General features: G+C 41.7%; 4 protein-coding genes across 5 annotated transcripts in view; all 4 read right to left on the minus strand.

Moving 5' to 3' along the window:
* LOC306695469 (glycine receptor subunit beta-like) overlaps window positions 1-6,259 on the minus strand; it is a gene marked incomplete at both ends in the record, with an annotated part of 15,738 nt that extends 9,479 nt beyond the window's left edge. The window contains 2 exons of one of the 2 annotated variants that reach the window (XM_079158720.1): window positions 2,540-2,657; window positions 6,241-6,259. In XM_079158720.1, the coding sequence (XP_079014846.1) occupies window positions 2,540-2,657; window positions 6,241-6,259 (137 nt within the window). Of the gene's footprint in view, window positions 1-2,539; window positions 2,658-6,240 lie in introns of those variants that run through there. The other variant, XM_079158721.1, reaches the window with a different exon arrangement.
* Window positions 6,260-28,894: 22,635 nt separating this feature from the next.
* On the minus strand, window positions 28,895-47,766 carry LOC306696635 (uncharacterized protein). Its single transcript, XM_079160295.1, has 8 exons — window positions 47,186-47,766; window positions 42,347-42,450; window positions 42,092-42,209; window positions 41,550-41,686; window positions 36,822-36,912; window positions 36,229-36,344; window positions 31,250-31,658; window positions 28,895-30,050 (listed from the first exon to the last, which is right to left on the minus strand). Exons 1-8 carry the CDS (start codon window positions 47,478-47,480, stop codon window positions 29,365-29,367), a joined length of 1,956 nt encoding a protein of 651 aa, XP_079016421.1. The 5' UTR covers window positions 47,481-47,766; the 3' UTR covers window positions 28,895-29,364.
* A 25,946-nt stretch (window positions 47,767-73,712) lies between these two features.
* LOC306696017 (glycine receptor subunit alpha-3-like) lies at window positions 73,713-113,080 on the minus strand (the record flags this gene model as incomplete). The annotated part of the gene is made up of 10 exons (XM_079159496.1): window positions 113,043-113,080; window positions 104,330-104,460; window positions 101,510-101,577; window positions 89,855-90,078; window positions 88,994-89,076; window positions 86,925-87,062; window positions 86,153-86,367; window positions 75,809-75,958; window positions 74,514-74,642; window positions 73,713-74,042 (listed from the first exon to the last, which is right to left on the minus strand). The coding sequence occupies exons 2-10, from the start codon at window positions 104,406-104,408 to the stop codon at window positions 73,713-73,715; spliced, it is 1,416 nt and encodes a 471-aa protein (XP_079015622.1). The 5' UTR covers window positions 104,409-104,460; window positions 113,043-113,080.
* A 7,543-nt stretch (window positions 113,081-120,623) lies between these two features.
* On the minus strand, window positions 120,624-121,727 carry LOC306695506 (uncharacterized protein; the record flags this gene model as incomplete). The annotated part of the gene is made up of 4 exons (XM_079158763.1): window positions 120,624-120,790; window positions 120,868-120,939; window positions 121,028-121,546; window positions 121,673-121,727. The coding sequence occupies 4 exons, from the start codon at window positions 121,725-121,727 to the stop codon at window positions 120,624-120,626; spliced, it is 813 nt and encodes a 270-aa protein (XP_079014889.1).
* Window positions 121,728-144,179: the final 22,452 nt, after the last annotated feature.

The following is a 144,179-nucleotide window of genomic DNA, read 5'->3' on the forward strand; positions in this document are numbered from 1 at the left end:
AGCCTTGTCCAGGCCACGGTAAACACATTTGACCATTTGGGCTATTATTTTGAAAATTAACCCTGCAAGAAATGTCTTTTTATTGGGGGCTATTATTTGAAAAAATCAGCTACGTCTGGGCCCCCTGGTAAACTACGATTACCAACTGGTGTCTTTTATTTTTTTAATCCAGCGCTCCCACAAACTCCAATTACCATTTTAGGCTTTTGAATATTCAGCCGCCACTGTGAGCTCCTGTTACCTGGTTATTGCCTAAAGAAGCTAAGACCTGATTGTCATTCCTGGAAAAGCTGGAAACTAAAATGTATAATACTGTCAAAGCTGGAAGTTAAGATGGATTATCGAAAAGGGCTGAACATTTGTAAGAAATGACGATTAAAAGCACAATATTTAAAAAAAGTTGAATACAAGGTTATTAAGAGAGAAATAAGCTTAATATTTAGCTTAGCTACATTCTTCCACTGCTATTCACAGACAAGGAGACACTGATGGAGGTGTAATCATCTGATGAGAATCAAGTGTTTCTGTGGCAAAATAAGTTTCTGCTACCATGCAAGGTGCCACCTGCCCTCTACCACTAAACAATTCAAACAGATGGCACAGCCTTCAGGAGCGATTTGGTCAAGTTTTATTGCCCAAGGACACATCCACATAGATGGGAGGAGCCGAGGATTGGTAACTCCACTGCACTATAAACATTCAAGGCTTAAGCCCAGGCAAAATGACCTGGTGACGCTGCTGGTCAATGCAGGAAATACTGTCTAACAAATGCATGCAGTGTCTGATGGTCGCAGAAGTGCACGGCAGTGTCAACCTGCATCCTGCCAGAACCCTTGACATGCCCAAAGCTGCGAGGGCCAGAGCACACAAAGGCCCTATTGAAACTATTATTTTTCTTATTCTAATGTTCCCAATTATGTGCCCTTTTTAGGGCCTAAAGGTGCTCCAAAACTCACCAAACTTATCGACACTGGTGAAAATATTAGATTTTATGGGACTCGTGCTTGAGTGTGACAAAATTGCTCGATATCGCCCACTAACAGTTTTCAAAACAAAAGCCCTCCATCTTTCACTTTCACGTAGCTGTGTGAAATTTGGTAGGCATATGTAACGCGTGGAGACGTACAAAAGAGCCTCTTAGAGGTACCATGAACCGTTTTGAATATATATTGAAGGACATTTTTTGCCTTTCACATGCGGTGTACCTTAACAAACTTCTCCTACAGAATTAATTTGATCAGTACATTTTAAAGACGTATGATAAAAAGTTATTAAAATCTTGAGTTTTCGTAGACTTCGTACGACTTTGCTGTGGCTGTTTGTCGTAGACACTTGTGGGAGGCATCATTCGACTCAGGCGAGAGATCCTGTTTCATCGGTGTTGGTTATCCCTGCCCCCCTTCATAACCCATTATCCATTTGTCCTACACACTAGAGGGGGCATCAATCCACTCAGCAGTGAGTTTCTGTTTCATTGGGATGGGTTAACGATGCTCCCTACAACTTGCAAATTTGGCCAAAATGACAGTTTGTCCCAACATCAACACACTTGCTGGATATGGTGTATGGAGCTGTTGAAACATGTCTCTATCATGCCAAGACATATGACTGGTTGTGCATTTACAGACAGGCTGCATACATTGTCATGATGAAACACACACGTGTGATTGGTCTCAGTCCTTCTTAAGACTGAATAAAATCAACTGAGGTGACCATGAACCCACTTGCTGCTGCCTGCGGCTTAAAGGTTAGTTGGCAATTATGCTGCTTCCTTCTGTTGAGCAAAAAAAGGGTCAGAACCCGGAATCACTACACTTTTATGTTGTTTTTATGGATTTGTGAAGCACTTTGTAACCCATGTTTCTAAAAGGGCTTTACAAATTTGTCACAACCTCTGCCTTGTTATTCCTCCCTCCAACCACATTCCCACTTCCCCCAGGCTACTGCACTTCCATTCACCATCCATCCACCAGAGGCCCTCAGACTCTCCCACCTGACACCCTTCTCCAACATTCATTCGCATTTGTTTGGTACCATTCCTATTAGTCAAGAACTATCTATCTGTTATACTGCAATACTTGGCAATATTGATTTGGTGTCGCCAGACATGGCAATGCCAGATTGGTATTGTTGTTGTTGCAACTGTTCATGTTCCATTTTTTAACCATATCTAATTATTAGAATAAGTCACCAATAAAAATGTAACAAGAGTGCAAAGTGTTCTAAAAACGGATGCAACACAAACATTATGTGTGTACAGCAAAAACATGAACATTATGCATATTATCATACAGCAGAAAACATCAAGATACAATACAAATTGTTAAAACACATTTCTCTCCGTATCGGTAGAATTATTATTGTGCACAAAGGATAACAAAGCATATGTAATGTACTTGCACTTTAAAAAAAATATACATATCTGGATAATGTGACCTGGTGGGGTCACGGAATGATGACAAATTGTGAGGATAATGTTGCTAGTAATGGCAGCATATTGAGAAAGGATGAATTTGGAGAATACAGTATATTTACTTACGATGGACAGACGACTTGTTTGCCTTTCTTTCCCCTAGATTCTTTGGCTATGGTCAGTTTCCAACAACACAACAGCAACAGTAGCAAGACCATCGGCCTGAATCCAGCAGCCATGGTACCTAAAACAGAGTAAAACGCTGCCCTGAACACATGCTACCTGTAACATACAATCAAACAATAACCTTAACAATGTTGGCAACTCTGCTGACTTTAAAGACCCCTTTACTGACTTGGTCACTGGCACTGAAAGTAAAAGGAAACTATTGTTTATGTAGAAGTTATTAGGGCCTGAGCACAAAATTGCAGAGCTGAAAGGTACCTGGCACTGAAAGCGAAAATAAACTATTTTGTTATAGAGATTATTAGTACGGCCCAACCAGAAGTCGGCCCTTTTGAACATTTTTAAACTCCTCCTACAGGTTTTATTGGATTCATTACCATTTGGTTGTCATAATCCTCCAACAAATCCGACGCTTTACGGGTATGGAATTCTTCGTAATTCCTCCAAAAAGAAATTCACAGAATTTGTTGTGATCATTGCTTCCATCAACACGTTATCGATATGTTTTCACCCGCAAGCCATGTTGGATTACTTTTTATTATTGTGACCTATGTTTGAGGACTTAAGGATGCACAAAAACTCATGAATCTTTGCACCCATGTTCAAACTAGTAATTATTTCTTACAAAAAAAAAAGATTGTGAGAATATACAGTGTTTGGGTTCATGTGTGTTTAGCGGACTCCACCCCCTAATGTGTGGAAGGCCTTAGTTGGGACATAGTTGCTCAAACATTCAAGAAATTAGGTACACACATTGCTCTCATGATTTCTGACATATTTCCCATTGGCTTTCATCAGCTCCGCCCAACCAGAAGTCGGACATTTTTAATTTACTGTGTCTTTTCATGTATTTCATGCAAACAGTTTTGAAGTACTCCTAACCATTCGTGGAAAAGATTTAAAAAAAAAAAATCTAAAATGGTGCAAAATTGGCAGATTTATAAAGTCAGATTTGAGCTGGACATTTGTGACAAAATTCATAACAATCTGACTTACAATGTGAAGGCGTGGTCTTTCAAATAACATATTTGTGGGTTGGTAATTACAGTGCCACTTTGTGGCCGATTGGAGTAACATTCCTTAAGAAGCACTAGCAAATCATTCCAGTGATTGGGCCACATTTTATGTTTCTAGTTCGTTTCAGCTCACGAAAATTGTAACCGATGCAGCAGGATTGTAATGTTTCGTGTGGTTAATTTGTGTGTTGTGAGGCAGGAATTCCAGCTACTGAGTGTAAGTAATTGTGGTGGTATTTGTGTTGTTAGTATGCATCTGATTCTTCTCCCTCAATTTAGCACATGTAAAATAATTGTAATGCAATGTAAATGTTGTAATTTATTTGCTCATGTCACATGTATAACAATGTTACTATTCATTATGTGTACAGGGGTTGTAATTATTGATTACATATTGCAGCTTAGCCAATATAGTTTGAATGTTGTCAAAAATATGACTGCTAAGATATGGTGGTGTTATCATATTATATTATTAATCTAATACATTTTTGTGGCTTTTTTTGGCTTTACAAAAGTCTGTCAATGAGTAAGGGACTCATGAGGTAACATCATTGGTCGGCAGGAGTTCCCCCATTGGTTGTTAATTTTTCAAAATGAATAGGATATTACATTATTATAATAATTCAGCACACTGTAAGAGCAAATCAGTAAGATTAGTTACAAAACTTGCCAAGTTACAAAAATTCAGAGGTTCACAACCAAGCGCTGCGAGTACTTCTGCACCACGCGCCGGAAGTGATTATGTAATTTTGTGGCACACACGCCTCGCGCCAGCTTCACTATGACGAGTATACACTACACTTTAGCTGGTACAGCCATATGGCTAGACCCGTCATAACTGTTTCTTTCTGTTGATGTCTGAACATTTGTGTAACAGTAAAAATGTATAATTGTTCAAACATTTTTTTAAAGTAATGGGAGAGTCGAGAGAAAAAATCATAAAACAAGGTCCTTTCAATGCACTTTTATTTTAAAAGTACTGCTATATGAACAAAAGGACATTGAACATTTGGTTTGCAAACACTTTAAACAAATAAGGTGTTTTTTAACAGCAGCATTCCTTTTACACAGTAGCAGTTATATTTCTTGCACCATCTGTGCTCATACGTGCCGTCATACGTGCCGTCATTCATTGCGATCCTAAGAACGTTCCTCATACCGACATCTTCCACAATACTAACCGGTCAGCAGTTGTAGCTATCCACTTTGCTGTGGCATTTGTTCGCTTGTCTTGCTTTTGTTTATCTACACTTCTCCCACACGCTGCATCCAACGTAGTCTGAAGACTTCCTCCACTGTTTGTTTGGGTGATTTGCTGGCATCAACGGTGTGTATTGCATTTTTTTTAAAACTGCGTTAATGCGCGATAAAATAATTGTCGCGTTAATTAATTAATGCATTAACGCGTTAAGTTGCTCAGCACTAATAGATATATGTTGTTTTTTTTTGGGAGAGTTTTTAATGCACAATTAGTTTTTGTTTTATTTTGTACAACTCAGTCTATATAGAGTATAAAGAAATCTTTACACATAATCTTGGACATCATCTTTACAAATACTGTACATCCATCCAGTCTATGTACAGTGTATCTATTCAGTATTTATGGATGTAAGTATGTGCGAACATACTTGGTCAATAAAGGTGATTTATTTTTTTTGAGGATCTGCTGTGAATTTTGTTGCCTCTTTCGGACTGGCTGGAGTCGTGGGTTCAGCCTGCGGTGTGTCTGCTGCTTACTGGTCCATCCATCACCTTCAGACTTTTTAAAATGCTCGGGTGTCTGGCAGTTTGCCAGCAGCGTACACTGTCCTCGGTCTCCTGACGTGTCATTTAGGGTTAGCCAGCAGATAGATTCTTTTTGTTGTTGTTTTGGCCTTGGTTTAACCTGAGTAATATTGTTTTAGTTTATTGTTAGTGTTAGTTATTTACGTTGAAATAATACATAATTTTTCCAACACTGCAATTCAGTATTAAGACTTTGGATTGGGGACCGAGGAGGGACTGGTGTTCATAACTTTTATGTTGCGCATTTACCCTCTAGATGGCGGCTAAACATAAATCACTGTCTTGTTCAATATGCTCAATATGAACGCAGGACCTCTTACACCTTTTGTTACTTCATTTACTGTGCAAAAGTCTACACCAAACGCAACGCTTTCTCTGGTTAGGACACAAGATGTTTGTACAGCCTATTACCCCGACTTGCAGAATCCTAGTGAGAGAAGCTAGCGGGATAGAGGGGGGACTAGAGAGTGTGTGGGTTGGAGGAGGGGGGGGGCTGGACTGCGGCATTAGAATTCACTGTCAAAATTCAATGACACAGCTTAATAATGCAGAATTGTCACACACATACCTTCAGACTCTTTCTCATAGCAGGAAAACTGTGACAAGTCATTTAAATGTAATGCACTCCACACACATAGGCACACAATAGGTTTTTACACTCACACGCACAGAAGCACAGGACAGCAAAACCCTAGGAATTGTCCTTCAGTCTGAGGTAACAAGATCTGTATTGCTCTCTCTCTCTTTCCTAAACACACACACACACACACACACTCCGCCGCACGATGCATAGACCAGAAAGAGACGGAAAGTGACAATGCATATTTCTTTGATTCTTACCTCTAGAGTGCCGAATCATTATTTCTGCTGCAGTACAGGGAGTCCGTGGTTAGTCACTGAGACGCTGTAGCCTGGCTGTATGTCCTCTCTCTCTCCCCCCCTCTCTCCCCCTCTCTCCCCCTCTCTCTGCTGTGCTGTCCTGTGTGTGTTCCTTTATGTGCACTGATTTATCATCCTTTTCTCCTTCCTCTGGGCCTGTCAAGGGGAAAGCAGCACAGTACTATTATTGACTCTTCTCTCTTATTAACAGAATCACTGAAAGTTCCTTATTAATAGTGTGTAAACCATCGCCATAGCTACCAAAGTACTCTATTATTCGTACCTATATTTTTTATACATTTATAGGGACGTGGTTACTGATGTAATGTCAGAAATTAGCTATTTATATATTTGCTTCTCCTTGTCTCTATTTATTACTATATGATGTTGTTGGGATCTGGCAGGAGCATGTTTGGTTATTAGCCAGTATGAAAATTAAATCATTGATATCAAAAGTATGAATATCAATAGGATTATGAACATATATTAGCAATAACGGGGCACCACCCTGGGATCAATAACCAAACTGTAGATAAAAGTCTCAAAATGTGTGTTCACTCACAATGTCAATAGTCAAACTATTCCACATTCAGAGTGAACCATAAAGGTTTGAATTTGAGCACAGGCTCTATTATTACAACACATATGCACAAAATAATCACAGAAACCGCTCCTTAAAATATAACAGTTTATTTACTTAACAATGCTGATTAAACCAATAAAATAAATCAACAAACATCTTATACAACGACAAGTATACTACCTAAAAGCAACAAACAATCACGTGGTGATGAGTGTGTGGGTGTGTTGAAGAAGAGGGGGGGCGGGGGACAAAGGAGAAAGAGCAGGAGCAAGATGGCGGCCTAGTCTCGTGAGTTATTACTCCACGCGAGACTTAACAATGGCAGAGGAGAGAGGAAAAAAAGGGGGGAGTGAGAAGGCGGACATTTTCAGATAAGTAATCATTTTCATGAAATACGCCACAATGGCGGCGAGGCCGTGATTGTCCAACAGGGAATAAAAGACAATAGAGGCTTCCTCTAAAGAATACGGGCATTTCATATCATTGTGCAAGTCAAAGTGGCAGAGCACGGGGCAAGTTATTCGTTTTCTCCTTCGGGATCCAAAAATGTCTGTTGTTTGTCCAACGGAGTTTAGAATATCACCTAGTTATTTTTTTTTAAAAGCAACGTTGTTTTGGAACCTTCTTTCATCCAAATTGAGTCGGACGGGATGGCCCAGAGTCGAGGTGAGCAGTGATTTATAAAGCCTTGCTGACGTCAGGGCCGTGTAACAGAGACTTCCTGTGGCCTCATCCAATGACGCACCAGTGTTTGGTTTGACCGACATCTCACACATAAGCCTGATGGGAGGTTGGTGCGATTAAATCACTTTAGGCTTTTGAAATGCCAGGTAGGCCTTTGCTATGTTTCAGCCACATGGGGAAGTCCCAACAATGTATAATTGTGAATCCTGCCAACAAGCGGCTTGTTGTCTCCTCCCTCTTTATTCCAGCCTGTGTTGAATCAGTTATTAAAGAGAATGTTGGTCTGGGATTTGTTTGACTCTCTTGAAGACGCACGTCAAAACGTCAGTCTATTATAGCAAGGAGCACACCATCAAATAGGAGCTTTCTTTAGATTTGTTAAAAGAAAAACGTAATTGAGATGCAACTCAAACTTTGCATCGACTTACTTTGTCGCTCATTTTGTGGGGAAGCTTCAATATTGGAAAAATATTGGACTGATGGCGCTACCTTAAAGTATCCCGTTTATGTCTAATCCCACTTTAAGTTAAAATGTTCTATTTGATGAAAAGTACATTGTCCAGTTATAGAACCTTCCACCTATGCCTAGCTTGTTCATTTTTTATTAAAAGTCCTTCTCTCCACATGGAATCATACGCTTTCTCAATGTTAAAGAAAACTAATGCCATCACTTACTTCAAGTTAAGGGTCTTTTCTATTTCGTTACTTACTTTAACGAGAGCATCTGCTGTGGAGCATCCTTTTCTAAAGCCACTCAGATATTTGCAACAACTTTATTTTTTCTAAAACATATGATAAAAGAATCATTTTTAAACACATTTACATAATTAGGAGGTTAAAGCTATTGGTCTACAGTTTTTAGCATTAGCTGAATCTTTTGCTGGTTTATCAAATGGTAAGATTACTGCCATCTTCCACTTTTCAGATAGTCTTCCTTCTAAACATATCTTATTAAAAAGTTTCAACACTATTTCTAAAGCTCCCTACGGTCATTTTTGCTATAATATTTGCTTCTCTTTTGTGCCCTCTTCATTGCCCTGAAAGTGAATTCCATATGCAGAGCTGAGCTGATTTCTACCTTTTTATCATACACATTTTATTCCCAGTTATCTCCATTTTAGGTATACTTTTAGATGTAGCTTCAGTTATCATACTTGTAACATCACAAGTACATTCATCCACATTCCCATCTGTTTTAATGTTGCTAGCTAGCTCCCGCGCAGCAGTCCTTAAATATGTCCCGTTGAGCATTTTGAATGCACCATACTGTGTATAGTCATTAGATAGATGGATAGTTACTTTATTAATCTTGCAAGGGGACATTTTTTTGCTACAGCAGCATTTATAGATACAGGTTTCCAACACATCGGTCAGCATAGCTTGTGAACGCTAGCAATGTGCAACGTGACGACGTGTAATAATGTACCCTGCAATATTAGTGACCGGAAACAGCCATGTATAATTACTGCTTATGAGTGGAAACACACAGACGTCCCAGTATAGACTGATTCTCAGGTACAAGTTTAGTAACTTTATATTGAAATGGTGTATCAGTTAATGTTAGCTAACTTTCTGTTCGACATCAGTGGTAACGTTACTTAACCACGGTTAACTGATGTTAACTGACTGATACAGACTGATATAAATATATATATATATATATATATATATATTTTTTTTTTTTTTTTTTTTATGTATGTGTATTCATTTTTTTAAAGTAAATAAATAACTGACGTTATCAGCTAAGATGACTTAACTAACAGTTACTATGCAACTGTACTCATCAGGATGTACTTGTTCAGCACACCACGTTTATGCATATATAGATTTAGCTATTGTTATTATTTCCATGTTATTTTTAGATGAGCACAAAACCTAAGAGCCACAAGGCCATGGGAGACAGAGAGTAAATGGCAAGGCTGAGGGCATTTACCAGCTCTGGGATTTGGCCTTTTGGAGGAGGCAATAGACAATATATGTACCTATTACTCAGTGTCATTAGTATGCATGGATGCAAATTGACCCCCACAAATTTGCACTATGATTGTGTAGATAATGTCAATTGACGTAGTACACTGTGTGTGACTCACTCCAGGCTAAATAGCAATTCCTATAATTTCAGATTAATACAAGTAGTGAAACTTGTCAGTCTGTGGCCTCAGACTCTGCCCATGGTGCAACAGCTGCAGCCCGATCTGTCCTTCAACCACCTTTGAGTTTGTCTATTGTGAATATTTTCTTAGTAATTCATGTTTTGTATGTCTTATTTTGTATATGTGTTTAAAATGAACTTGCGTTCTCCCTTCAGGTCACTAAATCACGCTTTGGTGGGCCACAGTCTGTCTCTCTGAAGCTTAAATTAGTGGCTAGGAGGACCCCAATGATTTAAAAAAATGTCTCAAATGTATTCATGACTACTTAAATAGTGCTATATCTGGTGCAGTGCATTTATAATACACTGTCCCTGTTTTAAATAAACAAACAAATAAATCAAATGGAATTTACATTTCAGGTATGCTTTTGACATCCGTGTCATTTGGCTGCTTTGGGACCGGACTTGCGGCACAACCGGTAAAAGCAGATTAAAGAGAACAATGGGGAGGAAAGGTTGAATGTGCTGACTTTGTGGATCGCCCCAGTGGTCTGCCACACATACATCGTATTACAATACATATGCAGTTAATATAAATGTGTGCTGTGTAATAAATCTACATACCCTTACTGCTACAAGTGTAATTTTAAAGATCACGGCTGTCACAGAACACAAAGAGCTGGCTGGCCTGAGAAGGGGGACAGCGCTCTGGATGACCTCCATCGTCAACAAGGTCGGCCAGATCTTTGTGTGCTGACAGTTCTGGAGGACTGGACGCAATGGCCTCTGGTGTGATGGAGCATCTGTTCCACCCCTGATGCTGCCTTACATTGACTCAAGCTGCTGCATGACTGAGGGGTTGAGCAAGCTGCAGACCAGGTTTGCAGAGCAGCCAGTCACGTACGACCGGACATCTGGAATTTCATGAGGTTGGCCATAGGCTGCAACGTTGCTACTCCCGTCTACTCAACCTTTATGGGCTGCCTCTCTGCATTCATCTTTGTGTAGGCTGCAGCAGCAGGCAAAGAGAGAGAGAGCAGCTCAGGTAGGATCTTACTGATCGTCTGGTGGACACGTGAATCAGCAAGAAGGAGCTGAGCCACTAGGCATGCGGTAAGGAGGCCATCAAACCCATCAAGCGGCTGCTGCAGAAATGGGAGAGGGGGGCAAACGGGAAATACCTCATGGGGGTGGCATTGCTGGATCAGGTGCACATGGATCACATTTGGTGTGTGCATAAATGCCACATCAGGTGTGCCGTTGTATACGGAGGTAGGTACAACCATCACCAAGAGGGTCGTTGTCCTGACTAGGTATCACTGTGTCAGAAGGTTTCACATCCCTGGACTCCTTTCACTGCCACCTGAACAGGTTCATTCCAGGTTGGTGTCTCTTTCATGTTTTGTATTCTAAATAATTTGTATGTTATTATATGACAGCATTATTCAGATTGTAAAGCAATAAAAATGGCATGCAGCTTGTGATGCAGTGGCAGGTCTTCACCCTCGGGCCCTCAGCTGATGCAGGCTCCAGTAACCTCACAGGTCACTGCTCCTGCTCCAGGCCGTCGCAAACTGACCCGCAAAGTACTGCACGACACGTGTAAGAAATGAGGACAGTTAGTACAGCAGAGACTGGACACAGCCAGTACAAGGACATTGTATACTGCCCCTCAGCAGAGCCTGTTCCCAAGTAACAATTGTTTGAGGACATAAAAAAAGAACAACTGTTTGGGGATGCGTCTTCCTCATGAAACAAAAAACAAATCTGTAAGAAACAAATAAATAAAGACAATAAAATTCCACGGAAGTGAAAATAGGTAATACAGAACAGCGTTGTCTTCTCTTTTTCTCCCTTTTTTCCACATTAAACCACAATTTGCACGTTATCATTATTTGTGTCATTATTATTACAAATTAGCATATCAAATTCAAATGTAGTTTATATTTTGTTTTACTATGCACTGGCATGGAACAAATGTCTCAAAGTTCAGACCCTAAGCTCATGTGGTCCATGGCTTCTATCGTATCCAATGCAATTTTCTTTCAACTCTACAATTCTCTGAAATGACTAACTAAAGCTGTGTCCCATCCAAAGTCCTTCGCAGGACGCAGCCTTTGCGGGCTATGTCAGCAGCATCCTTTGAAGACAGCAAAGGCCGAACTGAGTGGTCTCCGAAAAGAGACTGGTTAACAGAGGAATTCCTGTTTGCGTCGCCAGCTGTTCCTGCCCCCACCCATTGTCGCTCCCGCCGCCTAGCAACCAGCTGACATGAAAGAGCATTGAAAAGAAAGCTAACTAACGTGATACAAATGGAGCCAGAGATGCTAATTTTATTCTTTTTATTCTACATTATTTCGGAAGATATGCTTTACTGTCGCATGATATATTTCAGGCTGATAGAGGGCCATTTTCATGTGAATGAAGTTAAAATTAAATTTAATTTAACTTAAATGTAAAAATCATTATTCAGCTGAAACAAAGAGGACACAAGGCCCGACTTTCACCTGAGTAGGGAGGCCCTGGCGCTGCTGCTGGAGTGTTTGGGATGCCTCGATCTAATGTCCACCGCATTGATTCATCCACTTCCCATAAACCCCTGAAGACCTGGAGGCAGTCTAGTCTGGGTCAGTCCACGACTCCAGAGTGATCCGCCACAGCCCACTCTATCTGCTTTTATGTGTCATATATATATATTTGTGTTTGTACATTTACTGTATATTTTATTGTTATGTGATTTATTGAATTTGTTAATTGTATGTTCAATAAGATAATAAATCATACATTTCCATTAATCAGTTAATCATTTCATCAGTTGCCACGTTAAATAACTAATTTTCCTTTCTTCATAGTTTTCATAAATAAAAAACCCTATGTATTTAACAATGAATATATTTTATTCAATTATATATATATATATTTACACATACATATAAAGATATCTATATATTAGTGCTGGGCAAGTTAACACATTATTATCGCGGTAACGCATTAATTATTTAATGCCGACAATTATGTTATCGCGTGTTAACGCAGTTTTTTTTTATTATTAAGCGGACATTCTTCCGGCCGGCAGCGAGCGGTGAACAGTTGAGTTTGTGTGACGTCTCTTCCTGTTTCCTTCACTTACATTCCCCTGGGTCCTAAGTCCCTCCATGTACAGCTTCTTATCACCCTCTGTTCTTATCAATGTACATTTATAACAAATACCACACATATTACGGTACTCAGCGTTGCATATGTGTCTGACCAAAATACCAAAAAAAGCTAATAAAAAAAAAAAGCTAATAAAAAATAAATGTTTTTGTTTTTAAAGTGTTTTTCTTTGGAATATGTATAATAAGCATATCATTTAGTTATCGCTACTGAGAATTTAACAAACATGACGTAGATAGGTTTAGAGTTTTCAAGGTGTATATTTCAAATTGCATCTCTTACACACCGGCTGAATATCTATTATCAGAATCATTATAACTGTATTTTAACTGCTGTGTAAAGGGAATACTGCTGTTAAAAAGCACCTTATTTGTTTAAATTGTTTGCAAACCAAATGTTATTGCACTTTTGTTCATATAGCAGTACTTTTAAAATAAAAGTGCCCAATACACTACTTTTGAATTCATTATTGAATTTTGCGCATAACAATGCGATTAATCATGATTAATCGCAAAAAAAATCATGCGATTGAAAATTGTAATCGTTGCCCAGCACTACTATATATATATATATATCTCTATATATACATCAATTTTTCCAGTTGAGGAAAGAGCTTGTATACCCTCTCCCTGCTCTCCTCTCCTCTGCTGGAACCTCATTAGCTCCAGCAGCTCATTTTGTCTCTTTCTTCTCCTCCTCTTCCTCATGGTCACTTACTGCTATACTTGGCCTTGGTGTGCCCTCAGGGATGGATACAATAAGATGGGGGAGGGTTATATAAGGCCTCTGTCCAAACACCTCATCCGTGAGGTCAAACCACGGCTAAGTTGCAGCACTCAGGGTCCTGACCCTGGATACTTGCAATCCTAAGGCAGAGGAAATCAGACAAGATAGTATCAAAATAAATGTCAGTAAAAATGGTTTATTAACTTGTAGTAACACTCATGCACATACTTCTTCTTCAAGTTGTCCCTTTTTTTGTTGTTGCTTGCAATAGAGTCAAGCTTCCATACAGGCCCATTTCTCTCCAAAATTGACCTAATCACATTGAGAAAATTGTGAATTATCAATAATGTTGTTAATATAATGTTAATGACTGGAAAAACTGATACAGCTGGATATACACAAATTCCCAAATATATAATTTACTTGGATGACCTACTTTATTTATATAAAAAAAAAAAGCTGACAGTCACAGAGGTTCTGGTCTTTTAACTGATAAAGTAACAGAACCAACCTCACTCATGGTGACTGATATAACACAACACTATTGCAGCAGTATGGAACACACAGTCATTTCTAAACAGCACTAACGGAACTCGGCGGTCCGTAATCATACACCAGAACACGTTATAACAATACAGTAAACTTAAACGAAACAAACAAGGTAATAAACACACTATGACCTAACTCTCTCTGCCCAGACACAAGCCTCTTACTCTGAGATGAGTTCGCGGTCGATGTGGTTCTTCGAGTTTCTTGGTTAAACTCGGGGTCCTCGGAAGTTCAGGGAATTCTCGTCCCTACGACCGCCAAAATGTTGACGATAACGGGGAGAGAACGGGGCATAGAAGTTATCCGGTCTCTCCTTCAGGATCCAAAAAAATGTTTGTTACTAAACTATTGTTCGTCCAGCGAAGTTAAGACTATGACCTAAGGTTATCTTCAAAAGTAACAACGTTGTGCACACCTCCTTTTACTAACTTGAATCAGACAAGACGGCCACTAGCTGGAGGTGACACTGTTTTTTATAGATTCTGTGACGTCAGCCTGTAGCACAGGGAATCCCTGCGGCCCTCGTCCAATGAGACCCCAGTGTTGAGTTTGGAACAAAATTCACACGTAGGTTAGACTTAACATCTCAAAGGGTTTGGTGTGGATTTTACCCAAATCAGGCTGTTGACTACCATGTAGGCCCAACAACTCCCTTTTTTTCCAACCACATGGTGAAGTCCCAGGAGGCTAATGCCTTTACTTCCAAGCTACGCTGGCAGAATGTTTGGCCATCAATCTTCTCCCTCAGATTAATGAACTGAGCAGTATGCTTCTTGAACACAAAAACAAATTAGACTATAAATCAGAACTTGTTTCTCCATCACCAAACTTGCTGGATATTTTAGATTTTCATTTGTTTTGTGATGAATGTTATGATAGATCACACCACTGTTGTGAGGCTAACCAGCAATCAAATACACATCCATTTTTACTTATACTGTAAATCTGTTCCTTTTAATGTTTACAGACATAATGTAAATAATACAACCCTGACTGAAAAAGTATACAATTCATTTCATTATTCACATAACAGGTGAAATATGAAACCTTTATCCCTACTCTAACAGCGTCTCACTGTCATGATTGTTTTTTTGTTTAGTTTATTTACCGTTTCATTTTGAAGTTCCCTTCCTCTCGTGTCCTGTGTTTGCCTTCCCCCCTATTTGATTGTTCACCCCGCCCACATTAGTTTCCCCTGTCTCTCGTCTGCCTGGTAGTCTCCTGTGTTCCTGCCCACCTGTGTCCTGTTGTCCAATTAGTTTGTTGTTGTAGACCTGTCTTTAGTCTGTTGGTTGGCTGTTCGTCGGCTATGTCTCCTGGCCTATTTATCCCTGTATACCTGATCCTGTTTCATTTGTCATTTTTGCCTCGGATTTTCAGTTGCTCACTTTTGGACTCACCAGCCTCATCACTAATGTCAGTTTAGTTTGGACATTTTCTTTCCATCATCCTGCTGCTTCCATTTCATGTAGACCTTTACAGTCACAACATTTATTTATTTTTGTATTTGAGAGAAAGTTCATCTTTTATCTATTTAAATGAAACAAGATCAAAATCTTATGGCTACAGTAACTTGCAGGAGTATAACTCCCACAACACTTAAAGACAAAATAAAGTCCTTTTTGAAAAGAATTACTTGGTATAATTTGTTCTCCAGATAATATTTGAGCTCTCAAGCCACAAACATTATATTCTTGTCGACAACAAATTGCTTTATAAAAAAGGAACAGCAAATATGAATTGTTCAATTACTTACTATGTCTACAAGTCTACCCACTTCAGTAAAACATGCTCTTTAACATCTTTAACTCTTTTTACTGAGTAACTAGTTTCATTAAACTATTCTCGTCAACAATCATCAACTCTATCCTTTATAATTACCACAATAAACAGAATACATTTCTATACTGTTATACATCTATTTTTTTACAGCCACTTACTGTTTTATTATTATTACAATACATGCATAAAACAACAAAATAAAGGTAGATGTGCGTTTTCCAACTCCAAACTTGGGTCGTCCGGTGTCCGCAAGGTTGGCGGTTTGATCCTTGGCTACTCCATGTTCTGTGCCGCAGTATTCCAGATTTGTATTAATTAATTTAATTTAAAAGGGACAATGTACAGTTTAAAACATAAATGTCACCATTTGATGCACCAGATTATAACTTTAAGCTAATTCGCATCTGTAGTCCCTTGGCAGGTCAAAACAAGGAAATCACAACAACAAACAGAACAGGGTAAAGACGTAATACAAAGATATACAAAAAAGAACACACAAGACACACAATACAAAGCTACACACAACCGCACACCACAAATGTATGTTTGTCAGATAAAAGCAAGTCATAAAGACCATAAGATTCAAGGTCAGTGAGTACAGAGGTGACCAGCTCTTAACAGACTTTTTAAGTTGGTTTTGAAAGTGCTGATAGAGCTGCAGCTCCTCACATTGTCAGGCAGCGTGTTCCACTGATGTGTGGCTTTTACAGAAAAAGCTGATTGCCCAAATGCAGTGCGTTGAAAATCGAATAAAATTTACTCAGCGAGTATACACAAAGTCACGTAGTGGAGGAGAGGCCAAACCATTTAAAATGTATAAACCAGGCACAAATTTGGAAATAATCTAAAATTCTCGAAGCTCAGTAAATTTTAATTTCTCCAGTACCCTACATTGATGAAAATGCAATGGCTTTTTGTCCAGCATTTTTAGAGTTTGTTTGTATAAGGGCTCAAGAGGTCTTATGGCTGTTTCATCAGCCTGCCTTCAACACGTAATGCAATAAGACATATGGGAAAGGATCATGGCATGCATAAATATCTTGGCTGCATCCAGAGAGAGACAGTTTCTGATACGTCTAAAATTTGACAAGTCGTAATTTATGGTTTTAACCATTTTTATTTACATGTTTCTTAAAGTTCAAATTTGGATCCAGTATCACGCCAAGATATTTCAAATCAGTGACTATTTCAACCCTTTGACCTTTGATGAGAAGGTTAGGAGCATTAGGAGGTTGTATCCTGGTTTTAGAAAAAAACATACCTTTTGTCTTAACATTTAGACTCAGACATGATTAATCAAGCCAGTGTGTGATCCTTTCCAACGCAATTGTTAGGTTTGCAGCTGCTAACTCAGCTGTTTTTGCATGTGTGTATACAACAGTGTAATCTGCATACCTTTGCAGTTCTATCTCATGACACTGTTGAGGGAGATCATTAATATATAGACTAAATCAGTGTTTTTCAACCTTTTTTGAGCCGCGGCACATTTTTTACAATAAAAAAATCCTGCAACACACCAACAACCAAAACATTTACAAAATGTCACATTGTAGTATAATACAGCATATATGCTGACAATTTAAGTCGCTTAATTTGTTGACACATACTCGGTGTGAAACCTGGGCCTGTTTGGATGAACACAGAGCTGATATCCTGGCAGAAACTGAAGAAAGGCACACACAAAGCTCTTCTTCAACAGCTCTCAGTCTCTCTCTGTTTTTAGTTTTTATAGCAGCCATGCTTGAAAAGCTCATCTGACACAGATATGTAGTGGAAAATGGGAGCAATGTTGAAATAGCTCTGTTTGCCAGAATGGGGAACTCCTTGGCAGCAGTCAACCAAAAACTGTCCAATGGTAGATCAGCAAAGCTCAGCTTTAAACCACGGTCTTGTCTCAGTTCAGTTAGTTCCTCCTGCTCGTGCAAAGTCATGTCGTTTCCAAAAACTGTTGCTGAGCTATATGGATCCCTAACCCAGTCAAGGCATTCAGTGGAGGTTGAGGGGAAATAAAATGACAACTTCTCCTCAAGAGTTTTTAAGTCTTTACCTATTATCTCACACAGTGCAGCAGTGTTGACAACTCCTTGCCATATCTGGGTGAGGGGGAACATGTCAAGGTTGGCACTTTCAACATGTTGTTGCCAGAGGTGCACTTTTGAACGGAATCCATTTATTTTGTCTGTGCTTGTGAGCAGGTTTTCATTTCGACAGAGAAAGCTCAGAGAAAGTTTGACAGAGAAAGTCCAGATTTGAGACAGACAGAAGATGAGTTAGCTGATTGCTCTTTGCAGTAATGCTTCTGATGTTGAAATGGCCACCAATTAGCCCCCTCGGTTTCAGATTCGTATCCCATAAGACTTTGGCATGATTGACAGTTTGGAAAGTTTTGAATAACCTCTGCTTCCTCACTGCAGGGTTTCGACACACAGCCTGCAGCAGATTTTGTGAGAGAGACAGTGTATGGAGTGTGATGTCATGAGAGGGAGGGTCATCAATGGGAGATACATCCCCTCCCAGTGGTTGCAGCAAAGACTACAACCCATCATGGCATCTGGGTAACTGACTACAATTCCCATAGTCAGCAGGGGCCAAGGCTGCGGCCCAGCTGAAAGAGAGGGGCCTGATTACCCTGGAGAGGTTGGTGTGTGGAAAAAGGAGAGAATGTTTGGAGAGAGGAGAACAGGAGCAGACGAAGAGAGAGAGTTTTATTTTACATTGAAGACAATGAACCAGAAGAAAACTGAAGATACTTATGTTTGTTTTTTGTAGCGGCTTTCGGCTGGAATTAAGTTTACCTTTTGCTATATTTGCTATATTATTTTGAATTAGAACACAACCGCTTGTCGTCTTCATTTGTGCACGCACGCTTCACAAGCTGATCCCGACCTCTCAAGACATCACAGGAGCTAAATCAAAGGTTTACGAAACTAATTTATTTTTCCAAACAAGTATTTTTAAGCGAATTTTGCTCGCGGAGTGATATAAAAGCGCTCGTCAAAGTAAAATACGCGCGCGCATGGATCTCATTTGCGCTCTCGGATTTTGACAGTGATTTGCCTTCATAGTTTTTACCTGTTCAGTTCCACAAATTGTTTAATTTATAAGACAAATATTACCAGGAAACACATTTTGGATTAAAGGTATGCATATACATATTTGCCTACAGTAGCACAAATATATTAAGACAGAACATACAGAAAAGTAATTCAACTACACTTACACTACAGAGTGTAACGAGGTAGGTGGGCTACACTAAAAGGAAATAGTTATAGGACAAAAAGTTGTAATGCTTGCTCCTCATTAACCCATTCACACACGCAAATGATAGCAGTTTCAGTGTGTTGCCTAAGTTAGGCATTGAACCACAACCCTGCAATCAGTGGACAACCTGTTCTACCTCCCGATACACAGCTTCCACTGTAATGTTTATACAACATGTCATAAATGCCTTACATAGCTAAAGGTCAAAAAGATGCTTGTCAGAAGTGGGATTCGAACCCACGCCTCCAGGGGAGACTGCGACCTGAACGCAGCGCCTTAGACCGCTCGGCCATCCTGACGTTGAGTGGATGTTCGCCCACGTTTGGCTATAAAAACATACAGTATGTCAGAAAACGGTCATAGTATACTATGTCGAAAAAAGTCTTAGAAAAGTCATAGTATGTCGAAAAAGTCATAGTATAGCATGTCAAAAAAGTCACAAAAAGGTCATAGTATAGCATGTCGAAAAAGTCATTTTCGTTTTATGAAGAGACAACTTCTCAACTTCTCTCTCTGTCTTAGTAACCTCGGTGGTTGAACAGGCGGTTATAAAACATCCTGAGGTCAGAAATCACTCATTAGGAGAAATACATTTCCTATATTTACAGTTTCCATATTACACATTTCTTTCTCTTTAATAGATTTTTCAGGTTACAAAATACAACATATCTTTGGTTGAATCATGGTAAATATACTGTATGTTATCTTAATTATTTTATATTATTCATATAACACAGTTTGATCTTTAAGTTAAGTGTTGTGATTCAATGTTACATAATGGAGACCAAAAAGGGAAGCATAAAAAAAAGGATTATATATATATATATAGGATTACGCTGAATAAGAAATCATTGTCTATTAATTAAAGTGCATGATACGAAAGACGTGGTATATGATTGATTGTTTTATTGAGTGCCATCCTGACACAAATTATCAAAAAAGTAACAAGGCAAAAATCAACTCCAAAAACCAGACATTTTATCATGTTATCCTGTTCTCTGTATTACGGTTAAGCCCATTTCCTGATTGAACAATACATCTCGTGTATCTTTTGGACTGGAAGTGAGAGGGGATTCCTACGAACAGAGTGCATTGCAGCTTCTGCAGGAGGTCTCCAAGGAAGACCTCCTCCAAGAATCTACAGCATCTTGGAGTTAAGTGTGTATCTCAATGAGGCTGTCGAAACAAAGGCTGTGCAACTAGAAGTGCCACTAGGAGACATGGTAGGCGTTAAGATGAACCATATTAGTCTTTTGTCGCACTATATCAGCCAATCAACAGCCTCATTAGACGCATCCCGTCCCCTCGTTGGTTTGTTTTGTTTTTAAACGTCGTCGTCTGCGTCGGCTCGGCCACACAGGTAAAAGCAGAAGAGGACACAGAAGCCGCCAACCAGGAACAGACCCAGCAGGCGAACAGGTACAGCGTCCTGTCGCAGTCCGGATCCCCACTTGTTGCGTTCCTGATGTAGTTGGGCTTGTAAATAGAGTATATCCACACATTACCTATAGGCAAGAAAGAGAAGAGAATAAATATGCTGCCATTTCCTGTTGTGACACGTTTTGGATGAGAGGATGACCCGCTAGGCCCCAATGATTTGATTGTATTGCAGATGTTTGAGCCAAATTTGATTTTAATCCAGACAATTGTTTTGAGCAGCGTCAATTATTCAAATACAAATCTGTTCTTCAGTATTTCTGGGGCTTTTTTTGAAGAGCTGATAGTAGAGATTTGACGCGACATGAGGGGCCAAGGCAGTGTCATTCATTATGTCATTTAGCCCCAATGTGTATCAAAAGATGTATAATGAACGTCATTGGGCTGGTTTCTTAAGAACTGAAGGACTGTGTTTCCTTTCAAGTTCCTCATTTCCAGTTGTTTAAACTCCCTTCACATGTCCACCTTTGAGGACTATGTGCAATCTATGGTCTGTGTGTCAATTCTAAAAAGGCAGTGGGGCTCTCTAGAAGACATAGATGGACATCTAATGGCCAACACGCGTTACTACAACTTGCACTTGTCTTTCGTCGTCGTGCTTCCTTCCTGTGAGCTCCTTCGTCAGCCCGCCGCTGTTTAAACTCACCAGCCATAAACCAGCAGAAGAGGAACAAAGATGTCAACGAGTTCCAGGTCGTGCAGACTCGACTGAGTGGGTTGGGGGTGCCTTCTTCGGGGGTTCTGGCGCAGGGCAGGCAGGAGAGCGCCGGCAGCACCAGTCCAAAGACTCCCACCACCATCAAATAGATGGGGATCTAGTGCTGTCCTCCAGATGCATTGCACCTGATGGACGCGTGGTCGATGACAAGAGTTCAATTCTGACTGTCAACATATTCCAAAGATAAGATTTCAGTGGAACAAATAACACGAAAATAAAATGTCTGTGATTGTGAATCGCTCAGATGGCAATCTGAGCAACGGGCATGAGACAAAACACCAACTTTGAACATGCTGCGAGAAGAAGGAAAACATTTAGATGAACGCGCGGCACATAATCCAAACCAAATGAAACTATAACAGGAATGTGTATGCTTCAGTTGATCTCACCTAGTATCGGGGTTGGGGGCCGGTGGTTGACATTATGAGTATTGGGGACGCCCACCTACAGAGGAAGATCAAGAACTGAGACAGAAGTGCGGACTCAAGTCATCTACATTGTTCTGCATGCTGAAACAACATTTTATTCAAAGTGATCTTTAAGAAATCAAAGGTTTTCTGAATGTTAACATAAGAGGACAAGACTGCTCCCCTCAAAGGCAACATCACTGTTTTACAGGTAGCATTTTCTACAGTGAGTAGAGTTCAGATCATCCTTTTGTCTAAACGCTGCAACTTTTTTGATAATCAATTTTAAATGTTTGCTTATCAGCATAATCGAAGTAATGAAAGTAATTGTCAGTTGCAACAATCTCAATAGACCTCTGATAGCATGCAGTGACATTGTGTGATAAAGATTCAGCACAGTACTGGGTTTGAAGGGAATTTCAATCGACCGGCATTTTAAATGATTCATTGTTTCTTCCAGAGTCACATCAGACTTGTTTAGTAATTCATTATTAATTTAGTCTTCACAGGTAAGAGTCGTACGCCTCACGATGAGTAAACTGAATTAGATGTGTAAAATCAGTTTCCCTTTAAACATTTAGGGAAATTACTCAAAGTCCTTGTTCAACACACGTCTCTCACTCGTAGCTCTGCCTGGTGACTGCAAGTCCGCGTCATACTGGAGAGCATTTATTTGTGAACTTCACAATAGTTGTGCAGAACAAAATCAGCATTGATAAGAAAAATAAAGTCCTCTTTTTTTTTGTTCATCGCCCTCCTCCAGTAAGACGGGTTTTGCTGTACGTTCAACTGGGTGGTATGAGTGACAGGGAGACGAATCTTCCTGGCTACAGTTTTATCATTATTACTGATAGGTCTGATCAAGTCTATATATATATTTACTTAATCTCGCTCTCTCTCTCTCTCGTTTCCAATACAGATTTGTTGTATTAGAATAAGCAGAGACGGGTTGTGTAATGTTTACAACTCATAGCTGTACTGAATGGTAATAGAGCACTGAAAGATACAATAAAGATAACTAGTGAAATCAAATACAAAATGTATTATATATAAGAGAAAATAATTAATATTTCTCTCTTTCTGTCTTGGCCAATCACACGCACGCACTCAAACGCACGCGTCGCTGAATGCCATGGAAACAACCGAGGTTACTTAAGGCCTCAGAACTTTCTGATCGCTCACTCTGCGCTTGGACTTCAACACGAGCGGAACAACTTTTGAGGGGAACACCTCTTGAGCTGAACACACTTGTGAATCCAAACTGTGGAGAGCCAACTCTTTGAGTTTTTAACTTGTTGAGAAAAGCTACTTTTACGTTTTGCAGAACTAAACTACTGGATCATCGTGGGCAACATGAGGGTTCTGAAGACGGACCTCGTTCGTTGGCTGGAGGAGGAGGAGGAGGAGCTGCTGAGGGAACTGGACCTGCTGAGGCGAATAAAACATGTAGACCATAACCGTGAAGGTAAGACAACGTTTACATTTAATTTAGCATTTTTCTTTTGATTCATCCCCTTCAAACCATTTAAAGCATTCTCAGTTTAGAAATCAGTGAAACTTTTTGAGTTTAAAGGTGTTGACACTATATTATCAGGCCTGTTGGAAACAGACACTCATGTAAACTGATTATTTCAGTGACAGAATGTCTTAAATGTGGCGGGACTTCTGTGGAACGTGTTCACAATAGTGTAGCGGTTTAATAAACACAGTTATTTTGGTTTGAAGGCATCAAATCTTCCTATGTTAACATTAAAATGTATATTTCTGAAAATAGGACATTTTCATAAAAGGCTAAATGCATGCTTAAGTTGTGCACCATGGTAACCATATGGAACGATTAGAGGCGAACGTCAGGACGTAGCTACATCATCAAACCAGGCCACGATGCGACCCTGAGTGGGTTTGACTGTTGAAACTTGAGTTATTGAACAAACATCTGCTCCTTTTACTTCATCATATTACATCAACTATTTCTTTAACATTTAACATTGAGATGCGCTTTGCTCGTTGTTGTTGTATTTGGTTTTCGAGGGACAAGAGAGCGATCTGTTAAGTAACTGTACGGGGCTGCATGTGCGCGTGCTGCATCTCCTCCACGCGCTGTGATATGCAACTCATAAACCGGGAGAATAATGAGTTATAAACTAAAGAGGTTAGTCATGTTGGATTAATGTAGACACGTTTCACTGTGCGTCGTGACGCACGTAGTTCAACAAACACGTTCACGCTGTTTATTGCAAGCCATTTACCGTTTCGTTCACACAAATGCAAAATGAACATCTTTGTCAAGAGCTCACGACTACAGTCGGTTCATTGACCCGCTGACTGACTGTTTAGCAGCTGGAATCTGAATCCAGATCAGAAACGTGGGAAAAGCCCGTGACCAGCTGCTCCTCTCACCCTACTCTGTTACTTCGGACATAAAATAATAACAGTAATAAGGATAATATCTATAACGACAATAATAATATGTATTGCTTTTATCATTATTAATATAGTTGTTGTTGTTTTGTTATGTGTTCTCTGTTCAAACTAACAGAGGCAGAGCTGCACTATGTTTGGTATAAATGTTTAAAGGTGAACTCTCTTGCGTGTTGGGACTTTGTGTGTGTGTAGTGCAGTCCTAGTTACTTTATGGCTCTGCTGTCGTCTTTTCTAATTTGAACTTTGATTATTGCTTTATGTAATCCAGAAATATTTCATGTTATGAGAAATCCTGAAAGTTTAAATGTTTCCCTCTCAGCTGGTGCCGACTACATTGTTGAACGTCCTGCCCATTCACTCTGGACCAGATGAGAAGGATGGAGGACCACAGGACCAGATATGAAGGACCACAGGACCAGATGAGAAGGATGGAAGACTACAGGACCAGATGGAGAGTCTTTCAGTCCTTCAGTGGGCTGAGTAAGTAATCCCTCACTAAGACTACAGAAGTATCAGTAATAAGATTCCATCATTGAACAATGTAAAGGTCGTATAGTTGAGTTAAAAGTATTCATCTCTTGTGTTTGTGTCTCACAGGGCAGGACTCCTCTGTGCCTTTGTCTCACTCCTGGGGCAGCTGAGAGTGGACATCAACCAACCCATCATCCCAGGAAGACCCAGACCCACCACAGACCATTGAACCACTCTCAGCACCCCAGTGAGTCCGAGACCCAGTGAGTACAGTTACGTCCTCCCTGCCCCTCCACCACCCGCTCCACCCGCTCCACCCACCAGCCGAGAGGACGAGGAGCGCCCCGTCCCCACCGGCACAGAGGACCTAGTTTGTCTCCGTCTGCTTCTTCTGTGCTGGTGGGTTTGGGAAGCTCCTCACACACACACAGGAAGCCGTCAGCAGCTCTTTGCATCTGATCACAAACCAAGAAGCAGACAGACGGTTCAGGCTGAACGAGAAATCATTTTTAGTAAGTAAGTTTAGTAAGTTGAGGCAAGTTCAACCTGCCTCAGGAGCTGCTGATCCTGTTCTACTCAGCCATCATCCAGCCTGTTTTCTGCTCCTCCATCACTGTGTGGTTTGGATCGGCCACCAAACAGGACAGAAACAGACTACACCGGATTGTCAGGTCTGCAGAGAGGATCATCGGTTCCAGCCTGCCCCCCATCCTGGACTTGTACACCTCCAGAGTCAGGAAACGGGCTGAAAGATCACTGCAGACCCTTCACACCCTGGACACAAGCTGTTCCAACTCCTCCCCTCTGGTAGGCGCTACAGAGCCCTGTACGCCAAAACCACCAGACACAGGAACAGCTTCTTTCCACCGGCCGTCACTCATGAACAATAAATAAGTCATATTGCACTACTACCTCTGTTTGCTCTATCACCTCAATTCCATTGCCATTGTTTATAGGTTTGTGTTCACATGTGTGTGTATATAGTATGTAAGCCTATAAGTAAGTAAGTAAGCCTGTAAGTAAGTAAGCCTGTAAGTAAGTAAGCCTGTAATTAAGTAAGTAAGTAAGCCTGTAAATAAGTAAGTAAGCCTGTAAGTAAGTAAGTAATTGTTGTTTAAGTACTTACGCTTTTGTACTTGTTCTGTTGTGGTTTGAGAAGTTGTCGCTCTGTTCGCAAAAGAGGTCTCTCTGATGGATGTCGAATGATAACTGTAGTTTCCCAGAGGATTTCAGCTACCTATACAAACGTCATCAAAGGCGGTTATTTCTGACAAAGCATTCTATGACATCATCAAAGGCGCTAGAATGTCAATGACTGCGATGTTCCGAATGTTGGTCACATGACTAGACTTGGTTACATGAATTCCCCAGACTAAAAAAAATGCAAAATAGAATTACAAAAATATATTGTATTAATAAATGGTGTGTCTTCCTCTATAATCTTCCTCTATATACTCAAATAATGTTTTACTTTTCAAACTTAATTACAACGCTGAAGGCCATCTCTCTCTCTCTCGCTCACACACACACACACACACACACACACACACACACACACACACACACACACACACACACACACACACACACACACACACATCAAATTTGCTTCAAAATGAACACTTACAAATCAAATTATGGGTCAATACATTTGTTCAACACACGTCTCTCACTCGTAGCTCTGCCTGGTGACTGGAAGTCCGCGTCATACTGGAGAGCATTTATTTGTGAACTTCACAATAGTTGTGCAGAACAAAATCAGCATTGATAAGAAAAAGAAAGTCCTCTTTTTTTTTTGTTCATCGCCCTCTTCAAAGCCGCAAACCGTGACTTCAAGCGTCCGCTCAGTAGGGCTGATAGGACCGCTGGACACTTGGCTCTGAAATTGCTCCAATAATAGCTTGCTTCCTCCGTGTGTAGGTTTATTATGAAATGCAGAATTGAACTGCACAACAGCTGCTTGTATAGACAAAGCCTGTAATTCATTATCCATGTTGTCTTCTTCTGGCGGCGTGACGAATTAAGGGAAGGACACGTTGTATCTGCTAAGACCCGATCAAGTAGCGTACGTTTTCAAACAACACGGCGTCTGTAGCGTTTTCAAACCCCGGAGTAGTGTGGACGCTAGGCGCAAACATAGCAAAATATATGTGTTTTAAAGTGGAAACGTAGTAGTGTGGATGTAGCCTCACGGTCTTCTTACTATTTACAATATTAAGTGTTACACTTTCTCTTTTCATAACCAATTATATATTTTTATTAATCACAAAATCCTTGTAGTTTACGATACAGTATTGGTCCTATATTAAATGTGAAATGTCCACTGAGGGCAACATGCTCCAGATAAAAGTGATAGCATTTGTATTGTTCAATTTCATATTGAATATGATGGTTTGGAATTTAAACTGATCCCCAATGTAGTAACATTTCAACTCTCTTTTCATGTTGCTCAGTATATTTTCTAATTCAGTTCTCTGAGACACATCTGCAGACAGGACGCAGTTTTAAAAACACACATGATGAGAAGTGCTTTAAATGCTCACTTCACCGACGCTAACGCTCATTTTGTTTATGTATATATTTGTGGATTTATTTGTCCAGTCTTTATTTTTTCAATGAAACACTGAATAAATCATCTCTTCCATCATTTTCTCTAGTCATTTGTCTTTGTTTGAAATTTTTCTGTTTACATTTCATAAAATAGTTACAGGCTACTTTGAATCTAACTGTGCTCTAATAATAGTAATTGTTTTATACATCCACTATATGTATGCAAAATTGGTTATTGTCATGCACCAGCTGGTATTTTGCTAGTGATTGAAATCAGGACAGTTTATTAAAGTATGGTCAGAAGTCTGGTCCCGGATGTGTTGACAGCATTGACGTTAACTTAAGGAAGGACATTAAGGAGCAAAATGCAGTTTTCATGTAATTTGCTGGTCATGTTATTGTGAAGGACAGAAATATAGTCCTGGATGTGTTGACAGTATCTTACAGTATTTCATAATAACTGCAGTTAATATGAAATATTGTAAGATACTGTTTTAAATCCACCATCAATTTACAGCAATTCATTACAGTGTAGACAGGCCCCGGGTTGTCTGTTGGACTGAATGAAGAGAAGGATTAGGAGAAATTAAGAATGGCAGAAGAAATATCTAAGTTGTAAAAGTAAAAGTAAAGTGGCATGGAATGCAGATAGAATAGATGAATACAACTAAATAAATGAAATATTTGTACAAAATAAAAAGACTTGTAAAAACACACACACACTGTAGCTGTTAAAAACTTGATTTAGGGCAGCACAAAGCACAGGTAATGGTACTTTAAGATCACTTTCAAAAGCAGCACTTAAATATAACTCAGGATAATCAAATACTGCCAACTGAGAGCAGACAAAGGCTGAAGGAGCCTTTTATCAAACATATAGACAATCTCAAGTAATTAGTGGATGTAAAGGTATTCAGATCCTCACTGCAGTAAACGTACTAATACCATACTGATGAAACAATAACCCACTACAAGTAAAATACCTGCATTCAAAACCTTAGTCAAGTATGTTATTGAAGGAGCTGTGCCACCCATGTCGAAAAGGACATTTTTTGTTGAGGGAAAACCTAACTAGTAGAACACTGCTACTCAGTGACATTTGTTAATATTATAGTTCTAAACTGGCCTATACTATTTCAATATAAACCCACATGGAGCGATAAGCCTGGAAACCGTTTATCCTAACCAGAAGCTGTAAAAGCCGTTACTATCGCCAGATTTGTATCTTTCAGACGGTCCTTGAACACATCAGGTCCGAGGAATGCTTAGGTCAGTAAAAGCAACCAAAGCAAAGCCTAATATTCAGGTATTTCTATTCTGTTTTATTTAAAATCTTGCCCGAACAAACCTTTTGAACTGAAAAAAAGAAGAAAACTTGGATAATGTTGGATATATAGATCCCAGTGTTTTCCAATTTTTGTTAAATAAATGATCAAGGAAATTCAACTTGCTTTTCTTTCTTCATCTTCATGAGTTAAGGCATGATAACCGTGTAATGCTTCATAAAAGACAGTTTTGAGTTCTCTCTACTTTCAGCTGTGATTGTGCTGTTTCCATTGAGGTGCAGGACTTTTTTTGCTGTGAAAAACAAGGCCACAGAGAGTAAAATGTGACAGGAGCAAAAAACACCCCGAAACTGCTTGGGGTTCAGAGGGTTAAAGGAAGACCAGATGACATTTAAACCCATTTAACAAGAATGACATTACTACCAACAATTTCCCAAAGCATATCATAGTCTCATAGTTTTTAATGTGCTTTCTCTAACAAATCCAGGCAGCTTTTATTGTCAATATATTTCTGTAAAGCATGAGAAACAACTTGAGGACACCTGAAAACAGATTAATCACAGTGAATATCGTGTTTAGGTTGCAGGTATTGTCTTATAAGTCGGCTAATTGTTGCGTGGTATTGCAGTGCCGACTTTCACATCAATCTGCACCTCAAACTGCCTCAACCTACAGCAGTGACTACCTGGCACAACCCAGCAGTTCCCACTGTAACACAACATAACCGACTTTGGTAAACAGTCAGTTGGAATGTTAAGTACACATTAGTAGCCAATGAAAAACGATGTTTGGTCTTTTCTTTTACCGAGAACTCATAGTCATACCGTGTTTCATCACATGTCAAAGACACAAAACATCTGGAAATTACGAAAGAGTAAAGAAGTAAATATGGTAACTGCTTCACACTATTGTTGCCTTATCACTATTTACCACCCACTCACAGTCCAGCTACTCTGTGATCAGCCCAGTCCGAGGCCTCCCATGGCCTGAAGGCCGCAGCCTGTGGCGGACTGCTGGTGCGTCCTCAGGTTGCAGATCCAAGCGAACCTCTTCCCGCACTGGTTACAGCTGAAGGGTTTCTCCCCGGTGTGAACCCTCTGGTGCTTCTTCAGGTTGCCGGCCTCCGAGAAGCGTTTCCCGCATGTGTCACAGCGGAACGGTTTCTCCCCCGTGTGGACCCTCTCGTGGGCCTCCAGATTGGACAGGCCGGAGAAAGCCTTCCCGCAGGCTCGGCATATGTAGCTCTTTCTACGCTGTTCGCAGGCCGCAATGCTGTCAGCCTGGCTTTTGTTGTGGCGAGCCAGAAGGCTGGCTCGGTGTCGCGCGGCGATGGCCACCTCGATGCTGGCCAACGCTGCTGTGGATCCCCTGAACGACGGAGCCGCTGTGGAGCTCATAATCTTGTTGATTGAACTGAAACTAGAGATACTTGTTTTGCCAGCTCTGTGGGCGTTACTAACGGCGGCCGTGGCAGTGGACAGTGTGGTCCGTGCAGAGGGAACGCTGTGCTGTTGCTGAGAAACCCTGTTCCTGTCGCGATGCCTCTGCAGCTGAGCCTGTGCATTTCCTATCATGACTGTTTTTTTGCTCCATGGAGGCTGGGATGACGGAGTGTGCATCGACACAGGTATGGACATGGGAGTCTCTGGAGACAGACAGAAAAAAGAATCAAGGAGTCAGCACACATTTATTAGGTTGTTTTCTCCGATTTACTGAAAAATGACACGGGGCTTTTCTGTCCACATTCTACAATAAATCCATACAACAGTTAGTTCAGACCAATAACGTGATTGGACGAGAGGCATTGCTGATATAAAGTCTCAGGACTCTATAGCAGCACTCCTGGAATGCACCTTTAACTATGTGTCACTCTATGTAACTATGTGATTTATTGGCTGGTTATTTCATTAATGGTCGTTAGCCTATCTATCTCAGATTGCACCGCAAAGATTGATATATTCCTGCAAATAAGAGATAAATTATGAATGGTAGTCATAAACCAGCTGTCGTAGATGTTACGCAGGATGTGCAAAGAGGGACTCAACGCATCCTGTACATACACAAACCGTCTGATGGAGGACTTGAGGTGAGGGATGTCATAGCAGTGAGTGGGCATAAGTGAGATGCTTTATGTAGACATACAAAGACCACGATGTGAACTGTGATTCATAATGAGTCGGGAACATAAAAAAAAAAAGATCATAAAATACATAAAACAATGAACATTTTAAACGCCTGTCTCCTCGCCTCCTCTCTCCTCGTGTCTCTTCCCCGCCTCCTCGGCTCGCATCTCCCTTAGCGGGACTAAGATGCAAGCCAAGGAAATGAATCGAGGAGGCACAAAATGGGGAAATGAGAAAGACCCTAGCACTTAGTGAACAGTACATAAACTGCACAACAATGCAACCAACTCAAATCAATCAACACAGTCAAACAAACAATATCAGTGACATCATAGTTTCTGTTGTCTGTACACTGCAGAAACCAACCGAGTGATCATCGCTCTAATCTGATCATTGGAAAGCTTGTTCCTCTCAAAGACGATCTATTTTGAGTGTAAATAATGCTGGATTAGTGCAATCGGGAGCCAAAACGGAGACATCACAGGTCTGCCATCTCAAGAGTAGCATCTTAGTGTGGATGTGGAAGCACTCATCTAATCAGAAGTCTCAGTTTCTAGCCCTTCAAAATCAGAATCATATGATTGTCATTCATGCTTGTTTTTTTGTTTTTTGTCAAAGTTATCAGTGCCTGACATGATCATTTCTGCGCAACAACAACAAAACAAGAAGCACAACCGGCGACACATTAGCCCTCTACAAAGGAAAGGACACGATCTCTCACCTTGTGACACAGTTGGCTGGATTGGACCAGAGGAGTAACTCGGCCCTCTGCTCATCCTCACTGCTGTGGAAACGGAGACTTGTGGTGGCTGCAGCACGGATTGAGGTTGTGGTTCGGTCTCCACAATAATAACTCCATCCAGGTCACACTCTGCTGAGTCATCGGTGGTGAACGGACATGGAGGGCCACTGCGGGCCGACATAGAGTCACTATCAGGAGCCCAGCGGGTGAAGAAGGTCTCCAGTTCAAACAGAGAGTATTCAGAGTTGTCGGGGTTTCCGTTACTGGACCTCTGCTGTTCTTGTGTTTTGGGATTGGCTGGTGTGTTGGTGTCCGGTACCCTCATCTGGACTGCCACTGTACTGCTGGGGTCTTGCGATACCACAGGCGTCGTCTGAGGAGCTGCAGACTGGGGAGGAGGAAGGCCGGGGGAGAGTGAGCAAAAGAGATTAAGACAGATTAAGACTCTTAATGACATTGATCTCTCACTCAAAATTTGATGGACATCGAAACAAATAGTTGTCATATTGAGATATATGCCGAGTCACTTTCTTGCCAAGATTTAGATGAGAAAACAGATTGAATTCTGTCCTACCACTGTCTGTGTGTAAGTACGGAGCTGGAGGTGAAGTAAACATCTGATATACTTTGGTGCAAGCAGGGGCTCCTTAAAGGGCGTGTCCATTATTTTTTGTATTATTCAGTAGCTTCCTGTTAGTGTTCCTCGTGTATTCAAATCTGAACATTCTCATTTTTTGGTCAAAGTGAAAATGCTATTTTCCCAAGTTCAAACATTTTTCCCCCGTATGATTTTGCATGGAGACGTTGCTCCATTTACACTGATCCACAGTCAGTGTGTCAGCCGCTTTAACGTCCAGCCCTTCCAAACTGGGAACTGAAGCCGCTCTCTTCAAAGCCACCTGACTCCATTGACAGAAACAGTACTTTTACCTCACAGAACACGGGAGTGTTCTAACTAGTCCCTATTCTCAAACTTAGTACAGCTGGTGCTAGTGTTTATACATTATTCATTAACTTATTGATTAGCTTACTTTGGTAACCTACGTTACTGCTTTTCGCTAACGGCTGAGGGAGTTTCAATTTGCAAAATGGAATAGAACGCAGATGGAGTCGACCTTAAAGATAAGGTGTTGCAGGTTCCTTCTCTTGGCTAACAAGCTTAAACGAAATCCTTAAAAGAATAAGCAGGACTTTTTTTTATAACAATGCAGTGCTGTATACGCAGAGATCCTACCCTCTGCCTGTATTTTCGTATTTTGCGGTGTGCGGGACGTTTCTGGGCGTCAACCTCTATAAAAGTGTAGAGACCAGGAGCCAGATAGTTGGCATGCGTCCAAGATTAAGCTACAAAATGTCAGAAACAGCAGCAAAAATATATGTGAATGTGGCGAGGCGAAACATGGACATATCTGGTTCCACAACGAGAGTGAGAGAGTGCGCTTCTGCTCTCCTTGAGCCGGAAAGGAGGGGCCACATTTCAATGTTGTGTTTTACAGACCAAACAATCTTGAAGAATATCCATCGTCAGTGACATCATATTTCGGCAAATGTGTTGAGGATGTGGTGATAACAGCCAGAAAGCCTGGATGAATGGAGAGGTGAGGGCAACTACCCGGAGCCCAACACTTGCCTTTTGGTCAGGTGACAAGGAAGCATACAACACCACCAGAATGAGACTTGTTTTGGTCATTAATCCACAGCCATGAAAAGCATTTTAAGTCACGGACCCCACCACCAACATCCCCGGTGTGTGTATTGCTTGACAGCAATTCAATTTCTGTATTCACGTTTTCATCTGGGTTGGAGATATTTTTGAATCAGTGCTTGTGTGAACGGGATTTAGTTGTTTTTTTAAAGAACGAAGCAGGAATCATCACTGAGAACATGGTCATCTAACATCTCCTCCCCGCTAAAGAAAGCTCAGAAAAAGCGATTTTTCAGATGTTTTATAAACTTTTTTTGGCTGTCTTTTGTTCGGAATCTGTCAAAAGTCTGTTTGCACTGTTATGCTTACATTTTTCGGGCGCTCCCCTTTACGCCATTTCTGGGACCATCGAGAGCCTTGGAAGGCGAGTATTGTATATAGTTTGTATTGTTTTTGGGTGAACAACATTCCTTCAAGTCAACTTGAGAAGGACAAATTCTCGTGCCTTTGTATGTGTGTGTAGTGAGAACATTTCATTGTTTAACCCTGTTTTGTAAAATAATGAATATAGGAACCTTGTAACCATGAAGTCACTGTGGCAAAAAAAATGTTAGCGCACACCAGTCCCCGTGAAATCACAAATAGTCATTTTTACGTCATGTTAGTGTTCTGATTAATTAAACAAGATATATTATAAGTAAGCTTCAGTGTTGGTACATGTATATTTTTAAAGAAGGGGAATAAAGTGTATAATGTGCTCTAATTCTCCTCACTGTGAGATGGGATTTAAGAGGTTGGAACCAAGTGATTCCTCTGATGATTGGTCTACAAGCCCTGAGGCGGCTATTTTAAACGTGACTGAATACAGTGCATGTCTGCATGTTAGTGTCCCGATATCTCAGCGCTTCTTAACGTTCTTAATGTGACCGTCTGTGATTGTTAAATGTGCTGGACATCTTTAATATCTGAACGACTAACATTTAACCCGCACAGACTGACATACAACCGTAGACACAATACAACATTTTTTTTTTTATTTCAGCCAAGACTTAGATTGTAAAGCCCAGAAGGTGGTTTGGATTACATCCCACAATACTGGCTGAAAGATCCTCCCGAGGGTAGAAGTGCAGAAATGCTCATGGAGAGTCCAGAAATGACGTGAACAGAATGTAAGTGCTTCAGAAATGTAGTGGAATTGAATTCTAGATTGAGGCGTACAGACGTTCATCTGTACATATGGTTATTATGAATTAGAGGAATGTACTGTATGAGTTAGAGATTTTACGAGAACATTGTGTCACAATTTCGCAATGTATGATTTTATAATAAAAACACAAATTCACGTTTAGTTTAAAAAAAAAAGTTTTAATGATTTACATCACAAACTGTGGACATTAAGCAGGATTGTTGTTACAAAATTGTGACACAATTGAAAAAGCTAGTGTTACATTGACAGCGTATGTTGATGCTACAATGGCTTGTTTTGTACACGACCGTCACACTTTAAAATGACACATTCCTCAAGAAGAGAATTATTCTTGTAGATAAAACAAAGGAGAAATCCTTTTGCATATCCTGGATGCATTTCCACTGGAAGAACATGATTAAAATACAATTTAAAAAAAAATGCACACAATATTGCATTTAATGCATTAATAGAGCTGCTGAACCGAACATTTCTCCAAACAGTGTTTGAACTCACCACTCTGTCCCTGCACTGTCCCAAATGTCTGATTACCTCAGTGGCTGTGAGTTGTCGTTTGGTTTGTTTTGTAGATTGGTATCTATGACAACCATTGAAAACCGCCCAGCAACTCAATTAATAGAAATGTAAAAAGCCATGCCATTTATTTACCTCCACTTCAGAGATCTAAGCATGTATCTGCAACAGGCACATATATTTGCCACAGACCTTGATTTATAATTTGTTTATTATCATAGACATGATAAACAACAACAGGGTCACGTCATACTCACAACACTGCCGCTCACTGTTTTATGCACTAATTATTACAATTTCTTCTCTCAATGACACCCACCCTTTCCTGCAAAGATGTTTCACATTAAAAGCCTTCTCGTAGCTCAGCTTTGCCCCTCCTGCTCACGGGAGGCTTTTAATGTGAAACATCCATCCAGGAGTTTCATAGAAGGTCGTGCTCAGAAGATGTAGTAGAAGAAAATACAGTTCTGTAATTAAGAGAACGTGTTCCAAAAAGAGTAGTGAGTATGACATGACTGTCGGGTCACTCTGCTGGAATAAGTGCTGTGGAAATGCATCCAGGCTGAATTTACCACGTGAGCCATTACGGTGCCGGTAACGCCATCCCTCCTTCACAGTTAGGGACCAGCCTTAACTTGTTTGTGATGGCTATTATTTGAGAATTTACAAGTAATTTAGAGAAATATAGAGATATGCATGTAAAAAGATGGTTGTCATTTTAAAATTGGACTGAGTTTGGACTGACATCTGGGGCTGGAAAATAAATTCCATATAGAATATTTTGGCTCCAGGCCGGATGTGGTCATTATCTTGCTGCTGTCTGTATATTACAATAGTGGTTTGAGTTTAAAATGTAAGGCTGGTTATTCACAAATGTTTGTGTGATTTTGATACATAATAACAACATGTTTAGGTCTATGTCTAGGATGTCCCTGACTGCATGTCGTAGGTTTGTGGGTGGTGTCTCTTTTGGTGTTTTTTCAGGTTGCTTGGGTCAGAGAACCTCTCAGGGCAGAGCGAGCACTGGTATGGTCTCTCCCCGGTGTGGATGTTCCTGTGGATCTTCAGGTTCCAGAACTGGGAGAATTTTTTGCCGCAGATGCTGCATCCAAAGGGCTTCTCTCCCGTGTGAGTCCTGAGGTGAGATTCTAAATTTGCTGGCGAGGTGAACCCCTTACCGCAGAAGCTACAGATGCAAGCCCTCCTCCTGGGGATGTTCTGCTGCATGTTAGCATTGCTCTGACCCCGGCAACTGTCCTGACCCCGACTCTGACCTGGGTCCAGGAACTGCTGGGGCCCCTGTATCTGACCTAAAACCTGAATGGGGCTGGACTCCTCTGACAGATCGATAACAGGAGTCTGCTGCTGAAAGGACAGAGAGGTGTGGAAGCCCCTCGAGCTTTCAACAACCAACCCCTTTCCTGCTGAATTCTCAACAGCCAATCCCCTCCCAGAACCGGCCGGCTCTGCTGCAATGAGTGCGGTGGGCAGGTACGGGAGGGGGGCGCAGTGAGAGGACGGCCCCGGGAGGCTATCTTCATGACAATAACTACCCCCCCCATTGGTCCACAGTGAAGAACGCCCATAGCTGACCTCTGAGAAGCCCGGCCCAGACTCCTGCAGGTCACACAGCTGATTGGTGGACGTTTGTGTGATTTCATCGAATGGCACAACTGCTCTGTAGTCATCGGTGCTCGACTCCACCAAACCTGGAGACAAAGATAGTTATACTGAGTTGCTTTTCTCTTTCACACTCGAAGGTGGAGAAATGCACAGTTTCTGCTGCCAGGAAACGAAAAAAAGAGGCATTTGGCACATGTCCATCCTTGCATACGAGGTTGTTTTTTCTTTTCTACAAGCATCTTTTGTACTTGACTGCAGCATTTGATTTCTATCTGAGAAATATATGGACATGAGCGATAAGCTGGTATCTTATTACTGATATTGTGCTCATGTTGTAGTTTGCTTTCACAATGTTTAATTTGCCTTGCCACTGAACAGGAAGAGGGCATTTTATTTTGAAATCGATAAATACTAAATACAAAGTGGCCATGCTTGTAAGAGACATCTAAACTGGCATTTACACTTTGTGTCGTACGGAGAGTCTGCAGATCTCTGGTGACGTCAGAGGTGTGTGCTAATAGTGCGATCACCGCTTCAGATGGAAGGCAGACGTGTCCACTCACCCTCTTGTATGCTGAGGCCTGACTGGCTCCGAGTCCTCGTCGCTGGCTCCACCTCCTCCAGCTTCACCAGCACGACGACCGGCTCCTCCTCCTGCACACACACAAAGCAGAGTGCAAACAGCGTTGAGAAGAAGCGGCTTCATTCAAAACATGACGACGTGGCTTTAGAGTAAGATGATAAGTCTCAGAGGGCTTGTCACTGAAAAAAATAACTGCAAACATTCTGCTTACACCAAACCTAATGCAGATATTTGTTCAAATGTAGGGGCCCCTTAAAGGGAAATTCCAGTCTTCAGGTACTCACAAAGCAACATTCAGTCATACACAACAATGTGACTACCAGTCAGAGGAACCAGTCTACAAATCTTCATTCAGTCAATCATTGATTTGAACCTGCAGTATACTGAGAGCACGGACGGTTAAAGGTGCCAACATTGGAAATGATCTGGCATACCTGGTGCCTCCACATGGCTCTCAACATGGCGACGGCAGAGCCAGCGGATCACAGCTAACGGCGCAAACAAAGGCAACAGTGCCGACAGAGCTAATAGTGTACCTGGGATGGGAACCGGAGGATGGGCACTGCGCTAAATGATGGAAATGATTACATCTATCTTTTGTCAATACATTTTGAGGTTTTGTTGATAATAAATTTACAGAGCAAGATTATGGATTATGCAACAATAAGGGCACGGAGAGAGGATGAGCAGAGACACGTCACCGACTGTGCGGACACTTTTTATGTCAACGCAGATGAATGATTTTCTTCCCGTATTGAACGACTTCTCGTGGACGTTTTTATTTTGTTGCGAAGGCTGAGCCGGCGCTCTGCTGTCACACTGGAGACTGGACTTACCAGACTCTCTGAACGCGGGATTTCTTGGAGTCCTGCGAGCGCTCACTTCCCACAGCATGCGCTCTTTCTGCACCGTCACGCACTCCAGTCCATCAAAATGACAGACGGCCTTCAGATATTTCCGCCATTGGTAAAAATAATTCAGTCAGTGACGGAAAATCATTGGGGTTCACACGTTTGTCCCGTCATTGAAATTTTTCGTCTTATGTAGTCACAAGTTTACTCTTTTCTACCAAGTCGAGCAGTAAATTGAGAAGCAAATGCGATCATCAGTAGTTTGCTCACTGCAAAATAAAAGTCCTGCACCTCTATGGAAACAGCACAGTCATGGCTAGAGGTAGAGAGAACTCAAACATAGTTACCATGCCAGAAATCATAAGGAATAAAAAAACACAAGTTCAATTTCTGTGATAATATATTTTACAAAAATTGGTAAAACACTGGAACGTGGATGTTTCCAAGTGACCACAAGAGTTACCCATAGTTGAAAAAAAAAACATGGAGACTCCACATGCTTTATATATATATATATATTATATATTTTACAGCCTCTCCGCTCTGTGTTCAGCAGTCTGCCGTGCAGTCGAAGTTTCACGGGATTTTTGTCATGTGACTGTTGGTCTCTGACAAGTCAGTCATGGCTTCCTAGTTGTGATGAGTAGTGGAGAATTTTATGTTTTTTCAAAAGATCTGGTTAGAGCAAAAGGTTTAATTGTGGTGAGATTTTAACGGCTAAAGGCCCAAACGCGCTGGAAGCATCTGACGTGCAAGTTCGGAAGTACACCTATTGGGCCATGTGAAAGAACATTTTCGGATTCTTATTTTAACTGTCTTTAGTTTTTTTGTAAGAGTGAGCCGCGACAGATTCAGCAAATGCTCCGAACTTCAGGTAACTGTGACCAGCGTGCATTCATGAGGATAATTAAAGCCCCAATTGTAGCATACAGTATAAGGCTATGTGTCCTGCCCCATAAGTGTTCATCCATCAAACACGCCAACAGAGATTAAAAACAGAACTTTACAAGCTTGGAGTATTTAATCCTGCTTTCAGAAATCCATAAAGTCAAATCTGTACTATTTAAAAGCGTCAGCAGCAGAATTAAGGGGCCCGTTTAAGCCACGGAATGGGAGAAAATAACGGGTGCTGTTAACGGCGTGTCACCTGCGGGTCGTACCGTCACAGGAATCATTTTGAAAAGGATCGAATGGCTTAAAGAATATGTGCCATCATATGTGATGACAGGCCGTGCAACGGACTCCCTGGACTTTGACTTGCATTTAACCTGCAGGTGAAGAACCATCCATTCATCCATCTGTCTCTGCCAATGCGAGGACGCCGTCTAAAGAAGGCTGCTAGGGCATCCAAAAGAAGGAAGTCAGCCATGACGCGCCTTGTCACACTTCTCACTGACCTTATTATATACAGAGACAAATTAATCTTCAATTAGTACATAATTTAATTATTCATTTTTCATCTTGAGATGTTCATATTGATATATTATAGTGTTGCACAATAGCATCAAGTCAATTTTGAATTATATTATAAATCAAATTGTAGAGTTTGTGTAACTTATGGAGGATTTTCTAAAGCAAATTGCTTCAAAGTAAAATGACCATACTCAAAATTGGGGAATGCGGTAAGTCCTCCTAAATCACTCGTACGACCCTTTCTAGAACTGATCTGTTCGTATGAGTTGTTCTTTCATGAGGCCCATCGTTGTAATGGCCAGCACGCACTAAAAGCCTCATGATCCGTCAAACTACTGTGTTTCACATTTTAGAGCGTCAAATGAGGACCCTGCAACAAAAGCTGGTTTTTTGAGCCACAGCACCTGTTTGGAGAGAGCTGGAAGCAACATAAAGCCACAGATTTTCCCAAAAGGGACAATATTCTATTAAGGAAATAAATTATGAATTAATAATAATACTACTACTACTACTGTCACCGGTTAAAATTGTCAAGCTTCGCCGATGGTAGGTCACATCAGCGGTCATAGCTCAACGGGAATGCTGTTTGTAACTTGGCCGGTTTGTGTGCTCTCTGCAGGACAGCGTCTGTACTGTGAGGCAAGATAAGCTGCACATAAAACATACTGCAAAGGACTGCCTTGTTTGTTTGTTTTTTTACCTACATAACATTTCAAAGATCAGGCACATCCTGTCTCACAAGGATGCAGAACAAGTAGTCCAGGCATTTGTTACTTCTAGACTAGATTGCAATTCTTTATCATCAGGCTGCTCTAGGAAGTCTCTTTAGACTCAGCACTCAACACTTTTAAGAGTAAGCTCAATACTTTTCTCTCTGATAAAGCTTGTAGTCAGCTTTACAGTTAGGGCTGGCTCAGGTTGACTGCTGGGGACATCCTAGCACCACTAGCACCACTGAGCTCCTCTCGCTCCTCTTCATCTGTATATATTCATCCACGTTACTGACTTTGGTTCTTCCTCAGTCTTTGTGCTTCCTTTCCTCAAGGTTGGATCGTGGTTATGTCTGGACTGCAATGCTCTTTGTCGCAAATGTGTGATTTGTGATACACAAATAAAATGTAATTCACTCTGCAACCTCTGTGTGTCTAATAAAATAACAAAAGAGTGAAACAATTTAATTTCTTTCTTTTTTTAATGAATTCTAATACATTCTAACAAAAACTACAGTGACCAGCTGCAAGCAATTATTGAACCTTTTTAAAAAGTAAACTATATATTTGTGAGTTTTTTTTACATCAATCAGAAAGTACTTCGACATACACTAACACATTGTGGGCTTGAGTCTGCACATGAGACTTTTTCCTACTAATACAGACTCCTTCTTTAAAAGGTTTTGGGGAAATGAGGCCCAGGACAAGGAGTATCCACTCCAGCAGAAAATGTAAATGCAGTATCATCCTGGTTGGACGATACTGCACATTCTATACGCTACTAAAAATATGTCTCCACTATTCAGTCTGAAAACTTGTGAAGAGAGAGATGTTCAAAAAGTAAAGTATCATCACTCAATTTGTTTGTCCAAAAGCTGCTTCAATCTTATTCTTATTGATCTCTTTAAAAACAGTCACATTTAAAAAAAAAACTTTTGTGGGAAATAGGTTTAGAAAGTTTTTAAGAAGGTTCTTTTTACTAATTATTTTCATTCTGTTGAGCAGAGAGTCTATTTTTCTTCCTGCCAACATAGAGTCTTTGCTGGATTATTACATCCTACAGCAGATGTCCAGTAAGAGGACAGTTCAGATCTAGTCCCAGGTCTCCTCTTCAGTAGAATGTTACGGGTGGCTCTTTTGCTGGTGTGTTTTCAGGTTTCTTATCCAGGCGAATCCCTTGCCGCACAGATCACAGCTGTATGGTTTCTCTCCGGTGTGAACTCTCTCGTGTTTCCTCAGGTTCCCGGCCTCGGAGAACATCTTCCCACACGTGGAGCAGCTGAAAGGCTTCTCCCCCGTGTGGACGCGTTGGTGAATCTCCACCTTCTTGGGGCGGTTAAAAGCCTTGCCGCAGTAGCTGCAAACAAACAGTCTTTCATTGGAGCCCGGTCGACGGTGCACTTTGCTGCTGTCGGCGAAGGGCTGGGACGGGGGAAAAGCGGGACCGTAACGATAGCGGCCATTAACGCTGGAAGAGGTTGATGGGAAATCTGTCGCTGCCATCGAGTATGAACAAGACGACCTCATTCCTTCCACTTCAACCACAGAGTGCTTGTCAAAAAACTCCCCAACCAACGCGTTAGCGCTTTTATTGTCGTCACACAACACGTCAAACTGTGAATCATTGCTGCCGCCATCAATATACTGGTGGGGGTTTATTATTTCCTGCAGTGAGTCTCTGCCCTCAACAAAGGCACTGCGTTCACATTTAAGGAGAGGAGAGGAGTCACTGACCTCCACTCCTCTGCTGCCGCCGGTACGCCTCGTCCTGTTGCTCTGAATCTGGGACTGACTGGAAGTGGACTGGGTGTCCTGCAGTTCAAGGCTGGGTCTCTGTCCTGCAGGTCCACGAGAGACACACTCCACCATTCCTTTAGACAGATGGTGTGGGGCAAAAGAAGAATAGAATGGTTAAAAACTCTCTTTTAAATGATGCAACATGGCCACGGTTTTTAATTTCTAGCAAAAACACCAATTTATGCACGAGAGGTTTCACATATTTTATTGTCAAAAAGTATGCGGTGTCTAACAAAAAAAATGATATTTTCTCAGACTTGATTAACTCCTCTAAGGCTACAGAAGACATTATTCAGACCATGTGTAAAATCAGTGGAGTGCTCCTTTAAAACGAGGAAAGAAGTAGTGAAAGGAATCTGACTGAGTATTCAATGTCAATTTTCAGTGCTCGACTGTTTCCCATGCTTCAGACAGTGGGTCAGTACTGGAAAAGTATTGATTTTTAATACTCGGCCTTACACAGGGTAGTGTGTACTCACCATCATCTCCTATAATCGCCACGTCTTCCACCGTTTCTTCAACTCGTGACATGTTGGCCTCCACCTTCTCCTCCTTCACCAGCACTGCCTCTGGCTCCACCAGCTCCACATCTGGAGACTGCACAACAAGGCACGTTTGTCACTTCCAGGGTTAGGTTCCATGTGGCATTGCTCGGCAGCCAACCCGTCCCATCCCCGTGTGCTTGATTTTCTACACATGTCTCGGCCACCTTGACGACCTCGCTGAGGGCTTACCTGACTTTGCATGCTGTCAGAATGGATCGGCTCGCCGCTTGCGACCCCTGCAGCAGCTCTACTGGACCACAGGGCCACAGCCATCCGTTGCTCAAAGGCACCAACTACACAAAAACAAGAAAAATGTCTATTATGGAAACACTGACAGTTTACATTTCAATGGTCAGTATTGACAGTGTTACTACAGTGGAAGCAGAGATGGGAAAATGCAAAACTAAATGTGTATTCCACATCATAACACAGTTGTCTTTAAATAAGTGTCCAAACTGTTGCTACGGAGTGTTTATCCAGGTCAGGGTACTGAGATATAATCCGTTTATATGGAAAGCAGACACGTTTTTTCGGAATAAAAAAAACTGACTGAATTGAAGAATGAAGAAAGGTCTTATTCTGGTCAGTACTATGAAGAACTTCATGATGAAAGGTTAACAAAACCGTGACTTTTCATGGAATAATGCTGTGATGAGGATTCCATTTTGTGCCATTTCCCAGTTTGTTGTTGTTGAGGGACAAAGGACGCTAACAAACAAACGAAACCTGGCACACGCATTAAAAATGTTCTAATACGTGCGTGTGCTTGGGTGTGTCAGCGCACACTAAAATGTTGACATTTTGACAAAGCAGCCCTCGCAGTAAGTTTCACTGAGATGTATGAAATTTGGTTGGCAGATGTATCACATGTAGATACAAAATAAAGTCTATTGGGGCCATAATCTAAAACCAACAGGAAGTCGGCTATTTTGAATTTTGTGTGAATTTTTTCCAGGTACTGTTCTTTAACAAACTCCTCCAAGAGAACTCATCAGATCAACTTCAAACGTGGTCAGTACAATCTAGAGACCTGATGAACTTATTAAAACCTTTAGGTTTCATGGAACTGTGTTGATGTGGCTTGGCGGCCATTTGAAGTGACTCACCATTAAAAACCAGCTGTTGTAACTCGACTGTCCTTGGATACAAACTGAACATGCTTCCTAACAGCACAGGCCTGAGGACCCGCCTCCAATGCTTTAGCCTTGTCCATTCCAGTTGTTTTACTGGCTGTACTTTTACCAACAACTAGAATGCAGCTGTGCATATACACAATGACACAAACTCTTTCTGACTGCGAGACGAGTCACCTAAATGAGAAACAAAGTAATGCTGACGAAATGTAACATTATTGAAGGTGGCAAAGAAAAATACAGAAAAAATAGGCAAAGTATTAAACTAATCAGTAGACAAAAGTTTAGAAACAATCACGTATTCGCTACTTGATTGGTTCCTAGCAGTCATGACGTGTCCTTCCCTGATTCGTCACCCCCCTGTCACGTGACCGTTTCCCAGAAGATCACAAACAACATTGATTACCGATCGACTACCAGGTTAATTTAACATGGACAACTGATTACAGGTGTTACTGACCGTGATGTCTTTACTAGCAGCTGTTGTCCAGTTAAAGTCTGCATTATTACGGAGGAAGCAGCTGTTATTGGAGCGATTAGCGAGCGGCGTGTCCAGCAGCGTTATCAGCCCTATGGAGCGGACGTCTGAAGTCACGTTAGCGGCTTTAGCGAGGGTGATGGACACAAAAAGGACTTTCCTTTCCTTATTAATGCTTATTTTGTTCTGCACAACTATTGTGAAGTCTGCAGATAAAATGTTAAAGAACAAAAGCAGTAAATGCTCTTCAGTAGGACAGATAAGACACCAGCAGAGCTACGAGTGAGAACAGACAACAACGAAACCGAGAGGGAACGAGTGAGAGACGTGTGTTGACCACATAAATTTGATGTGTGAGAGATATAGAGCAAGACCTGCAGTCTGAAATAAAACTTCTAAAACTTTCTACGAAATGTGTCTGAGTTCATAGAGGAAGATTTTAGAGGAAGATTAAGTATCAAACACGACCTTTCATTGTATGTCTTTTAACTAAGCAACCAATCTACTTCCTGTTTACACCGGCACCCACCCGCATGCCCAGTGTACGTGAAGAGTCACGCGATATTCGTTTTCAGGCATTTTAGTCTGGACGGAGATCATTTAGAAAACGATTGTGAAACGCCGTGTGGACGGAGAGGTAGACGGTAGTAGTGTGGATGTAGCCTAAGGCTCTCTGGTACGCACAATTACACATCCGGTTAATCTGAAAATGAAACAGAACAGGTGAGACTAGTCCATGTGAGTGGAGGGTGAATTTGGAACCACAAGGTCCCACTTGCAGATGTGTCTACATTTGATTATTTGGATGTTACATTTCTAGCTTTTCCCCACAACTATGGCCCCAAAAAGAGAAGCATCAGAATCAAACAATCCCACTTGAAAACAATATGGCTTTATCACCATGGAAATCACTATTACATGACACAGAACACAACAGGGCTGTTTTTAAGTCCTGGGACACGGTTTACATCACCCCTGCAAACCCCTAATGACAATACGTTTGTAACGTGTCTGAAGTATGTCATATGAAATGAGAATCAAGAACCGTATGATGTCTGAACTGTTCTCATATGTTTAGATCTGTGTTTTGTTCTAACAAGCTCAAAAAAAGTGACAGAATCCAAACATTGCTAAAGATTTAGCCAGTGTGAGAAGATATGTAATGATTGTGGTCAGCTGTAGGTCATAAATGTGAAAAAGGTGATTGGGGACATTGTAGCGATAGCTCAGTCCGTGGGGACTTGGCTTGGGAACCACGGGGTCCAAGTACCGAGTGTGAACTTGTAGCCAGAGGTGGCATTGAGCACCGGACCCCCCGAAATGAACCAGGCGTGGTAGCAAAGTCTTGTTAATGTAGGACGACTCATACAAGCAAAGGTGGCTCAATTATTTTAGGGTCATCAACGTGCACCGGTCAAAGAGTCCTGCAGAACTCGTATTTGAAGATGGCAAAAAAAAGGTTACTTCCCACACCTGTTCAACACTACAGAGGATGTAGGACCTTTACTGGTGCCATGACAACAGCATATGCCCGTCCAATGCTGTATGATCGGATGGACAAGCGAGGAGAGAAGAGCATTGATTCTGACAGACTGGATCCCAGGAACAGGTCTGTTTTACTATATTGTGGAGTTTATGTCAGCAGGACCACAATGCTATGCAAATCATACTCTGCACAAAAGCATCCAGTTAAAAAATGGAACAAGACGGGGATTAACTGCTGAGCAACAGTCAAAGAAAAAGAAAGCGATGCAGAAAAGAAGCTGATTCGTCTGAAGGATGTCTTCTACCACTCAGCATTGCTGTGTTCCAGCCTTAGCGCTTCTAGACAATTATAGAAGACCACGGAGTTTGTCGAAAATTCTTACTTGTGCCCAAACAGCAACTAAATCTTTTAAAACAACAATACCTACCAGACTATATTCGAGAGACGGTTTAGAATTAATTTTAACACACACACACACACACACACACACACACACACACACACACACACACACACACACACACACACACACACACACACACACACACACACACACACACACACACACACACACACACACACACACACGTTGACAACAACTATGCTTGTTACTGTAAGTGCAATAAAACAGCGATTAAAATGCAAATTCTTCATCAATTAGTGGTGCAACGGATCACAAAACTCACGCTTCAGATCGGATCAGCACCAAAGAAGTATAACTTAGAGATCCCTGATCATGGTGTTATATGCCGATACTAGTTGCCCATCATTGATGATCCATATTGGCAGATACAGATCCCTTTGTAGTGGGATTATCGCGGCTGGTCTACAAGGATCAAGACTATATATTTTTTGCAAACGTCCCAAAAATGATTTCAACTTCTCTGAAGTCAGTAAACCATCACAGGCTATTGGAGGTACTGAATGTCTACACAGGCTTTTAATGATCGTATCAGTGAATAAATCGTGTTGTTCCTTTATTGTCTTCTGTCTCGATCTCCTGATGACGTGGTGCTTCACTTCTACACTGTGATTAGCAGCTTTAGCTTCTCTCTTCATCTTTTTTACCGGTTTAGAGCTAGTTTGACAACTTGGATATATTCTTCAAACACAGTGGAGACCCCTCTGTCTGCTTCTCTCTGACATTTATTCGAACTTCCTAAAATGTTGACAATATTAGTGCAGTTAGTGACAGTGTGGGCTCCCCAGCAGCTTATGATCATACCTTTAATGAAATATGCATTGAGACCATTTCTAAACACGGTGAGAAAGCCTAATTTTTGGTGCAATTTGAAGTCAGTTAGTTGAATATCACGGATATGAATATGTGTGGGGACATTATGACACAGACTCGTATGTCCTATGTCTCGCCTGAAGCTGAAACTAGTGACTGCTGCCTCTTCTCATGTCATCTTCCAGAGTCTGTGACATACAGTGAGGAGGAGCCACATGTTGATGGTTTCGACCGTTTTCAACCTAAATTAATTTTACTAATAGACATCTGTATGAACTAATTTTGAACTTTGGTGGTTGTTGTTGTTCTGCCTTCTCACGTGAAAGCTGAGCTTATCCTTATGCAGCAACTACAGTTAAGGTAAACGGTGAGCAGGCTGCAGAGACTGTCAGTCTTCCGACCACTCAAAGCGCTGTACAACGCATGTCACCGTCATTCTCCCATTCACACACATACACTGATGGCAGAGGCCACCATGCAAGGTGCCACCTGCCAACCCGGACCCTTAACTTATTCACAGTCACGGAGAACTGGGGGATGGAGGACGGCCCTCTCTATCGCTGAGCCACAGAGGCTTAGCTACTTATTGGAAATACAGAAGGAAAAATAGCATTGAATTGTGTGTTTGAATGCAAAGACTGATCTGGGTATATACGATAAAGTCATATACTGTCGTGCATCGTTATCGTCATCTTACCGGAGGAAGGCGAGGACTCTCGGAGCCTGTCGCTGCTGTGGATCTGCACCCTCGCCCGGCTACCGTTCACGGCACTCTCCCGAAGCCTCCGCTCGGCGTTGCCCCGGGCCATCTTCAGCTCCAGGAAATGCAGCTTCCTCTTCATGGCTTTGTTCTCTCTCTGGCACTGAGACATCTGTAAACTCACCACCGCATAGTCGTCGTCCACAAGCTTGCATATCTCCGCCACTGCTGCGTTAGCCAGGACCTCCATAATGGAGGCCAGCTGGGTCTGGAAAGCCAGACGGCTGGACATCCTTCCTACACTCGGTGGCTCGCTTGGCCGCTCCGTCGTTTTTAAAATACCGTTATACTCCCCTTGTAGGATTATGGAATGCTGGAGGTTTGGTCAAACCATCACAGCTCTAGTGGAAACTCTACGTGTTTAAATGTTGAGCTGGTGAGAGAAGGCTAAGCTAAAGTAGCTTCTCCTCTGTCCGCAAGCAACGACGGCAAACATATCGCGTCATTTCCTGCTATAGAAACACTTCCGGTGCGTTCCAAATCGCCAACCTTTGTTTCTTCTTTTTACATCAGTACGTCCTGCAGCTACTCTTACAGTACTGTACTGTAGTATGCCCACCATTGGGACGTACCACTTCGTCATAACATTGCGCCTTGAACGTTGACCCTCTGGCTCATATATATATATATATATATATATATATATATATATATATATATATATATATATATATATATATATATATATATATATATATGTATATATATATATATATATATGTATATATATATATATATATATATGTATATATATATATATATATATATGTATATATATATATATATGTATATGTCACACAACCATAGCGCGAAATTTGAAGTAAAAACTATGCAATTGATTAGAAACACAGCTCAACGAGGTCGCCAGTAGCGGAGGTCAACCCGGAGACCTCTGCTGTTTGTAATAGATGTAGTTTCAAATGTTGAAGTTATATTTGCATGCTTTATATAATGTAACGTGCTGTATGACATCATCAACAGTAAACTTACTTAATACATTCTTATATTTAGTAGTTCTGTCCTTTTATTTGTATCTCTTTATTCACTTCAACAATTCCTATTTCTATTCATACCATCTATTCGACGGATCACCAGTGGGCATGTTATTGCTGGTAGATGTTGTTTTTGTTGTCAAATGTATTTTAATGGAGAGATGCAGCTGTTGGCACTATGGTCTGTCTGCACGTGAAGCAGCTTTACATTTAAGTTAATAGTGGGCCGAGCACCAATCAAGTCGGAGCGGAGGACCCTTTGTTCTTCTAAAGTTTATTATTATTATTATCATTCGGTCCCAAGCACCAACGAAGTCTGAGGGGAGGACTTAGTGTTCTTCCAAAGATTATTATTATTGGGATTCGAGCACTGACTACTTTGGGCAAAGGCCCTATTGAAATCATGAAAATGAATAGGGCCCGAGCACCGACAAAGTCGGAGTGGAGGTCTTATTGAAAGTCAAATATTTATTATTATTATCATTAGGGCCCAATCACCAATTAAGTCGGAGTGGAGGGCCTATTGTGCTTCTAATGGTTTTAAAATGTAGATAATAACTATTATAATTATGTATTTCGGAGAAGGAACAAGGTGCTTGGGTTTCTCAAAATCTTGTGAAAGTTAGCACAAAAATCAGACTCAGCGAAAATAGTGATCTGATATGGGTGTCCTGCGGTTCGGACAAAATGCCCCGAAAGCGCCACCTATTGAGTAGCCCCGCTGTGGGTTTCACCTAGCTGTATGAAATTTGGTAGGTATATGTAACACGATGGGACTACAAAAAAGCCCATTGGAGCTATTTGTAAACCCAATAAAAAATGTTACTTTAACAAACTCTTCCTTAAGATTTAACCCAATTAACTTCAAATTGAGTCCATATCATCTTCAGACCTTTGCAATTAAAAGTTATCAAAAGATCGAAAATGAAGCCGAAAGTTGTTGTAATTTGGCTGTACATTGTGTAATCTATGTGTATATGTTTCATAACATTCCAACCCTGAAGACATGTACATGATCATTTCGAATCATAGTTATAGCCCCACCCAGTGGTAACAGGAAGTTACAGGTAGTTTACTTTTAAATCCTCTTCCTCGAAGATTAATCACACCCAATCTAAAAACTTAAGACCTTGATTATGCTTCATTCAAATTGATGTAACTTGATTTCACATGGTCAGATCTTTTTCAAATATCTCTTTTTTGATGAGACTCAAGGCCTGAAAACATCTGTAGGCCTATTTGATTCACCATTATACACTAAGCTGTTATAACTCAACTGTAGTTGGGTCAAATCTGCCCCAAACTTGACATGCCTGATAAGAGTCATGGCTTGAGAACTACTGCATGCCAAAATTCACTCCCAGTCAAGCGCCACCTACTGGGCACTATGGCTGTGTGAAGTATTTCACAAATACAGGTCCAAAAATGTAGGGGGGTTCAGGGGCATACCCCTAGACATTTTTTATATATATATATATATATACATTTAATAAGTTTGGAGAGCAAAATGTGATGTTTTAAAAGCATATCAGTTGGCATTAGTATAAACAATCTGTCAAGCAGTCAGACATGAGAATCAGGTTAAATGTTGCTATAAATGACCCACACTACCATCTGAAAATACAGAAGAGGATAGAATGATCACAAAACATCCATTAATGAATGTTGATAGAAGTAATTAGTGTTCACGGAAAAAGCTAATTCACACTACCCATCTCTCCCTCTGTATTCCCTTTCTCCGTGACTCCTCACTTGTCTCCCTTGCCAGTGTATATAAATAAATAATTAACTAATTATATACACCTTCTTTATTTTATCTTGTTTGAGTTTGCAACATTTTGGATTTGAATTATATCTCAAAAAGCACATAAACAAAAGCAAAATGTGTGTTTTACAATGATATCTGTATACAATAATAGTATGTTCACACTATGATTATGCTCGGTGTTTGTGCTGTTAGATTGAGCCGATAGGTTCCACTGAATGACCCAAAGAACATACTTCTGGTAATAGCACTTTGAACTGGATTAAGTACGTTTTTGTTTGTGAGGATCAGCATCATGCTAATCCTATCATCTCCATATCTCCATCCCCTTTCTTTTTTCCTCAGTCTCCTCATCTTGTCTCCTTCCCTAAGCTGAGCATTGATCGACACCATTGTGTCTCAGTGTAGAAAGTAAATACATGGCTACTCAGGGGTTAGAGTGAAACTCACTAGCGGGCATCACTGGCGTCTTTTTAATGTAGGGCAACCACACAGAAGCTTTTGGTTAAAAGATGTGTGTCTGGGGATGACTGGCATTGAAAAGAGTAATATTGAAGTACTTCACTTGAGTTTTTCCATTTTCTGCTACTTTATAGATCTACTCCACTACTGCGAAGAGGGAAATGTTGTACTTTTTACTGTACATTTATCTGATCGCTTTAGTTACATTTTACAGACTCAGATTATTAAAACAAAATATAATCAACTAAATAATTATGTTTTATGATAGAGTAAACTACCCAGCAGTATACATAGTGATTAGAATGAGCTACACCTTCACCAGCTGCGACATTAAAGTGATTAAGCGACTGACTGTCAAGCTCAAAACATTGAAGGCTTAAGCCCCTGAAAAATGACCTGGTCCACGCAGGAGATACCTTCTAACTGGTGAACGCAGTGTCTGACGGTCACAGAAGTGTACGACCACGTCAACCAGCGCCCCTGACACCCTCGATGTGCCCAAAGGTGTGAGGTCATCGCTGCTAGTAGCTTTCATTTTTTATGTCTTCTACGCTAAAAAGTCACTAATACATCTCACGCTGGGGTTCATTGAAGATGAATAATTGCTTATGAATTGCTTTGACCAAGGACGCTAGGACAGCTGACGCAGTCTGTTGTTTGTTCCATGTCGTTTTTTGGGGTTCAGTCGATACCACATTTAAAAAATTCGATAAGATACCGATTCTTTTTGTTAATGTAACGTTATAAATACCTATACTGATCATTTATTAAACGGAATGTTGTTTTTTTTCCAAAATAAGTCATTTTTAGAAAAAAAAAAAAAGATCATTACACTTTAAGGCAAATCACATATACAGACCATTAATAACAAATTTATTACAAAGGCAAGTTAGAGTACAGTTAAATAAAACATTTGTGCCACTAAGTGTAAAAAATAATCCAATATTTTACAGAAATACTATGATTAAATAATAATCCTCCTTGTTGTTTTTGGATGTTTGAAGAGCTTACTCGTGCTGCTGCTGTGTGTGTGGCACTATATTGTCATGAAATAGTGCATCCTTCTGTATTTTCATCTACAGGCGAAAAGTCGCACTACAACACGCTACGTTTCCTTCCTGATATTCTCTGACATGTTTGATGTGAAGTGTGCGACTAGGCACCGCTGTGCTCTGGATTCTGACTGTGACACAAACCAGCTAAATACATCAGTGCTGTTTCGCCACAAACATTATACAAAAGTGGTGAAAACGTTTGGAAGTGATGCAGCCACCCACATTTGTATTCATATAATTCTAACATGTATATATTGTTAAAGGACCCAATACCACATGAGTATCTCGTGAGTAGCGTGTGCAGTCTCTCTGGAAACAATAACGTTGTCTGAACTAAAAACTAAGAAATGCTCTGTGCTGAGCAAAAGCTATCTGCTCCTAAAATGACATTTTCCACTTTTCATCACTACATATGTATGACTACATGAAATACAACAACATGCACCAAGACAGATTTAGAGTTGTTGGAATGTGCAGCTGTTTCCCCTTTTGACTGAGCAAAGCTCACGACGCTAGCAGGTTCCTCGTGCTTTGAGCCAAAAAAACATAAAGACTTCAATTAAAACTGTACCGAGGACGTCTCGGCATCCTTTTGACATCGACACTCAGTGTGCAGTGTGAGAAATTCAAAGATGTAGTGTCAGCAGTTCTGAAAAAAAGCAACAAAAGCGGGAAGTGTTTGGAAATTTGAATCCAGCGTAAGAAATCACAGTATAAGGCAAGATTCAATTATTGTTCATGACATTCACTTACCATTTGATGAATTTTAAATGTATTTTAAGTCACTTTTATAATTCACCTCATTATATAGGCCGAAAAACTCTCGAGCTGTCAGCTGTTTCACTAGATGGTCAGTGGTGATGACGGCTGCGGAGCATCATAATTAACCAAGCTGATCCCAGATATACAGTACATGAGCCGCCCCTCCTGGATCAGCCGGGGGTCTTTCTCATTTCACGGTTTTGTGCCACCTTGATCCCTTGCTCCTCCGGTTTGTGACCCGGAAGTCGTTCTCAGTGCTCCATTTTGAAGGACATCCCAATTCCTTAAAATGTGTCTTGAGGATCGAGGAGGCTCGCCGAAGGAGCTATGAGCGCGGAAACACCTTTGCTGAAGTTTTTTCGGCACACGTAAACAAATAAAAAGAGCCGTGACACACAGCTGTAATGATGTCAAACCACGGCTGGACCCTACAAATGTAACTGCTCCTTTTTGTATTTAGAAATTGTATTTATTTAAGATGTGGAATCAGACTTTCTTACTTCACAGCTTGTGTAGCTCCTCATAAGGCTCTATTCAAACCACATTTCTTCATGAAATTCACCTGATACTTGTGTTTTTATACTGAATGTATACATCCAACTCAACTGCTATAATCCTGACATGATGTTTACAGGTGAGAACAGCTGCAGGTGTCAAATTATTATGTAATTTGCTTTATTTCATGTTGTCATATAGAAAGACAGGACTGTGTTTGTGTCTATAATATATATCAATAAGTCATATATAATATACGTCACTCTTTATTTGTATAGCACTTTCCGTACAAACATGTGTAGTGCTTTACACAATAACATATATACAGTCTATAATGTGTGTGTTAAATAGAAAATGCATGACATCTGAATATTCATGTCACATTCTGCCACGCTGTGAATTGAATCACTAGTAAATATATAAGTTGTCATGAACACCGTTATGCTCATCTGACAGGGATCATAAAATACAGTGGTATAACTCAACAATGGACAGCTGATGCAGCATATTTAATTGTCGTCGCTTTAAAACGACGGTCCGAGACGAGGAATGTCTCATTTGTTAAACGCCCGTCGCCTCCTCTCTCCTCTCATCTCTTCCTCTCCTCCTCCGCTCGTATCTCCCTTTGGGCGGGAATAAGGCGTGAAGCACAGAGGCAAGGAAAGGAATCGGGGAGGCACAAAATCGGGAAATGAGACAGAACCCAAGTGCGTTAGCTATGTAAACACAGACAAAACCATAAATGACAAATTTATGGATTATGTGTTATAAACACTGTCTCAGGCACTCTTTTACAGTCCACTCTGTGATCCTCTCTCAGGTTGAAACAAGGAGTAAGTAACGACTGAGAAGGCTTTAGTGACAATTCTTTTGTCCACCTTTAAAACAGAATACACATATTACTGCTATGATCGAGGACAAATGTTAAATGCACTTGCAATGATATCACAGGATACAGTCTTGCTTCTTTGTTCTGGCTCACACACGATTCTGCTACTCCCTTGTTAGAACCACTCACCCTTCAGAGGCCAAACTGTATGAGGATCAGTTCCGTATGCCATCCGTCTACAGGCCACACTGGGACTGCTGCCGGTGTCTGCGAACGCTACACATTTGGCTGAAGGACTGTCCGCATCGGGAGCAGCTGTAGGGCTTCTCCTGTGTGTGGACTGTGCGGTGCCTCTTCAGGTGGCTGGACGAGATGAAGCTCTTCCCGCACAGCGTACACCGATAGCGCCGCTCCCCGGTGTGGATGAGGAGGTGGACCCGTAGGTTGTTGGGCTGGGCAAAGCCCTTACCACAGTGGGGGCAGGTGTAGGGCCTCTCCCCTGTGTGCACTCGTTGGTGCAGCTCCAGGGCAGCTGCGCTGGGGAAGATGCACCCGCACACGGCACACGCCGCGGGCTCTTTGGCAGCAGCAGCAGCAGCAGGGCCGCTCCTGTAGAGCCGTCTCTGGCTGGTCGTAGTGGCAGAAGGAGCTGCAGGGGGAAGAGGTGGAGGAGGCAGCGGGGCCGGTTCAGCCACCGCAGAGGCAGCAGATGCAGCGGCGGCCATGTCGAAGGACGCGGCAAAAGCAGCCATTTCATGGGTGCTGCTGGTGAAGAGCATGGTTGGAGGGCCATCCAGACTGTCTCCTCCCTGAGAGGGGAAGGAGGCAGAGGCGTGGCCATTCTCTGTGTTCCCCAAACCCAGCTGTGCTACTGCATATGCTGCACCAAGATGACTGACCCTCTCCTGCATCCAGGCTAGGTCCAGGCCCAGACTGTTGAGGCGGTCGGGGCTTGGGTCATCCGAGGCTACAGGGTCTGACAGCTGAGAGGGATGAAGTCCATCTTGCGTAGCATCATCTGTCTGGATCTCTGGCTTCAGAGCAACATCTGTTAGATCGTCCCTGCACACGCCCCCGTGGGCCGTGACCGCCCCACTACTGGCTGTCAAACTGTTGCACAGAGGCGTGGTGGCTTTACTTTTCGCTCGAGGCCTGCAGGTCAGGTCTATGGTGGAATCAGTAGGCGATGAGCAGGGCTGGGTGGTGCAGTGGTGGTGGACACTGGTGTCAGGAACAATATCACTGGGTTCCTCGCTGGGCTCCATGGCTGAAGATGGACAGACAGCCACGGGGGAACAGGCTGAGTGGAGTTAAAGAAGGCAAAAGAAGAGAAATTCAAAGAGAATCATTAAAAAAAACGTTTCTGTACTGATTTGCTCCAAAGACAAATTGGCCAGACAGAGAGGGCTGATGAGGATTGACAGGGAGAATTTGAGGAAACCAAAAACGATAAATCAAACTGACATGGGTACAAATCTTGGTTGAATCACAAACCAGAATAGTCTCCGCAGTGTACATCAGTTGCCCTTGGCTCAGACAATTTTCCAAAAGAAAAGAAAGTTGTATTTACTGATGAAGTCATTTTTACATCTTTGGGAATAGGAGTGTATTTTTTTGATTGAACAAATTACTCTGATGATCTACTTGATCTGTAAGCTGGTAGAGCGCCGGCTCTATCTCACCCAAGGCACGGTCCACAGTCTAGCTCCAGGGTACAGCTCCTGCATGTGTGGTGGGCAATGCTCCCCTACTGCCAGTGAATGCAGCGTAGGGTGCAGTGTTTGTGAACGCAGCCCTTGGGCTGGCTCCTCCCCCAACCACTTCCCTAACCAGGGCCAGATTATAAAAAGCACTTATTGCCTCAGGCTCATTCTTTTTGGCCTCTGTCTCAGTGGTGGAAGGTAGAGTTTGGTGTTACAGGTATGTCGTTGAAATGATTGGTTAACATGCCAACCTTTGGGAACTGTACTTTCAGTTGACTGCCTTCTATTCGAGCATCTGGTCTGACACGTTGGCTGGAAATATTGTTTTAGAACCCCCATTGTAGTCCTGCCTACCTATGAAGGATCCATGTGCTAACTCCCCGTATCAGAGGTGGTGAGTAGTGTCGCAACATGAAATTGTATTATTTTGCAGCATGGTGGGCCCTGTTAATCCCCGTTTTCCCTTTTGTAGGTTCACCTGCTGCTCTGCCATTATTTCTTTGCTCCTTGTTTTTGTTAAAGCGACATTGTTAAACCAACTGGGTTTGTTTTTCATTCTTTTTGGATTGCTCACCCTGGGCACTTCTCAGTGCAGTCCGCCTCTCCAGCAGTGGCCTCAAATTAGATTCCAGTTATGCTCTATTTTGGACAGGACATTTTAGAAGATTTAAGATTGTGTATTAGTATGGTCATTTTTAGCTAAAATTGTAATAAAGAATTATTTGTAATCTCTTATTGGTTTCAGTAATTCCTGTTTGTTCATTAATATTCTATTCTCCCCAGCAGCTACCATCCCTGCATATTTGATTCCTTCAATAAAACCTTTGGTTAATTTAACAAAAGACGTCTCTGTCTTGTATCAGTAACGAATCTGTGTGCCTTTTACATTTACAAAAGAATATCTAAGGTTCTTAAGTCCGTATTTCCTGGGGTGTAAATCCCCAGGAGACGTTGTCGGTTCCCTCTCATTCTTCCCTTGAGGCCCCTTGCACACATGGAACCGGGAGCACAGCACTCCCCGCTTAGGGCTTGGTCAGACGGAGCGTGTTTAGTAGGTGCATTTATTTCAGTTAACAGGTGCTCATTGGCCATGATTCCTTTATTTAACCATTAAGGCACTCAAATACTGGCACATTGTCAAATTCAATAAATAACAAAAATGTCTGTAAATGTAAAGTGTTTCTGGTTCTGTAATGCTTCGTCAGAAGACTTTGACTAGTTTTAATTCCTGAACTGGGCTGTATATAGGTATATATAGGTTTTGTTCCACCCCTAGTAGTTTAAATGAATAAGAACAATTCAACCAAAGATCTTCAGTACCACATTCATTTGCTTCCTGCTGTTTTCTGTTCAGAATGGTAACTACGAAGGGTAAACTAATCTAAAGTAACTGCTATGAAAGCATAAAAGTATAACCATCACAAACATGTTTTGTTCACTCTTTATAATCATCACAATATATAACTTGTTTACACTTATTATAACCGATTTAACATAAACTGTTTTATCTCATGATAAATGTGATTTAACAAACTGTTTTATTTCATATTAAGGGTGATGTTAACATAAACTGTTTTATTTCATATTAGATGTGATTTCCAATATAAATGTTTTATTTCATGATAGAGGTGATAGAAACATATAGCCTGCTTAGACACTTTCCAGCTACAACCAGTTACATTCTGTTGTTAACTCTGGTACAAGATGCCTCCTGTATGTGTGACGCATGTGATTAAGTGAGGTATTAGAATCAGAGTAGTATAAAAGAAACGGGAAAAATTGTAAGATCGGGCTCCCTTCCTTTGTTGCTTTCCCCCCCATTTCTAGAGACGGGACAGATTTCTTCATAAGAAGTTAGAAACCCCGGTTTAAAGGGAGAGATTTCCTTAATAGACCCTTCGGGGTCTTGTCTCCTGAGCGGGAGTAGAACAGCCTTCTGCTGTCCCATTCAGAGATAGGAGAGAAGACAGCATAAAAATGAAAAAAACCACACAGCGAGAGCTGAGTGAGAGACCCTGAAAACAAGCAGGGATTGTCAGCATTAGTTTTAACAGAACTGAGTGTTTCATTGAATTTAAATTGTTGTATGTAATTGCTTTGGAAAAACTTTAATAAAACCACAGCCTTACCATTTGTAAGTGACTGGACCCAAACTAGAGGCCGTGGGTTTTTAGAACAGTTTGACCCTCTTCCCTGTCCGTCATCCGTGTGATACAGAGGTGATGACCAACTCTACCAGAGGAGCTTAAGGTAAGTTCCCTGGGTGAAGACTTTGCAGTGTTAGTCATAAAAGGTGAGAACTTTCATAATAGGCAATAGTAAAGTATAGACGATCTACATCACTATTCATACTGGGTGTTAGGGTTGCATCCTACTGAGAGCGCCTAGGGTGTAGCCGCACAAGACTCTCAGGAAGACAATTCATTCCGAAAATCCTAACGATTCAGCTACGGGGTGAGATAAAAGGCCTACGGTATTGTTCTGAGACCTCTAAGGGGAACGTATATCCTCGCAGGTGGAACAGCCGAAGGAGTAACCACCGTGTTAGGTGCGCACGCCTGCACCGCTTTTCAACGGGGCGAGATCCGTTCATGCTACACTGCGGGTATCCAACAGCTGGTAGACGTATAGCTCCAGGTATCCAGAGAAAGTCACCACAATGAGAAACTCTAATGGTGGCCCTTTTGAACGAGTGAAAAGTAAAGAGGGGTCAAAGCGGCCTGTATCTTCTCAGGAGACTCGGATTGATGTCTGCAGAACCAAGCTGCAGATGTTTTTATCAGTCAGTGGTGGGCAGCATCATCTTCCACGCTGTAGTGAGCTGCGGCAGTAGGGTGAAGGCAGCTGATGCTAAAAGACTCGATAAGCTCATCCGGGAAGCTAGTTCTGTCCAGGGAGTGGAACTGTAGTCTTTGGTGGAGGTGTAGGAGAGGACGACTACTTTGGACAGCGTCTCTCATCACCTGCACGCCACATTGAAGTTATGTCAGAGCACCTTCAGCCGTAGCGTGACCACTGTATAACTCCTCCCCCTTTTGCAGATAGGACAGCTGAAACATCGGACACTGAATAATTATATCCTTATGATGTTTAATATAACTTTTTCTACATTGGGCAGTATTACGTTTCAAGATCATGTGAGACATATGACTTTCAACATATGTATAACTTCTTACTATTCAATATCCATGCCAATATTACGCTCAATATCACACACAATATTACTTTTCTATTTTGCACTGGTGTCAGTATTACTAATACACTTAATATTTATCACACTATTGTTTGTATTTATATTTTTTCAACACAATAGCATCGCACACAAATGCTTCACTCTCATTGAAAATAATTACAAAAAGCCGTCCCAGTCTGCTTAAACCCTCTCTGTCTGATCAGGGCCTTGAGATGCTGATAGTCTGTGACTTCATTGTCAGAGATACAAAATTCAAGTCGGCTAACACGTTTTCCTTACCATCCACTACTCAGAGTTAATGGTCAATATCCCCCGTCTGTTCTCACAATTCTCAGTCTTTCATGTTCATCTGCGGCTCCATTCCCACTCTGGGCCACAGAGGAGGGAGTTTCACCAGACTCATCTAGCTCCACTGTGGGGAGCACCCATTCATTTTAATGACAACTTTAATCCGTCTGTGGAGAGCGCTATGCGTTTTAAAAGGGGCCGTTCACATCCAAAGCGACTGGGTTCTCACATGTTGTCTGCCAGTGTTTTTTCACAACACTAATTAACTCAGCTGTGTGACCGTCATTATGCTCCATACACCAGTCCTTAATGGTTCTTCCCTTACATTGGAACTGAAACTGTGGAGAGAAACCACACAAACACGGGGAGAACATGCTCCACACGGAAAGGTCTTGCCCAGACAAGGGATCAACCCCTTGAGGTGACAGTGCTAACCACTCCACCACAGTGCCACCACCGTATGTGCAATGATTATATATCTTCTTATCCTCTGGACATTATTTTATGGCTACTGAGATTTGGCTCACTCCTAGTGAAACTGTCCCCTTAATTAAAGCTTCCACTGTTAACCTTTGCCACTAGAATCATCGCCTATAAAATAGATTTATGTGGTCTTCGTTTTCTTTTGGCTCTCTTAAGTTTTTTTATTACTGGTTCAGTTTCTTTCCTCTGTATACTTTTATAATGACACCCTAAGCTTTCTAGTGCTATTCACGCATTTTCTGAGCTCCTCTGTACAAATGAGGAAATGCACGGATGACAAAAAATATTCTGATATATTAAACTTTGTGCACATCTACTAGTGCGCAATTTCCTTTTGTTAATCCCAAATCAACTTGGAAATGTGGATACGCCTCACATCCCGCCCTCTACACGCCCACATTCAACCATAAGTGGTCAATGCAAAGCACCTCATGAATGTTTATGCATAGAAATTACGTTCTTTTACGGTGACTCACGCCAACTACGGAGAGGATTTATTTCGACACAGAAATCAAAGTGCTTGTGGGTGATTTCATCCCTGAACACTTGTTCTCTCCTAATTCGTCCTTTCACGTAGTCCTCTAGTGGTGACAGTGCACCCATCATGCAGCGTTACAACCAAGGTGAACACAATTTATTTACGGTTTGCTATGGTGAGCTTTCCCAATGGGTAAATATTGGGTCCATTACTGTTCTCCGTTTATCTGGCGCCCTTGGGTCAAGTCATTAGGAAACGTAACATACAGTACCATTGTTATGCTGACGACACCCAGATATATATCCCGTTATAATCATAGCAGCCTAACCCAACCTACCACCTGCCTTTCTGATAGGAATCGCTGGACATCTCACAACTTCCACCCACTTAAAGATGACAAAACTGAAATGATTTCACAACCATTGGGACAATCGTCACCAATTTACAAAACCTATCCACATAACAACTTTCATTCAAATTGACCTTGAGGTGAATTTTTGGTAATTTTAAGGCGAGGCAAGTTTATTTGTATAGCACATTTCAACATCAAGGCAATTCAGAGTGCTTCACATAAAACCATTAAAAGCATCAAAACATAAGGCAAAAGAAAAGGAGATTCAAAAACAATGAAGAACATTGATTAAAACACTAAAAGGGAGTTTAATAAATAAAATACAGTAGTAAAATGCACAAATGCAGGAGATTGATTAATATCCTTGAATCTGGTTCAACTAAAGGCAGCAGCAAACAGAAAAGTCTTCAAGGAGCTTTGTTCCAGATATGTGGAGCAGAAAAACTGAAAGCTGCTTCTCCATGTTTAGTTGTGACTCTGGGAACAGGAAGTAGACCAGTCCCAGATGACCTAAGGGGTCGGGATAGTTCATAAGGTAGCAGCAGATCAGAGATGGATTTTGGCCCTCAACCATTCAATGCTTTATAACCAACAGCAGGATTTTAAAGTCAATTCTTTGTTGGAGAGGAAGCCAGTGCAAATACCTCAGGACTGGAGTGATGTGATCCACTTTCTTGGTCTTAGTGAGGACTCGAGCTGCAGCGTTCTGATTGACTTTTTACAGAGACCTGTAAACACACCGTTACAGTAGTCGAGTCTACTGAAGATAAATGCATGGACAAGTTTTTCCAAATCCTGTTGAGACATAAGTCCTCTAATCCTTGAAATATTCTTCAGGTGATAGGAGGCTGATTTTGTAATTGTCTTGATATGGCTGTTCAGGTTAAGATCTGAATCCATAACTACACCTAGATTTCTGGCTTGGTTTGTGGTTTTTAACATCAGTGATTGAAGCTGAGTGCTGACTTTCAAACGTTCGTCCTTGGTACCAAAAACAATTACTTCTGTTTTATCTTTGTTTAATTGAAGAAAATTCTGGCACATCCAGTTGTTGATTTGTTCAATGCATTTACCCAGCCCTTGTATGGGATTATAGTCCCCTGGTGATATAGTTATGTAGATATGTGTGTCGTCTGCATAATTATGATAACACACTTTGTTGTTTTCCATAATCTGAGCTAGTGGAAGCATGTAGATGTTGAACAGAAGAGGCCCCAGTATTGAACCTTGGGGAACACCACATGTCCTTTTAGTCAGCTCTGATGTGTAATTAGCTACAGACACAAAGTATTCTCGGTCCTTCAAGTAGGATTCACACCAGTTAAGTGCTGTGCCAGAGAGACCCACCCAGATTTTTAGTCTGTCTAGTAGTATGTCATGGTCGACCGTGTCGAATGCAGTACTGAGATCCAGTAATAAGATTGAAATTCTGCCATTGTCTGTGTTGAAGTGGATGTCGTTGAAAACTTTAACAAGAGCAGTTTCAGTACTGTGATTCTGTCGAAAGCCTGACTGGAAGACATTTTTAGCCATTTCCATTGTACTTTAACAAACTCCTCCTACAGATTTCACTACAAGGACACCAAATTACATGGTGTGGCTGCCATTTTGTGCCAATCGCTATTAGACAACAAGGTATTATTTCATACTGAAAAGTTCTGATTCAGTGCCTGTCTCTTTAAGCCGCCCTCCCAAAAGAGCCCAGTCTGCTCTGATTGGTCTGCACTTCCGGGTCTGCCTGTGAATCAGGCTACAACCTCCGGTTGTGCAGAGTGGAGCCAATGCGGAAGTGTCTTTAGCTTGCATTCTCTCTACTGACCAGCAGGGTTCTACAGTTGCAAAAACAAGTCAGATTGTATAGAAGTCTATGAGAAAATGACTACTTCTCACTTGATTTATTACCTCAGTAAACATTGTAAACATGAGTTTATGGTCTCAATCTCTAGTTTCAAGTCTTCTTCAATACAGCATGATGTTCATTTAGTAAATGATGGTCCATTTAGAGTCAAACAGACCATAAAGCATGGTTTCACTGTCTATCTATCTCTGCTTTGTGATTATAAAGAAAGAAAATACATGATTGGACAATCAGTCGACTATAGACAAGGCTAGAGCAGATCAGATTCGACTATGAAAATTCTTATTTGGGGACACCCATAGTAGAGTGACAGCAGTGATAAATAGTAACAGAGTCAAAGTCTACATTATCAGTGTACACCAGATATGATATATGTGATATGATGTTATAAGCAATCATATGTACAGATACTTGGTGTTCGTCTGTGTTTATTATAGAGAAGTGATATAATAATAACTTTGAATCTGGTGCACACATCTGTCACATATTCACATGATACCGTGTTACATGGTAAATTATGGTAAATTATTATTATTAAATATGACCAAGATAAAGTATTGACTCTCCATCACTGGCACCATTTCAAAATTTTAAATAAATAAAAGCCCTATAACACACTAGAGGCTATGTCGGAAAAAAAAAATCATAGTTACTGCTATTACATGTCAAAATGGCTGCTGTAAAAAGGGCCTATTGCACCAGTCTTAGCTTCTGTTCATCACCTATCTATGTCGGGTCAGACTTTAATTTACGCCCCTTCCTACCTGCCTGATCTCCTTAAACTCTATACTACAATCAGGACTCTCTGCTCTCAGAAAACAGGGCTCCTATCTGTGCCCAAGGGTTAAAAGAAGTCAGCAAGCTAAAGGCCTCTTTCTATCATAGCCACTTATGAAATAACCGGACATCACTCTGATTCTGAGAGTAACTGCTGCATAAAAAGGCCAAAATAAAAGACCCATTGACTAACTCTATCCGAACAGGAAGTTGAGGATGAGTTTTGTTTTCCATCCAAATCCTTTTTTTCAATGACTTACAGTTTCAACGGTTAATTGTGCTCAAAAACTACTCTGCTTTCTGTGTAATAATGACTTATAGTTTTATTCCACCCAAATACATATAGTTTTAATGTTTAACTTTTAAGAACATTTGTGATGCGACTTTTCTTGTTTTTACCTCTTAACTTTTTTTAAATATTAAGCTTTTTTGACTTTTTTCATTTTTTGTAACCATGTTAAAAAAAGGATGGACACTTCATAGAGCAGGTCAGGCTCAGGTTCAGCAAATTCTGCAATGCAACGGCGCATTTAATAATATTATAAGTGACAAAGTGCTTTCTTGAGCATTGAAGTCCATTGTTAACCTATCTGTGAGACATAACTGTGATCAAATATTCTAAACTCAAGGTTCACCTGATCAAGGCCAGAAAAAGCAACTAGGTGGACCTTGAGTTTAGAGTGTTTCATCACAATAATATATGCCGTGACTAAGATGTATTAATGGAGAAAACTGACTGGTCGACTAAAGTCCAGACGAGGCCTTAGTCTATAATATCTTCATATTCTTTGTTTGTATGAAAACCAGAGTAAACATTGAAACCATAAGAATAATCAATGGAACACAGATGTAATCATTCTCAGAGCCACACTCACCAGTAGACAGGTCACACTCTGCCCTAATGTTGACCTCCACCTTGAGGTCCAGGTTGCAGTCGTCGCTCTCCACTTTCTCCTGCTTCACCAATGGCAACAACGTGGTCTCCTCCTGCTGTGACACAGTGAAAAGCAGCTGGAACATGACATAGAAATTTATTTTCATCGCACAGTTCAAGTTGAACCTAAAACTCAGACCTAGGACCATGTTCCTACATGTAGGCTACACTTAAATCCATGATGTCATAGCGGACCGTGTCACGTTACAAATCCTCCTCTACACGTTGTGCCATGCAGAATAGTGAGGGAAGCATGATGACATTTCATGATTTGACTTGTATAAAAACACTGGTGTTGAGTGTGTTGATGTGGTTTTAGCGGTTTGGTCTACTTGAGTGAACACTACACTACACAAATTTGAAGTTTCCAGGTCACCAATAAGTGTCATCTCTTCTGCCTTCAGTTCTATGTTCTCAGAGGGGAGAATGGATGCCTTACATACAGTGCAGTATAACCTTGAAATAGTGCTCTCAAGACTCATTAGACCTTATTTGAAAATCATTCTGCTGATTTACCTTTGAAATGTGATGGAAGGTTTTGTCTATAGAAGTGGCAGGAAGAGGCAGCACCACAGGCTGATGGTTGTCAGCTCCTGAAAAAATAGCACAGAACACTGAGCTAGTATTGTCCACAGGTTTTCCTGCCTTTTGAGCTTGAGCCATGTTGACATTTACAATTGTACAACCTATCTCTTACAAGAAAGGTCTTAGCTTCTGAATGAGCTCCTACAGCTTCAGACTCTCGTATTGTGCTATTATGAATGGTCTCTTATGCAAAAGTATCATCTGATTTGCAGTCAAAGACAGAGATAAAATGTAGTGACAAGTACTAGCACGATGTATGATAGTATGATATAGTATTCCGTACTAGCATTCATCCAACAATCAGCTGATAGGAGCAGAGAGTGTCCTAAAGCTGCTGATGATTGCAAAGAATCTATTTGTTTATTTATGTAGGAACACAAAAGGGATTTCTGGCACAACTTTACATACTTCTGATGGATATGCTATATATGCACAACAATGTATATTACTATTAGTAAACTTGGAATCCTCATGGTCCTCACTGTAAGGCTTATTTTGTATCAGTCTCCATAAAGCTATTAGAGGAGCTCCTTGTTTAAATGTCTACAAAACATAACTGTATTAGTATATGACGATGTGGTATGAGGCCTGTAGGATATAAGGATAGAGGGGAGGGTCTTTAGACCAGGATACAAAGTCTTTAGAAGTGAGAAGTACTGTATAGTTGAAGAGACTGTATTTCATATATTGTTCTTTCTTCCCGGCCATAACAATAAATTCTTGATTTGAACTTAAGTGGATTCACTCTTCTTTATCTTTCTGATCATTACAGTTGACCCTTCACTAAGTCCTGCCCTTTCGAACGCAAATGGTCAATCATAGCTTAGCATCGACCGGCTCCATACCAGGCAACTCTGCACCCCTCGGGGCTACTGGCGGGAATCAGGTTGGCGCGTCCAGCAACTTCTGCGACCATCTGACATGGCGAGCACTACTAAGATGTTAATTCCTGCATGGAATATGTGGCACTGGAAATTTTGAGTAAAAGAAATGCTGAACATGCATATTGGGTTATTGTGAATTTAACCCCCTCTAGGGCCTGAATTACTATCAGGCCCTAGAAAGCACACAGTAATTGTATGTGATTATACCAACAAATCCAATAAACCCGCTAAGAGGAGTTCTAAAGAGTTTGCATAAAATACATGAAAAACCATAGACTGTATATGAGAAGTGGACATAGTCGTCTTGACGTCACCATTGGTTTGTGGACTGTGGTTTTGAATCCTCGAAAAAAGATGCTGGCGCTCGGAAAAAGGCCCGTAGTCTCTAACTATGCCTGTCTGCTGTTTGTTGCTGAGCAGGTAGTGTACAGCGGGTTTATCGGAGCACTGTCACAAAAAAACGCTACCTGCTGCTAACAAGGCTGATGAGAGCCATGAGACTCAACCAAAACAGTTAACTTCCCTAAAGCGGGATTTGGCCACTTAGGTAGTCTAACTCTATAAGCCTCATATTAGCTTCAGTTTTATTAAGGTCCTTCAAGTCATTTCTAAACAAAATTTAAGTTTCTCTTTGCAATCAGTATGCAAAGCAGGGAAGATTGCAGCCGTCAATGACACATACTGTACATGTGGGCATGTGACTTCTACTATAGTAGAGAACATATGCTTTCAGGAGGGTCATGCTTTATTGCCTGATTTTGAGACTCATTCAAGGTTACAAGGTTTTTACTTGTAATTGTACAACAAGGTTGCACAACAACATTTAGATTGTAATCCCAATTTGCTACGTAGTAAAGAAAAAAAAGAAAAAACAACAACAACTATATTACATGTGAAGGGTGGAGGATGGAGGATGAGTAATGGAGTTTCACAGAGGAAAGAAGCTGTTCTGAAGTCTGGTGGTTCGGCAGCCGATACTTCTGTATCTCTTTCCAGACAGCAGCAGGGAGAACAGGCAAACGAAGGCCGGGTATTTCAGCAGAGAAAAATTCTACACATTGAACAGAGTGGAAGCAACAAGCCTGGGAACGCCTCGGGATCCCCCAGAATGAGCTGGAACATGTTGCCGGGGAGAGGGAAGTCTGGGTCAGCCTGCTTGGCCTGCTGCCACTGCGACCCGACCCCGGATAAGCGGAGGAAAATGGATGGATGGATGGATGGAAGCAATGGGGGTAGGAGCCCAGTAGGGGAGGGGGGGTCATTTGAATAAATACACATTTGGACAAAACCAAAACTCTCTGCACATAACTGCACTAGAACTGTCATTTTGGCCAGCCCTGCCACACGGTGCATTAACATATGATTATAAGGGCCCCGAATGATGCGGAGGTCCACAGTAGTACAGGAGCCACAGAGCACAGTGTGTTTGTGTGTGTGTGTGTGTGTGTGTGTGTGTGTGTGTGTGTGTGTGTGTGTGTGTGTGTGTGTGTGTGTGTGTGTGTGTGTGTGTGTGTGAGATCAGTCATGACAGCAGAGCTGGATGAAGTTAGAGCAACTGTGTGGTCTCATTGAGATTAAAGACATCAGCCACCACATTGCTGTATGAGGGCATAGGTGTGTCATGATGCTCTCGGACATAATGTAGCAGTGATGGTGCAACGCACTTGGCAAACTGCAGCCCCTGCCTTTATTTATTTATTGAACCTTTATCTATTACCACCTTACCTTCGGACGGCCTAAAATGAACGGGGTGCGCTTCCTCCCGCTGACTCCGTCTCCTCATCTTCCTCTCGTAGCTCCGCATCTTCACGTCAATCTCTCGCAGCTTCCTCCGCAGCGCGTCGTTCTCCCTCTCGCTCTTCTCCCGCTCCTGGTCCATCTGGGAGCGCAGCGCTGCGTAGCCGTCGTCCACCAGTTTGCAGATCTCCGCCACTGCCGAATTTGCCAGTATTTCGATAATCGAGGCGATTTGCGCTTGGAAACCAACGCAGTCCGCCATCATCATCATCGCCAGGCCCGTCTGTCTCTGCTCCTGCACGGACAGACAGATGCGCGCGGCAGACGACTGCTGCTGCTGCTGCCGCGGTGCACGTGCATGAACAGATCCGCGCACCGATATGTGACGGTTGAGTGTTTCGCTCACTCTGTCCGCCTTGTTTTTTTATGTCCTCTAGAATGTTTTGGGCTCGTCGGGGTGAGAGAGTCGCCTTCTGATGATGTCAGTTTGTTGTTCAGCATCACTTCACAGGCAGCTGTGTCCTACGGGTACGTCCCATAAGTCTCTCGGTTGCACCCGCAGTTCCCTCGCTTTGCGTCTTTTACGCAAGAAACCACGCTAGAAGAGAGGAAACGAGGAAATGTGTTCTTTTTTTTTTTAGAGAAATGAGACCTCCTTTCGTCTGAAGCGTCACGTGAAGCGACGTCTGTTTCTGATGATCACAGCTGGATCAGCTGCCAGTCGGCTTTAACAGCTGGAGAGACTTTTGATGGAGTGTGTCTGCACACATGATCACTGTGCTAATATTAAGACACACAGTTATTAATGCACAGAGCAGCAGTGTGATATCAGTGTGTTACCTGATGAACAAGCATTCTGTATTTATACTGTGTTCTGTGTCCCTATGAGAAGCGCAGGATATATTTCTACTGGCAGATTGATGTTGTTGTATTCATTCATTATTTGCGTCTGCATTTATTGATATTCTGATAGTGAAATCATTATTTGATAACCCAGACTATGATAATTGTGTCCTTTGAACACTGGAAATTATTGATTAGGCTAAATGTTTCGGGTAAAATTGAAATTATGTAGCTCATAGCTCAGGCATAATCATCCTCACGTGACTCGCGTCACGCTTAAATAATGTAAAAATAAATATGTAGTATAATCTATAATATGAAGTAGGCTAGCTGCCTTTTGATTTGATTCTTACAAAACCTTATGTTGCATTTTCCCTACTTGGTAACACTTTATAATAACTGCACGCTATGAAGCATTAAAGTATGAATAAACACTTAATTCATCATAAATAAACAATGTTCCTACATTTATACACATTACTATTCAATTCATAAACATATCTATAAATGTTTTATTCTTGATGAATTAGCTAATCTATAATCTGTTTAATGATTGTATTTTTTTAATACTTATAAATGGTGGATTCCACATTTCAAAATTAAGTATTATATTAATTAAAAAAAATTATTTAGGAGTTGTCAACAGTTCAGAAGATCATTTATAAAGTGCTAGTAAATGATTTAATAATTGTACATTCATGCATGCATTTATACATATACATTTGTACATATATTTAGACATGCACTAATGGTGAGGGAGTGTGTTAATAGATGTTTAAAAAAATGAAATTCATGATTAATTTAGGTAGTTACTAGTCGTTAGTTAAGTATTTTGTGGGACCTCTTCTAAAGTGAGGACTATCTCCTTCACAAAGGATTCACAAATGGCATTGAAAGACTGACAATACCTGATTCCAGCTGCAGCAGAAGACTCTCAAGTCTCAAAACATTTTCTCAAATGATGTTCTATGAACATTTGTTATTACATATTTATAAATGTGAGACAGAAAAAAATAAATATTCTCAACACATGATCAAATAATACATGAAGTATACATTTAATGACAGTACAAAAACTTCAACTACACTGATTCTTTGGAGTTTGTCTCAAAAATCTCAGATAAAAAGACACACACTCTTGCCATCTCAACTCTTTCACACGAGGTACAGTGACTAAATATGACTCCTTGTACTTTCTTAAAATGTCATGAACCAACATGCCAAACGCACCATCACAGTGTTTCTTTGGGAGCCATTCATTCCACTCAATCACTGCAAGATGGTCAGAAGGCAAACTCTCAGGCTACATCCACACTAATGCGCTGAAACGATCTCTATCCTCACAACGTTTCAGCATCATTGTAGCTCCAATAACAGCTGCTTCCTCCGCATGTCGGCAGTAGTAGAATTAATAAATGCAGATGTTACTGCACAACAGCTGCTAGTATAGACAACAAGGTCAGCAACGCCTGTAATCTGGTATCCATGTTGAATTAACCACTGGTAGTCAATTGGTAATGAAGGCTTTTGTTGTTTGTTTTCTTATGGCGGCGTGACCAATCAGGGAAGGAAACATTGTGACTGCTAAGATCCAATCAAGTAGCCAACGCGGGTGTCTACATCATCGTTTGCAAAGGTCCCCATTTCCGCCCGTCCACACTACGGCGCAACCCTGTTTTCAAACCAACACGACTCCCGTAGCATTTTCAAACGCCTCCGTTTTTGGGGTTCTAAAATTTTGGAGTAGTGTGGGCGCCAGGCGGGAACGTAGCAAAAGATATGCGTATTCAAAACGAAAATGTAGTAGTGTGGATGTAGCCTCGGTGAGGTTTCCCCTAAGCCTCTGGATCTGCTCCCTGTAGGATCTCTAGGCCCTCTCAATATGGTGGGTATGGGCACCAGTGTGGGGATCTACATACCACCTGCTGTGAATGATGGTTGTACCCTAGTGCAGGGAGTATGTCACTGATAGTTGATGATCCAAGACATGATGGGCAATCAAGGGGACTAGATCTTCTCCCCACTAGACGCAGAATAGGCTTTCCAGAACCTCGCCCTTAGTGATGCCTCACACCTAACATCCCAAAGACCCACTTCTTTCTTTTCCACCAACCAGCCATTCTTACTCTCCCATACTGATGCAGAAACAAATCAAACACTGACGTAAACAGATACTTTATCCTAACTATAACTTGGTTGACTATATTTCACGATTACTTAAAGTGATTGTCATTAAAACACCTTTCTTTTGTGCAGAAAAAAGGGACCTCGTCGATCACAACAAACTCCCTTCTCCTACCAATCGGCTGGCCTGCACGCCTTCTTAACCTTTCAACTGCTGTGACGCACACCTTCCTTATTTTTTAAAACCATTTCACTAAGTTGCTAAACGGGCCACAGTGGTGTGACCCATCATGTCAATCTGCCGTAATCGTAAACCCTGAGAAAATCTTCAGAGGCAAATAAAAAAAGTAATGTTTAGGTGTCTATAAAAATCATTGACAAAAAGTCCTATACATTACAAAGAACTGGAATGTTGTGAGCCTATGACTATGTTATTATCGTTATTGCTCGCCTCCTTGCACATGAATTGCATCCAGTTACTCAGGGAGATCTTTGAGCGACTGAAGTGTGACTTGTGCCTGACAAAAATGAGTTTTTCCTTTCTCCATATGTGCTGCTTGTCCATAGATCCTAATTAAAAAGAACAGTGACATAAAATACAGTTTTTTAGAAAGGGGCCTCATGCAATTCTATACGCCCCAACGCCCTGCACTACCACACACACATCAACACACAGCCAGCAGCGTTGATGTTAGTCTACATTTACTTATTTAATCATTTAGTTCATACCGAGCATATCGATCTGCACTGTTTGCCCTTTTCTTCAGTTTCATGTCCCGACGGCATATTCTGCATTTGATTTTTGTTTTTAGCAATCTCCTCTTCTGAAGCCACTTTATCAGCTTCAGGGTGTTTATTATTAATTTTTTTAGCGATGTGATCATCAACAATCCTCTCTCGCCAAGTGAATCTGGTCATTGTTTGCAAAAAACAATAAGAAGAAGAAGTCAAAATGATGCTTTCAACAAATCATCAACGTGGGACAAAGGAAAACCTCTGACCGAAGTGGAAAGGGCGTGTTGACCCGGGTCAGAAAGGGGTCACTAGCAAGCTAGTCACTAGCTGGAGGTCCTGAGACTGGCACACGTAACCGCATCAACTCAGTTGTAAACAGAGCAATCCAGGGGACAACTTCACGATGTAACGTTACTGTATGTCTTTTGATATCAGAGAGAACAAATCTGTTGTTTAGCCCGCTGGGGTACGATTGCATCGTCGGCCAAGCCGAGAAAGAATTTGGTCAATTTTGTCTAGAATCTTGTTTCAAATCTCGGCATTGACATAAACCCCAAAGCATTTTTGTGCAGATTAATTCACTGAGAAATACAATTCTACCTAATTCACCTAAAATATGTTAAATGTAGAGGTATGCACATTTCTCTGTCACAGCATGTTAACGTTAGATGACCATTTATTTGTTCATATGAATGTAGTGATTAAAATATTTTAGGCTTATAGCATGCCAAGACCAGCAGATAAGGGAAATACAACATTCTAGATTTATTCAATAATACACAATTACTTTCTATTAGGTGTGTCCATAACCCCTACTGCACGGCTGGCAACCAAAAAAATAAATCCCATGAGTTATAGGTGTGTAAGCTGAGGGCAGAGTGACAAAAGGAGAAGATTGATGAGCAAGTAGAGAGACTATCTGAAAGAACAGTTGGCATCAGGTAAGTCTCTGAACACACAGTATGTAGTCAAATGATAGTACAGTTGGGTCTTATAATGTGATTGTAGTAGGATATGCATACACATGTTCCTTTGTGATATGTGCTGTGAGCCTTATGTTTGTATTTGCATCTGTTTAAACAGTTCTTAGAATAAGAAGACACATGTTCCTCCCAAGCAATCCACATGTCTTCAAATTCCTCTGGTGAAAGCTCAGTGGGATCTTCTGATCCTCTGTCTGACTCCTCCTCTAGCGTCCTCATTAGAAGGGGGCAAGAAGAAGAGGAAGTGGAATGGGACAAAGTATGGGAAGAAGTCTGAAGGGTTAAACCGCTAACGTTACTTTCACCCCGTTTCACTTGCTGGGTTTTCGGTCGGCTCACGCTTATCTCTGCTGTGCAATTGTTCCTCTCCTGGCTGGTTGTCCCCACATGACGTGGCATTGCATGTGCATTTGTTTTATGGCGCTAACTAACCAGTCTTGCTGTAACAAATCACATTCTGGATAGAGAGGAATGACCTGGTAAACCATCTACACGTAGGTCTCTCAGTTGCAACCACTCTGATCTCGCTGCAGATTGAAACCGAATGCGAGCGTTTGACTCGCAAGCATACATTCCGGTTGGTCTGCATGTTCTCTTAATCGCTGCCCAAAAAAAGGAATGGGTGGTGGCCCGGTACAAAACAATTCTGAGGCAGTGCGGTAGAGGAGGGACCATGTAGGAGAGTAAAAGAGCTGATCGAGCAACTAGGAAGGTTTTCACATCTACTCTGAAGTTGTAGAAATGGGAAAGATCAAACTTGGCCGAGATCAGCAATGGTACTGTCAAATGTTTGCGAGATTGTTGAATTGAATTGAATGTTGATACTGTGAAAGATTTTATATGTGGCATTGTGGCACTGTTGGCGTTAGTGAATTTGTATTCAGCCATATTTACCCTTGAAAGAGTTTAATTTGACATGAGATTGCAGAGGTTTATCTCCCTTTTAACTCAACAGCACAGTTGTACAGTTACACATGTTTTATATCCAGCCATGTTCTCCTGAAGGAGAATCTGTGGATGTTGGTTTTTATAAATACATGAAAGGCTGATAGATATGTTTTTACCAGTGCATTTTTTAGCATCTTGCAATAAATGTTGATATGCTTTTTATCACTTTGTATTGTGTCTCTGTGCTTTTTCTGTAGATAACTGAAGAAGATAGAAGACTAATTGAGACCTTTGTGAGTTTTGAGGTATTGCCAGCCTTTCAATGTCATTTGTAAATACTTTGTAAGGCATAGATAGTCCTCACTTTAAATGAGGCCACACAAAATACTTAATGACTAGTTACTACCTGAATTAATCATGAATTGCAGTTAGATTGTGTTTCTAAAATATATATTAACACACTCCCTAACCATTAGTGCATGTCTAAATCATTATATGTATAAATGCATGCATACATGCCCATTTAAATAATTACACTTTATAAAAGATCTAAAGAACTATTGACAACTCTAAAATAATTGGTTTGTGATTGAAATAATACTTAATTTAGAAATAGGGAATCCTTTGTTTATAACATAGGAAAATAAAATCAAACAATAAAGATGCGCTTATTAATCAACAATTAAACATTTATAGATGTGTATGTGTAGTAATGTGGTGAACGATGCTTTATTAATGATGAATTCATATTTACTCATAATTGACTAATGCTTCATAGCCTGCGTTATTATGAAGCGTTTCACATGGATTCCAGGGCTCTTCCTCATTTTCAACTTCTTCCATTCCTCATCACATTGATGATGTTGATATGTAAGCAATAGGTTTTGAGTCAGGTGGGCCACTTCAGTCAATAGTGGGAGATTATTTTATAAATTCAGAATTTATAGGACACATATCCATATGCTGTGTATGTTTATGCATCTTTTACAGAGCCCTCTGCCGTATACTTAATAAATAGTCTCATTATTCTGCTACTGAAGAGGTTGTCCTCTTTAAATTGGCTTTACATTTTCTGTTTTTGTTCATTATTTGTGAGAACCGATGTGAGCTTTATGCTTCCAGAATCATGGCATGTTTTAAAAATGGGTCAGGGTTAAGAAAAAGGGAAATGAAGGTAGTTAATGAAGTCCTCGTATGAATAGAGGTATAAGGATGCGTGTGCATGTACTGTAAATAAATAATCTCTGTACTTTCTTTCTCTATCGCATATGTACATCTTCACGTCGAAGTATCTTATAAAGTACCCAGTAGAATATATTGAAGAAGAGAAAGGCCAGAGGGAAGCCGGCCCTCGACACAGTGTCAATCTTTTTGGCTCTGTCGATAAATAACTTCCTCATCTCTTCAATGCTTTTACCCCCTCCGCCTGCTGCTTCCCCAGGTGGTTTCTGGGCAGCGTTTGCTGTGGCTCTCGGGGTGTTCAGTACAGTAACAGTATTGTTGGCGCTGCCCTTCGGGTCCTTGCTGTTCCTTGGAGTGGAGGTCACAGCGGCTGTAGAGGTCAGTCTGTTCTCATGCACTTCCCCTTCCTGTTGGAGACACAACGAAAGAGGGGAACGGGCTCACGGATCAGATAATAGTGCACATTTATTATTTCACAGATTACACATGAGCATGGCACTGAACAAGGGTTAAACTGATTTGCTGTTTTGTTTATATATACTATTGGCCTTGGATTGGATACAGCAGAAAAGATTCATTTCACACATGGCGTAATAGATGACCATTATGGAACATTTACAAAGCTTGCTCTGAGAGATGCTTAGAGATGCTGTACTCAAGATATAACTTTTCTCAATTTTAAATCTAGCGTATCGTGCTAGTTGAGGGCATCAATATGACCTACGCCAGTGGCTCCCACCCTATGTAACCCTCAGCCAGTGTTCCTGACCATGCCTTTGCTAAACCAGCAGACTGTTGGAACATGCAGGTAAAACACAAATACATGCAAACCTGCGCACACACCCTCACAGACACACACGTATGTACTGTGCCATTACCCTGTGGTTGCTGGTGTAGACGTTGGTCATAGATCCATAAGGAGGGCCTGTTGGTTTGAGGCCGTTGTCAACATTAACACGACGGAGGGAATAAGCTAGCTCCTCTGGATCAACAGCACCTCCACTGATCTACCAGTTGACAGCATGCACACCAGTAATCAACAAACAGAAACCAAAAGGACCAAACAAAATGAAGAATAGCGTCTAAAACAAGGGGTTGGGACACATTCATTCAGTCAATCTAAATGTTAAAAGTGTTCAATGTTGAAAGCTGCCAAATACATTTTGTTTGGGGGTTTTGGTCTAAATTCTGAACAATTCCCTCAGCAGTTAACACCAATTAATATACATTTGTAAATCACAAACTTCAGTACTGAAATTTTCTCAGGTGAAAATGCTATTATATAAAAAAGGCCTTTTATGTGTCGCTATGTCGCATCTCCAGATGTTCCATTCTACTATTCATTCATCCTTCGAATATACATTATTTTAGCTTTTTATCCTCAAAAGACTGAGCATTTTCTCTGGTGCGTTTAGTGTTTTTGGGTAATATCTCATTCTCTACTCATCTACTAACAATCCATCTGATAAAAGCTGATCAGGGATTTTGGGGGGATCCGGCCAACTCCCTTATTTCACCTGTAATTTGTTTTCATAACAATTTAAACTGAGGAGGTACAACGTTTTTGGCCAGATAATAATACTATCCACTAATTAAAAAATATAAATTCAATTCAGATTCAACAAGTTTGAGATATATACATATATTTTTTTACTGAGTTACCCTCCCAGACTGAGACATATAACCATTTCTGATTTCCAGCTTCCTCTTAAGTAAATGCTGTTTGTGTGTGTGAGTTGAATGAATGCAGAGTTGATCCTTTTCTGTACCAGAGATCCGAATCATGCATCGACAACAGACTAACACTATGTTTGGGTGGCCTTCTGTCAGAGAAATAACACAACTGTGAACCACATAGATGAAGTAACAGTCGTGGCATCATGCACTAATACAGTGAGGGAGATGTGGTGTTTCAGGAGACTCAAACATGCAGTCAGATACACTTTTGACATTTGGTATCATCAGGAATGGCATCGTGCTTTTCTTTTTCACCCCCCCCCCCCCCCTCTCATCTAATGCCATTACACTAAAGGTATGCAGCCTCAAACCAGAGCTGAGAGACAAACAACAAAAGTGTGTGTGTGTGTGTGTGTGTGTGTGTGTGTGTGTGTGTGTGCATGTGCACATCTGTGTGCAGGTATGGATATTAAGTAGCATGTGGAATTTTCCGTACCTTGCTCTTGCTCTTAGGATGCCGTCTGAAACGCAGCAGGTCTTTATGTTGCCTTGACACAAAGTTGACGGCGGCGTACTCCAACAGTGCAGAGAAGACGAAGAGAAGACACACTGCCATCCAGATGTCTATGGCTTTGACATAAGAGACCTTGAAAAAACACACACACACACACACACACACACACACACACACACACACACACACACACACACACAATAGGTAAAGTGTCAATCGGCGACATTCACCCACCAGAGGCTTTCTCGATGATCCTGCAATGCAAATGAGATGTGGTTCAAGGAACATGTTTTTGTTGACCGCTGGTAAACTTTAGCATTGCGCCGCGCTAGAGACAAGCCTTTGGGAGGGCAATGTTGCTCAATCAGCTGGTCAGTCCACTTCTGAGGTTTTTGTTCTTTGTGTGAATTCACTCAACCCAATCTCAACCCTAGTTTGAACCTGGGTGACTTTAGTAAGTCAAAAATATTCTTACACAAAAAGTTAATTTCACATCTCCTAATGCAGTGTTTTTCAACCTTTTCTGAGCCGCGGCCAACAACCAAAAACGTTACAAAATGACACCTTTTAGCCTAATACAGCATCTATGCCATGGTGTCAACCTCAATCCCAGAGAGGGCCAAAACAAAAAATTGGGACTACGTTGAGGGACAAATAAATTACCATTTAATAAACAGGATAGAAGGGATATTGGACAAAGTGCAAAAAGAATACATGTTTAGGTAGCTACATTATTTTATGCATATACCAGAGCCAGATGTTTGGCATATTCTCTTGGCTGCCAGTTCATTAATATCTGGGGTTAGGTTCTGTGGAAACCCTCAATGTGGAGTGAAGGTGTGCATCAGTGATGACTCCTGTGTGGGTTTTGGTTCATCTTCATCACAGAGAAAAGCTGCTCACACAGGTATGTGCTCCCAAACATGCAGTAACATACAGTAGGCGGAGTTAAGGCATCGTTTCGGGGATGAAGCTTGGAACCTGTGCAGCGCCCACAGAGTCAAACTTTGCCTTGAAAGTGTCATTACACTGGAGGTCTATCAGCTCCATGTGGATGTGCACAGGTGCTCTTTCCACTTCAACAGCAAACGCAAACGGATTGCTGAGCAGTTCAAATATATTATTTTATATATTTCTGAGCTGCAAAGTCGGCAAATCGCCGAGTGAACTCCGTGCCAAGTGCGCCCAGTTATCAGCAAAATGCGCAGTCGAGAACACAGCGGTGGAGACTTTTACTGCATCACACATGTCTGTGATCACACGTCCCTGAAGCTGGAGGTTTAGCGCAGTGAGATGCTTCGTTATGTTGCACATAAAGCCAGCTCACATCGCCACGTTTCGTCCCGGAGCTCTGTGGTGTGGTGGCCAGTTATGATAAACATATATGTTCTGGCGGGCCGTTGTACCGAGGGCCGGATATATGCTGACAATTTAATGACAAGTCTCTCAATGTGTTGATCCTCACGAGGCTTTTCTTCTGGGTTATTTTGTCCACGACCCAGTTCAGAGTCTGCATTTTTCCTTTTCAAATATTTCTCCATCGCTGTTCGTCTCGTCATCACAACCTCTCCCGCGCATCATTTAACTCTACTGTCTTAAATGAACACGGTCATTATTGCGCTGCCTACTGCCACCCATTGGTATGGAAGAGTGTTATTACTTAGCCAGCCACTATATTGCAGCTCAGACGCTCAACAATGGCAAAGTATTTGCAACAACTAAATTATATTTCTTTTGACTCATGTCACAACCCGGCTCTTAGGCCATGACAAATATGGACAAGACACAGGTGGTGGTGGTAAATTAACGTATTTATTGTTAACAAAATAGAAAGTAATTACCTTTGTGAAGTGTGTCGGTCAGTATATCAGTAGTGTGAGCATGGATGTGTGTGGGATGAAGTGTGGGGTGTTGTCAGCAAAACCAAAGAAGACCAAACCAAAGTATAATCGGCAGCCACTGGCAGAGATCACTCCAAGTATGTCAGAGCACGACCAGGGCAGAGCAACACTGGAGCAGGGCTTTTATGCTCCAGAACCAGGTGCTCTGCATCAGGCAATCAGCCACGATGTTAGAGGCGGGGTCGTCACACCCCCCCCCTTAAAGTCGGTGTCCCCAGGGGATCACCGGCATGCCAGCCAGCCCACAGAGCAGAACTAAACCCAACAAAAAAAAAAAAACAGCACAACCTACGGCCATTGTACACACTACCCTTCCTCTAGCTCCCCACCCAATCATCTGCAACCTCGAATAGAACAATACAACATGAAGTTGGAATGTCACACTGGTGACTAGCCAATATATAGGTGAGAGACCAAGCAATTTGCCCAATTTACAACGTGCTTCCAAATTACCCCAAACGCCCACCTTAGAGACCACGATCAGGCTCTGCACGTTGGTCACACAACTTCTCCATCTCACTCCGAGACACAGACGACCCCCCCCCCCGTGCCATACTTCCAGCCACCAACAAAATACGTCCAAAACCATTCACGTAGTCAACTGTGAGACTCACTGGCAACTCAGTACCAACACAACCACCTTTCAGCCCTGCCAAGAGACCCCACACAGAATGTCCAAAGATCAACACCTTTGGGCTGACGCCTGTACCCTCATGTACGCCCTCCCTCGCAGCCAACATCAACCATGGAAGCCCCTTTACTACCTCACTGTGTGACAGTGACACAGGAAGTTCAGACAGAGGTGGGACCCCCAAAACTATCCCAACCGTGTCGTCAGATGACACATCAGGGTCCGATTTGCCCATAGCACGTGCACCTTCGCAGGATGCAAAGACCTCTGGCAGCACTCTGGAGCTCTCGTCAGACACAAAAACAATTGGACAACATGTGATCACTGGTTCCGGAGGAGTGTCAGTCCACACTCTACTACCCGCCAAGCCGTTGCCCAAAATAAAGTGTATACCTTCGATCGGTAATGCCGGACGCACCCCAACAGCCACCTCACCCTTAACCAGCTCACAGTCAAGCACCATCTTATGCAAAGGAACAGGGAGAACCTCCAATCCCATCCCACGACTGAGAACACAGTCACCAGTATCCTCAGACAAAGGCAAAACAGAGCCCAAAATGTAGGAATCATAGGCACCGGTATCCCTCAAGATTGTAACCGGGACCTTCACCTCACTTCCTACCAGTGACACAAATCCACCGCGTACGAAAGGAGCATAGGCTGCCAAAACATCCTGGCCACAAGAGTGAGATTGAAGCCCATCAGCAACACCGCCGTTGTCTTTAACCGTAGCGACACAAGCAGCCGGCCAAACCTTAGTTCTCCCGCCGTTCGTTTTAGCCTGTAACACCGGACAATCCGCCTTCCAATGTCCTTCCTCCCGACAATAGTTACAAGTATCACTATTGTCAAAGTTGACACCCGTTTTAAGATCCGATCCAAAAAATCCAACCGTCTTTGACCGCATCTCACGCGAACCTGCGTCAAAACCACTCCCCCGCACACCAAAACCACCGCGAGCCACAGGACACTCTCTGAAGCTGCTCTTATGAAGCAACACGTGCTCATCAGCCGTCACAGCCGCCTCAGCAGCGGTCGTGATCTCCCGTTCAATGATATATGTTGCAATACGATCTGGAAGACCACTTTTAAACTGCTCCAAAACCATCAAATCACACAAATCGTCAAAAGTCGTCACACCAAGTGCAGTTACCCATCGCTTAAAGTGCGTCGATAGGTCCCTTACCAGCTCTACATAGGTGCGACCACATTTCTTCTCAGAAGACCTAAAACGCTGGCGATACGCTTCTGGCACCAGCTCATACACCTTAAGCACAGCACTCTTTACTTTAGAATAGCTAGAGCTATCCTCCAGACTCAAAGAAGAATACGCTTCCTGTGCTTTCCCTGAGAGGACACACTGAAGCATAAGCGCACAGTCCGCATCGTGCCAGTTCCTAGCCTGAGCTACCCGTTCAAACAACAAAAAAAAGGTGTCCGGATCCCTCTCATTAAACGGCGGTAACCAGCGCAAATTACTAACGTCAAAGCGGTCCCCAGCAGACCTGGACACCCGCTCGCCCAGACCCTCACCGGACAACAAGCCATCTCTGACCAGAGACAAACGATATTTCTCCAGCTCTATCTTCGCCGTCTCTGATTCCTGGCGGATTTTCTCCAATTCTATCTGTTTTTTGACTTCCAATTCATGTCTCACTCTGTCATGTTCCAGCTCAGAGTCACGTTTAATTTTGTCATGTTCCATCTGCAACATCAGAATCTCCTTCTGTTGCTCAAACGATAGCCCAAGAGTCTGAAATGATAGAGCAGAAGGAATCGGAGACGGCTCTTGTTTACCCCCAGACATAATTCCTATCTCTGCCAACTTAGACGATATAGCATATCTAATGTTCTCCTTGATACGCTTATCTCCTACAACCACCACCGAATAATGCTCTGCAATCAAGAGCAACTGCTCTTTCGTGCATGTATCCAGGGACTCCTGAGACGGAGCGGCAATGAACGCCTCCACCACAGACATTTCCACTATTCAGAACGACGACGACACAACGAGCAAAACTACGTTTCTGCACACAGCCGAACCAGATAGATGCCACAGCGCTTGCCCTTGTACGCAATGAGGAGCAATCCTCACCTCGGTTTGGAGTCCCCCAGCTATCTAAAGATCAACCCAGGTAACTAAGCTCCTCCCTAGTCTTCATGCAGCTACTTGTGGTGGGTATTTATGCACTGAAGACCGCTGGTTTAGCAGAGCGACTAGCAAGCTAGCAACTCTCCTGAAACCACGGCCATGCTCCCAAGCAAGCTTCAACCACGTTCGCCACAGCACTACCCCAAACCAGCTCAACGAACCCAAAGGAGAACGTCGCTACAGCCTACAAGGGAAAACTCCGCACCACCTTGACAGAAAACGCACAGAGCAACCCGCAGGAGTCATCTGGCCCGCTGCAGCACAAACACAACCACGAACCTCCTCTCTTCACGAAGTCCGGGCAAAACAGACTACAAAACACATCCCATGCGGAAAACACGCAACTCACCCCGTAGGTCTATCCCCAAACCGCTGTCCGATCCCTCAAATCGATCCCTCCACGAGCAGCTCCACTCCACCGCCCAGCTGACCTAAACGCTAAGCCCCAGCACAAGACGGGAAAAAATCCCGGACGAGCCCCCAATTTGTCACAACCCGGCTCTTAGGCCATGACAAATATGGACAAGACACAGGTGGTGGTGGTAAATTAACGTATTTATTGTTAACAAAATAGAAAGTAATTACCTTTGTGAAGTGTGTCGGTCAGTATATCAGTAGTGTGAGCATGGATGTGTGTGGGATGAAGTGTGGGGTGTTGTCAGCAAAACCAAAGAAGACCAAACCAAAGTATAATCGGCAGCCACTGGCAGAGATCACTCCAAGTATGTCAGAGCACGACCAGGGCAGAGCAACACTGGAGCAGGGCTTTTATGCTCCAGAACCAGGTGCTCTGCATCAGGCAATCAGCCACGATGTTAGAGGCGGGGTCGTCACACTCATTAAGTGAAATTGGACATTTTCCCACGGAACACCTGGTGCCGCGGCACAGCAGTTGAAAATCACTGTCCTTATGTATATGTGTGTATTCATATTTTCTTCATCATTGTCATCATTACAGACATTGTTTTAGGGTTGTAGTTACTGCCCTTTCAACGTCAGCCTAAACCTAACCACCTATTCATCATGTAATGATGTATATTATGGGGGAGTGCAATCGTCCCTATTTTATCCCCAAAAGGTAGGCAAGTCCCCACAGTTTGACTGTGTAGTCAGATTTATGTCCCTACATGACCAGTAAAACACACAAGCACAAACGGCTGTGCCACTGATGCGTGTGGTGTTGAAATGGTGCAACATTTCTTTATGAAATAATGACTTATTCAAACATGTGCTACATACTGGAGTGGAATGTTCTGTTCAGCACTGGAAACATGAGAAACCTCCTAACCTCTAAATACAGACACACACACACACACACACACACACACACACACACACACACACACACACACACACACACACACACACACACAGTATGTGTGATAGAGATGGGTGAGCTGATAATGGTTATGTAAATATATGCTCCATTTGTAGTTTTTTTCTCATGCATACAAGATATCAGAGTGAGGCTAAGGGACTCTTTCTTACACACGCACCAGATACATGATGTCTGTAGTCAACACATACTTGTGCTTGCCCATGCAAAACATGCACCAATAAAAATAGAGAAAGATTTCAGGTCTCAGGAGAGGGAATATATCAATTATGCCACACGCACACACACACAAATATGCGACTATATTTTTATATATATGTGCTGAACCAAAGGCCTGGAAGTTGAACCCTTTGAACCAAACGGATATCAATTCTAAATACTAAAAAGATACGTAAATGGGGCACAGGTATAGGCCACAGCTGACCGACTCCATACCAACATTACACTTATCACCGGAAACGTGACTAATTATATCTAAAAATCTAAAAATCTACGAAATACATAAATAAATAGAGTTTTTGACAATTGCTAGCTCACCTTTCTCCATACCGAGTACGCTTTTTCACCAAAACTATTTACACAGCCAGCAGAAGTTAGTTTTGGCTAACTGTGAATCACTTTTAAATCGTTTTGACACAAAAAGCATTCATTGACCACATCTTTCAAAATTCAAAACAGCGTGTCTTTAAACTCAACCAGTCCTGTGTCGTTCCACCAAGCACAGACCCTGACAAGGAGCTCGACATTGTCCAAGAGATCAAACCGTGTGAACGGACCAGGATGCTGCCGTTCGTATAAAGCCGCCGCCACCACTAGCCCGCTGTGTTTAGAGTCCACAGGTCTCTTAGTTTCCACCTGAAGGCTTAGGAGATGCACTCACAAAGCCATCCTGCTAGACGTTTCTGGGATAGGGCTTTACCAGCCACACCATCCCGACCAGGCGAGGAGCTGTTAATTGCATCTGATGTGGGTTTAACTGGGCAAAGCGGATGTAACTTTTTCAAGGTTAATACACAAGATTCTTTTTTTTTTGTCATTGTACAACAGGGTTGCTCAACTAAATGCAGATTGTTGTCCAATTTTGCTGCAAAACAAAACACAAAATAACAATATTATATATGGAGGGTGGATGATGAATTAAAGAGTCTTACAGCCAGAGGAAAGAAGCTGTTGTTGGTTCGGCAGCTGATATTTCTGTATCTCTTTCCAGATGACAGCAGGGGGAACAGGCTGTGGCTGGGTTGGTTTTGTCTTTTAATTAATATCCTCTGAGCTCTTTGCAGGCACCTCTTGTCACCGATATCACTGATACTTGGAAGATAAGTATTTTTCGTCACCCATTTTTGTCCTGAGCTGTGCACATCCCATGCCAGTTTGCAATGTTTCCAGTCAGGAAAACTACACTGACGAGTGCTTCATCCGACTCTGCATCATAAACAAGAACAGTACAGGCGACACAGAAAAGACCACACTTTAGCACAGGTACAACTCCATCCACTTCACCGAAAACATCATGCTGAAAGAGATCATTCTGGACTTACAAGCACCCAGTATGAGATAATTCATGTCAAGGAATTCATGTCCAAACAGCTCAAACTACCCGCAGAGACCGTCAGCAACATAACATTCTACCGCGTACACCGTCTGGGACCGAAGAACAACAATAACCGACCACGGCAAATCATCGCTAACTCTGAACACTACCAACAAAAAGAACAGGTTCAACATCGGACAGGCAACTCAAAGAAACAGACTACCGACTCAATGGCCAGTATCCAAAAGAAATCAAAGAACTACTTCTAATCCAAAAACACATGATGAACGAAGGAAAAAAAACAATATCAGGGGACAAATTATACATAGATGGATAGTTGTACCAAAATAAGGATGCAACCCCCTGACTCCTCTAGACCCCCCCCCCCCACACCCTCTCTCTCTTTCTCTCTCTCCCACTGCTATAGCTCCGCACACACACACACACACACACACACACACACACACACACACACACACACACACACACACACACACACACACACACACACACAACCCCTAACAGTCTATATAACCCCCATCAAGTATAAATTATTATAACCAATAAGGATTAGTTTTTTACTTGTGTGTGCCGAAACTTGTTTGATTTATCACCTTTATCAACATTAATGCTCAGCCTATAGCAACCCGATCAACATGTCATTACTCAAATTCGTAATATGGAATATCCGTGGACTTGGTGCTCAGGCAAAAAAAAAATTAAGTTTAGAATCATTTGGCCAAACGGCAAGCAGATATATGTTTGATACAAGAAACGCACGTCTCCGAATCAGACTTCAACAAATTGTCGTCTCATCCTCGGCTCACCATCACACTAAATAAAGAGGAGAATGTATTTTAATAAACAAAAAAGTCTCTTTTTTTATCACGTTTTATCATTATAAACATATCAATCTGTCATGTTCATGGCCCAAACACTGATGACCCATCCTTTTTTCATAATTGTTTTCTTCCATCTCAAATATTTCTTAAACTATAAGCCTACCTGGCAGTCTGCAGAAACAACTAAACAGTTGATTGACTTCTTCCTCACCAGCAATTCAAATATATCTATTTCATCATATCATGCTCTCCTAATATTTTCATGGAATAGAAATAGTCTACATAAACCCATCACCAGATGGCGCTTCAATACATCTCTTCTCAAAGACCATCAGTTTGATGGTCTCATTAAAAAAGAGTGGGCATCCTTCCTAGAAATAAATGATTCCCCACAGTCATCACCAACCCTTCTGTGGGAAACAGGGAAGGCAGTTTTAATTAAAAGTCATAATCATTTCATTCTCTGTTTTTTAAAAAAAAGGAAAGAAAAAGAACAATACGTTGAACTGGAACAAAAAAAAATCAACCAACTCAAAGTAACCCAACAGAGGAAACCCAGAACGAATTCAATTCAATTATAAATACGAAAACTCAATTAGTGACATTGACAAGAACATCTTCACCACAACAATACATCTGGTAAATACTTGGCAAATCAACAGAACAAAATAAAGAAAAAACTAAAATCTTCATCATTAAGGAATCAGCAGGGAAGCCCACAAATTCACCCAATGGGATAAATAAAATCTCCAGAAGTTTTTATGCCAACCTATATTCATCAGATAAGGACCAACGTCAAGAGGTCATCAACTCATTTTCTTAACAGCATTAACCTAAGAGCTGAAGAAAATGACCCGGTCTCAGTGTCCCGTCCATCCATGCAGTAAAACTGCGTTAGAGGACGAGGGGAATGCTGTGGGTCGGCAATGAAAAAAAGCTGTGATGTCATGTCTCAGACCTCCGAGCCACCAGACCTTCCATAAAGGGGAAGCTGGCCAATAAGACAATGACATAGAATAGTCAGAGTCGGAGATCCCTGAACGCATCATGGCTTGCTTTAAAAGTTGCAGCTGACAGAAGTTGCTCCAATCCTGCCCCTTTCTTATACGGAGATGAGGTCTGTGAAAGCAGCATTAAACTAGCGTGTGTTGTATTCCCCTCCAGGTAACACAGGCAGACATCCCACTGTTAACCCAGGGGAGAGATTTGCGCGCGATCCATAATAACATCGAGGCCAAGATGGGGAGTAGAGTGGAAAAGACTGAGCCGGCAAGGAGGTCCGTGAATGTATCATCGCCCCCTCGTGGAAAGGCGCTATAATGGAGAGGTGTATTTCAGGGGACACGATGGCAATTGTAAAAACTGTAAATAACAGGAGCAACTAAAAAAAAAAGAAGAACTTTATGGTTCTTGTACCCCAATTAGAACCCTTTTTCTCTCTTCCTTCATATACAGATGTGTGTGTTATTGAAGGCCTGTGGACAAAAATTACAATACATTCTAAATTGTCGCTTGAACATGTTAGTACCATCACAGTACCAGCCAAGTAATATCCTTCCTATCTTACCCTGTACTCGAGGGAGAGCAACCCTGTACTGTAAACTGGCCGAGAAAACCAGCTGTCACAAGACAGACAAATACAGACAGACAACCATTCATACTCACATTCACATTGCAAGTTAAGAACCTCTAATTCATCTAACCTGCATGTGTTGGGATAGGGGCACCTAAAATATAACAATACACTGATTCAGATGGAAAATAAAATACACTATGTTACATTTGTGTTTATTTCTATTTAAGTTGTAACTGGTGTGCCATCTTGGCCAGGTCTCCCTCTGAAAATAGTTTTCTATCTCAGGAGGCTTCCTGATGAAATAAAGTTAACATTTAAAAGACACAAATATTTAGAAATAATTTAAAAAAAGACCTTGGGCAGTGAAGTGCGGGAACCTGAACTCTGTGTTGTCATTGTGAGGACAGTGGTGATGCCCAGTGCCACTCTGGCTGGGGCAGCATCCATGTTGATCCAGAAGGAGACCCAGGACAGGATGACAATGAGCAGAGAAGGGATGTACATCTGGATCAGGTAGTAGCCCATCTGACGCTCCAGGTGGAACCGCACTTCAATACAAGTAAATTTACCTGCAACAAAGCGGAGACACGCTTAAAATAATATTTGCATATTTATAATTACAGGGTACATTTCTGAAGTGCGGGTTATCAGCAACAAAGATGATCAGTGATGATCTCAAAAGGCACTGTTGGCTGTATCTACCTGTAATCCAACCCTGCTTCAACAAGCAACAACAAACAATAAAGCACACATGGCCGCTCTGGTTTTTGTCAACAAAGCAAGAAGAAGCTCGGCTAACAACACACGCAGAGGGAGAGCAACATCGTTCTCTGCTCAGGTAGACATTACTCCACTATCTTTGCATTGCAAATAGTTATTTGTTGCTATTTTAATGCTCTGAATGCCATATATTTCTCTTTCAATGAAAAGACAATATCAGTCTGGAGGGATGTTGTCACCAATGTTCATGTTAATAATGTTATTGCTTGTTTCTCCCATCTTCCAGCTGATTTTTGTTTTTCTTGACTTGATTCATGCAGCACATGATTGATGAAATGTGGCAACCGTTTCAACCCGCGTGCATGTTACAGTGCCTGTGTCACGATGCTTGCGGTGTGTGCGTTACCTGTGTTGTAGTGCTTGGTGCAGTATCTGAGATCTGACTCATCTTTTAGAAGAAACTGTGGCAGCGTGAGGCCTTCGGCCATTTGCACTGATCCATTTTCCTGCCACTCAAAGATCAGGTCATTCATGGTGTAGCCAACTGAAAAAAGCGAACCACAGGATAATTTGATCAAGGTGCATTAATGTGTAAACAGAATATTCATGTTTCAGAAGGAGATTAATTACTTTATACTTGTAAGTGCAGCAATCCACCATCCGGTTTGTAACATGTAATCTGTAATGTCACCATACTAACTACTGTATAAAGTAGCAATAATTGGAAAAGCTCAAGATAAGTACAAGTACAATAACAATGTATTCAAGTACAGCACTTCAGTAAATGTATAGTCCCCTGACCGTACTGCTGCACTGAGAACCATTTTGACAGGGCTCACCGTTGTTTTCTAAAAGAACAATGTCATACGATCATTCAATATTACGTGTTGTCTCAAGTACTCAAACATATGTTTCCAGTAGGTGTTCCTCACTGCCCTGCCAGGGTAGTCCTTTATAATAATCTACTCTCTTTGTGATTTACATGGACAAGAACTAAAGACGCAGCCGGGGGGGAGGAGAGTGTCCGGTTTGGGGACATCAGAATTGCGTCTATGCTCTTTGCAGATGATGTAGTTCTGTTGGTTCCGTCAGACCGTGACCTTCAGCACGCACTGGGACTGTTTGCAGCCGAGTGGGAAGTGGTCAAAATGAGAGTCAGTACCTCCAACTCTGAGGCCACAGTTCTCTGACTGAAACCAGAGGATGGATCACTCCGGGTTGGAAGTAAGTCTGTCCCAACTGAGGGAGTTCAAGGATATCGGGGTCTTGTTCACAGGTGACAGTAAACTGGAGTGTGAGATGGAAAGGCGGTCCGGTGTGGCGTCAGCAGTGATGTGGGGCTTGTATCGGCCCATTGTAGTGAAGACAGAGCTGAGCCTCGTATGGTCAAGATCTTTGTGTAGTGATTGAAAGAATAAGATCACGGATACATCGGCCAAAATGAGCTTCCTTCGTAAAGTAGCTGGACTCAGCCCGAGGCTGCATCCACTCTTCTACATTTCCGTTTTGAAACACATATTTTTACATTGTTTACGCCTAGCATCCACACTACTTTGGAATTTTAGAGCAACTAAAATGAAGGAGTGTGAAACCGCTACTGACTGACATTTGGGGGAACCCCCAAATGCTGGCCCAGCAAATGGCAGAAATAACTTCTGCCACTCATTTGACCTACATGTCGCCACGTGTTCACAAGTGTTCCAAATGTCAGATTCCTTGCTACATATGTTGCTACACAATTACCCAGCGCCATATTCCAACAATACCTTGGGCTAAGAAGCTGAGATTTGGACTGTACTATCGTCTCAGTCTATGGATTCACTGGTGAGAAAATGAAAAGGATTGGAACATTCTTTCTTTGAATTCTCAGCCAAGGCCCAGATTTTGTTGAAAATTAAAATTCATCCAATTTGCTTCAAATTGGGCAATTTAGAGGGCTCTCCCCAAGGATACACATTCAGAAGTTTCAGCCTCCTAAACCGGATCATTGTGCAGATATGACACTGTCAACTATTGTTGACACTCAATGTCAGATTCTTCGTGAAAACTGTGTAAGAAGAAATTCCTTAAAAACGATGAAAGAGGCCCATAAACAGCACTCAGCAAAAGGTGTACTGTATCTGTACATATTTTAGGTAGGTATACAATACATCCCCATGCCATTACATTGTTTCCAGCTACTACTGTATGTGAGCAAATTACGAAAGGCAGAAGTGGAAATGTAGAAATGAAGAAATGTAGTAATAGGTATCTGATGTAATTGAAAGAATACAAATGAGTATACCATTTCCTTGATTTCGAACCATAACATATACTTTGTTTCAAGCCTATGTTTAGAACTAGGTTTAGGTTCTGTTATGGGAAAAGGTTGGGTTAGAGTAAGGGGCTAGGGAATGTATAATGTCAACAAGAGACCTCACAAGTATAGAACTACAAACGTGTGTGTGTGTCTGTGTGTGTTTATACTGTACTTACAGCTCTCCAGCTGCATGATACAGGTCTGACTATCCATAGGGAAGTTTTTAAGATCCATGGGACATGAGAGAGTTAATGTTAATCTGAAAGCAAAGACGGAGGAGAAAACAAGTGACTAGGGAGTCACATAGAGTGACATGGTTTAATGTCATACATTAATGTCGTACAGATGTACAGAATCAAAGCACTTTTATCTTTGCACATTTTATATTAATGCGGCACTAAATCAGATATCTTTGAGGCTCCAAAATAGCATGGAATCTCTGCAATATCTAGGGTACACAACTGCCATTTTTTCTCTTGCTGTCTATCACATCCACTGTACAGAGTACAACCAGAAGGTTGGCAAACATATTAAAGACATACATAGAAACTTGCATGCAGCAATACAGAACTTCTATCAGCATCTTGTGTTTAAAGTGCCAGAGCTTTGAATGCAGCTGTAAAATGGAGGATTTTCAAAAAACGTTTTTTGTTCTGCGCTTGGAAATGAGGTTACTTTATATTTGGATCTGAACAGAACAGTAAAAAATATCATTTTAGTAGTTGAGATTATACAACCCACATTATTTTGGGTTGTACTGTTCCGTGTGCATTATGTTGGGGGTAAGCATTCTGTTAGTTCATGCACTGCAAATAAAAACAAATTATATCAGAAGATATATAAAATTAGAAAACATGTTGTGTTCAAAGAAATTCTTCATTCTTCAGTGTAAAAAGACAAATCAGAATGGTGCACTATCTTAAAGGGTACTTATGATGATAGTGTAGTCTTCCTAATGTCATCTTGCGCTGTGGCTGCATTGTGTGCAATGAAAATGCTAAAAGTATTTTCCCAAACAGGGCCTGTCCCACACTTACCTTATAGAGTACAAAACATTCCCATTCTTAAATATCCTGAGCAGTTTGTTATCTGTAGTGACTTCGTGAAAGTGGGCCCCCTTCTCATTGGCAAAGAACAGGTCCGGTTTCCAGATGGAGTCTAACATAGAGGGGTCCAAGTCCAGAGAATCATCTGGGTATTCAGCATAGGCGAGTCTGGGGTCGTTCCACTGCTGACGGAGGAAGATATTTACACGGTAGTCCTACAAACACAGAGAATAACATGCATGCATTACTCACAGGGACATTTAGAGGAAACTGAAGAAAGTGGTTGACCTCCCCAAACAAATCAGTATTATGAGCAGCTCACAGGTATCATGGAAGATTTTCTACATTTGGATAGCAACGATCAAAAACTGTACTAAATATAAATTCATAGTGATGTGCAGTTCATTACATGAGGACAAGAGATGATAATTACATTGTTGCTCTTAAAAAAAAAAAGTCTTAAAAGAAAAAGTCACACAGATGAAGGTTAAATGATCCATTCAAGATACATAGGTGAATATGAGAAATTAAGCTTTGCATTTTTCCACTGAGAAGCACAAATCTATGATCATGTGGTCTCTGCACCCAACAAGACGAGGGCTCGGCGATATGGCGAAAATCTTCTATCAAGGTTTTCTATCAATCATTTTATGTGACGATATACATATATTACAATACAAACATTGTTCTGTAAATGTATACAAAAATAATCGTTTGAAATAACCATACCATACTTTATGGTTCCTGAGTCACAGGTGGTAAGGTCACCGATGCAAATAAACACCAGTCTGACAGCCTGAAGACTGAAGCCTGATACAACATAAAATCCACACAAATTTGTATTTTAGAGTATATTTATTTGATTATCTTTCATTTAAAAAAGTTGATGAAATGCTCTGCTAATCATGTAACCAGAGTTCTTTCTCATCTTGGGTTGGATGAGAAGCCTCCTACTGGTCTGTATTCACAACTTCACTTTCTTCCTCTATGTCTCTTGATGCTAAAAGATGGTCCGGGTGGCCCGCATGCACTATCTATGGGCTTCAAAACTCTCACCCACATGTGACCCTCCAGACAATCCATTCTTGCACCAACCATGTCTAATCAAATCACGTTACTTTGTGAGGGAGCTGGATTTGCGAGATCTCACAATAATTTCTACCGCGGTGTAAAACGGTATTGCCAGATATCTACTGGTGGAAGCATTTCTACCGGCGCACCATCAAATCGCCAAACCTTAAACAGTACAAACTATTTCCTTAAGCAGGTTACCAAAAGTAAATATATTTATATAAAGCTACACTTTCAATTTTCAAGTTTCAATTTTACATATTGCATACAAATGCGCACAGTGTAGCCGGCCAATCAGGACGTGCCTACCCAAATACATGCAGACCACACAGCAAATAAGGCAGCACACATCGCTGCTCAACATCCTAAACCTGATCAATAGAATAAAACAACATACTGACTCTCATACATCAAGGCAAAATCATTGAAAATAACCAAGAAGATGTCAGCTGCTGCGTTTACAGGCGAGCTGGTGATGCGTTCACTAACCTCATCTACGGCCTAGCCATGTTCATGTTCTCCCTCACCCATCTCCATGCGGGAAAGAGGGATTGGACTCAGTGCTGTGATGTCTGCTGCTTCTATTTCAAGCCATCCAGGGGCCATAGCTTCTGTTTACAGAAGGTCTGGCAGCGGTGAGGTCTGAGACAAGTTGTTCGTCCACTAAAGCAGTTTACGTAGGGTGGCGACTCAATTGTCTGTTAACTGAATGGATAAAAAGAACGCTGAGACTGGGTAATTCTCTCTAGCTCTACAGCATTCCTCCTCTGTCCCCCTATGTGCATTAAGGAAGTAAATCTATCCCAGAGGGAAATGGATTACCTCTCAACAGAGATCTATGTTACAAAAACAGACTGTGTCTGTTTTCCCCACTCACAACAGCCAGAAAAGGTTGTATTTTATATACTTCCTGGTTCCCAAGAAAACAGGAGATTTCAGACCTGTTTTGAATCACTGCCAGATGGACTTGTATAGCGCCAAGTCTTCTGACCACCACTCAAAGCGCTTTAATGTCATCAACACATTTACACCCATTCATACACTGATGGCAGAGGCTACCATGCAAGGTGGCACCTGCCCATCAGGACTAACCTATCAAGCAACACTTCGTAGCTACAGCTTACGGGAGCAATTTGTGTCAAAAAGTGTCTTGCCCATAGACACATCAGAGACCGAAACCTCCGATCTTCTTTTCTTTTAAAATCTTTTTATTGATTTTACAAATACTTTAGACAGAGGAAGAAACAGGACTACCCCCCCAAAGGTTGGGATATACAGGATATTACATTCAGTTGCGATTCTCTTGGAGGTAGTTTAAACCTCCGATCTTCTGAATGAAGAACAACCCGCTTTACCTCTGAGCCACGGTCTCCCGCGAGGTGGGAGCAGTTGTCGATCATTCTGGTAGCCCCAGGTCGCCGCATGGCAATGTGGTGTGCAAAAATGACTCAGATGATGGCAGCCCAGCCCTGAACCGTTCCCTAGCTCTGTGGGGCTTTGTCTCAGGAGGCTGGTGCAACAGGCGCGTTGCCCATTGTGGGCCGTATACTCTCCAGGCTTGGCTCCTAGAGGGACAGGCTGAGGAGGGCTACACTGTCTGCAGCCATTTCTTTCTGCCAAGAGTGTTTTGGCGACAGATCAGTCTGTGGTCACTCTCTTGTGAAGCGGTTCTTGCAGGGGGTCAGAACACAGCATGCAGTGATGCGTGCCTTCTCCCCACAGTGTGAATTGCCATTAGTGCTCAAGGCTTTGGTTAAGGGTCCATTTGAGCCTTAGGACTGCTCCTCTCAGAAGATGTCGGGGTTCAAGACAGAATTGCTGCTTGCACTGACCTCAGCTTAGAGGGTGTGGAAACTAAACTAACTTCCCCGTTGGTGCACTCCAGTTGCTCGCTGCTTCGTGGTGATCGCAGCGTGACCACCCTCTTTGTTACCAAGAACTTAAGGACTTCTTTCATGTCGAAAGTTATACTGCTGGATGCTTTTTGTCTTCCACCCATGCAGGGGAAAGGGAGGAAAGGTTATGTTGTTATGTTGAACACACGGCCCGCATCAGGTCCACTGCACAGCTGTTTGTGTGCTTTGGTGATGGTGTGACCAGTAAAGCCCTAAGAAATGCCTGACGGGATGGCTTTGTGAGCGCATCTCCTTACCCACCCACTGTGGTCTGCTCCCACTATAGGCAGTATGGCATTTCTGTTCACTATGCTCATTGACTGGAAGTGCATTACTCTTCCACTTCACTACACCTCCAGAGCTAAAGCCATTGCATGATGAACACAGATGTGGCTAATGAAATTAAACAAGGTAGAAATTTGATTGAGGTGTGACAGTCATACTAACTATAGGCCTACATGAGCCAGGTTTTCCCTGCACTCATGGTGCAACAAAACTACCTTTGAGAAGCAGTTTAGCAAATTACATAATGCATTATCTCAATCACATACGTGTATCTAACTGTTCATACACTTTAATTCTGTTAATTCAGTTTTTTCATTACTTTTTACGCAATAGGTTGCCTAATTCTTAAGAGAACAAACATGTAATTATAATTGCTGCAGAGGAATAATGCGACAGATTCATTACATTTCAGTATTCACTGATGCAGGAACCTAATCCGAGCTGGAAATGCAATTCACTTCACAGTGATTCACTGCCGGCCTGGGGTTACCCTGAATGTCTAAAGATGTGATTTCTGTTGGCAGGTACAGAGTCCTTCAGCTATCAGGTTGGTCTCATCCAGCATTCGTAGCATTACCTACGAAAGATAATGCCCCATATAATGTAGATATTCTTCGGAATTGGATGGGTCCAACAACCAGTTTGTTGCCCGTGTGAAACAAGAAGTCAATGTTCATGTTTTTGTCACGTATTTACGTACTTCATTAACGGCACTACCGTGGTTATTCTAACCCAAACAACAGTCTATTCCTAAACTTTACTAAGTGGCTTTGTGACCTCAACCTAACTTATTTTCCTGAAAGTTTATTTTTAAAAGATTGTATGCATTTAACAAGCGGAAATTGACACGTGTTGCTGGCTTTCATGGGAATACCCATGATAAATGAGGAGTAACTTTACACATCATACGTATGAGGATACGTTGCAGCTATTCAGTTATCAAAAGTCAAAGTAAAAATAAATAAATAATGCAACTTTAAAGAACCATCACAACCAACCAGATACAAGTGCACTGCTAACAAGAAAACAGCTCAATTTAAATCTAGTACAAATTTGAACAGTTTTTTTAATGCGGACAAACCTGTGGCATTAGCATGTCCCCCTGTGCAGCCAGATAAACTAAACCCTACTGGCACACAGATGGAGAATGGATTAAGAGGGGTGGAGCGATTGAGTGAACAAATGAAAAAAAGTCTTACAGTAGTTAATCTGTTTAACATAGAAAGCGTGTAAAGACCAGACTAAACCAACCTGGCTTTAAGCCCTGTGTGTGAGCATGTGCAACACTGGGCATGAGTTCCTCCTGTCTATTTTTCTCCTCTCTTTTAGTGATGTAATGGTAAAACAAAGAAGGGAAAACCGTGTCACAAGATAATAAGCATTATATAATTGTTATTATTATTATGATAAATCATTCAATTGTTCTTTGAAAAGAATATTTTTTTTATTTTAGGCACATATTCAGGCTCTTCAGATAATGTATGCTTGAGATAAGCTCTGAAAACAAGAGGGATTAGACTACATTTAGGTGACTAAACTGCACGACATCACAATGTTATTTATTACAAATACAGCTTTAGAGACCATCTCTCTTATTACCACCTGGGTAATGATATCTGGGCTCAGAACAGGAAGGACTCCACAACCCGGGACACACAAGTATGGTCCAGAATACGAGAAGTCTTTGGCTACATCAAAAGATTCTATATTCAATAAGTTGTATTTTTCGATAATATTGCAATAGTGGCATGAGCCAGGGTAATTAGGATGATGAGACGAGGTGAGTGAGTTGGTGGAGCAGGCCAGGAGGGAGAACCGGTGGGAAAGGGGGTGACTGGAGGACAGGAGGGAGTGGCAGGATCTGGAACGAGAAGAGAACTTAAGCTGAAGTTGTACTTCATGAGTACACGAGGTTCTGCATGAAATTCATTTTCTCATCAGACGGTGCACGCATAGGCTCTGTGCGAACATTTGTGTTCCACCGGTTTGATGTGATGGCTTTGCTACGCTACAAGCAGAAGCATGTAGAAGGAGTGTAATTAAGGCTTAGGTAATGCAAAGTACTGAGCAGGCTGAATGAGTGATCAAAGTGGAGTTGTGGCACCCAGTGAGGACTGGGTTCCTCATGATTAGCAGATGTACTAGTTTTGACTGCAGCTCTGCGGCTCACTTTCTTTTTGTTTTGGACAGTATATTTGGCGAAACGCTAACAGCTCACGGAAAGATAATTCTGTGCAGACTGGTTGTATACAGCTCTGCTTGTTTTTGAGTTTGAATGAAGTGTATTTTACAACGCTTACAGCCTATTAGTTGCGTCAGAAAGCTTGGTGAGTTTAATTTTGTTGTTGGCAAGATTGTATGATGTGTCTTATATGATGAGAGCCTAAAGCTTGTATACATCACCGCTTGTTTTTTAATTTGAATGAAGTGTCTTTTGCGACGCCTTACATCCCATAAGTGTCTACAAGGGGGGTTAGCCAATTGTGGGTTGTATTCATTCGATCACACAATACAGCAGTGGTCGTCGCAGACACACCTGGCGGACATTATTATTATCCATACTGACAGCAACAAATCCAACTGTCTAGGACGTAAAAGACACCATTTATCAGTCTCTCCATCCATCCATTATTTACATCCAATTTGTAAATAACATGCGTGAAATTATATCTGGCTTAAGTTATACTTCCTGTCATGTCACTAAAGCCTATTGGAAATGTGTTATCTATGTGTTTAGGCTTACTTCATGGCACTCTGTTGTCTCTTAATAGGAAGTGAGGAGTGGGAAGATGAAAAGACAGATGGTGAGAAGAGAGAAAGGTCTTAATCCTAATGTGACATATGGCCGTGAACATACATATCTCTAAGTGCTCCCCGCTCTCAGAGTAGGACCTTTAACACATGCCCGATATGCTAGTAAGGTATGACACAGCCTTCCCTTCCTCCAACACTAGCCGTTAGCTAATCCCTGGGCATGGAATAAGAACTGTGCGGCTTTAATTGTCTTACACAAGTAAAGAAACTGTAAAGAAAATGATATATATGCACACTTTACTCAATAGGACAAATAAGTTACAATTGGCAAATGGACTTGTACTTATGACCACTCAAAAGCGCCCATTCACACCCATTCACACCCATTCACACCCATTCACAGCCATTCACAGCCATTCACACCCATTCACACCCATTCACACCCATTCACAGCCATTCATACACTGATGGCAGGGGCTACCGCAAGGTGCCACCTGCCCATCAGAGATAAATGATATTCATTCACTGCAGGAACAGCCTACCGGAGCAATTTGGGGTTACGTTTCTTGCCCAAGGACAAATCGACATGGACTAGCGGGAGCCGGAAAACGAATCGCCGATATTTGGATTGAAGGACGAACCGCTCAAACACTGAGCCACAGTCAAGTTACATGTCACAAACTATTTGGATAACGTTTTCCATTACAACCAGAACCTCTGACTATCATATACTATCAAACCTCTAAAAAAGAAACAGTGTGAAAGCTAGCACTGCCTTATGGGATTGTTAAAGGTACTAATGATAAAATAATAATAACTTCAGACATCATCAAAATATAAACTGAAAAGGCTAACACTCTAGTGGAATTGGCATCCAAGTAAAAAAAAAGAAGAGAAATCATAATTCCCCAAGTTATATACTACAAACAGACAAAACAAAAAGAATCACACAAAGTTGGCTCAAACAAACATATAGGCCCACTAAAATATTGTAAATTCTGCAATTTGACATGACAGTTCGTTCTTGGCAGGCAAACACACCAGAAACACACACGCACATACAAATGGCATATCCGTCAGAACAGCTCCCAGTGGTGCAGACAGCACTTAGACCTTGTCGCTTCAATCATCCATCCACTTTTCCATCCAACCATCTTTTGAGAAGGCTTCACTGATCACAACCAGTTCTGCTCTGCTAGCTAATTATGCAAAAGACGGACTACAACAGAAAGGGAAGTGGTGGAGAGTAGCGAAGCATCACAAATGTGTTCTATCATTTCAGACACACAGAAACGTACTGAATAGTGCTATCTTTGATTCAATCGATGGTGTCAACCAGTTTTGGTTCATGAAGGCACTTCAATTTATATAATAATGAATAAATGAATAATAACTCAAATTTTGGGATTGGCTGCCAATAGCAACTTCAATCTTGGCAAGACGTGACATTTTGTTGTTGTTATTTTTAATTACCTTTACTATCTGAACGATCTGCTTTCTATTTTCAAATATCTTACATCAATTACTAAAGTGTGAATTTGGCTTCTACAATATTAGATTAACTTAAAACACTGTACTCAATATAAACTGCAATCTACATTTGTATCACAACGGAAGAATCTCAACCGTATGCACAGAGCGAGGGAGCAATGATCAAAGACTTTGTTGAGGTATCAACCTAAAATGTCCGAGACACACCCCAACCAAACCTACCTCTCTATTCATTTCCTTAAAGAATCAATTCATTTATTGATTAATTGCCGTATCAAATTGAAGATTAAACAAATACCTAGAAGCAACTTGGCTCCTGAAACCTTTAGCCATAGAGCCTAATAAGCAGTCCGTCAAAGTCCTATTTATTCTATTTTAGACTCATTTAATCTGTATTTAAGTTTGATTCGGATTAATAAGTGACTACTGATTTCTTACCTTTTAAATTAAGTATAATTTGGAATCTGACAGGATTTTATTTATCATTCTTTAAATTTCATAATTACAGTTAGTTCATTGAATGATGATAACCTTTATAAATATGTGCTTCTATACTCACTGAATGGTAAAGATACGTAAATAAGATAATCTTGGTTAAACTCACTCTGGCCATGTTAACTTAAAGAAGAAGTCTGTCATAACTTGTACGACTACATGAACAGTATTATGTAATGATTTGGCAAATGTTTAGTTGTCTACCATATTTGGACCTGGAGGCAAAAGATGCTCCAAGTAAAGATGTGTATATTCGATGCTCTGCACTTTCATTATGCTTGGCGTTGCATGTGATTACAGGGCTTAAACATAGCTGTGTGTTTTCCGTGTGCAATAGCCGTCAGGTTGACATCTAAATTGAGGGTGATAGGGCCAGGGTCCCGAAGCTGCCCTTCATAACCACATCCATCAGTGGGGGCCCTTTAAAACCTCTTGAACCCTAGGCCTATTTTTAGCCCTGTGCTTGAAAATGTCCTACCCTTACGCAAAGGGGCTTATCTCGCTAACTACAAGGTCTATTTGAATAATTTAAATGGCATAATAACACAAATAAATGTGAGCTTTGTTAAGATGTGTACATATCATTGTATGGTACTGCTAAATGCTGTGTTAACACTGGCTTGCAGGATAGTGTTGAACAGAATCTCTTCGTTAATTTGGTATATAGCATGTATGAAGCATTAATAATATTTTTGTATGAAAAGTCGATTCTACGACATTTGGAACAGAGCCTCAGAGCAGAATTGAGACGTTCTGGGCGTTCTCGGGTGCAAGATTAAGCAGGACCTTCCAGTCCTCCACCACCGATTGCATACACATTCCGTTCATATCTGGCTGTTAGGGACACCAACGTTTTCAGCCTGAAATAAGTGTTACAACGGCAGCTAGTGTTTTAAGCTATACAGCCTTCGTCCCCCTAAGCAGTCTGAGACGGTCTTGCGTGTAGATATTGGGGGGTACGTTCGTTACCTAGGTCAGAAGTTACAGAACAAGCTGTCTTCCAGTGCCTTATCCACACTGGGCGGGTGTGACAGAAACATGCAATTATCCTGTCTGTGCACAGAGCAAAGATTAAGCCCTCTAGACTAAACTCAAGATGTATCTATTTAATTGGCAGGATTGAGCATTCTGTCAAGGACAATTGCATCTAGTTTAAAATTGAAGTTTGTCTGAAACAAGAAGCAAAGTGAAGATGCTCACAAATCACGAGTAATGTTAAACTTTTTTTTTTACCTTTAACGCATATCAAATTTCCCTTTTTAGTGTCTCTCCAACGCAAAATTCATTCGGTTTTTACAGGGAATGTATTACGAGTAAAATCTGCCTTTTCCAAAATATATGTGCAGAGAATGTTATGGACGTGCAACATGAGGTATGTTGATGCCCTCGTCCTTTGATCAATATTGAAAGAAAGAAACAGCCAGTGAGCTAGCTTCCACTGTTTCAACTGAACTGAACTGCTCGGCAACAACTTGGGTCTATGTTTACTTCCTGTATGTTTACTTCCTGTAAACATAGACATAAACATTTTAAGTCATTCAAATACACTGCAATAATGTTTACCATTACTGTGACATTATTTTCAAAAAGATGAGAATATCTCCATTACCTTTCTGCGGTGACTGAGACATTACTATTGGGCCTGTCTAGCTTCCACTCTGTTACTTCTGTCATCACCTGCCCCAGGTGTGTGTCTGTGTGAGTCACAGAGGGGGCGTGTCTGCAGCACCGGACTATGAGTCTCCACTCTGCCGTGGTGAAAGCGGCCACAGTCTTTTCCTTTTTCATAGAGGAACAAGCTTCATACTGAAGTGGGTTCGTGAGTGGATTTCGTAGCGTGGCTCAAGCATTTTAACCAGATTTACAAATCCTTTGTTTTCCACAACGGAGTGTCCCCCGTCGCTGACAGACAGGATGGTGGCTCTTCATATGTGTGGACATGCCGATGTATTGCCGTTATTGTGTGTCTTTCTCTTTAAATAATGCCGACATACCGTAACGGTTTTGTCCACCTCGCTTATCCGTCATTATAAGTTAGTGAAGACAAAATGCTCCCAAACTTGCGACTTAAATGACGCCGGGGGCTTCTCAAGTTCCTCCGCTCGCCATGACGTTCACCGTTAAATGCTTTTCAGCTGCTCCGTTCACGTGAACACACGACTGCTTTATATCTGTTCACTGACACTCTGCATTGATATTTGGGGACTTGTTACTTGAAAAGGAACAGCAGCAGTAAAACTTTATTACACATGTGAGGAATTTAAGTTTTAAAGCGCTCCTAGCTTGGATATTATGTGTTACAATATGTTTACTTGTAGAAGGTTTAAACTAAAAGGAGTTTGTGTATTGTGCACTGAGAGAGAAACCAGAGAATTTATGACACCGCCATAAAGTAATAAAAATCAGTGAGAGGGAGATGTTACTGAAAGGTTTCTGAGCACAGCCTTCAAGGAGGGAGGAATGGGTCGAGAAGATGGCCGACGGAAGTCCGAAGGGTTCGGCCAATCACGGAGCTGATCGATTGGCTGAGAAATGTGAAACAAAATACTTTTGAGAGACTCAGCAGGGACAAAGGATCTTCGAATTGCAGAAGATCCTCAGACCTCCTCCGTACCATGGGGCAGATACACCAATCTGTCGTGTGGTGTGAACGGGGCCTCATATTTCATGGAATATTATGTTTGTTTTACTGTCGATAGTGTAATTCAGTTTGCAATTGTTTTGGCTTCTGTTAGATATTAAATACTTTTGATTTGAACCTGAACCATTTGATTCCGGCCCTGCTTGCTGATGGAAGAAAGATAGCGGGGGGGGGGGCTGCTTCTTCTCCTCTGTGGTCTTCTTCTCCTCTGTTTGAGAAACTTTTGAACACAACACACACTATGATGATTAAACTGTCAAAAAAAAGAAAAGAAATACTCAATTGATCCGCGGTTCACGAGTGATCCGAACCGTGAGGGGTGATCCAAACCACCACTAGTTACTATGCATGAACGTTCTATTCCTCACATGGACAGTGGAGTGCTGGAGACCTCCTTCAGGATCCTGAAGATAAACTGTAAAAGACAACCAAGACCTGCAGGACCGGGAGGGCAGATGACTGTGATGACTTTGTCACCTAACGCTATTGTAAGCTTTTTTGTTGAGTTGCGACAATAAGTAAAATAAGAGTTGTTGCTGTCTTCTTTCACGCAGGTTCAAACTAGGGAGCCTCATGGTTTGTATTTTATCACCTGGTATAGGCGCAACTCGGACACACTATGGTTTGGCCTGGCGTCAGTAGCTCGCCCGCAATGCATCAGGAGCAGGAGAACTCAGCTTTCTCTGCCAATAGTATATCACACAAGGAATTCATTGCTTCAACTGGACTACATTTTCCATCAACACTGATTGGAGATCCATGTAAAAGGTGGCAATGTTTTTCCATTAAGTTGAGATGCTGAAAGCACTCCTTGCTAAAAATAAAAGCACAGTAAGTGGATACGTGTATATGACTATATATATATATATATATATTTAAATATTGTTTTAAGAATCCCCCCCTGATGGAACAAGGTAAATGTAAAACATTTATGTAAACTTTGTCTGTGACTTCATGCTAATTTAACCGTTACGCTAACTGAATGTAGTTTCATGCAGCATCGACTTTACTTACCATGGTGGTTTCAGCAATGGACCCAAAGCTGTTGATGAAAATGTTACAGGAAACATTCACTGGAGGACCTGCAGAGTGAAAGATAGATACAATGATAACAGTATATATATATACATATATTTGTAGATGCCAGGAATGTTCTAGTAAACCTAGTTCAGAGTTCCGTTTCCCCTATTCCCCCTATTTTTGAAATTTGCATCAATAGGAAGAGAAAACAGCAGCAACAAAATTGAATTCTCGAGTGAATTCTTTGCGCAGATAATCTGCTCGGCTCACTGGATTCATACGTTCTGTCAGCTCGTCAAATGCAATAACCAGAGCTGGGCAAAAAATCATTGTTATTGAATAATTCGAATTCATATTTTAGGACAGTGTTTAAAAATGAAAATCAATTTTCCCTTTAACTTGCAAGCATGCAGCACAGTGGGAGAAGTATGTGGCACTGCGAGCTTCACAAGAGGGCGGGAGCCCTAAAACATTTGCGGAATTATTTTCTCAAAGTATCTCTGATGATAAAAAATTTGAGCGTAAATGAAAATGCCAGAAGTGGAAGACTCGCCTTCTGACCAATATATATAGTGAAGTTTGAGGGAGCTACTGGCCTCTGAATCTGCATGCAGCGCCATTCACAATATCCTGTTTTTATCTATTAAACAGCATCCCATCTTTATTTGTCGGGATTAGTGAATATGTGTAAACCATTACTGAAAGATCAGTGTCAATTGGTTGTGCACAAAATTAGCATAATTTCCTATTTTTCCTATATTGTTAGCTAAAGATAACATATCAATTAGTGTACATGAATGTCTGCATTCTGCATTTAAGTCAGTCCCTTTGTCATTTGACTCCTGAGTTTAAAGTGCCATCTCTGATATCACACTTGATCACTTATGACCCAAAACAAATGTGTGATGGTGTCTGTCCACAGAGACTATGCCCTCTGCTTGTATTTTCTCTTTTCTTTCTTACTTTGCTGTGTACTCCCGCCCATAGCCAATAACAGCGTGCAGGGTGTGCTGCCCATTCAGGGTGTCAAATACCGCTCCTTTGGTGTGACAACTTTGGCATTGCATTAATCGGCACAAGGCCCACTTAAGCTCTATCGGACACAAAGTAGACGTATCTGATGGATGAGAATGGATTGTTACATCGCCTCGTTTTCCCCTGCACCTCCGTCTCTCTCTGCTGTGACTGCCTGGCCCAATCTCAATCTCCACAGTCACGGACTCACAGACTGCTTGTATTGCGTGCTCCCGTAAAGTCCGCATAAATCTCTCTCTCTCTCTCTCTCTCTCTCTCTCAAAGTCATCTGAGTTTTTACCCACAGTAAAATGACTGAGCTGTTTATCATTTTAGTTCATCATGGAGCCACACCGTAACATAAGGTAATAAAGTGTGGCCTGCCTGCTAAACAATGGAACCAATAATTGTGATGAAGAGAAATGTGCTTTGCAGAAGTGCCCTGAACGCCTCGAGTTGTAAAAATAATCCTGACGGCATTATCATTTTTTTCTCTCATTGTGGTGACTTTTACTTGATACGTGGAGCTATATGACTTTACCAACCGTAGTTACCATGACCTGAACACAAAACAGCAGGCCTGAAGGAAATTTAGAGGTTTTCATTTATCTTTGGGAAAGTTGTTTTCACTGATTTAAACTCTACCCACAGGTAGCATACGGGTAACCTTTTTTTTTTTAAGTTAACGTGCAATCATTTTCACTGTCATTGTCATACAGACAGTCCTGCTGCCATGTTTTGCACTTGAATTTAGGACAGGGTTTATGCCATCCTAATTTAGGATTATGCCATCCTAATTTAGGATTTACGAAAATCGCTATTAGTAAGGTTCTGTAAAAGCAAAATTTCAGGTGAGGAACGTGTCTGTAATACCAAAAATCCTAAATGTCATCCTAAACTGAGATAAGACAATATTTCAGGAAGTTTCTGTCATGAGGTGTGAAGGAAATTGTAACAGTTTTTTCTATCTCTGTATAACCCTATGCACCCTGACACCATGACCTGTGGCCTTTTGACAGTCTGCGAGTCTGCTAACGACAGGACATGTGAATATAAACTTGATTTTCTTAACTCTCACCTTCCCTTCAACTCTCACTTATCTTTAAGCTTTTACTGACCATTCACTTCCCTTCTTAACTGTCCACCTCTGAGCATACAGCATTTCACATCCTTTCCTAACTGTCTTTCGCTAAGCAGATGAAACCTACATTCTTTAGAGCAAAGGTATAAAAGCCAGATGTAACTTTAATGCTGCACTCTTGTTCTGTGGAGACCCTTGGTCGCTGTACGATCAGAGCCCATTTGCAAATGCTACAACAAACGCTTGAAAGTCGATTTGATTCTCAATCTTAATTTCAGATTCCCACCAAGAACTTCGCGTTGTCGGCAGGATAACTCAAGTGAAGGGTTCAGGACTCGGAGTTGACGGGGAATAGTGCACATCCTGAAGTGAAGCTACAGCCTTGACCTCCGCTCAGAGACGGGTTGAGAGGTGAGGACCTAAGACGCCGCTGAAAAGCTCATCGAAGATAACCAAAGAAAGGGAAAAGAGAAAATCGACTCCAAGCTCCTGATACCACAGCTGACCATTTACCAAGGGCAGTACAGAGGACGAGGTCGTGGGCGGGGACGAGGCAGAGGACGTGGGGCTTTGTCTGTGGAGGGCATGGACATTGGCGGAAGACTATCCAGACAAGAAACAGAAGTCTGATTGAAGCCAAGAGAAATAGAGGTTCTTCCATCTTAATTTCCTGTGTTCTTCTGCAGTGGAAAAATACAGACAGACAGATAGCTAGATACCTTTAAAGTTCGGTCTTATCCTGGCATCATATCCCGACGTCCTGCCCATCAGTTTGTCCAGAAAATCCGAGGGAGACATTGGGGCCGGCCGTATCCTCGCAACATTGTCCACCTCCTTACACTGACCAACACTGTGATAGAAACAAAACACAGATCATGCACGTGATCGTCTGCAATGTTTTCACAGCACAGAGCTAAACAGCTGACGTTAGCAGAGGTTGCCTTGCCTACATAGCTTCTACTGGGTAACAATGGGTGTGACAAAGGTACATTATGGTGTTATTGTAACGTGTCTTGTAAAATATTGTAAAATATAATTTTTTATTAGAAAAATTAACAAACAGTTTGAAGAATTTTTTTCACAGCAATATAAAGAAGTTATGAGAGAGGGAATTATGACCTGTAACTTCCTAACAGTGACGTTAGCTCTAAGCAGCTTATAATATATATATATATATATATATATATATATATATATATATATATATATATATATATATAATCAAACCAAATATTTAGATAAAAATATAAAAAAATTAATTTCCTAATCATATGAATTGTGTACCTTTCTTTAAATAACCATTGTATATTACAATAACAAAGTAAAAGGATAACATTTTTGAGGGTTTGCACTGATTTTGGGACGGTTGAATATATTCTTTGGAAGGATTCAGGGGACTTTGGTGAAAAAAGTCTGGAGCCCTGCTCCAATTATAGTTCTTTGAGAGAAATTTGGAATCTGCAAAGTTCAAAATTGGCAATCGGAATTGCCTACAAAAAAATCTACTTTTGAATTAAAAATGTCTTAAAACTAAAAATGTATTTTGGAAATGAGGAACTCTGGCGACACACAGTCACTCGTAGCTAAACTACAACAGAAACATTTCAATTAATTTAACATTTTAATAGAAAAAATCTCCTTTGGTAAATTTTGACACACAAAATAGTGAACTGTCTTGACAGTGCTGACCTTTGTGGGAAAACCTTTTGTTTGTCCAAAATGGAGGAGTAGCTGTGGAGTTACATGGTGCCTCTTAATGCCACTTTGGAGGGTTTTAGGCTTTTCTCCTTGTAAATTATATATTGTATCTTTAAAAAAAGAAATCATATATGTGTAAATAAAGAACAGAAAAACCCATCCAATTTCATGTAACTCTGCTCTCCCGTAGTATAAACTGCTCCACAAAAGAGGCATGGTCGAATTCTTTGTTTCTTATCTACTGGATTGTGTGTGTATGTGTGTGTTCGGAGGGGGAGAGGCGGAGAGGGCTTCTGCGGTGACTGCGTAGTAGCTTCTAAATGCTAAGGTAAAGCTTATGTGTGTGTGTGTGTATTTGTCAGTAGGAATAAAACGTCCCAAAATAGCTCTGCTCACTGCAAAGATCATACTGTTGAACACACGCACACACAAACCCTATTCAGCACATCCAAGTGTAGTTTCAGGCTCATCAACCTTTACTCTGACATTTAGGAGCAGCCACCATTTACTCCCAGCAGGGAATAACCTTATACAATCCTGAGACCAGAATCAGGGTGTTTACCATAAGTCCGTTTCCTCATTTAACCTCTTCTAAACACACACTCACACTGGCGGTGACAAGAAAGGACAAGTAGTCTCCATTAGTATGCATTGAGCTTTGGGAGAAGGGGAGTGACAGAGAGCAGAGAGACAGCTGGAGGAGGGAGCTAGTGACCTCGAGACAGGAGAAAACTGCAACCCATGGCAAATAAAAAGGTCATCGGGTGCTGCTTAAAAAAATGCCCTTTCATTTTAGCCACGATTAGTCAGCTCCCATCAGATACAAAATAAGTCCTCAGATCTCAGGACACTGGCCCTAAAACCCAGAAAAAAACATTAGACAGCAGAGTGTTTCCCTGGGGGGGGGGGGGGGGGGGGGGTAATCATCAAATATAAACTCAGAAATAAATCTGTTGTCATTGTCAATGTCTGACTTCAGCATCATCTAGCTCGGGAGTGAATACATTCTTCCGTCCTGCTGTCGGAGAGAGAGAGCGCTGACCTGGAGTCACGCAACCGGGAGCAGAGCGTGGAGCCGCTTCTTGGTTGATGCATCGCCACGCTCACTCTCTGTCTGCTCTCTGTGCGAGTCTCCCCATGGATGTGGATGCGTGTGCTCGGAGAGTGAGTCATGCTCACCATCATGTATGTGTGCTTTTATTACGAGCCCCACCGCTCCTCTTGACGAGACCCGCCCTGGGCAGCATCCGAGCGCCAGGATTTGCGACCTGATTTGTTCGGGTCCTATGCCTATGAGCAATAGGCCATCTTGACCTGAAATATAACATTTCTGAAAATACTGCAGTGAATGCTGATTTGGCTTAGAATATGGAAAGATGTCCATCATTATCTTAGAATGAGGGGGGAAAAAAACTATTTTAAGTGCCGAGTTGCCTGTGGATGCAACTGTGAATGATATACAATATCAATAGTGTATACGAGCAGCACACAACCATGCAACCTATTACAATTAATTAGCCCCACATTTTCAGTTACTGCTGGCTTTGCCCTTACTGGTGCTGCTCTTTATGCCTACAGATAACACCTCCATCAAACCAGAGGCCTTACTCTCACCAGTTAATGTGTCAGTCTTTCCGTGCCATCCATTTTGTTCCACCTCTCCCTGGAACAGTTTCTTTCTTTGGACAGCACAGGGAACAGTCACGCTCACACAGCATTGTCAGCTCAGAGCATTTTGAATCAGTTGCTAAGCTGCTTATGTTGCTGTTGTGCTACCTCTCCCCATGATTTCTCATGTTCTCTCTCCTCCCTCCTGCAATTTCTTCTCCTCCTCTTCTTCCTGCCCCCCTTTTCTATTCTGTGCTCTCCTCCTCTAAAACATCAGAGAGCAATTGTTAAGTAATGTAGAGAGACGCGGCATAACATCTGATCAATAATGGATTAGCTTTTGACCTAGAACTGCTGTCACCCTCACAAAAAAGTTGTATAGGTGCCATCAAGAGCTCCTGATAACAACCATAATAGTAAATATAGTTAAAAGCACATTGCATGTTTGAAGGCCAAGTAATACCACTACATACCAAAAATTGGTTATGGTCATGAATTGCGTTAGCCATGTTTTTGACTCATCACAAATGCAAACAGAACAATTCACAAATATATTCGATTTACAAATGCACGCAGAACGATTCACAAATACATTCCAATGCACACATAAATAAATTACGATTTATATAAATGTAAAAAGAAAATCACAAATATTTTTCTGCATTTGTATGTATTTGTGTGTGGATTTTTCTATTTGTTTGTGGATATGTATGTATTTGTTTGCGGCTCGCGCTGCATTTATTTGTAAATCGCTTCACATTTGTTTGTGGGTTTATTGAGACTCCCCTGACGTCGCTGGATTCGCAAATGCGTTTTTTTCAACATAGACCTGTCTGTAGCCAATCAGATGTCATTTTCAACCAATCACATGAGCGCAGCTCCCCCCTCCCCTCCCCATCAGACTGCCAGCGTTGTTGAATCAGGAAATAAATATTGTAGCCGTCTGTGTTCACCCAGAGCTCTACGATCCCTCATATCAGTAGAGACCGGACCAAACTATGTGTATAAATGTGTGTGTGTAAACCATATCGTGAATACAGTTCGATGAAATCCACGGAGCTCCTCCGGACTATGTTATGAGCCCAGACATGACGGCGTTTAGTTTCCCGTGATATCTGGGACTTCCACAACACGTACTACGCAGAAATAGAGGTTATTTTTTCCACAGTTGATGGCGGACAGTTGAACGGCGTCCAGCGCGATTCACGCAAATGAACACAAATAGTCCCCGGTGAGACCGGTGGCGCGAATGACGCGCGATTTGGTGTGGACGTATACTGGCAGCCTTGTGGCCTCATTGTTTGTACCATATGGTTTACACACACGCATTTATACACATAGTTTGATAGCAAAAAAAAATAGCAAATTATTCCTCCCATGGTTTTCAAGCAGCCCCTTTTATGATACAAAATGATGGCACATGGAATCTCTTCTGCCGGACATACGAGAACAAAAATCACATTGCAACTTCCAAAAAAACAAAAGGAAACTAGAAAAGTGTACTCAGTTACTGTGCAGATCTGTGCCAGGTGTGTCTGCAACGACCATTAATGTAATGTTTGATTGAAAACTAACCACACTACACTCGGAAACACGAGGTTGACGCCCGATAAAAAGGCACTGAATAATATATTTAGCTACATTTGAGAACCTAAGTGGAGCAGAGATTGTAAATGCACAGATTCTCCTTTCACTTTTGCCCAGCAGCTAGGAAGCAAAACTCAAGAACCTCTTGGGTATTGAGGAGCTGCAGTGTTTATGGACAAACTGTAAACCACAGGTACATGTACTGCCACTACACAAGTTCACTGCTAACCTTTCCCTCTGCTCCAATCGCCAACACCTGTCTACCCTGAGAGCAGTCTCTCTCTCCATCTCTCTCTCTCACTCGCTCGACCACACACATTCAAGGATTCAAGGATCATTTATTGTCATTATGCAACATATGGATAAACAACGAAATTCAGTTGCAGCCAATTTGTAACACAACAAACACATGACAAACAAAACAAAAACAGCAGTACATTTCTGTAGGGCATTTTCTGAACTTGCATCATAAGGGATGAAAACAGCAGCAACAAAAACAATTCTCTGGGCAGATAATATGGCCGACATCCCCTCGCCAAAGATTCAACATGAGGAAAACACTGTCCATCAACCCCGATTGTGCCCGAGTACCAAGCGCAGCTATGCAAACATAGAGTCCACCTCCTCTCGCCCCACCGGAGTCCTGCTCTCTGTCCTGCTGTCCACCCGTCAAGTGCAGCTTGATCCTGGACCACGACGGATCCAGGTCTCTGTGAGGATTTGGGCTCAACAGTCACCGACCTCCCGCTGCTTTCATCCATTTATTTTTCTGCCGGGCATCAGACAGCCAGCGGCATGCTGGGTAGTGGAGTAGCCTCAGGTCCTAGCTGTGTTAATTTAGCTTCCATCTCGATTCTCCTCCCTCTCCTCCCTGGGGCAGTTTGGTGGCGTTTGGTCCGGCGGAACATATAATCTCCTCCCAGGCTCATGCTTAGCGGAGATAATAATATTGATCTAAATAAAAGAAATAATGGTTCTTGTGCAGTCCCTCTGTCCAATGGGGACACATTTTGTTGTTTTGTATTCTGTTTTGTATTTTGTTTCATAGTTTCTTTTAAGGCATCCACAAAGTTAGCAACTTTAGGAGTGAAGGCAACAATGTGAAAGGGATCCATCTTTGTTCATTATACTACTGCTGCTACATTCATTCCTTTGTGTGAGGAGGAACATTGGGAGCACTGCCAGAGCCTTACAAAATGACCTCCAGCGGGCTACTCGTGTGCATGTTTCTGACCAAACTGTCAGAATCAAACTCCATGAGGGTGGCAGGAGGTCCCGACGTCTTCTAGTCGGACTTGTGCTCACAGCACCGTGTGGCTTGATTGGCATTTCCCAAATTACATCACAATTGGCAGCTTCGTGACGGGCGCCCTGTTCTCTTCACAGATACGAGCAGGTTCACAACATCTCCGTACATCTGGCCACCAAATTTGGTGTGGATCATTACTGGAAGACATTTATCAAAAGGTATTCAAAGTTCTTAGACATTACATTGCGTTTTGAAGATATTGAACTTCAAACGTGGTGTGATTCAGCACATCAATGGACCTAACTCCACAACCATAGGGCCAACCATCAGTAAATTATTCAGACATATCCACAATAAGACTTGACACATACCCATCAACTTTCATTCAAATTGATCTAAAGGGGGCGAAACAGGAAGTCAACTAATTTGGGCAATTTTAAGGCATTTTGGATGTACTTTGACAACCTCGTCCTACAGATTTCATCAACACCAAATCCGGTCATTACTATCTAAAGATAAAGATGTTGCTGTTACTTGGCTGCCATTTTGTGCCATTTAACAGTTATTTTGGAGGAGCTAGAGACGATGGGAAATGGGCATAACTTGGTAAACCCATTACAAAAGCTAAAATAAGGCATTTAATATGCTTTTTGTGCTTGGGTGTGGCAAGGCGGCTTGTTAGAAGCAGGCCTTGCGGTACGTTTGACCTAGATGTATGAAATTTAGTAGTCAGAAACAGTGAATCGACATTTTTTAAATTTTGTGTGAATCTTTCATGTAATTTTGGCCATTTCCAGGCTTTGTACTAGACTTTGTTCATCAGATCAACTTCATATTTGGGAAGAAGAAATTTAAGAGCTTTGAGATGAAATGTTTGTGGTTTCATTGAATGGCAATCCTGTACCGTGGAGGCCATTTTCACTAGTCGCCATTAAAGAACATATTGTATATTATGTATATACAAACAAGTATGTTGTACTTTTTACTGTACTACACTTATTTGATTTAGTTACTTTCCAAACTCAGATTATTAAAACAAAATATAACCAACTAATAAATGATATTTATATAGAGTAAACTACCCAGCTGTAAATAAAGTAATTAAAATGAGCTCCACCTTCACCAGCTGCAACATTAAAGAGATAAACACTTCAATACATTAATAAATATAATACAATAACATATTATATATTACTCTGCATAATGAATATTGTACTTTTGTTTCATTGAGCATAATCAGATGATAACACTTTTGTACTTGTCTTTGATTAACATTTTACATGCAGGACTTTTACTTCTTATAGAGTATTCTACACTGTGTTATTGCTACTTTTCCCAAAGTAGACATCTGAGTACTTCTTCCACCACTGTATGTTAAAGTTAGTTTATTGAATTATTAAAAGAGTTTTCTTTCACTCACACGCTCTTGTTCTTTTCTTTCTTTTGTCTCTCCGCCATCTGCTGTCTGTCTGTCTGTGTCTTTTTCTCTCTACACTGGGACTTTGAACTAAGGGCGTTTGCACATGGACTTTCTTAATAATAGTAAAATGAGTTATTAAACGTTTTAGTTACTTTGGGAGCCACACCGTAATGTAATGTTATGCAACCTGAGAATTGTAATACAAAACTAAACGGCACCTGATCTACTTCATATTATAGATATATCCAAGAACTGCCTGACGGGATGCTTTGTGGGTGCATCTACCAAGCCTATAGGCGAAGAGCCCCTTCCACCGCAGTGTTTCCTAAAGGATTTTGTGAGACTATGGTGGGTGGACCTGGACCCTGAGCAAAAATTCCCCTTCACCATATGCCATTTGTACTCTTATCTAAGTAACATTTTGAATGCAGGACTTCTACTTTTTACTTACACTGTAGTCACAAACATATTGGTTGTAAATTCATCGACGACAGTTGATCAGCTTACAAGCACTGTCTGTGTAATGATGCGCACACACACACACCGTTATTCCAGCAGAGTTACAGAAGTCGCTGCTTGTTTGACCTGTTGTCCGTATTAAAGGAATAAAACTGAACATCATAAATCATTGCAATCTACTTCACGAACCCCACAGCGCTCGATATCAGACAGTCCACTGGAGCAGAAGTTTATGTTTGCCAGCAGTAGGCTGACAAAACAGTTTTGGAAAGGCAGCAAGCACGGATTAAAAAACCCACAGGTCTGTGCTGGACACAAACACACTGACAGCAGAACAACTTCAATACAAATCATAAGAAACCTAGAATGCCATTCGGAGAACGCAGACTATGGTGCATTCATGTGCTCCTTGATCCCATTTCCTGAGTTGGAAAGTCGTTCTTCCGACTTTGGTGTGTTGTTTCGACTACAAAGAAGAGTTGTTGTTTAAACCACACCTTAGCTGTTTTTGATTTTTTGTTCCGACTTGAGGAGGGGTGTTGGCATGAATTTTCTCAGTCCGGAACTCATTTTTCCAAATATTCTGACATTACATGAATGCAGCACAAATGCCCTATGTCACAGTGTTAATGAAAGTGAAATATAATGTGAGTACAAACAAACAAACAGACAAACCGAGCCCAAAAACACAACCTTCTTGGTAATTAGATAAGTGTTGTTGTTGACCTAACGTGTGTTTTCTTGTTGAAATGACCGTGTGATGAGTTGTTGTTTGTGGGTTTTGGCAGGCAGCTATTGTCCCCTCTTCTGGACATGAATGCTGACATTAGAGGGTGAGCTCTTATCCCCATTTTTTACGATTCATCTCGTCCTGCTTGCTCATCATTTGAGTCTGGCCATTTGGAATTTTAGACCGTCACAAAATATTGAATTAAAAAAAAAAATATATATATATATATATATATATATATATGTATATGGAGTTAGGGTATTTTACAGTTCAAAAATACAGTTCAAAAATAAAATATCAGAAGAATCTACAAAATAGAAGACAAAAAGATAAAGTAAATTGAATTGAGTTTTTAAATGGTAATTAAACAGGGCTACAGATTAATAAAAACACAAAGAAAACACTTTAAAATTAAAATAAATAAAATGCAGTCTTTTAAACATGTATGCAATGACATTAGATTTAGTATATTCCGCTAAATGCATGCTTAAACTGATTTTGTTACAAAACCAAGACAGTATCTGACCCCTTGTCTTGATACAACTGGCCCCAGCACGTGCACGATTGCAATTGCACAATGTTGACCCAAATGAAACCCCTATATCAAGGAGCTCCCTTCTGACTAGGGCGTGTGTGTGTGTGTGTGTAGCGTTGTGATAAGCGGAGCGTCCACTTACTTACCCGTGCAACAGTATCAGTTTCCAGACGAGTAGAAAGCCCGTGACAGAGACCCTTTTCCTCCTCATCTCTCTCCAGAGCGGCTCCGGAACCTCTACTCTCCTCGCAGCTCTTCAAGCGCTCAGCACCGCAACGGAGGGCAACTCACAAACATGCCGTAGTAACAGGAAGTCCAAAAAACTCAAGTGCGGTCGGATAATTCCCATAAGTATACGATAAACAGCAAGAGAGCTACGGAATGAATCAGTTAAATGCACATTTGAAAAAAGGGAAGAGCGGACGACAGCTGTTCAGACTCGAGCTCTGAGCTTGGTCCGTGCCCACCCCGCCCACAACTCTGGATTGGCAAGACCGGCAGACAGGTCAGCCAATGATCTGCAGGGTTGTTAATGTTTCCAGTTGAATCGCATCTGAAATTAGAAGCCCAGCGAGCTGGATATAATTCAACACCCACCCATGCATTATTACGCATTTCTCTCTCTCTCTCTCTCTCTCTCTCTCTCTCTCTCTCTCTCTCTCTCTCTCTCTCTCTCTCTCTCTAGCTCACCATTCTGTCAACCTTTCACATTTTCTTTTCCTTCTTCTTCTCTGTTTCTTTCTCCATCTGCCTCATGCTCTCTATCTGTTATTCTGCTCTGTTAGGCAGGATCGCAGATGGCTGTAAAGTAGCCTATGTTGATGACAGTTTGCCATATGTGGCCAAAGTCGTGTAGAGGGGTTGATTCAAGTTTATGTCAAGAGTACCCTGAGGCAAGAATGGATGAACAGTGGTCATGGCCGTATTCAGGAAAAAACTGAACTAACTAGGGGGATTTGGGGCATGTCCATTGAAGTTGTATATTTGATATGTGCATGTGGAGATGGTTGGAGACCAAAAATTCGAGAACAACAGTTTTAAAACCATGTCAGTGCATAGGTATAAATGATCTGTCAGTCTTGCACTGAACAACCCACACTACAATCTGAAAATGCAGAAGATGCTGACAGGGTAACATTCAAGTAAAAGCAAATTCACACTATACTGTTCTGTCTCGCCCTCTGTATTCACTGCCCATCCGTTTCTCTGTGACTCCTCAACTGTCTCTTTTGCCAAAGCATATTCCAAATAATTTACAAAACACCTTCTTTAATTCATATTTTGCGTTTGCAACATTTTGGAAAGGAATTATAAAAAAACACACGTCTCAAACAGCGCATAAACGTAAGCAAAATGTGTGTTTTTACAAAATGATGGTAGGTTATTACACTAAAATGATGCCAGGTGTTTGGAACCTAAAGGCTTCATTTAACAACACACTGTACACCCCAAAGAACAAATATATATTTCTGTGGTAATAATGGTGTGAGTTGGATCAGGTCAGTTTATATATTTTGAACAGCACAGGGACATAATGCTAATCCTATATCGGGCACAATGTTCAGTACCTGCGCCTCCTCTCTCATCTCCATCACTGTTTCTTTTTCTCCCAGTCTCCTCATCTTCAAGCTGTATGGGCTAAAGTGAAACTAATTACTGGGCATCACTGGCCGCTGTTTAATATAGAGCGGGATGTCTGGTGATGAACGGCATTTAACTATAAGCAGTACAGTAGTTACACTATCTATATATATGAATCAGGCTTTGCATGGATTCTACTGCATGTCCGCTTCCCTCAAGTAAATATTCAGTAGTAACGAAAAAGATCATCCACTTCATCACATCAGTGCTACCACATACAAAAACAAGCACTCAAGCAAAACAAGTGGAAAGTCTTGGCGGTGTACAATATCCTTTCTGCACCATATCACACTTATTTTTAGTCAGAGAATACCAGTCCAGACCTCGGTGACCTCAGTGGTGGGTACGATCGCAACTGTGGTCTGTAAGTACTTGGAGAGTTTTGTGTTACATTGTGACTCTTTTCCACCATCAACATTAATATTTTAACAGTGTGATATACGTTGTGCTTTTAACCAGTGGTGGTCCGTCAGGGCCTGCAAGGCCTTCTCTGCTGGCCTAAACAGAATCACAAAGTTATATCTATTTTATAATTTAATAATTTTTCTTAAATACACTACATGTATTATAACTTATACAAATATTTTTCCCATTATCTTATTTTCTCATTGCACAGCTACTGTCTTCCTCAGTTGCTCTGCTTCCAGTGCAGCTTGTTTTAAGTAGAGCTTTTATCCATTCAGATTTCACCTCTGTGTCTCTAGGTAAGAAGAGAGGCCCCAGGCCTTCAGACTCACCAGTGAATCCATGTGCAGTTTAAGTGAATGGGGACAATATTGTTGATTGTCATAGTGTTCAACCAATCAGATCTTTAGTTTGACATGTTGGGCGTATTCTTTGACATGCCAGAGCCTGCTAGCTGGCCTAGCCATACGTGATTGGAAGTGGCGGGCCGTGCATTTTTACCAGGGCCTTCACTGCTGTCCTGCAGCTGAAACACAGCTACGGTTATTATTTGTTTCGTGCAAAAATGAAGCCAACACCTCTAGATAGAGTGCGTCTCCTCTCTGCCCTGACTGCAGCTGGGACAAATAGTGAACAGCAGCTCTGGTAAGTCAACTGCTTTTGTTTTTACATCTGCAGTAGGTTTAATATGCTTGTTTGTATATTATTATTGTACAACTTGTTTTTATGAAGATGGATTTTTGTTTGGTTTAATATGTGATAGGAACTATTGTTACGTCCAATGTTGCTCTGGGGACATATTTAGTCGGTGCCAGTGTTGGCAACTTGGCGACTTTCTCACTAAATCTGGTGACTTTCCAAACCCTCATGGCGACTTTTTTTGTCAAAAGCTACTAGCGACAAATCTAGCGACTTGTTCTGGTGTTGTTAGAGACTTTTCTGGTGTTTAGACGTTAAAGCTCGTACGTTCTGCACTCTCGTGAACGAGCAGCGGGAGCTGCCGTGAGCCCCTCCGCCGCCCCAAAGCACACACAGGCGGTAACTCTCACAGAAGCCTCGCGCAGCAGTCCCAGCTGCAGTCAGAGCAGAGAGGAGATGCACTCTCGGCATAGATACTGCAGTTAGTGTATCTATAGGTGTTGGCTTCATTTTTACACAAAACAAATAATAACCGTAGCTGTGTTTCAGCTGCAGGACAGCAGTATAGCCCAGGTATAAAATGCATGGCCCACCACTGCTTTTAACCCTATGGGAGAATTTATTTTAAAAAAAGCTGCAATTTTTACATGGTTTATCAGACGTGGATGCAAACACCCTCAAGTTAAAGCTGAGAGGCTGCTCTTTACCTTCTTAGTCATTGTTACATTTCAGATACAAAGACCTGGAGCACAGCACTCCTGTCTGAGTACTTACAGTGCAGTATTAAGTATGCTCAACAATATCTTTTGATATATCTATATATACATTGGGTATATTTATGCTCATTGATCTATTCTCAGCTATTTAATTTTGCACGCCCTCATTTTGTAATGGGCTTACACCCCGTCCAAACAATCCACACAAGCCTAATGTAATTCATCAGTTGCACGAATTGACGATTTTAGACAATTCCTATTTGTGATTTGTACAACATTGTTGCTTTCAGTGTTTAAGGCTTTTTGCTACATTGGCAGAACTTACCTTTGAGAGATCATTAAAGTAAATTAATGTAAATTCATCAGGCGGCAACCTTCAGTTCTAAAAAGTCAACTTGCCAACTTGCCTCCTTTTTAATAGCCAGCAGGGGGCGACTCATGTGGATGCAAAGAGAAGTTTGATGGTATAGACGTCTATGTGAAAATGACCCTTTTTCCTCTCCTGGGAGAAAATACAGTGTTTTTGAGCCACCCATTCAAGTCAACCTCCTCCCTACTTGGTGTTCCTCACTCTTTATACTTCCTGCTTCACGATTGTGTGGAATACATACAAATTGATTTCATGAGGTTGATACAAATTAATGCATCACTTTTTGTAGGTGTAGCAACAAACAAGCGTCAACCTCCGGTGCTAAAAAAATGAGGCCGACCTGGAAATTCCAAAAAATGCAGTTCCTCAAATAGAAATGCTCCAAAAGAGAAAAGACAATCCCCAAAGACCCCATGTTAAAAAATAAGATAAGATCATCCTTTATTAGTCCAACAGCACAAAACTGTTTTGGTCTATGTAGCTAATATTCCTATTCATGGCACCTGGTTAAATTATATTGAGGCTTAAAGTTAAAATTAAGGGCGTGGCTGCATTGAATGCATTGGTGGGTGTCTCCTCAGGTCAGGTCGCGGACCACAACCTGTCTGCTCTGTTGCCTTAGTTCCATCAACAATCCACCTCTTTGCCCACTTTTGGATCAGCCGGGAGTTAGGCTGTGGTGACGGTCTGAGCCACCCTCTTTGAGCTTCACACAGGCTCTTTAGAAAACTGAGGGTGATGTCACGGAGACTACGTATATCCATATTTTATACTGTCTATGAGAACAGCTTGAGATGTGACCATGACCATGTCAGGTTCTTTATGCGGCTGATTCCCAGGAGCCTAAAACTGTTCTTTTGCTCCACATCAGCTCCATTGATGTAGGCAGGGATGTGTGTCTTCACCTTGTTTTTTCTTAAATCAATGATAAGCTCATTGTTTTTTGCTGATGTGGAGCAGTGGGTCATTCTCTGAGCCCCACTTTGTAAGATTGTTGATTTCCTCTCGATATGAAGTCTCATCATTCTTTGTAATCTGACCGATGATGGGCACACTTCACAACAGAGTTCTATCCATGTTGCAGTCATGGGTGTACAGCATGAACAGAAGGGGGGCTGTCGTGTTGTAGAATATTTCTATGTTAGTCGGGAGAAGAGAGTGTTATTCGCAAATCAAAATAATACAAGTCTTCAAATCATTCAAAGTTGTCTTGTTCCATTTTATTTTCTTTCAAGAGGAAAAAACTCAACACAGCCCTTCACGCAGAGTCAGTGTTGGAAGCTTTCTTCAATATCCGTTCAAATCTTCACACTCTTTATCCTAAAACAAAACACAGTCTCCGCCTTGAGATAAATCAAAGATGTCGTACACTGGCTTCTCAGTCTTGCATTTTCCCATGATCTCATTGCCAGATACATTCACGTGAACCTAAACATTTCCATATTAGGAAGAACCCCACAGTGAGAATCCTTTCTCCCCTTCCTGTGTCAGGACGTATAGCCCGCTAAAGTAAACAGTAACACTTCGTACCTGTTCTGGCAGGAAACCATGTTTACACAAGGCTGTCTGTTTCTAAACCATGTTTAGACAAAGCTAAATGTCTCTAACTCTGTTATTCTATGCCGTAAAATGTTTATAAACATTTCATACTGATATATATTTTTGCCATTACAGTCGCCGGCATAGAGACATAAAAAGGTCTACATGCACAGAGAGAGGGAGGCACGGGAGGAGTGTGAGGCTGCAGGCACCAGCGTGACACTCAACATTAGAGATGCCTGTACTCTGCACCGCCGTCATTCACGCCTCCATCCCTCACCATCCTCTCACTAATGTGCTAGATATAAATTAGGAATTAGGTTCTGGGTATTAAAATGCATTGGCGATGTTTGAGAGCCTCTGAATGGATTCAGCTGAGTGCAGAAAGGGCTCAGTGTCAGCAGAAGGGTGTTATTGCTTGGAGCAGATTTAATACTGAATAATGAATTGATAACTAAATATGTAATGATAATTAATAACTCAAAATGATTAACCATAAACCAATGTCATTAGTGTAAAAGGTGAAGGGAAGTGATAGAACTCTGCTGCAGCTATCAGACACAATTACTTCAAGCAACATAATTTATTACATTTTTTATGGAATTGGATTCAATTTAGCATGCCACCAAATTTGGGAAAAAGGGCAAACCTCAAAATGTGACACTAACCAATTAAGTGTCATAATCTCAGGGTTGCTACGGAGTTCCTGGCATGGTGTGCAATGACTACTTACACACCCAAAATCAAATGATCAAGTTCTTTAGAAAATGACTTAACTACAAAATAAACTACTAAACAGACAAATTAATAAATTATGAATAAAATGAATAAAGAACGAGCATCAAGTATGAATCAATAAGTACAATTAATTAGGATACATCATTTATGAATGAAAATATTTGCATATGACCAGTTAGCATCAGCTTGTTTCATCAATTGAATTCATTGTTTGACTTTTATCAATTAAATTTAGTTCAAAACCGTTCAGCAGAATGGCCGACTGATTGTTTTCGTCTCACCAATATTTCGAAAGTAAGTCAATCCTTTGTAGTTATTGTCAATATAAATGAACTGAGATATGTTGATATGTGAATGAATAACCCATGGCTCGGTATCTTTTTACTAACGATGAGCTAACGTGTCCCAACGTATAACGTTATATTAAAGCTTGCTTTGTGATAGCGATTTTACCACTTCCTTAGTTAGGTCTAACTTTACTGATAGTACATTCATGTCAAGTCAATTTAACGTGAACTAAGCTGCCTGTTGCTGACTGTAGCGAGCTAACGTTAAGAGGTAACGATAACTTGGATGATGGGAACAGGCTGCAATTACACAGTTCTTTTAGTTTTCTTTTTACGTATTCATTCATTTACATTAAAGTAATGTTCCACGATACTAACGAGAACTGCGCAAGTAGCATTTTTGGCAAGTAAAAAAAAAGTGGCGCTGTCCGGCCTTTAAAGGGAATTATTAGAGCTATACAGGGGAGGCTTTAAGTGTAGCATACATTTACTGTCACTCAATGACACAGCAGCTGTGACTGAATCCATTCGGAAATCATTTTGTCTGGCATCTGAAATGTTTGCAGTCAAGTGTGAATGGTGCATTGAGCCTGGGCACGTGCGTAAGAGCAATATTCAGCGGTTTCCGTAGTGTAGTGGTTATCACGTTCGCTTTACACGCGCGGGCCAGCCGCGTATACCCGTAGAAGACATTTTCAAGACCAGAAGCCCTTCCAACATGAGGCTGTTCGATTCCCACATTACCCAAACTAAACCTCCAGTATTTAGTTCAAATGATTAGCTACAGAATGTGTCCATAATACAAAAACGATGATAGTTTATTAGTAGTAGCATTAATGCATAAACACAAAGTGCATTCAAATCAAAGAATCAAGATTTATCTTGAAGTAATTATGCAAATAAGATACTAATCTCCAAATATTATGCTTTAGTTTTACTGATATTAAGGCACAACAATAGTTTTACAGCTGAGCATATATAAATGTTTGAATATTTAATATTCTATGTATTAATTCCCCTAAAGTAAAGACAGTCAGAGTGATGCTTTCAAGATATTTTATTTTTTATTTACCAAAATGCCACAAAAACATCACATATAAAAGAAATGAACAGTAAATTAAATATACAGTAGATGGTGTATCCATACACATATTCACAAGTGCTGAAACAATATACAATATATTCTAATTCACTAATAGTATTTATTCTAGTGCTTTAAATATATACATTCTAATTCACTAATAGTATTTATTCTAGTGCTTTAAATATATACATTCTAATTCACTAATAGTATTTATTCTAGTGCTTTAAATATATACATTCTAATTCACTAATAGTATTTAGTCTCGTGTAATAATCGTACCATCATCGCTGACATGTTAATTCCTTACGTTAGTGGGAGAGTAATAGAACACAGGCATCAGAACAAGCCAGAACACGGCCAAAATAATAAACTATTTGAAAGAAAATAGTAACGGCAGAATTCTGCCTCCACACTGATGGAGAAAGACCTGTTGATGGAGACACAGCAGGGGCTCTGGAGACTGCTGCTGGTGGCCCTGAAAGCACAGGCCACATTTTAAACATGTACAGTACAACTTAAAAATACTCTGTTTGTTAAAGTAGATCCACTCACTTAGTCCAGTGTCATATTTAGATGGAGACAGATTTAACATCTCTCTCTCCAGCTCCTCTTCCTCCTCCATTACTAGGAGATGAAACAATAACATTAACTGTGTGTTTGGTACATTAAATGTTCACATAAAATCTGTATTTGCATGTTTTTGTGAGCTGACCTAGAGTTGCAGATGTCGGCGTGGCACTAGCTGAGGTAGCGGACACTTCTGCAGGTGGTGGACATGACTCAGCCCTCTGCTGCTTGAGGATGTACTGCTGCAGGTTACACATCCTGCTGTTTTTGATGCACTTCACTCCTAAAATGAAGGCAGCATAACCATCAGCCCTGCTCTCCCAGATCTGCCTCCAGGTGTCCTTGGCCCTGGTTCCAAAGCCAACAATATTGTGACCCTCTGATGCCACTGGTGAAGCAGGCTTCCTGGGGAGTAGGTACTCCCTCAGGTCCTCAATTTCCTGGAAGCTCCTGCTATAGTCCAGAAATGACAGCATGCTGTCCTTACTGTTCCCTTGGGGGTTGAAAGTCCCATCTCTCTCCTCTTCTTCTACCTTTTTCATCAGGTAGATGGTGTAGCCAATATCGTTTTCTAGAAGCCATCTGAATAATTTACCCTTGTATTTACCAAACTGCAGCACGTACTCCCCATCACCTCCTGTCGGTCTGACACATCGCCTCCCCGCTGAAGGACCACAGTGAGACCGTTGGTCTTCACCAGATCATGTCTCTGAGTGGGAGACTTGTCCTGAAGCGATGGGTCGTTTTTAATCCTCATGGCCTCATCAGAGGGGTCCTGCCGCAGATGGACCCTTCCTGAAGGACACCGCCATCCTTCCTGGGAAGAAGTTGATGGTCCTCTTCATTATCTCCTGTGCACAGCCAAACACAATGTAGTTTATATACAGAGCTCCTTGTGTTAACGTTGATCAGCATTTGTAATAACTAGGTATCAGCATTATATTTCACACAGACAGGAAAACAAAGTATTCAGTGCTCACCTTTCATAGCACTTGAAATAAGAGACATATATTGTGGTATTTATCCATTTAAAATGCACACTGTTAATGCTGAAATAGAACGTTACATACATACAGCAAATAAACACAACGTCACATACGTAACCTAGATGTGCTAACGCTACGTTAGCTAACAACAGACAGAGTTACAACCTGACAATGCTAAACAACAAAACGTAAATAAACTATAAAAACAGTTTAGCCACAAATACAACTGAGAAGCTTTCATTTAGTTCTAGAAACAATGAGCTGTACTTACGTTTGATATGTTAGTCCGAAGATAGAGCCGTGATAAAACTCTGTGTAAAGGTTGTTTACTGCAGTCTGTGTGATGCTGGGACGTTTGTCACTCAAAGGGGAAAGCAGGGTCTCCTTACTGGTATGGAAGGTGAGAAACAGCGCCCCCACAATCTCGCTTGTGGCCAGAAATATATGACACCCGTAGTGATAAGAACAACCATAGAGAATGAATGGTAAAAGTTAAGAGATTTAAGGCTTACTATTTTCGGCTGTCACTCTCAAAACGGCACCACAGCGCTGCTGGTGGCCAAAGATATATTACTTCCGTAGCAGTTTAGGGCTACCATTGAAAATGAATGGGAAACGGTTTAGGGATTTTTAGCTAAAGAATCCCCGGGTGCCGCGCGCGGAAGGTCCCCTGTTCGGAACTGGGCGGAAACACTATTCTTTGTTCCTGCATACTCCACACAATAAAACTCTACTTAGTGGAATTGTCAGAAACTGGATAATAAGTACAACTACCCCAGGCTTAGCTTTTCCTCCACAAAATCAAAGTCTTCTGAGCTGCGTTGCCAGCAAACTGGATGAAAAGAAGCACTATGTGTGAATAATGTTGTCTCTCAGAGATACTTGAACTCTGTCATTTGGGGCAGCCACTCACTCCCACCCAGGGCTGAGGAATCCTCCACTTTCTGGTTGAGAACTGTCATGGAAATAAATATATGCAGACAAGCACGCAATCACACACGTATATAAGCATATAAACAGGCATTTATTGTATAATGTGGGAAACACTGAGTAGAAGGTTTGAAATTACGTCAGGGCAAGTAAGAGCCTCTAAGTTTGAAAGATAGTTTATTAAGTGGCACATAAAGGAGGAGATGTCTGACACACACACACACACACACACAACATACACTGGCTGTCAGCATACAGCCCTTGTGATCAACGTGTGATCAGGGCAAAAGGCCATCACATATCACACTAGAAACAGGAACACATTGTCTAGTAATCATAGCGGAACAGTGCCCTGGCCCTAATTGCATCTACGCCAGGGGTGTCAAACATACGGCCCGCGGGCCGGATCCGGCCCGCCACGTCATTTTATGTGGCCCGCGAATCCGCCAGCAAAAAAAAAAAATGTAAAAGTCGGACAATTTACAAATATCCGTTGTATCGCGCACGGCGGAGCTCCTCCCCGATCCGCACGCGCCGCGCACACCTCCACCAGCGTATGTGGCAGCCCCACCCCCCCACCGAAGACGAAGGAGCACCCCCCCCCCGCCGACAACCGGCCCTTTGGGGGCAACCATGATGCTGATGTGGCCCCAGAGCGACAATGAGTTTGACACCCCTGATCTACGCACTCGACAACATGCACACACACTGACAGATGACAACAATCAATGGACGTGAGCCAGTGTGGGCGGGACAATGCTCAGTGCTCCAACCAGGCCGCTGCTCTAAACCCAGCTCCGCCTGCATCTATGATTTTGACCTATGAGGCTCCACTAAGGAGAACCTTAAATACATCAGCGCACTCTGTTACAAGCGCCTTTTTACGAATATCTCAACTCTATGTTGGGTGTTGGTTGTTAGGTCCGTGCACGTATAACTGCCGGAATATAATACTCCGTTTAAGCTTGAAATAAAGCATTTGATTAACTAAACTACAAATTGACTTTCTCCGTTGTCTCTACGAGGGTTTTTTTTCACAACAAACTTGGTGGAGAATGTGGGCAAATTATAACTAAAAGATCCGAAACAAGGAAAGGTTTCTTAACTTTATTTCCTTGTTTTGCCGACGACGGAGGAATTACCTGAGAGTCCGGCGGACGAAGCAGAGTGATTCTACTCACCTCGGGAAACTGATCAAGCGCGCTGAAAACAAAAGGTAAGCAGAAACCTATTTCAATAAATTCTGCATATTGTCGATAGATAAAACTAAATTTTGATCAGGAGTACTGAGTGTGAGTATGAATAACTTAGTCTAAATTGTTACGAATTGATAAATGACTTGAATTGAAATAAGTTTGAATAATTAACGGAGTATTGTATTTCAATAAATAAATTGCCATAGTATGTACACATGAGTGAATGGGTCTAACAGAATTGACGAATTGTTGCAAACGAAGTTTTAAAGGGTTGTTATGATCGCCGAATCATATTTAAATACGTGAAGTGAGAGATTGTTATTACGAAGTTTTAAAGGGTTGTTATGATCGCCGAATCATATTTGAATAAGTGAAGTGAGAGATTGTTATTGTTGCAAGCAGTTGGGATCTCAAAGTGGTATTACGAGGTTTTAGAGGGTTGTTATGATCGCCGAATCATATTTAAATACGTGAAGTGAGAGATTGTTCACGACCTGTTGAGTCGTTCGAGACGCATTGTCCGCCCAATAGTCCAAAACAAGCTCGAAATTAGACCACTAATAAATAATTTAGGAGTAACTCTTTCACAACAATTCCTCAGGGACCAAATTGATTGATTGACAATAACGTAAAAACGATCCATAGGTTGTTATTGTGGAATTTATAATTTAGGCAGTGTTTGTTGTAGAATAGAAAGATAAATTGACAATAACGTAAAAACAAGCCGCATAGGTAGTTATTGTAGAATTTATAATTTAGGAATAAATAATTTAGGAGTAACTCTTTCACAACAATTCCTCAGGGACCAAATTGATTGATTGACAATAACGTAAAAACGATCCATAGGTTGTTATTGTGGAATTTATAATTTAGGCAGTGTTTGTTGTAGAATAGAAAGATAAATTGACAATAACGTAAAAACAAGCCGCATAGGTAGTTATTGTAGAATTTATAATTTAGGAATAAATAATTTAGGAGTAACTCTTTCACAACAATTCCTCAGGGACCAAATTGATTGATTGACAATAACGTAAAAACGATCCATAGGTTGTTATTGTGGAATTTATAATTTAGGCAGTGTTTGTTGTAGAATAGAAAGATAAATTTACAATAACGTAAAAACGATCCGCATAGGTTGTAATTGTAGAATTTATAATTTAAAAAGGTACGCAAGACAGACTTGGGAAAAAGACTTTGCCAAATTTGAGCTCCACCTCTTAGACATCGAACAAGCATCAGACACAAGCCTTGCACCCATCACTCCACATGTCATAACCACAAGAATAATAAAATTAGAAAATAGGTCAAAGTTTAGCTGATATACGATATTTATCGCAGTGCTAGGAATTTTGATTTTGTTCGCAGTAGGAATAGTCTGTACTAAAGCAAGTTGTTGGAAGAAAAATGAAAGATAAAGCGAGTTATACAGAAAAGCTGAGGGACAGAGTAAAGGATCAGGAAAAGAAAGAAAAGAGACATAAGAAGGGAGATGGGGAAGTAGTCAGAAGATTGTTAGAAAGATGGGGAGGAAAAGGCTGGATACACCGTGAACGTGCATCAACAAATGAGGAACTGAAACAGATAGTCCGCGATGTACGCCGGAAGGAACAGGAAGCTATAGAGGCTGAAGAAGAGGAAGCCAACACTGTGAAGGGCCCCTTCAAGAAACGTCCTGCGAAGGCAGCGAAAGAAGGAAGAGAGGAAGAAACGAGACTGGCTGACATCATTCTCACTGTTATGCGCCATGACACCGGAAAGCAGAAACAGGAAACAGAAAAAACAACAGGCATATACCCTGCACTGCCACAAGATGGAGACACAGTACCAACAGCACCACCACTATACTCCCCATTCAACCCGTTCACAGCACCTCCTGCACCTGCACCAGCAACGATGGCTCCTATAAGAGAAGTGAAAGGAGGATATCTGGACATCGACTACAGTGCACCGGAACAACAGGTGATACGGCATGCACAGCAACTGCACCAACTAAAACAGAGAATCACCGCATTGGAAGAGGAGGGTTTGGCCCACAGCCACACCCACCAACACCTGGACCCGCCCAACAGTCATGGCCTGCTCCTAGCAACCAGGCTTATGCCCAAGACTGGTATGGGGACCAACAGGACCCATCCCAGTATTGACACTCCCCTCCATCGCAAACAGGAACTGCACATTTTGACATCACCAGTGAGCCCCTGCTAACCTTCACTATCAACAGTGTCGCACACGTCATGTGTTGAGGCTGAAACTGGTGGAGGAAGCGCAAGGCCGCTGCTGTGTTTACTTCTTTCTGCGCAGGCGCATCATAAAGTAACTCGATCCGGTCCAAATTCAAAACAGTATTTAATTAAACAATGACGACTGTAAACTGATGATGACAATTATAATCTATAATACACTATCGATAGTATGCATCTCGAGAGCAGAGACCACGTGCAACTCCCCTCACAGGCCCGACCAAGTCGGATCCTGCAAAGCGAACTACCATGGCCCGGCGCACGTCCTCGCAAACAGTCCTTTTATGTCCTTTGATGGTCGGAAAGTGTCCGAAATCTGTCGTAAAACACAAAGGCCGTCTTCTGGGGTCAGTGATTGGCTTCCAATCGCTCTGACGCCTCCTTCATCGATCCACTGCTCATCTCAATGGCTAGACCCCTTGTGACATCACCTCTGACATCACCTCTGACCTGGGACCGCATGGTCTTACCCAGGAGTGCTCTCTGTTTTATGGCCGTCTGCTTCCCTTCAGTTGTCTCCGGTTCTCCTCCTCCTTCCTTGGCCATTTGTCCAGCACCTCTGTGTCCCCTTTGATGTCTCTTCCTCATGGCTCAGAACCCCCATAACTATGTGACTGTACTTTGGTTCAACACTTCCAATGATTATGTTAAAAGACTCCTACAAGTAAACTTATTGCAAACATATCTTCTATAAGTAAACATCCTGTAAACCTATATTACATTCCATAAGTAAATATATTGTGACTCTTAACATAATTTACATTCTCATCATTGTGACAATTTCATTCACCACTAGGGGTGCTATAAATTCTACTAAATAATGCTTTTAATTCTTAAATTCTCCACACATGTTAGCAGACTCAGGTGCAACGTATTCCTGTATAACCACAAGTCAGATGCAATCAGGCAAGACCCTAGCGGTGGTGGGAGTCACGGGTCGCCCTGTCCTACAGAACATGTCTGTTCCACTCGAAGTGTCCTACCAAAACCAGAAGCTACAACATTCTTTCCTGCTTGCCCCCACCTGCCCTGTTAACCTCCTAGGCCGTGACCTGATGTGCAGGTTCGGCCTCACAATTTATATGGACAATGATGGAGTCCATGTGTCAACACGGACTCCCACACCCACTGCTGCTAATCCTGTCCGACTGCTGTCACTGCGACCAGCGCCCCTGATGCAAGATGAGGAGGTCTATTGGCTAAGACTCATACAGTCGGGCCCTCAGACACCAGCCATACAGTATGCTTTCAACATACTCAAGCCACGCATCTTTGCCATTCATCCCTACAAGATGCCACTGGACCATGTCCACTGCACCATGAATGTCGCCCCAGACCCTGATGACCCATACACGGACGATTGGGACGTGAACATGTCACACCTCCGCCCCTCAATAATCTGTAAAGGCATCTATTGTGGAAAAGAGGGGGTAGCAGCGAAGGTGCTGCTCGACCCCTGGCTTGCTCATTGGTATAATCTGGCACCCAACTCCGTCCCACATGTCACTCTGGCGGTCGGATTTGGTCAAGAGGCTAGAGGACTGGGACCGATGGTCAAGAGAGCAGCCTCCCTCACATGGGAGCCAACGTCCCAGCCTGATCTACTCAAAGCAAAGGAAGAAGACATGTGGTGCTTCACTGCACCTCACACAACAGAGACTACACTACCTGAACATCTTCCCTTGCCCAGGCACCACGGCCTGCCATGCACTGACCATCCTGGTGCTGTAGCCTGCCTCAGCACTGTCAATCCGGCCATCTGGACCTCATCTGCCTATGATGTTGGCCAGCTGGACACCAGTCCTATCTCTGTCAGCCTCCATGACCCCACAGCTCCTCCCCTGTACAGGCGACAATACCACCTGACTGAGGCACAGCTGGAAGGAATTGCTCCCACAGTAGCTGGTCTACTAGAAGCAGGGGTCATTTACAAGTGTAAATCGAACTGGAACACCCCCATACTACCAGTACCGAAAGCTGGAGGTAAAGGCTGGCGAATGGTCCAAGACTTTCGCCCACTGAACGATATCACAGTGCCGGATGTACATCCGGTGCCTGACCCCCACCTGGCACTCACGAGCCTTAGTCCGGCCATGACTTACTTCACTGTCCTTGACCTTGCAAATGCGTTCTACAGTATCCCACTAAACGCAGCATCACAGCCACTGTTTGCCTTCACCTTCAATGGTCAACAGTACACCTACAGCAGGCTACCACAGGGATACAGGGACTCTCCAGGCATCTTCAACAGAGCCCTGAAAACTCATCTCCTGGAAATGACATGGCCACCTGGCGTCGTTCTCATCCAATATGTTGATGATTTGCTTCTCGCCGCTGAAACGGCTGCCCTCTGTTTGACTGCCACCGAGCGGCTCCTGGCCCTGCTACACCTGAAGGGTTACAAAATTAAGAAGGAGAAAGTACAGGCCTGCAGAAGAGAAGTTGTTTTCCTAGGCAGACTAGTCTCTGCCTCCGGTCTTGGGGTCTCACCGGCACACAGGGAATCCATCCTACACCATGCCAAACCCCTCACAGTCTCTGACATGCTGTCATTTCTGGGCCTGACTGGGTACAGCCGTTCTCACATCCCAGACTACTCCAACAGAACTCAACCTCTACGCGCAATCATAAGTGAGGTAGGCGCTCGCAACCTCACTGCCGTGTTGCCATGGACAACAGAGGCTGAACAGGCGTTCACAGACATGAAGCAAGTACTCTCCCAAGCAGCAGCACTAATGTCTCCTGACTACACGCTGCCGTTCCACCTGGATGTTTCTGAACAACACTCGCTTCTCAACGCAGTGTTGTATCAGAAAAAAGGGGGAGAGAGGAATGTGCTGCTATACCACTCATCAAAACTTGATTCTGTTGAAACAGGCCAAACAACATGCGCCAGGTACATTGCAGCAGTGGCAAAAGCCATACAAAAGACAGCACATGTTGTAATGTGCCACCCGCTCGAGATTCATACAGAACACGGTGTCGCAGCATTCCTGACGAGTAAAGAATTCACCTTCAGCATGGCCAGAAAAACAAAAATGCAACGTGTCTGCACCCAACCACACATCACCTTTGTCTTAACAGACAGAAATATGGCAGGAAATTTTGGCAAAGGAACACCACATTCATGTGAAGAACTGGCAGTCAAAGAAAGCAAGCTCCGACCAGATCTGGAAAACATGCCCAACATGACAGCAGAAATGTGGCTCTACACCGATGGATGTTGCTACAAGGGAGATGATGGAAAAAATCAAGCGTCATTCGCAGTAGTACAGCAGTTCCCAGACGGGACACATCTCACCTTGACGTCAGCAGTAATCCCCCAGCCAGCATCAGCACAAATGGCTGAGGTAAAAGGACTGACAGAAGCACTCAAGCTATCAGCGGGAAAAAGGGTGAACATATTCACTGACTCTGCCTATGCGCACGGAGCACTACACATAGACGCACCTATGTGGCAGAGAAGAGGTTTCACAACGTCAAACAACACGACCATCAAACATCAGGCAGCAATCCAAGAACTCGTTGAAGCAGTGCAGCTACCACAGGCAGTAGCAGTAATGAAATGCAAAGGACATGAAAAAACAGCAACCAGAATAAGTGCAGGTAATGACGCTGCAGATCGAGCAGCAAAACAAGCAGGAGGCTACGCACCAAGACAAATGGTGCTCCAAATGGAACCACAATCTGAAACTCTCGACACCAAACACCTGAAAGAACTACAAAACGCAGCAGGACCATATGAATGGTCAGTCTGGACAAGAAAGGGGGCGACGAAAGATAAAGAAGGCATCTGGCGATCCCACGACGGAAGAGTGGTGGCAACAGCCAAACTATGCCAAACATTGCTCCCAGAAGCACATGGAATGACACACGAAGGACAGAAACAGACATTGATCAATATATCAACACTTTGGTGGCATCCACACCTGGACAGCATGGTAAGACTATACTGTGAAGAATGCACCATCTGCGGAAGCCACAACTCCCGAAAGCCATATAAAACTCCGATGGGATCCTACCCTGTTCCCTCAGCCTGTTTCCAAGACATTAGCATAGACTATACAGACATGGGAGCAGATAATGTAGTACAGGGAAAGAGATACTTATTGGTAATGGTAGACAGATTCTCGAAGTGGGTGGAAGCAATTCCCACCAGACAGGAAGATAGAAAGTCAGTGATAAAATGGTTAAGAACAGAACTCATACCTAGGTATGGAGTCCCTAGACACATCAGATCCGACAACGGAACACATTTCAACAATAAAATGTTGCAAGAGGTGGAGGCCAGCTTAGGTATAACTCACAAGTTCGGGTCAGTTTATCATCCACAGTCCCGGGGGCTGGTGGAAAGAGCAAATCAGACGATAAAGGCTAAGATAGCCAAGGTATGCGCCGGAACAAAGATGATATGGGTAGAAGCCCTCCCTCTGGTACACTCGGTCCAGGTCAGAGGCAAATCAGGTGCGCCCTGGCACCACCTGACACACTGTGCCCCAGCATCTCCGCCGACACGCTCACTGAAAGAAGTGAGAACTGATTTGAAAGATTCTAATTCTAAGATTCTAATTTAACGATTCTGAAATTCAAAATTCAAAACGATTCTGAAATTTAAAAAATTCACACCTAGCAGGTGTGAAAAGGGGGATTTGTCATGGAAATAAATATATGCAGCCAAGCACACAATCACACACGTATATAAGCATATAAACAGGCATTTATTGTATAATGTGGGAAACACTGACTAGAAGGTTTGAAATTACGTCAGGGCAAGTAAGAGCCTCTAAGTTTGAAAGATAGTTTATTAAGTGGCACATAAAGGAGGAAATGTCTGACACACACACACACACACACACACACACACACACACAACATACACTGGCTGTCAGCATACAGCCCTTGTGATCAACGTGTGATCAGGGCAAAGGCCAACACACATCACACTAGAAACAGGAACACATTGTCTAGTAATCACAGCAGAACAGTGCCCTTGCCCTGATTGCATCTACGCACTCGACAACATGCACACACACTGACAGATGACAACAATCAATGGACGTGAGCCGGTGTGGGCGGGACAATGCTCAGAGCTCCAACCAGGCCGCTGCTCTAAACCCAGCTCCGCCTGCATCTATGATTTTGACCTATGAGGCTCCACTAAGGAGAACCTTAAATACATCAGCGCACTCTGTTACAAGCGCCTTTTTACGAATGTCCCAACTCTATGTTGGGTGTTGGTTGTTAGGGTCCGTGCACGTATAACTGCCGGAATATAATACTCCGTTTAAGCTTGAAATAAAGCATTTGATTAACTAAACTACAAATTGACTTTCTCCGTTGTCTCTACGAAGTTTTTTTTTCACAACATAAGCAACCAATCTACTTCCTGTTTACACCGGCACCTTTCGTGCCCAGTGTACGTGTGTAGTCACGTGATATTCGTTTTCAGGCGTGTTAGTCTGACTGGAGATCATCTTGAATACGATGCTGAAACGCCGTGTGTACGGAGATCGTTTTTTGTTTTAAAAATCCAAACTCCGCTCCAGTAGTAGTGGATGTAGCCTCAGCGAGCCGCAACAGAGGGGCCGAAGAGCCACATGCGGCTCCGGAGCCGCGGGTTGCCGACCCCTGCCCTAGTGTCAGCAAAAGATACCGTCACTGTCATTAATCTGAACAGCATGCATGAGAATAACAATATAATAGGCATACGTCTCTGACAAAGTTAGTTGTTCCAAATGTTGCTATGCTGTTAGATCCGTTATTTAGGCAAGCAGGACTGTGGTGCCAACTGGCTGCTGACGTTAACGGTTAACTTTGTTGATTTCAAGGCAGGGAGCGGCAACTATACAGCGCATTGATACCAATCTCCTGATCTATTTGTACTGAATGGCGGCCCCTAATAAAGATCACATTCATTTTTCACTTGCCCGATCGGACAACTGCATGAGTCGGGAAACCTAGCTGGTAATAATGATGATGTATACTAAAGTTATTATTGCTATACTAATACTTAATTAATCAGCATGATTTGATGTCTGGAAGAAGTAGCCTATGCTGATCAATCGCGAACTTATTGATTTATTTATTTTTAGAAAATTACTGGGGGTCGATGTGTGATGACCTCGTCCTCAGCGTTGGGTGATGTCTGGCTACTCACCCCTGTTTCTCATTGTGTCATGGTTCTGAGTTTTCTGAACCCTCCTCTTACATTCATCCACTTGCTTTGAAGTGGCAGATTCCGGAAAATCATTAGTGTGTAGCGGGAACAGCTTCTATACAAAATTAGAATATAACCTACAAAGAACACTTTACATTTGCGGTAAATGACTTCACCCGAATTAATATTAAAATGCATAAAGAGTAAATACTATGTATGTATAAATAAAAGCTCATATCAATAATTAATATTTACAGCGATCTAATAATAGCCTTATTCGTGGATAATGGGTATTCAACAGACATTTAAAACAAAGCTGACAATTTTAACAAAAACATTTATTAATAATCGAACAGAGGAATCTCAATATTTACAGATATGAAATAATAGTTCACATTTTATTATAGAGTTAAAACATTTGAATATAATAAAATACAGAGCCTAAATTCGATGATAAAAAAATGCATTTAAATAGAATTGACCACAGAACTAATGAACAAACACATGAAGTCATTCTAATTAATTAAATAACAATAGTGTCTAAAATGTGAACATTTGAATGATACCGAACCGATTGACATTAATGAAATGCACAACAACAACAAGCAAAAAAATAAACAGACTTTTCTGAAAACAGAGTCTTCATTGCCGCTTCAATGGGCCTCCACTTGTCCTCCCTAATGTAAAGGGTGCTGTTGTCCTCCAGGAGCATCTGAAGGAGTCCTGGAGTCCCTTCTATGTCCACGACCCCCATGGCCTCGACCACCCGAGTGGCCGTTGAGGTTAGCACCTGACGAAGGACAGGTACCATATTGTCAAAAGAAGGATTCAATATAACTGCATACGTATTTGCCCCCGATATAATCTCTGGTGCAGCCACTTGCTTTGTAAATTATTTGTATTGATTGTTAAATTGATAAATTATCATAATTGTCTTATATACAACAGGCTAATAGCAGACCACCTCAAGGTCTCACTCTGAAATAACCAGGTCATTCTGAAGTAGGATTCCAAAATCCAGATATGTTCGTCTCCACCTGACGAAGGTCTTCCAGAGTACACAGTGGAAATCCTGACACATCTGATACTTCGGCTGTGCTGGTCTGGCTCTGCAGCTGCAGTAGTATCACTTTTTGCTGCTCCTTAATGATTTCCAGCTGTGTCAGGATCTCATGAAGGATTGCTAAAAAATAGATCGCAACACAAACAGATATGGCTCGATTATTTTGAGATACGGCACAACATGCGTAATATAAAAAAACAACCAAAAGACAGCAATTACTGTGTCCCAAACCAATTACCGCCAACTCTGTTGCACCATCTACTGGTCCTTTTTTTTGTTGCAGTCAACGGATGTAGTGATTTAATTTTCATGTAACTTTTTTTGAATGGAAAGAAAATGATTAGTCAAGAAAACCTCGTAAACAAAGTCATCTTTAATCCTACACCTTGGGTCCTCAAGCTAGCCAAATAGTGTTAGTCAATTCATGCATAATAGAAACTAATATGTAGGACAGAATCATTTGATTTATAATTTATTTACTTGAATCTTTTATGTCAAATAAGTTTGGTGTGACTGAGGATGCAGCTAAATGATGATAACACTTACGTTCACATGAAGATGTCATTGGGGCCGACGGGGAATGTGGCACACTGTCTCCTGGCTGTCATATGTGCTATTTCAGTTTTGAACAATCTCTTGTATCTCTGCAGGAAGTTACATTTTCAAACTGAGATACGTCTCACAACCTGTGCGAACTGTGTGGGAACTGTGGGCTTCGACTCATCTTCTTAATTTGGCCAAGGAAATTTTCAAAAGGAAAGCCAGAAATGTTTTCCAAGGAGAAACCATGTTCTTTTGCATCATCACTGAGATGAATAAGACCATGAACATTGTACACAAGATGTTCCCTCCCATAAAGCTGGCCAAAGTGTTCTACAAAAGAGACTAGTGTTTTTGCAAAATCACAGAACTGGACAAATTGTTGGGCACATCAAAATTGATATGGCAACATGAAGTAACATAAAGTTATTGTAAACTGGTGAACTAAGGACATCTAGCAGTGCAACTGGCCCAGTATACAGGAGTAATTGCCTAAATTCGGTAGCCTTCCACCTGTGTCTCTCTTCCACAGACCTTGGCTTTCTGGCAAACTCAGAAGGAATGTGGCATTTTAAAGACAACAGTGCTTGATAATTGATTTACTCTCTTGGATAGTAAGCGGCAACTTAGTGGACCTTTGCTCCCTGCCCAAAGCTCTAGGAGCTTTCTCATCACATCTAAACAGACCAGGTGCATGTAATCATGGGGAAACATAGACACCATCTGTAACGTGTCTTGTGTTTGTGCTCTCCCTCTGCTTACCCTCAGTGTCCTCTCAGGTGCCACCCTCTGTCCCGGATGCCAGCTGCAGCAACTGATTGGATGCAGCTGCGTTCAATCACGATCAGCAGTGTATAAAAGGAGAGGGGCTCCTGAAGGACAACCCCTTGGGTCAAAACCGTGGCAGTGAAGCTGTGTGGACGCGTGTTGCTGTGGATCACCCCTGATACCGTAGCGTGGGCTGTTGTTAGCCGTATAGTGGTCTAGTGTCGCTTTCTTGTAAGGAAGTTGTTTTCATTTACTGCCGTGTAAGCAGTTAACCGTTTTCTATAATAAACATTCCTTTGTTAAACGTATCAGTTGCTCAGTCTCTCTTTCCCCGGAAAATTAACATCGTTACTCCCTGCATCCCCTAGATGCCAAAAGGGGAACGTAACAGTTGGGGGCTCGTCCGGGATCAACGGAGCTGATTGGGTAATTGTTAAGTGGGTTTTCCTCTTGCTGAGTGTCTCGTGATAGGTGTTGATGTTTGGATGTCTGTTAGATTGTCTCTGGAGCATAATATTCCACAGCTTCCTCAGACTAGACAGGTGAGTGTCCAGCTGGGCTTAACCGTCTTTCCTTCGGGCACTCGTTTATTATTTTGCCTTTTTTATTTTCGGAGTAATCCTGGGTGGGGATCAGTCCCTGGCGGAGGTAGGTGTTTCGGCCGCTGATGTTTGCCTTTCAAGTCGCCTCGAGCCCGGCACGCTCCAGAAGATAGGTAGGTGAAGGTTTGGTTAGGCAGGATCTGAGGAAGTTTGTTTATATTGCTGAGAGAGGCAGTAAGCACGGTACTGGTTGTGTGTGGCATCCGGTATCAACATGTATCACGTTGGTCGCTTGTGAGGTGTACTTGTGTGTACGTGTCAGCTGTTTGTAGCTTGTGAGGTAACTCAGTTGAGGGTTAACTGCGGCGTTGCTAGCGGTGAGCTAGGGCTGCTGTGTTTTACTCTTCTCTTCAACGTGGGAGGATGGCAGAGTTTGATATGGAGGAGTTTGTGGCGAATCCTTCTCTCACTCTGTTCGAGAAGTGCAAGAAGAGTGAGCTACGGGAAATAGCCGCATATTATAGTGTTCCTGTTTCGATTACCCTTTCGAAAGGGGAACTCAAGGCAGTGATTGTTAACATCTTGTGTGGTAAGGGTGTTCTCCGGCTACCGGAGCCGGTAGAGACCGAGCAGCCTTTCACTCCAGCTGCGCAGAGCGGTAGGGCGGTGTGAGGGATTTAAGTTTTAGAGCATTCCTAGTGCTGGATATTATATGTTACAGTGTGTTCGCTTGTAAGAGTTTAGACCAAGAAGTCATTTCATCATCAGAGGTCATTTCATACTGTAAGAGGAAGGTGTGAGGAGTGTACTGGAAGCGGGGGTTTGGCGAATCAAACAAAGGAACTGGCCCCAAGAATGTAAGGAGGTGTCTGCCAGCGGGGGTTGGAACGAAGCTGGCTGACCGAGGTGAGAAGAACAGAACAATGGGTCATCGGCCCAGGAGGGGCTTATTGGAATCCGGCCAATCACTGAGCTGATCGATTGGCTGAGAAATGTGAAACATGATACTTTTGAGAGACTCAGCTGGGACAAAGGATCTTCGAATTGCAGAAGATCCTCAGACCTCCTCCGCATCATGGGACAGACACACCATTCTGTCCTGTGGTGTGGACGGGGCCTCATATTTCATGGAATATTATGTTTGTTTTACTGTCGATAGTGTAATTCAGTTTGCATTTGTTTTGGCTTCTGTTAAGAATATTAAATACTTTTGATTTTAACCTGAACCATTTGATTCTGGCCCTGCTTGCTGATGGAACAAAGAGAGCAAGGGGGGGGGGCTGCTTCTTCTCCTCTGTGTTCTTCTTCTCCTCTGTTTGAGAAACTTCAGCCTCAACAGCGGAAGCGAAGCCGCACACATTGCGCCAGTTTGATCCGTTCTTTTCGGGATCAACTCCTGGTTCGGGGGTTGAGGCTCGGGTAAAGATGCGCCTCGCTCGTCTCCGGGTGGAAAAGGAAGAGCGAGAGTTTGAGCTACGGAGGGAGTTAGAATTCCTTAAGTTGGAGGCAGATACGGCAGTTAGGATGCGTGAGTTAGAGCTGCATTCTGTTCCTGCACACACCTCGGCAGATGTGCGGGTAACGCCGGAGTCAACTGCTGCCTTCAATGTCACTAAACATATTTCTTTGGTCCCTGTATTTCGTGAGTCTGAGGTGGAATCATACTTTGGTGCGTTTGAGCGTATTGCTGCGGCTTTACATTGGCCAGAAGACGTGTGGGCAATATTGTTACAGTGTAAGCTATGTGGAAAAGCTCAGGAAGCTTGCTCGTCCCTGTCCGTGGAAGATAGTCTGGTCTATGAGAAGGTCAAAGGTGCCATTCTGCGAGCCTATGAGTTAGTGCCAGAGGCTTATAGACAGCGGTTCCGGAACCTTAGGAAGTCTTACAACCAGTCATTCACTGACTTTGCGCGGGATAAAAAGACGCTGTTCGACCGATGGTGTAAGGCTGACGACCTAGCCTCCGTGTGTGAGCTCCTGATGCTGGAGGAATTAAAAAAGTGTGTCCCTGAGCGTACAGTGGTGTATTTGAACGAACAAAAAGTGGCCACCCTGCAGCAGGCTGCTACGCTGGCGGACGAATTCGCTCTTACTCATAAGCATGTGTTTTCGAGGCGCGATGCTCAAGAGTGTGAGTATTCGCAGGAACGTAGTGGCACATATGTGTCACGTGGGAACGTTTCTCGGTCGGCTCCTAAAGCTGAGACTGTTTTTATTGTCATGACCCTGGTCACTTGATCGTGGACTGTACAGCCTGGAAACGGAAGCCACCTGGGGCAACTTCCGGACAGCAGCCGCAGGGAGTCGGGTTACTGACGACTGACTCCCATTGGCCAGGTTGCCGCTCCAAGAGGGCCTGATAAGTGTTTTAAACCCTTTATCTTAGAAGGATGTGTGTCGCTCACAGGAGAGGCAGAGGACCAGCGCCCGGTGACGGTGCTACGCGACACTGGTGGGTCGCAGTCCTTTATTCTTGCAAGTGCTTTGCCTTTTAGTGAAGAGTCTGCCTGTGATGAGAGTACGGTGGTGAGAGGAATAGACATGGGTTTCATTCCGGCACCTCTCCACCGGGTATATGTGAAGACCAAACTAATAAGTGGTTCCTTCCCAGTGGCGGTCCGCTCGTGTTTTCCGGTGGATGGTGTGGATCTCATCATGGGGAACGATGTGGCGGAAGGAAAGCTGTTCACTGACCCTGAGACTGTGGATGTCCCCACTGATGAGTCACTGGTGGCTTATGTGCTGTCTGGAGATAGATCTCTCCCTGTTGGTGAGTCGGTGAATGGCACCTCGAAGGTTCCTACGGGTGGAGCAAAGTCCACTACTGATCCAGCAGTGGACTTGCCATTGACCGGTGAAGCGCTCATCAGCGCCCAAGGAAGTGGTCCAGCCTTGGCAAAGTGTTTCGCCGCGGTGGGGGAAGGCACCAGTGGGTGCAGAACGAAGCAGTCTTTCCTTCTAGAGAATGGTGGGTTGCTGCGGAAGTGGGTCGGACGAACAGTTGGATCTGTCTGGGGATGTTGTCTGTTTGTCTCCTTATGTGTGTTGTCCTAGGTCTCTGTTGTGGTGATTATGTGACTGAATGTAGGGTGGGGGTTGGTTGTGGCCAAACAAGTGTTTGGTTTTATGGGAGGGGGTGTTACGTGTCTTGTTTGTGCTCTCCCTCTGCTTACCCTCAGTGTCCTAACGGGTGCCACCCTCTGTCCCGGATGCCAGCTGCAGCAACTGATTGGACGCAGCTGCGTTCAATCCCGATCAGCAGTGTATAAAAGGAGAGGGGCTCCTGAAGGACAACCCCTTGGGTCAAAACCGCGGCAGTGAAGCTGTGTGGACGCGTGTTGCTGTGGATCAGTGGATCACCCCTGATACAGCAGCATGGGCTGTTGTTAGCCGTATAGTGGTCTAGTGTCGCTTTCTTGTTGTAAGGAAGTTGTTTTCATTTACTGCCGTGTAAGCAGTTAACCGTTTTCTATAATAAACATTCCTTTGTTAAACGTTTATCAGTTGCTCAGTCTCTCTTTCCCCAGAAAATTATCGTTACTCCCCGCTTCCCCTAGATGCCAAAAGGGGAACGTAACACCATCCCAATGCCTGTCTGTGTGAGATTTGGTGGCTTTAATGTATGCTCGTACAGGGGCATCACACATAATTGATGTTACTTTTATGAACAAAGTTTTTCCGTTCAAAGCAAAACCAGATGACAGGAATTTAATTTCCCTCACTAGATCTCCAAGCTATTGTCCCGGAGGGTATGGTTTTGAATTGCCCCCAAACAATCCAATCAAGCAAGGTTTCCTGAATCTAAACCCCTGCACTAACCCCAAAAATTGGCCATAACTGGACACTTGAACTTTTAAACAGAGGAAGACCATCAAAATTAAGTTGGAGTTTAATTGTGTGCCGATCTGGAATTTTTGTCTAATTTTGCTTCAAGAAACTGGAAATTGCATTCACGATCCCAAAGTAAAAGTATGAACCTCCTGCAATTTGCTTTATCTTGTAGTCCCTTCTAGTACCGAGGAGTGTCTTGGCATCTTTAGGCAGTGTTGGATGGTGACGCCTCAAAATAGACAGCAAGGCAGTTAATGCAACCAAAGTGATGCCATACTCCAAGGCCCAATTAACCAACCTAGCACTGAGGCTTGGCTGTTGACTATTATCACCATCAGCCTCATTTCTGTACTCTGGTTCTTCCTGAAAATGGGCTACACATTCCCTTTCCATCATAGTCTGACTCAGTTTCCATCAAAGTTTCGCCTCTGCAATTAGTTTCCATCACAGTCTCTGCTCCACACAATCATATTTTCCAATTCCTGATCACTGTCAACATTTTTCTCTGAACTGTCAATGGGATCAAATGCCTCAGTAACACAGCTTTGGAAGTTAGATTGTTTCCAGACGCTTATCGACGGTGGATGCTGACTTTCTACGCAGATTAGAGGACTTAATGTAGTCAGAGTAACGCCCAGTCATTGTGAACAGATGCAAGTACAAAGATAATTCAAACCGTAAGCTAGGTGATTGAAGGTAGTCACTGGGAACTCTACAGGTGCTGGTCATATAATTAGAATATCAACAAAAAGTTGATTTATTTCACTAATTCCATTCAAAAAGTGAAACTTGTCTATTGTATTCATTCATTCATTACACACAGACTGATATATTTCAAATGTTTATTTCTTTTAATTTTGATTATAACTGACAACTAAGGAAAATCCCAAATTCAGTATCTCAGAAAATTAGAATATTGTGAAAAGGTTCAATATTGAAGACTCCTGGTGCCACACTCTGATCAGCTAATTAACTCAAACACCTGCAAAGGCCTTTAAATGGTCTCAGTCTAGTTCTCTAGGCTACACAATCATGGGGAAGACTGCTGACTTGACAGTTGTCCAAAAGACGACCATTGACACCTTGCACAAGGAAGGCAAGACACAAAAGGTCATTGCAAAAGAGGCTGGCTGTTCACAGAGCTCTGTGTCCAAGCACATTAATAGAGAGGCGAAGGGAAGGAAAAGATGTGGTAGGAAAAAGTGTACAAGCAATAGAGATAACCCTGGAGAGGATTGTGAAACAAAACCAATTCAAAAATGTGGGGGAGATTCAGAAAGAGTGGACTGCAGCTGGAGTCAGTGCTTCAAGAACCACTACGCACAGACGTATGCAAGACATGGGTTTCAGCTGTCTCATTCCTTGTGTCAAGCCACTCTTGAACAACAGACAGCGTCAGAAGCGTCTCGCCTGGGCTAAAGACAAAAAGGACTGGACTGCTGCTGAGTGGTCCAAAGTTTTGTTCTCTGATGAAAGTAAATTTTGCATTTCCTTTGGAAATCAGGGTCCCAGAGTCTGGAGGAAGAGAGGAGACACACAATCCACGTTGCTTGAGGTCCAGTGTAAAGTTTCCACAGTCAGTGATGGTTTGGGGTGCCATGTCATCTGCTGGTGTTGGTCCACTGTGTTTTCTGAGGTCCAAGGTCAACGCAGCCGTATACCAGGAAGTTTTAGAGCACTTCATGCTTCCTGCTGCTGACCAACTTTATGGAGATGCAGATTTCATTTTCCAACAGGACTTGGCACCTGCACACAGTGCCAAAGCAACCAGTACCTGGTTTAAGGACCATGGTATCCTTGTTCTTAATTGGCCAGCAAACTCGCCTGACCGTAACCTCTATGGGGTATTGTGAAGAGGACGATGCGAAATGCCAGACCCAACAATGCAGAAGAACTGAAGGCCACTATCAGAGCAACCTGGGCTCTCAACACCTGAGCAGTGCCACAGACTGATCGACTCCATGCCACGCCGCATTGCTGCAGTAATTCAGGCAAAAGGAGCCCCAACTAAGTATTGAGTGCTGTACATGCTCATACTTTTCATGTTCATACTTTTCAGTTGGCCAACATTTCTCAAAATCCTTTCTTTGTATTGGTCTTAAGTAATATTCTAATTTTCTGAGATACTGAATTTGGGATTTTCCTTAGTTGTCAGTTATGATCATCAAAATTAAAATAAATAAACATTTGAAATATATCAGTCTGTGTGTAATGAATGAATATAATAGACAAGTTTCACTTTTTGAATGGAATTAGTGAAATAAATCAACTTTTTGATGATATTCTAATTATATGACCAGCACCTGTATAAAGATGGCAGCAAAACTGTAGATTCTGGAAAGACGCAAATGACAAAGTGTTAGGCGAACAACAAACATTTTGTTGTGATTTATGTGCCCTGGAAAAAGTTTGTGATTTAAATTTCTAAATTAAGTGTACATACACATATTTTCTATTTACAAGCCATTATGGTGGAACACTGAGTGCATGCATGCATCAATAATACTGTGCTATCTTTAGCATATTGTGGAGAATTACAGTATTAAGAAGTATTAGTAGTAGAATTTATAGCACCCTTAGTGGTGAATAGAAGTGTCACAATAATAAAATGTAAAATATGTAAGAGTCACAAAATATTTACTGAAGAATGAATTATATGTTTACATGAAGGATATTATATGTTACAGTATATTGACACATTGTATGTATTGAAATCATGAATGCATAATCACTGGAGGATTTAAACACTGTAAAGAATAGCCATCAGGGAAAGTTAGGGAATTCAAGGCGAGGCTTTTCAGAGACAGGGGAGGAGAAGCTGAGACAACTGACGAGGAGCAGACTGCCGTAAGACAACAGGAGAGGACTCCTGGGTGGGACCATGCGGTCGCAGGTCAGAGGTGATGTCAGAGGTGATGTCACAAGGAGCCCAGCCACTGAGATGAGCAGCGGATCGATGAAGGAGGGGTCAGATCAATCGGAAACCAATCACTGACCCCGGATGATGGCCTTTATGTTTTGCGACAGGTTTCGGACGCTTTCCGACCATCAAAGAACATAAAAAGAATGTTTTAGAGAGAAAGCTTCAGTTCTTGGCAATATTCGTTTTTCAGCAACCTGGCCAGGTCGGATCTGTGAGTGAAATTGCACGTGGACTCTGTTCTCGAGAACATTACCATGCATGGTGTATTTCAGATTGCATTTGTAAAACATTAGGTTGCAATTGATTGCATCAGTTTGCATTGTTTACCTTCGTGGTTGCAGTTGTATCTGCTATCTTTTTATTAAATTACTATTTTTGACTTTTAATTGGATCCAGTTCGTTTTTGATTAGACTCCGTTGCTGGAAGTCAGCAGCGGCGAAGGTTTGCAGCCTTCCTCCTCTCGTGAAGTTCCAGCCTCGACAATATCCACATTTTTTTAAAATACAAGCAAATAAATGTTGTAGTAGCTTGAACGTTTTTTTTCCTCAAATTTTAAGTAAGACATTAAGAAAATATATTTGTATTTGTGGGGAATGCCCCAGTATTTTAATAGATTCTTTTAGGACAATAAAGTGAAAAGAGAGCTCATATATTACTGTTCAATTAGAAAATATCCATCTATTAATAGTAAAGAAAAAAATTAAGTCTGTTGACTTTCTTCCAAAAACTATTGTAACATCTTTGGATAACTTTCTACTACACATGTATAATGTGAACACATTTCCTAGAATGTTTCTCCCAGTTATGTATGTATTTTTCTTTACAATGTTCCCTTTTTCCTGTTATGATAAATAAGGAACGCTTTTACTTTCATTTCAGAGATCACGGACGTTACCAAGCTGGAGTTTATCTCCGAACAGTATAACTAATTCACCATTGGCCCTTTAGCATACCCCGCTGTTCTGGGATCAGCAGTGGCTTTTAACACCTACAGTGCGCATCTTAAACAGAGCTGTCTGAATAACACCGTCCGAAAATTATTTTCGATACGAAAAACTGTCTAAACGTTAGGAAACAAGAAGAGAAGCTTGAAATTGTAAGCAGTGTCATTTTCATCCGGGGTTGATTTAAAAAAAATAAAAAATAATTTAAAATAATTTACAACTTTCACTGCGAAAAAACGTTTGCTAGATCATAACTAACATTATTATTTCAGGAGATAAAACATTGCAATGCAATTTCGCCACATTTCCATTAAATAAACGTTAACGTTACTCCAACCCTGCTTGCCTTTGTGGACCAGCTTGCTCGGTTAACACCGTTACGATGCAGACGTTGTTGCATCGGATGTCTGTGCTCAAACATCATGGCTTGATAAATATAAAAATATTCTTTCATTACAGACTACTCAGATAACAGCATTATTCGGGTCCTCGGGACAGGTTGTCAAGCTAACGTGCTGACCTTCCCTGACTTTAGGCTGATCAGTAGGATGAATCGAGCCGCTAAATAAAATGTATTTTATGTAGAAATCACTGTACTAGCTGGTTTCAACTCGAAATGACCTAACCTTAGTACAATTAAAACTAGCATGGTATTCTCATGCCACGGTTAGCTAGCTTGCTACAAGCGCGGTATAACATTCCCTGTTGAATATACACGGGCCAGTTGGACGAATTGAGCTTCTTCCAAAAATCAAAAAAATATCTACTAATATAATACATATCTAAATGTGTTAAATACACATCTCCAACCATATTAGAACAATTTGATAATGCTTGTACTTACCACAAAGGCGGATGTCAGTGGAGAAAGAAGAGAAAGTGCGCGAATGATGTCCAGTCTTTTTATACAGGTCCCTAGTGGTTGCTTTTTTTTTTTTACCTTTATTTAAAACTTTTATACAGCCAGTTTAAAACACTTTTTTTTATTGTGTAGGTTTATAGGAGAGAGACAATTTTGAGGGATAACTTGCATGTTATCCCTCAAAATGACATACATGTAATGTAATTTAATTTATTTCTTACATTATGTAATAAAACTATAATAACAATAATGTAAGAATCAGGACCAGGTAGCTTAAGAAACATAAAAAGGAAGTTGCATCCTTGTGAGACTTT

This window comes from Pholis gunnellus (assembly GCF_910591455.1).
Source record: "Pholis gunnellus genome assembly, chromosome: 5".
Taxonomy (NCBI): Eukaryota; Metazoa; Chordata; class Actinopteri; order Perciformes; family Pholidae; genus Pholis; species Pholis gunnellus.

Bases quoted from the DNA above. Each gene is read 5' to 3' on its own strand.
- LOC306696635 (XM_079160295.1), bottom strand. From the start codon at position 47,480: ATGTCCAGCCGTCTGGCTTTCCAGACCCAGCTGGCCTCCATTATGGAG. The intron at 42,451-47,185 runs GTAAGATGACGA...GTTTTTGTGTAG, and splicing joins AGAGTCCTCGCCTTCCTCCG to TTGGTGCCTTTGAGCAACGG. The intron at 36,345-36,821 runs GTGAGTGGACAC...CTTTGTCTCCAG, and splicing joins AGGCCTCAGCATACAAGAGG to GTTTGGTGGAGTCGAGCACC.